General features: G+C 46.5%; 1 protein-coding gene across 1 annotated transcript; it reads left to right on the forward strand.

The window, feature by feature from the left end:
- The first annotated feature begins 12,420 nt into the window (after positions 1 to 12,420).
- PRICKLE2 (prickle planar cell polarity protein 2) lies at positions 12,421 to 98,253 on the forward strand. Its single transcript, XM_080798193.1, has 7 exons — positions 12,421 to 12,582; positions 44,468 to 44,581; positions 47,854 to 47,991; positions 52,782 to 52,985; positions 56,220 to 56,406; positions 61,689 to 62,561; positions 95,484 to 98,253. The coding sequence occupies exons 1-7, from the start codon at positions 12,439 to 12,441 to the stop codon at positions 96,356 to 96,358; spliced, it is 2,535 nt and encodes an 844-aa protein (XP_080654319.1). The 5' UTR covers positions 12,421 to 12,438; the 3' UTR covers positions 96,359 to 98,253.
- The last annotated feature ends 23,643 nt before the right edge of the window (positions 98,254 to 121,896 follow it).

Below are 121,896 nucleotides of genomic sequence, written 5' to 3' on the forward strand. Positions count from 1 at the left end.
AGGTGATTCAGTGGGTTCCCAGGAGTGAGAATGGATGGTATTCTCTAAAGTGCTTGATTAGGCCCGGGGGTCAATAATTCAGTATGTAACCTGTTTTACCTTATTGTATTTTGGTTAGAAAAGAAGGTCATTTGTGTGACCTTGAAATATTAAAAGCATGCTAAAGGTAAGTAATCCTTTGGTAAGGATTGTAATCAAGTTACTTGCTTAGTCCAGCACACCTTTAAGTATATAGTAGGTGTTTAATAAAGACTTATGGAAAGGACTTCTTTGCTTCCAGTTTTCCATTGATCTATTTTCTGTCCTAACTGGAATACATTATTTGGGTCTAGAGTAACTTCTAGAGAATAGGAACCAGGACTGCTTTTACTTGTTTTATTTGCCATCCTTCCGTATAGACTAGGGCGTGACATAGTGGCAGACAGTCCGGTTTCAGTACCTGATGCATGCTGTATGGATGCACCATCTAATCCTAGCAGCAGGTCAATGAAGTAGTGGAGTTAGGATTTGAACCCAAGTCAGTGTGCCTCCAGAATCTAAGATCTTAATTCATTGCGTTATATACTGCCTTTAAGTACCTAGGCAATATTTAATGCCTCAGATCTTGTCGTCCTGAGATTAGCCAACTTCTTCTACAGTCAGCAGATGGCATGGAAGACGAAGACAAACAAAGAGATATTTTGTGGAATCTTCCAGTCCTTGCCTTGAAGTTTGGAGGCAAGTGTTAGAATTCAATTTGCAGTTACTTCCCCAGGACTCATGTGGAAAGGAAGCGCTTTCAGAACTTACTCTGCTCAATGACCAACGAAGCAAAACATATGTGTCGTAAAATCACAGAGAGCATGTGGACAACGTGAAGCTGAAGAATTCTTCCAGAAAGAGTAACCATTCTGTCTGCCTCGGTTTATTCTTTGCAGAGCGGTGGGTCTGACAGGCAGCTAAGTAAATCAGAGCTTCTCTAGATACCCATAGCCCTTCCTGGGGATGCAGTGATGCAGGTAGCAGCGTTGCCATGGAGACAACATCCGTGGCCAAGCTCTTCTCCTCTGAGGGCTCACTGTGTGTACTCATTATGATGCTGAATTAGCTAGCTGTGTGTTTGGTACGCAGATTCTTCACTGGCCAGGGAACATTTTTACAATGAAGTCAACACTCCTTCACATGGACTGTTATGTGTAATTTCTCTACCTGCCCTCTTGCCGCCATCTTTGACTCCTCTCCATATCTTGATAGCACCTTCTTCTCTCCCTCTCCATGTCTTTTATTCACCTGTTGGGAATATTCCTTCCTTCTCTTTTTGCTTAGTATCCTCCTACTTGGCAACCTTTAGGTCCAGCTTCCCCAAAAGAGCCCTCCCTGACTCTTTGGTAACCAGAAACTCTCTGTAGCAGTGCCTGGCACACGGTAGGTTTTCTGTAATAACTCTCCTAACAGCAAAGCCACAGAAAATGACTTTCTAGTTGGTTTGTTTTCAGACTTATTATTTTGAAAACCTGCAGTGTTACATAGTTGTTTCCGGAACAGGACAGTGAACATCAATATATTTTTCTAGATTTCTCTGTTGTTAACATTCTGCCACGTTTGCTACATGTTGTCTCTCTCTCCCCACACATGCATATATATTATTATTATTCTAGCTTACCCATATGAAAATAAATGACAAACATCCCTGATCATATTTCAGCATCTATCTCCTTGAAACAAGGACATTCTCCTCAGTGTCCCCCCAAAGAACTCTTCAATTTGATATCTGTGGTTTAGCTCTTTGTGTTTATATCTTTGTGTCCCAGTCAGATGGGACTCTTGGTTTTGTTGTTGTTGTTTTGTTTTGTTTTAATCCCTCACAATACCTCCTGGGATGTATAGTACATAGATGTTCAATGAATTATTGTTTAATAAATGAAGCTGCCTGCAGCGAGCGTTTTTGGTATTCCCTTCTTCCCTCTTGGCACTCACCGACTTGGTTGACTGGACTCCTCTCTGAGGAGTGTTTCAAACCATCTTCCACAGCTCCTCAGCGGAAATGGGTCACAATTGTCCAACGCTGCAGCCTGTCCCTTACCTTATGTTGGCATCCTTCCCTTCACCCAATTCCCTTTTCAATTTCCCTGTCAGGACTTTCTGGGGGTCAACCCCTATGATTCTTTACACTCAGATACCTCCTGAGGCTCTGATTCTGCGGACAGACAGTCTTAGGCGCCGTCCTTCAGTTACTGACACGTCATAGTCCTAAATCAAAGTACGGTAAGAGAGGTTCCAAAGAAGTTTCTGTAAGAGAGGTCGTGCAGGAGGCTGAACGTTCAAAGGGAATGTGTTTCTCCTGCTCGGAAATTACAAGATAAATTCAGAGTAGGGAGCGGTGTGTATTTGCTCATGGAGATATGAATTGATATAAGATGAGAGGAAACCACTGCCACCGAAAATGATCCTCTACCAACTTTGGCAGCGCCTGGGAGAGAGAAGCTCCTGTCGGCGCAGATGGCCCGAGCCGCTGGAGCCCGGGCGGAGGGCAGGGAGTTGGACGGGGCCAGGCAGCGTGGTCTTGGCTCTCAGCACACACCAGCCTCCTACCCAGCTGGCCCTGTCACGGTCTCGCCCTTTAGCTTCTGTGTTTATTAGGAAACTATTTTTTCCTTTCTCACAGAGATACGAATCTCGCTTCCAGACATGGCGAGTGTCAAGGTTCATGCCTGGGTCCCTCATTCAGACGGAGTGTTTGCCAGAAAGGGGGGGAAGCAACGTATTGTGGCTGCAGGGAGGGAGCGAAGGAGCCAGTCAGGCTGCAAATAACAGGATGTGCTGATATCTGGGTATCAAGACGGAGGGACAGAGGAATTCCAGGGACGAGGGGATGAGGGAGCACAGTGTGCTTGAGGCACACACTTAGTTGTTGCCATCCCCTGAATTTCATGTCTGTGCTTGAGCTCGGGGGCAGGCAGTGGCACATCCAGTATGGTCACTGTCACGGAGGCAGACCGTGGTGGGGGAGGGGAGGCCACGCACCACCTCCTGAGAACGCCTCACGCTGCACTCTTCCCTACCTCAGGGCCTTTGTGCTTGCCTTCCTCTGCCTGGAGAACGCTGCCCCAGAGTGGCCTCCTGTTCAGTATACTGATCACAGCTCAGATGTCACTGGGGCGGGGAGGCCTGTCCTGACCCCTCCTCAGCCCCCCTTTGCTTATCTCCCTGTTTATTTCCATTATGGCACTTTCCACAACCCGCAAATGGCAAGCTTACCTGTTTGTTTATCTGCCTTTTGTCTGCCTTCCACGAGATGGAAGTGTTGTAGGTCTGTCAGCGCCCTGTGCCCAGCATCTTATGGTGCACCTTGCGTACCATAGAAGCTCATGGACTGCTGTCTGCTTGGATGGTGGGTAGGTTGCATGGACGGATGGATATGGATCAGTGGACAGATGGACAGGCAGATGGATGGCAGGATGGAAGGATGCATGGAAAAAAGGAGGAAGGAAGACCTGGCTCCTCTGTTTACAGCAAAGTGGTAGAAAGATCCCTTGTCTTGGAAGCAAACGACATAGGTTCTCATCTGTGTGACTTCAGTGAAGTCACCCATGAGGTGACAGCCTTGATTTTTGTGCCATGGATTCAAATGCTAACTCGACAGGATGGCTGAGAATGAAGAAGTCAGATAAACTATGCAAAGATCATAGAACGTCATACATCCTCCATAAATGTGAGAAATGACACTAGGAGTAGACATGCATTGCCCATGTTCACCCTTGACCTGGTGTTCTCTGGTCAGGAAGCAGGTGTAGTAGCAGTGGAAGGAAGGAGCCCGGAGGTCAGAACTGTCATGTGGAGCCCTTGCTCCTTCGTGGAGCAGTTTCACCAATTGGAACATCCTGACTCTATTTCAGGCCAGCCTCCGCCCATGTTTCTCTTGCCTGCCTTTCTTTCCAATCCTCCACGTGTGTTTGGTGAAAGATGCAGGAGGTGGGAGCAGTAGCCGTATGCGTAGGTTATAAAATCATGTGACCCTGTTTTCGGAGGGAAACAGCGGGTGTTCTGTGTCAGAGCGCCCCTTTGACAGCTTTGCCTTAGTCATGACAGGATCATGTCAGCCGTATCTTAGGGCAGGCAGACCCCACTTTCGGTTCTTACCAGCTCACCTGCAACACAGCACGGCAATGCCTTTTCTGCTAACAGCGCCCACTGTCTCTTCAATTGTTGACTTTGGGGCAACCTGCAGCCCAGTAAAAACTCTTTTCGCCCCCCACACTTATTTCCCCCCTAGGGAGACCCAGGGGAGGTATCCTCATGGGACAGCGAACTCAGAACCATGTTCACCTCATCTTAGGCTGGAAACCTAAGGAAATTGGGCAACAGAGCAGACTGTGAACGTTGAGCTCCTGTCCAGCTCCTGCCAAGTCCATCCTACCCAGGGTGGAACTTCCAGGTGGTTTGAAGTGATGTCAGTTGCCGCAGCATTGAGAGTATGTGACCGAGGTACAAAAACCCAATTCACAGCCAAGGCTTAGTGGTTTTAAATTACCCATGCGCCATCTCTCCCCACTTGCACGGAAAATTGAAAGTTGATCGCTGTTGAAATCTGGTTTTCAGATGTGTTTTTATCTGAACGGACCTAACTTAACTATGGGATACCCATAAATATATATGTGATTCCCACATTGCCGGCATCTTCCTTGCTACATAAGTAAGTTCTCTAATCCCGTTACGGGGCGCTGGATCAAAACAAACCCACTTATCTGGATTGAATAATGCCCTTCTCTTTGCCGAGAGTGCTATGTGTACGTGTGTGGGTGTTCTGGCTCATGCCTCGTCATTCCAGGCCAGTCTTGTCTCTTGGTACTCGCTGATGGGGAACATAGAGAATGAAATCTGGTCTCCAGTTTCTTAACATGAGGGGAAAGAGAGGACCAGCAGCTGTTTCTGTTTAACAGTGATTATCCCTGGGATTGTGAGTGTTTTGAAATATTTCTCTTCTTACTTATCTGCAATTCCTGATTCCTACATTAACTGTGTGCTTTTTTTCTTTTAAAGGGTAAGGAAGCAGTAACTTTGTAATATGTAGAAAAAGGTTCCCTCTTTTCCTCTTATTAAGCATAAAAGAAGTTATTTTTTTGCCTTCCATGATCTGGAGTCATGGAAAAATTCAAATACTGAGGACACATCCATTTACATAGCAAAAAGCTAAGGAAGATTTTGGGTTATTTTATCCCTTTTGTCTTTAACAAAGGTGTATTCCCCCACTCTGAGCTCAGCAGCCTGAGGTACTGCCCCATGGCCCCGTGGCCATGTGTCTAGGGTTGTCCATTCCTCATCAATCACTTAGTGTGTCTTGTGGCCAAGTTGCCCTTTAAACAGTCTGCCCTTTGACGCTTTGCATAAAAAGTGGCCTGAACCTAATCTGGCCGTGGACTTGGGACAGAGAAGTCCGCAGCACAGGGGACCGTGGAAGGCAGGAGGACAGGTGGCAGGGCTGGCAATGAGTCACCCCTCTGGCTATTGATGTGATACTGCCCCTCTCTAGCATCTTTTTATACCCGTGCCTCGATGGGTACCCCGAGGAGTGACAGGTGGGCTTAGCAATGTCAAAGTCTAAGACATGGCAGTCAGGAGGGTTCACTGTAGGTTCCTTGGAACAATTTTAAAAACATATGTTGTCCAGGGTTCTTAAGACCTTTGGATGTGTTGGTAGAACACACACGTTTTCACGTTTTCAGACCATTCCCTGACTCCAGTGTTCCCTTCTAACTGGAAGACCAGCAACAGAAGAATGTCCTCCCAGTGTGGATCGGGGATGCTGGGAGAAATGCATTTCCCGGGCCCTGTCTCAGATCTATCAAATCTGAGTTTCCGGGTTACCCCACTCCACCCCAAGCATCTCCATGTAATGTCTCGGCAACCTGATATGTCATTTCCCATGACTAGGATCATTATTTGTATGCAGCGTTTTATGATGGGAATTGTTTGTCTTTTGAAAGTCATTGATAGCCTCCTTTTCGGGGGGGGGTGGTGTCTTTCCATCATCTTTCAGAATATTGAGCATCTAATTCACATTTTGCTAAGTGCTAGGAATGACCTTGAGCTCTCAAGGGAAGCGTGCTGGTTACCAAACTTATGTTCTTAGGATCTTAGGGCCATGAAAATGCCTGGAGTTTGGAAAGCATGTTGAGCCTGAGACAGGCCAGGCCTCCTTCCCTCACATCAACTTGGGCAGTTCTGTGTCTATATTGAGATTTCACAGATGAGTTCTTTTGAAAAGATATTTTCCTCTCATTAAAAAAAGGTAGCAGGAGGGTGAAAGAGAGAAAGCCATTTTTTTTTTTTTAAGGACTTAATGATGTTTACAGTGCCATCCAAATCTAGAACCCTGCAGTTCAGGACATGAACTTGTCAGAATCGCATTATAAAGCAGGATCCCTTTTTGCCTTCATCCTACCACTTCTCACACAAAACAAGACATCGTGGTTCCGGCATCAGTGTTGTAAATAACCTGTCAACGTTTCCAAGATGAGACCCCCCCCCCACACACACACCCAAACCCCACCAGGCACCCAGTCTTATTTATAACGAACCCTTCCACAGCGAGGTAGGTAAGGTAATTAGCCTCAATTAGCTATTCTCCAAATGGTGTGGCCGTGGGTGCAGATGACCAGAGTACTTAGAGATGGTTAGAAAGAGAGCCTCCACCTGCCCACCAGTATTGTGTGTCCTAAGAAAAAGCAGATCATGGCTTCCGGATATGGAAGCAAATACATTAAAAGCTGCAACTTTTGGATGGTGGGGCTGTAGGGGTGGTTGCCCGGCAGAGGGAGGAAAGGAAGGGGAATATGGGATCACTGCTCTCAGCATCCTGCGTTCCTCCCTGGAAACCTGTCATTCACAAACCCAATTATGTGCAGGTAACATGTCAACTCTGACAGAATGAAACCAATGCATGCTTTATATGGTTAGTGTGTGTGTGTGTGTGTGTGTGTGTGTGTGTGTGTGTGTGTGTGTGTTTAATGAAATCCTGCTATACTAGCAGGTTCTATTTTCATAAATGTCTTTTTTTTTTCTTAAAGCCAAATCATATATTTCCCCACACACTCCTGAAAAGCTTTAATCAGTGTGTTGAAAGAGAGAGTGGTTGGGTGTTGCTGTGTACATGTTGCCAAGAGGGGGAAAGAGACATGGGGATCAAGAAAAATCCTCTTGGCCTATCTCTGACCCTCTGCTCCTTTCTGAGTGTCTGGTCCTTGGGTCCCCCATTTGTAAACAGGGGTAATTAAATTAGTCTTTCCAAAGGCTGTCATGGAATCACTCAAAGATTGAAAATTCTTTGCAAATAAAAATGCCTTGCCGTAGGAGTGCCTGTTAATTATGAATGAGAAGGGGAAGGCAGGCGGCCAGCAGGGAAAACCCAGGAGGGCCTCATGGTTTTCTGTTTACCATTTTGTTTTCTTTTTTCTTTGTTTTCTCTTTGATTTTGATTTTTTCTGAATGTGTTTGTTGTTCAAGGGTAAAAGCGCATTCTGCGGTTGGGATCAGGTATGCTTTCTGCCGTTAATTATTGGGGCTCCAGGGATCAGGTCAATCCTATTTTGAGTCTCTGTTCCGCTCACCACTAAGGGTTTACTCGGAACATCTTGCTTGATATCGCAGGGTCTTCCATTTCTGCTCTGGAAAGTGGGGATGGTGTTTTCTTTCTTGGAGGGTTGGTGTACCAATCTGGGCTCGAGTAAGGCATGTGTAAGCCAAATGCTATGTGTTCTGCCCCTGTATGCACCCTCCCCAATCACCCTCTTCCTGCTTTACCTTTCCCGTATTCCCTAGCGCCCAGCATCTTTACTGTGCTATTCGATCAGATCATTTGCTACGTGGATTGCTCAGGTTCCAAGAAGGCAGAGATCCTTGTTTGTTTTGGTTAGATTTCCAGAATGCAAGAACAGTGCCTGGCCCATGGTAGCTGCCTGATGGTGACAAAATTGGCCCTTAGCCCTCTCCCTTTTCTCTGTTCTGTTCCACTCAGTGAGATTCATTCTGGGTCTGGTTCTGCAATTCTGTATTTGTTTTCTTCTTGTCTTTTTTCTTCTCCCGGGGATCTTCACTTCATTGGATTATGTCCATCAGACCTTAAATATTGTATTATTACGCTGTTTCCCTGCACTGCTGGATACATGGGTTGCACAGATGAATATTCTGGAGACTGACTTTGGTAAAAATTCTTATACATTTCGTTTGAAACGTATGGCTTTCTAGTATAAGCCATGAGTCACCAAAGAGCTTCCTAAATTTACTCAAACACACTGAATTTTTTTTTTCCCCTTAAGTCATTAACTGATGTAAAAATAACTGGAGGGAAAAATCCCTGGCCACTTCCTAACACCCTTGACTTCTTTACAGTAGCTGGTTAATTAAAGAGTTACTGTTAAAATGGGCTCTATTTTTAAAAGCAGCAGCCTAGGTTGGGAAGAAACCTCTTTGAGTTTGGAGATGCAAACCAGATCCAAGTGTGCATTCTATCTGTGTATATTTTCAATCTGATGAAAAGCAGGAAGTGGGAGAATCTAACAAGCCCAAGTTGGCTGAACTAAACCGCTTTTGTTTCTTGAGTACATTTCAGTGTCAAAATGTAGGCACAAGACATTAATAGAGTAAGGATAGAAACCAACTGATCATCGCAATGGATGGAAAAAAGCATTTGACAAAACCCAACACTTTTTTGTGATAAAAACAACAACACTCAACAAACTAGTGTAGAAAGAATCTTCTTCAACTTGGTAAAAGCTATAAAAAGCCCACAGCTAAATAATACTTGATGGTGGAAGATTGGATGTTTTTTCCTTAAGATCAAGAACAAGACCAAGATGTCTGCCACTGACACTTCTTTTTTTTTTTTTTTTTAAGATTTTTATTTATTTATTTGACACAGAGAGAGGTCACAAGTAGGCAGAGAGGCAGGCAGAGAGAGACAGGGAAGCAGGCTCCCTGCTGAGCAGAGAGCCCAATGCGGGGCTCAATCCCAGGACCCTGGGATCAGGACCTGAGCTGAAGGCAGAGGATTAACCCACTGAGCCACCCAGGCACCCCAGCCACTGACACTTCTGTTGACCATGGCGCTGGAGGTTCCAGGCGGGGCAATAAGGCCAGACAAAGACATAAAAGGTATCAAACTGGAAAAGAAAGAATAACACTGTCTCTGTTTGCAGATGACATGATCTTGTATACAGGAAATGTTGAGGAATACACACACACACACACACACACACACACGCGCGCACACGTCGTGCTCGTAAAACTGAAAAGACAAGTTCAACAGGATTGTATGGTGCAAGATGAATGTGCCTGTACTACTGGTGTTTCTGTACTATAATGATCTGAAAATGAAATTAAGCAAAACAATCCCATTTAAATAGCATCCAAAAGAATAAAATACTTGAGAATAAACTTAAAAAATATGTGAGATTTCTGACGGAGAAGCACAAAATAGCATTGAAAGAAATTGAAATAGACTGAAATAAATGTGAAGACATCCTTTGTTCATAGATTGGAAGATCTAATATTAAGAGAGCAACGTTCTCCAAATTGATCTCTAGATGGAATGCAATTCCTGTCGATATTCCAGCTAGGTTTTTTGCAGAAAATGGCAGGCTCATCCTAAAATTTATATTTCATGATGCAAATGCCGGGGACCCAGGAAAGCTAGCACATTTTTTTTTTTTTTAAAGAAGGACAAAGTTGGAGGACTCACATTCACAATTTCAAAATCTGCTGCAAAAATACAGTGATCAAGACAGGGTCGTAATTGCATAAGGCAGACAGATAACTCAATGGAATAGAACTGAGAATCCAGAAATAAACCATTACATTTATGATCAGCTGATTTTTGATATGGATGCTAAGACAATCCAATGGAGAAAGAATAGACTTTTTAACAGATGATGCTAAGACAGCTGAATAACTACATGAGTATGAAGTTGGACTCCTTCCTAACACCATGCATGAAAACTAACTCAAAATGGAACACAGACCCAAATATAAGAGCTCAAGTCATAAACATATTAGATAAAAATAAAGGAGTAAATTTTTATGACTTCGAGTTAGACAGTGGTTTCTTAGATAAGATACCAAAAGAACAAGCAATAGCGGAAGAAAAATGGGACTTTATCAAAATAAGAAACTTTTGTGCTTAATAGTCATCAAGAAAGTGAAAACTGGGGACGCCTGAGTAGCTCAGTCAATTAAGCATCTGACTCTTAATTTTGACTCAGGTCACGATCCCAGGATTGTGAGATCAAGCCGTCCTACATCAGGCTTCGTGTTGGCATGGAGCCTCCTTAAGTTTTTCTTTCTTCCTCTCTCTCTGCCCTCCTCCAATAAAAATAACTAACTAATTAATTAATTAAAATCCCAAAGGTATGTGTTTAAAAAAAGAAAAAAAGAACAAATTTAGAAGTGTTTATTCCATTAAAAAAAAAATACCACCCAGAGAATGGGAGAATATTTTTACAAATTCTATTTCTGATAAAGGACTTGTATTCAGAAATACATATAAAGAATGCTTATAATTCTACAATAAAATGGCAAAGAACAATTTTAATAATGGACTAAGAGTTCAAACAGATATTTCTCCAATGGGTGTATATAATAAGCACATAGAAAGATGCTCAGTGTCATTAGCTATTTAGGAAGTAAGAATCAAAACCACAATAAGATGCCGCTCCATTCCCACTAGGATGTAAACAGTGGAAAGACACTAAAAAGTGTGGGAATGATGTAGAGAAAATAAAACGCTCATATATTAATGGTGGGAGTGTAGAACAGTGCATCTATTTCTGAAAAACAGTTTGACAGTTCCCCAACATATGAAACATAAAGTTACCATATGACCTAGCAGTTCTGCTCCTGGGTATATAGCCAAGAGAACTGAAAACCTATGTTCACACAAAAATACTTGTATATAAATATTTACAGCAGTAGTGTTCACAAAAGTAAAAATAATGGAAATAATTCAAAGGTTCACCTGAAGAATGGATGGACAAAATGTAACTTAACTATACTCTGGAATATTACAATGCAATAAAAGGGAGGGAAGGATTGTCACATGTTACAACATGGATTAATCTTGGAAACATCCTACAGTGCAAAAAAAAAAAAAAGCCAGCTTCAAAAAACTATGTATTACATGATGCCATACATACAGAATTTAGAACAAGCAAAGCCATAGAGACAGAAAATAGATTAGTGGTTGTCAGGGCCTGGGGGGAAGGGGAATGTGGAAAGTGAATGCCAATGTGCCCTGGGTTTCTTTTGGGGTGATTAAAACATTCTAGCATTAAGTAGTGGTGATGGTTTCACAACTCTGTGACTGCACTAAAAGCCAGTGATTTGTACATTTTAAAATGGTGACCTTTAGGATATGGGAATTCTATCTTAACAAAGCTGTTGTCAAAAAAATTAGGCACATGTGGGGATTAGGATTCTGGACCCTCTCATTGCCTGGATAAGATGCTATTGAAACTAATCATGAAGATCTGAGTACCACAGAGAACAGCTCATTGTCTAAAAAATTTCCTCCTTGATTTCTTTTTCTTCTCTTTTTTACTGGTGGAAGCTAGAAATGCTTTTGTGCTGCTGACATCAACCTTTTTACTGCTTCATCATTTTTGTAGCCATGGAAAAGGGAACAGATGGTAACCTTAAAAGAGAAATGTTCAACTTTGGGGAGAGATTTTATCTTTGGCTGCTACCTTTTGAAATAATTCACATGCGTGATCCTCTCCTACTGTATATTTAAAAAAAAAAAACAACCAATGTAGGAAAAATTTGGGTTTTGATTAGAATTTTAAACCTATGGGGATATTTAGTAGAGGTGAAAATGTCTTTCCCATGAGATCTTGGGGCCAGATTTGTTTGGTGGGAAAACATATTCTTGCTCTTTTTCTGAAAGAAAACCTCACCTGCAGGTCTCTTTAAAAACACTTCCATTTCCTAAGCTGCTAGGAAGCTTTTATGAAAATGGTATGTTGTCAGTATTTGTTAAGTCCACTGGTAATATTTCTAGTCAGCATATGTATTATGTCTATTTAATGACTATTATGGTCAAGAAAATTGCAGTCATGGTCCATAGCCCGTGCTCTGTCTAGTAAAAGATATTTGACGTTGCTCTTGGGATATTGATTTGGAAGAACAGGTTGGAGTCCGTGTTCGAACATTCTCAGGAGGCTTACCTGGTGGCCTCTGACCTTCCGTGTCGTTTCCACGTGTGCAGCACCACCCCTTCCAAGAAGACAGGCGGGCTGTGGGGCGCCGCTTTAGGCGCTCCTGCCAAAAGGCAGTTGCCCAGGAATGTGTTTATGGTTTGGGACCCGAGGGCCGGTTGAACAATGGTTTCTTTTGCCTTCCTTCTCACCTTCCGCCTTTGCTGTCTGCAGGAAGATCTGCCTGCACTGCAAGTGCCCTCAGGAGGAGCACATGGTGACAGTGATGCCCCTAGAGATGGAGAAGACTGTCAGCAAACTCATGTTTGACTTCCAGAGGAACTCCACGTCAGATGACGACTCGGGCTGCGCCTTGGAGGAGTATGCCTGGATCCCACCGGGGCTGAAGCCCGAACAGGTACCATTCTTTTTTTTGTTTTTTTTGCCTTTCTTTCAAGTTTTTATTTTAATTCCAGTTAGTTAACATAAAGTGTAACATTAACTTCAGGTGTAGAATTTAGTGATTCATCATTGACAACACCCACTACTCATCTAAACAAGAACCGTCCTTAATACCCATCATCCATTGAACCCGTTCCCCCCATACCTCCGCCCCTCCAGCAACCCTCAGTTTGTTCTCTATAGTTAAAGGGTCTGTTTTCTGGTTTACTTCTCCTTTGTTTTTGCCCCTGTGTTCATCTGTTTTCTTCCTTAAATTCCACATATGAGTGGAGTCGTATGCTAATTGTCCTTCTCTGACTGACTTGTTTCACTTAGCATAATACTCTAGCTCCATCCATGTCATTGCAAATGACAAGATTTCATTCTTTTTTTATGGCCGAGTAATATTCCATTTTATGCATATACCAACACTTCCTTATCCATTCACCTGTCAATGACATTTGGGCTCTTTCCATAATCTGGCAATTGTTGATAATATTGCTATAAAACATCACGGTGCACGTGTCCCTCAGAATCAGTATTTTTGTATCCTTTGGGTAAATACCTAGTAGTTCCGTTGCTGGATTGTAGAGTAGTTATATCTTTAACTTTTTGAAGAACCTCCATACTGTTCTCCAGAGTGGCTGCACCCATTTGTATTTCCACCAACAGGGTAAGAGGCATACAGGTACCATTCTTGATGAGGAGGGCGGGGCTTGGCTGTTCATCTTTGTCCTGCCCGTCCTTCCTCATTCCAGCTGAGAAGGAAGACTTCACTGTGCTGAGTCAGAGAAGTGGTTGGGGGTCCATGGGTTGACATCTAGGCCCCGTGGGCGCGGAGGAAAAGCAGTGAAGATGAGTCCTGTGGGGGCCACTGCTAATTCACTCTGGATTGCCATTATTAGCTGTCAACAGAAGATTGGCCAGAAACTTCTCAGAAACGCTGGCTTTGAAACATTAGGGAAACTTGATTTTTGAATGGGGGAAGGGGAGTTCGACACGGCCATGAATCTTTAAGATTCTTTGTTAAAAGAGAGTGAGGACGTAAGGATTTGCCTTATTCTTCCCAGTGATATATGCTGTGTTTAAATACTAAATTTGGCCTTGCTTTACAAAGAAAGACATTGGCATTTCCTGAAATATTTGGCACTACCTACAGGCTGCAGATACTGGCTCGATCAGATGACCTCGGTTCCTTTCTGTTTCACTGCATTTCTGTCCTTGGAGTTTTCTTCTCCACCAGCCTTGTGTTAGTTTAAAATCCCCTTTTTTTAAGCTGGACGCTCACCATCTGTGAGAGACCCCGAGTTTTGCCCTCTGACACAGAAAATGGCTGTCTCTAGTGATCTTCTGTATGTCTGACAGAATGTTCGGAAGCTTAAAATATCCTGAAATTTTAAAGTCAGGGACTTTTGGCACGATGATGCTTCTAGAAAAAGTTCTTTTTGATGAGGGAAGACCCGAGAATTCGCCAACAACTCAAGAGTAGACCCCTAATAATTTCTTTTTGATTAGCCGTTTCTCATTTTCTTCTTCCAATATTTGAGGTCGCAAATTGGCACCTGAAATCAGGCACCCAGGTAGGATTTGTTTAGCAAAGTATTATTTTAAATTTTGAATTAGTTACTAATCCTTAAAAATTAGTTCTTACGTGAAAGTTCATATTTATATCTTGAGGAAGCCCTTCGTAAGCCCTGTAGGCACTCCATTTTTGTGATCTCTGTTCTTATTCTTATAAGGAAGAAAATGTTTTAGAACAGAAACATTCACAGAAAATAATCTCCATGAGGATTTGAGGTGTCCGGAAGAAGAAATAAGAACATTTTCTCTCAGTTTGCAGGTTAAGGGTATATAGTTATTTCCGTCTGGTCTGGTGAAGATTGTATTATTGAGGAGTAAGCTTCAGAAGAATGGGAGTATTTGATTGAGTTTGTCTGAACACTAACGAGGTGGCGGGTGACTGAAGATCTCTGTTTGGCGTCACCATTCTTCCGCCAGTGTTTGAGCAGGGAGTTTTCACACCTAGATACATCTGTGAGCTTGTTTCATTTTCTTGCTACCCTCATTTCCAGCAGCTTCTAAGAGACCCGTCTTCATCTTGTTCACCTTGCTTTCTGCCAACTTGGGCCCTGAAATTGTGAAGTTAAGCTCTTTGGGGTTCCCTGCTTAGGTAGACTCTTCCCTAAGACCATGTAACATCACCCTATGATTTTCAGGCACAGAGAAAATTTTCAGTTGGCCCAAGAGTACAGACAGTTGCAGAAGCTGGTGTCTTGGTTCTGTTCACCAGTTCCAAAAGTGAGTGCTGATAGTAATTTTGGAGGGTGCTTCACTTAACCAAAATGCATGTTTTGGGGAAACATGAAACAACTTTCTTTGATTTGTTTTGACAGAAAGCAAGTAATGTTATTAAATAAGTGGTTTGGATTATGCCCAATGAATGGATATTCCCATCTCTTATAATTCTGCTATTCCTTGGATGGTTTTCTCTATTCCCTGAATTTCTTCAAACCTATGTGACACAGATGGTTCGGAAGGGCAGTTGTTCTCCAGAGAGACTCTCTCTTCAAGCTGTTTGAAGGGCTGTATATTTGCCTAATAAAATGGGAGTCTGTATTTAAAGGTGTTTGAAGGGATCATGTTGCCTGAAAGAAATGGAATTCGAATTTTAAAGTGATGAGATCTTTTAAAATCTATTACTTATGGAACTGTTTATATGTTTAAAGATTTTTTAAAAGCTGTGTAGGATGTCCTAAGATTAGGCAAATTTGAGACCCTGTATGCTTTTCACTAAAAATGCTGAAGTTTAGGGGCACCTGGGTGACTCAGTGGGTTGAGCCTCTGCCTTCGGCTCGGGTCATGATCCCAGGGTCCTGGGATCGAGCCCCACATCGGGCTCTCTGCTTAGCGGGGAGCCTGCTTCTCCCCTCTCTCTGCCTGCCTCTCTGCCTACTTGCGATCTCACTCTCTCTGTCAAGTGAATAAATAAAATCTTTAAAAAAAAAATGCTGGAGTTTAATAGCATGTCTAGTTGTCTCTGGTTTAAGAAAATTCATTTTTCTATCAAAAGAAATTACAGGGAACGTTAAATGCTTTGTACTCCAGGGGAAATACCAAAGACCAGTTAGGGTTGAGAGTCATGTGCCTTTGTTTCTGCTAGAAACCTTTCATTTGACTCCCTGATCATGGGGTTGGTAATATACCTTCAGGTGATACTCTTTATTATCCTGTTTCTTCTGAGAAATGCCTTCAATTAAGTATAATGCACACAGAAGTACCCTAAATGGGAGGTATTTTTGAATAAGGGCATTTAATTTCATAAAACTCTACTAGCTGCAAAACCCGACCTTCTTAAAATAGAGCAAAAAGTGATAAATGTAATAGATTATGCCAGAAAGGAATAACGTTTATGTCATGATTTTTAATGACCGGACTGAAAAGTCATCAGTGAGGTTGCTTGGATCCTTCCCCTCTGCTCACCTCAGGCAAGGTGTGTCCTGTCATCTGGAGAGCCCTCCGGTACCTCCGCTGCCCTGACTGGCCGTCTGTTGTCTTCTTTCGAGCTCTAGTTTGTCTTCAAATCAGTTAATAGTAAATGCCCTGTCTTCTAGAGATGTTCTCGTGATCAGTTTACAGTAGTAGATGGTACTTCAGGAAAATGTGGAGAGTATTTGACAAGCTGGAAGAAAGGCAAATGGTGAGCAGGGTTTCCATACCTGAGCACTATTGGAATTCCGGGCTGGATAATTCTTTGCTGTTGGGGCTGTCCTGTGCTGTGTAGGATGATTAGCAGTTTCCTTGGCTTCTACCCACTGGATCCCAGTAGCATATACCACCCGCTCCCTCCGACCTCAGGGTGACCAAATATCTCCAGGCAGTGCTCTGTGACTCGGCAGGGGGGTGGGTTGGGCACCCTAGTTGAGAACCACTGAATCAAAGTGATGTTGAAACCCAAAGGATCTGTCAGCAAAATTCTGGCCCAGTCAAGACATAAAAGGCTGACTCACATCAGCAGACATTTGTTCGAGAACCTTCTGTGTTCTGGGTCCGGTTTCATAGCTGCTCCCTTGTAACAGGGTCAGGTATCTGGTGGCATGAAAGCATGGTGGTCCTTCTGCTCAAGCAGAGTCTGGTGCTCTGTGAACAGACCCTGCTGTGCTGTTAAGTCAAAAGAAGGATGGGAGGGGTGTGAGGAGCAGGCAGTGGTTGGGGCGTCCCCTTTGTGCTCCAAAACAGAAATCGCTTTCTCCTTCAGTGTAGAGAAAACTGGCTCATTGAAAATAAGTAGAAAGGAAAGAAAACACACCTAAGAAAGTATGGCTCAAAATCACCCATAATTCCACCAGTCAAAAACTATTATCCTACAACCTTTACTGTATGCATGTAGCAAGTAGCTTTGTAATAGGAGAACTTTCCATTTTGTTTCGGACAAAAACATGTTGATGCTGTGCACTTACTCTGACTTTTGTTCCACTTTGTGTATTGTGAACAGCTTTTGGTATCCGTGTATTTAGATCCAGACTATCCTTCGGAATGGTTGCTTGTCCTCCTCGGGAGTGTCTTACGTGGAGTGGTCCCACCCACCACTAGGGAGCATTTGGAAAAGTATGTTTGGAAGGGGTAGTTATTGTCAGAGTAGTTCCACTGGCACTGAAATGCGTAGAGGGTTGAGATGCTTGACATCCTGAAAATCAGCAGATGATTCTGGACAAAGAAAAAGCCACCCCTCCCGAATGCCAAGAGGACCACCGCCGAGCACCGCTGAGCTGAAGGTTCATTTTTGACCGTGTGCCTTGCTGCAGCTTTCCTCTGTGTTGAATAAGGGGACAGCAGCCATCGTCTTGTGCATTTGTCTGTTCCTCTGCTTCACAACATTTCTTAGGGGTGGGGTGTTCTCCTCTAAACCTTTCTAAGGCTTTTGTTTTATTTTGACAAACTGCTGTGCAGAAAGGCTATAACTGGTAATGCCTCTGGGTGGATCATCTTCGTTAGGTACATATAGATGTGTTTTTTCTATTAATTCTGCTCATCACTCCATGCAAACCTGAAGAGTCCCATCAGATTGTGTCTCCTGAGTGAATTCCTTTCCATCCATGTTTTGGATACTCTGAGTATCTGTAGAGGGTTCTCGAATATGAATGCCCCAATCCTTGTTCTCCAGACATTAGTAATACTACCTTGACCTTAACTGTGGTTCTGTGCATAAAGTGGCAATTCAGTTATTTGTCTGGGAGTCTCAACTTGCCCTCACAACCTCACAACCTTGTCAACCCCTCCCAGAAAGGATGAAGATATGGGGAGCCACTGTCCAGTGTTTGGCTTTCCTGGTATTCTGCCACATGTGGCAAAGCAGACCATCCAGTACCACTACAGCAGGGGGCACATTAGTTGATTTTGAGCCCTGTGAAAGTCTAGAACCATCTCTTTTAGAGGAACACAAAATGCTTCGTTTTGCTTTTAATTCAATGACAGTAGTTCAGCCATCAGGTATCAGATTCAGTGTGTTTCCTCAAGGAGCCTCCATGACCACCTCCTACTCCCAATACACGATTAAGTCCCCGTTGACATGCTTTGTAGCAATCCCTGCTACTCTCCTTATTAACACTTTTCAAACATAATTAGATACTTACTGGTGCAATTATGTCTTTGGTCTAAGATCCAAGAGGGCAGGATCTTAGAATCCCAGCCCCTTGCACCAGAGCCTGACCCATGGCAGATGCCCAACTAATAGTTGTTAGGAGACAAGCAGAGGACTGAGGTCCTCTGCAGAGGCAGAAAGGTTCAGGGTTGCATCACACGGGAAGAACAAAGTCTTCACAAAATTATTTTCTACATAAAGAAGGATTCTGTATCAATTTCTCCTGCTCCTTGTGCTTCTCTCGAAGGCCCGTGTTCCAAGCAGATTCCCCTAGCCATTAGAATTGCCTCAGGGTTTTCTCCGCCGACAAGGGGCAGGAGACTGGTGGCAGCTCACAGAAGGACCTGGCTCTAGCACATGCCTACCGCAGCGCAGCTCGCTCCAGGACCGGGAGCTGGAGCCAGGTGGCGGGAGCCAAGGGCCTGGCAGGGAATCGTTTGTGTCCCCATCCAGACACGCAGAGCCCTTTGGGAGCTGCGGGGTAAGGAGGAAGCAGCATCGTTCCAGGGAGGAACCAGCCTCGCCTCTGGAGTCAGGCACATCCGGCCACCGTTTCATCCCTTCCTGACCTTAGCAATGATGTTCAGCTTCCAAGAGCCTCAGTCTTCTCATGATCATGATGATGATGACAGTGGAGGAAATTATTAACACTTGTTCCATGCCCACCAGTGTTTCACTTTGCTTGCATGATTCCTTCTCCATTCTCAATACAACCTTATTTGAAAATTATTATTCCTGTCTCTGTTTTGGTGAATAAAGCAAGACCCAGAGAAATGCAAAAAGACATGCCCAGGGTCACACAGCCGATCGGCAGAGACGGTCTCGGCCAACCCGACCTGGTAGCTGATCCTTTCCGAGCTGTAGGCCACAGGAGCTGCTCTGGGCCCTGCATGAGGGGATGTGTGCATACAGAAGGTGCTCCATAAAATGGTTATCTCCTTCTTACCCTTCCTGCAAAGCTAGAGTGACACTGATGACCAGTGTCCCAAGCAGGCAGGAAGAGGGCAAAAGGAACTTTGGCCTGACCAGGACAGAGGAAGGTTAGGTGGGCGTGGAGGAGGTGAGAGATGCATGGGCTTCGCGGGAGTCCTGGATCCCCTCTCCACCTTCTCAAAGGCTTTCAGTAGGCCTGTTTTGAATTCTGCCAATCTAGAGGTCTTTCTGTCCCCCAGGCTGTCTGCTGTGTGAGCCTTGTAAAGGTGCCACATCTTTCTAATGTAGTTCTGGTTCCACGGAGCCAAGTGCCAAGGGCAACTTGGACAGGGGCCCCGCTCTGAGCCACCTGACCGAATTCTCTCGCGCCCCAAGCAGGTTTCTGGAATGGCCTGCTGAAGAGCAGAGCTCTGCCACCCACCTCCCTCAGAGCCCGAGAGCTCCTGGCACTTCACGGTCACCAGGCCCAGGAGGAGTGTGTCCCTGGGGCGTTTTCTGTGGGCTGCTCAGAGCACAAAGAGAACCTTCCCACAATCATGACTATTCTGCAACTCCCCCCCTCCCCCCCAACCCCCTGGGATCAGCAGGTCAGCAGGAGGCATCACTCCTGGCTCTGGCCTCTCTTGGCCACTTAGAGCCTCTTTAACACCTGTCTCTCGCAGGTGGGCTTCTTGGCAGCGTTTCCCCTGAGAGTGTATGGAGTGCATCAGAGAACGTGCTGGAGACTTTTGTGATGAGGGAACGGCAGTGGGGCTTTCTTCCTGCATTCATTCCTTTATTCAGCAGATACTCGTGTGTATCTACTGTGCTTCCGCCACTATTCTAGGCACGGAAGCTAAAACAGCAGACAAGATAATGAAGGTTTCTGCTAGACTGTAGTCATAAGGGGGTGCGTGTTAGAGACATGAATTAGAAAACAAATAGATGTTCAAGATAATTCAAGACGGGGATACATGAGAAAAGAATAATGTCACTACACATTTAGTGACCTCTTCCACTGTCAGGCGTGATCCTGGGTGCTTTACAAGGGGTGTCCCATTTAATCCTTGCCACAAGGAAAGCAGAGCAGCTTCTGTGACAACAGAGGTGGGCCGGAGTGTTGGAGGAACCGGCTGACCTAGACTGGTCGGTCAGGGACGGCCCCTCTGGGGAGGCGGGATTTGAACCGCTGCTGAAGGACATGAAGGGGCCAGCCGTGCAAAGGTCTGGCGTGTTGCAGATGTTATGGGACCCACTTGTGTGAAGCTCAGAAGTGAAACAAAATCAGTATCAACTTTGCATCTGCATGAAGAATTCGGGCAGTGGGTGGTGAACGGTGTGGGGAGAGATGAACGGAGCCCATGAAGTGTCCAACTCTAGCCAAGGCATCCATGGATGCGAAGCCTGAGAAGCCCCAGTGTCTTGGTCGCCCCTTGGAAGTCAAAGGAGGGCTCACCTCACACCCCTCACCTCGGGGTTTCTGCCTGCAGGTCAGGATAGGGCAACAGAGAGCCCCCATTACGGATACCCCCTGAAGGTTTCTGCCGGCGCGTTTTGTCAGATGTCCTACCTTCTCAAACGTGAGCCGGTCGGAGGGAGTTACACATTGTCTTGCTCGCTGCACGTGCTTGGTACCTAGAATGATGTCTGATACAGATTACCCATCCGATATACACACGTTACCTGAATAAGCCATCGCATTTCATCCCTGTACAAAATCCCTCCCTCTTCCCGTAAATCCCTTGCCACTCAAGAGAGGACCAGAAGCTCGGCCAGGTTGCCACAGGTAGGAAGGGGCGGGGCCGTGGCGCACACGGGCGTCCTGGGAGACTCCGCTGCTAGTCTGGGCTCCTCCTCCTCCGCCCCTCTTTCCTCTAGGGCGATCCACCCAGGAGATCAGAGCCAAGGAAGCCGGCGTGGCGTGTGTTGGAAGAGCAGGCGGCATGTGTCACACAAGGCTCTTTCATTCTCAGGGAAGGATCGTTTCCCCTAATCTCAGGTTGACCCCGGTGACTAAGGGATTCCTCTTTTCTCTACCTCCTCTTTCCCCATCACTGCAGGAAGCAGGAAACTTCAGAGGCTGGTTTTCCCCTATCGACGATCTCTGTTTATCTCTGACTCTCCTCACTGAGGAGAGTCATCCTGGCTGACAGCCCCCACGGTGAGAACCACGTTGCCTCTCCCCCCTGCACGGGTCCTCATGGTCCTATGCAGTGTGGCGGACCTGGGCCCTTGACCGCGATACTCATTCACTCGGCAGATATTATGGGCTGCCAACTCTGTGCTGGGCACGGAGGGACAGCCGTGAACAGACAAGTCTCCCTTCCCTTCTAGAGCTGACATCATAGCAGAGGCTGCAGACAAATTAGCAGTTTGTACAAGTGAACGAGACACTTGCAGAAAATGATACGTGCTGGAAAAGCAGTAAAAATGGGGGATATGATTTAGAGCCAGAGAAGACATACTTTTCCTGTGAAGAACAGTGTAGTAAATATTTTAGGCCTTGGGAGACATGTTATCTCTGTTGCAAATACCCAGCTCTGATGTTGTTCACCCAACTCTGATGATGTTGTGGGAAGGCATGATGTCAGATGAATGGGCATGGCCAGGTGACAATAAAGCTTTATTTACAAAAACAGTCAGTGGGCCTGATTTGACCAAAAGGCCATAGCTTGCTGGTACCTGATTTAGAGAAGCTACTTTAGATGGGGTGGCCAGGGAGAGCCTCTCCAAGGAGACAACATTTGAGTTGAGTTGTTCTGCAGAATGATGGTTTGATTACCCACATTTTGTCAGCCTAGTCCAATGGTTCAAAGAATGGGTTCCCCTACCAGCAGCATGAGTACTACCTGGGAACCTGTTGAAAAATGAAGATTCCCGGGCTCTGTCCCAGATCTACTGAACCAGAACTCTGAAGGTGGGCCCAGCATTCTTTCTGGACAGGGACTTCCGGTGTTTCTTAAACGTGCCAAAGTTGGAGAACTGCTGCTCTAGGGTAATGGAAAAACCAATGTTAGAAATGACACATCTTGGCTCTACCAGTTATTAGGTCTGTGACCTGGGGTGCCCTGAGCTTCACTCATTTTGTCTGTAAAATGAAGAGGCTCATGCCCAGGTCTGGAGTCACTGTGAAGACGAACTGAATTTCTCTCCAAAGAGCCTGGGAGATGCTGAACCCGTAGGTGGTCCTCCTCCGACGGTGACTGCTGTCATCACCACGGTCATTGTTTGGTTCTTCACGACACTGCAGCAGAGTTGCCTGTGGGTCATAATGGAGGATGAGCCCCAGAAGCTGTCTGCTTCCGTCTCCGGCATCTTGCCCTTGACCGACCTCTCTTGAATATGGCCTGAATACAAGGCTGTCTGTTAAAGGAGAATTTGGGATGCTTTCAAAATCCCTTCACTGCTCCTGTTTCTTCTCGTTCTCCTTGGCCTTTTAATGCAGAAAATGCTCTGGTCCCTGTTATTGTAGAAGCATGAGTTTTACCGCTGTGACTCACCCCTGCGGCACCTGGATCCACAGTGCCAGCAACCAGTTTTGCCATTCGCTTTCGGGCGATTGACAGTTTGTTCTTTATAATGTGTGAAGCCGTTTATACCGAGAGGGGCAGAGCCTGGCAGATCTGGAAGGCAGAGAAGTGGTTCATCTCCGTAGGCCTGCTGGGCGGTTCTGGTTCTTAAGGGAAGGTACAATCAAATCACCCCTCTAAAAACCCCACAAACACCATCATTAGACGCACCAGCCGTTCGCACTACCGTCTTCATTTCATTATTCCATCAGTACATGCTGAGCTCAGAATGGAATTTCATGGCTGCAGTGAGACGCATGGCTCCCCAACTGGATGGGATTAAATTTCTTCTAAGTGGCCTCTCCCGTGTTCACCTTCCCTGTCACTCATCCCAGGGCTCTCAGTGTGGTGTGAGAGATGAGTGGGGAAGGGAGGTAGAAGGAGGCCCCGAGGCGATCTCCCGCATGGTTCTCGGGAAACCAGTCACGTGAACGACGGGTGCCGTGTTGATCTTGGCTCCAGAAATGCACTGACATCATCACGCGGCAATGGGAACTATGCCTATATGCACTCTTCTATAAAACCTTCCCGTTAATGAACTTGTTCTCAACAGAGCTGTCAGAGATGGGACTAGAAGCTGGGTGCAGGCTTCAGGGCCTCTGCCGATCACTTCAGCAGCCTTGCGGCCAGGTTCCATGAGCAGGGCCTTGTCAGGGCTTGTGTGCAGAGTGTGATGCCTAGAGAATCCTAGAGTCATCTGCAAACACTGGAAAGGAGAGCTGCCATCAGGGTTTCTCGCTTTCAAGATGGATGGCCCCCGCCTTCATAGTAAATGCTTTCTGGGATCCTCCGGGTGTCGAGTGGGACTCAGGACTTGGACTTCCTGCCTGAGCACACAGCTGCCTGCCCTTTCTGTGGACTGAGTTGCCTGCACTGTGAGCTGCTATGATGGTTGATTTACTCTCAGGATGATCTGTGCCTTCTGACTCGGGAGATATTTTGAGTAGTTTCATGGGCTGATCGGATGAATCTGCTATCAGGTCAATTAATAACTAATCTTCTCCACCCATCCGTCTGGGTCTCTGTACATTCATTCATTCACTTTGCACACAGCCATTTATTCGTTGGACCGGTATTTATTAAGTCATCATTACCTGCAGGCCGTCAGTCCAGGTGTGATTCCGGTGTGGCTGTTGTCGGAGTCCAGTGTAGAACGGGTGTGTCCCAGCCCCTGTCTGGAGATTCTGCTTTGTGTGACACGGACTCATTCACAGGCAGATGGAGACAACTCTCTCTGGGGAAGACCCACAGAGACTTCGGGCTCTGTGCTGCTCTCCTGTGGCTTCTGTCTTCAAAGTACTTGTTCTTGTCGGCTCAGAATGTTCCAGAGCATGAGCTTGGACACTCACTAGCTCTGTGTTCAAATCCTAGTTGTGTCGCTCCCAAACATGGACCAAGTTCATCCACCTTCATGATCTTTCCTTTCATCATCTGAAAAATGAGAATATCATTATCTAACTATAGCATGGTTATAAGGGTTAGATGAGACCATACCTTAAACATAGGGCTTTCTTTTTAATAGTGAAAAATCAGACATAAATCCCATGTCCATCAGCAGATAAGTGGTAAACAAAGTGTGTTGTATCTGTAGAGTAGAATGCTATTCTGCAGTAAAAAAGAATGGACTCTTGAGATGTGCAACAGCCTGACAGAATCAAAAAATCATTATTCTGAGTGAAAGAAGTCAGACCAAAAAAATATATACTGTATGATTCCATTTATATGAAACTCTAGGAACTTTAAGCTATAGTGACAGAAAGCAGATCAGTGGTTACTTGGGGATAGGAGGGGTGGGAGAGTGAGAAGGAGGAATGGCAAAAGGGAAGAGGAAGCTTCTGAGAGTAATAGGGTTTGTTTTTTTTTCTTTATCTTGATTATACTGATGGTTTTGTGGCTATATATGTATATATATGTCAACATTTATCAGGATAAATACTTTGAATATGTGCATTTATTGTATTTCAATTATCTCAATCTTGTGACTGAATGAATGAACTACTCTTTAGCAAAAAGGAAGGAAAGCATCTTCTCATACCAGTGGTGGGTTCTTCCTAAGGTTCTGTGGTTGCCTCAGGAATTAATAGAACATTTTGGCCAAGTCTGTCAGAAGGAATTTGCTTAGTATTAATTATGCACAATAAAAAGGAGATTGAGGACAGAAGCTCATCAACATCCAGATCGATAGCCCTGAAAAATCAGATCCACAGACTGGTTGATTTCATCATATCTATAAATTCTCTAGGACAGTGTTTAATATGTAGTTGGCACTCAGTAAATAGTGGTGGTAGTTGTTAATTGCTCTGGATGAGTAAAACTCAGTGATCAGATCTTGCTAAGAGAAGCTAATTATTCAGGCAATTTCTGAACCTGAGTTTCCTGCACGAACTGGATAAATTCATATGCTCTCACTGGAGAGGGGATCAGGGCTGCCACAAACAGTTGTACAGTTTGTGCACTGCACAAAGTTTCCCAACCAAGGGGGTGATTGGAGGCTGATAGTCACTTGTGCTCTGATGATTCCCAAAAGGAGGAGCATACCTTTTGTTGTGTGATGCAGGACTTTATCTTAAGAGATTGGGGGCTTTTTCTAACTTGTGGTTAGGAAGGGTATTTGTATAATTTCCGTAAAGATACCAAAAAGTCTAACAACAACATAGAAGGGACTGTAAACACTAACTAGCCTAGCTTTACTGATGATTTTATTTCTTATTTCCCTGCAGTCCTGGGGTTTTAGGAAATCTATTGTCTGACCCTTGCCAAAGGATATTACAGGATGTGGAATTCCCATCCTCACTGGCATTGAGTGATTCCTAGCAGAAAGGAGGGAAAAACAAATTTTTTTTCTTCTGGTTTTGATGGTCAAGATGGTGAATACTTCATGCCCTTTTCTATTTTCTCCTTCCTCTTTCGCATTTAACAAATCATTGCAAGCATCATAGCCCTGGACAGAGAGGTAGGCAGGGGAAGGAGCTGAAATACCAACCAACCAATTTTCCTAAGCACTTGGCAACTCTTTTCATGTTTGCAGAGAGGTTCAGATCTATGTGGATAAATTTGACATTGAGCTTGTGCATGATTCTGAAGCATCCGTCTTCTCCTGGACCCCATTGCTATGTGGATAATCAAGAATTCATCTGGATGATGAATATTACCTAAGAAACAGCTCTGCTGAAATAGGGTCTGTGGGTGGTCTTTCCCAAGCACCGGGGTTAAAAGCCATAGCTGTGGTATCAGACACATCAGGAACCCAATCCATGTCTGCTACTCTCTGTCTATATTTATAATTGGAGCAACTTATTTTACCTTGGTGAAGTCGTTTTTCCTCCTTTATAAAATGAGGTGTAATGGTTCCTGCCTTATAGGGCAACTATTACAGTACGTGGCATTTCAAGAAGCATTAGATAGAATTACCAATTGGAAAGTCCAACTGGTGGTGTGAAAACACTTTCCTTGGAAAGGCTTGTCTGCGATAACAAAACAGATCTCAGTCTGAAGTGGTGGTCCAGGGAATGGGTGGGGGGGGGGAGCGTGGGCAGACTCAAGAACTGTAGAGACCACAGAAATTACTGGAACTTAAACCATGCGTTTAATGCTTAAGAATGCAGTCTGAGTGAAAGTGTATGATTTGCACGTTGCCACATACAACCAGAATTTAAGGAGCAGAATTTATCTACTTGACCACTCTTCCCCCTACAACATCAGGGGAAATATATAAGGACTGTAGATCAGACGGATAGACAGAAAAAGTGGCATTCAAGGCCAGAAAAAGTTATGATTCAGAAAATTCAGTGTCAGACAGTAGGATCTCTAAGTGATCTTGACCAAGTTTCTTAGCACTGTGTAGCTTCCGTTTCTCATTTAGAAAATAAGGATATTAAATCTTTCTTCCCAATATAAAGTAAGAATAAGGAAGGTAATGTTTTCAGGTTATTAGAAAAAAACATGATAGGGCACCTGGATGGGTCGGTAGGTTAAGCCTCTGCCTTCAGCTCAGGTCAAGATCTCAGGGTCTTGGGATCGAGCCCCACATCGGGCTCAGCAGGTAGCCTGCTTCCCCCTTTCTCTCTGCCTGCCTCTCTGCCTACTTGTGATCTCTGTCTGTCAAATAAATAAATAAATAATCTTAAAAAAAGAAAAAAGAAAAAAGCATGATAGAGTTAGTGAGCAGTAATTACTGTTGATATAATATTCTCTATTGCCTTCATAATTTTTTGCCTTTTTGATCTTTCAAAGGCTGAGAGAGGCATCTTAAAATCCCTCATTGTATTTATGGGTTTGCTTATCCTTGTATTTCTGTTTTCATTTTATGTGTTTTGAAGCTATATTTTGGGTGCCTGCAAATTCATGGTTATACGATATTTTTCTAGATGTTTCCTTTTATTATTTTGTAGCATCCTTTTTTAGTATTTTTTGCATTTGATTTATTTTACCACAAAAATCATTTTTATAGTTTTTAAAAAGCCTAAGAATGCTGCATTAATAATATTTTCCTGAAACATAGTAGACCAGTGGTTATTACAAAGTGATCAACAAATTGTATCACTAATAATTTTGAAGTGACCAAGGATTAGTTAATCAGTTGGAACATCCCTTTTTGTCACTACTAGTTCTGTTGATTTAAATTCTGGTTTGTGTAGTAGTAACATTGCACACTAGCTTCCTTTTGGTGAATAATTGCAAGACTGTGCTTTTTCATTCCTTTATTTCAACCTTTTCTTATGGGTTTGTTTTAAGTAAGCAGCATATGATGAATAATGCGTTTTTCTTTTTAATCCAAACTGATAATCTGTCTTTTAATTGATGGATATAATATATTTACATTTGTTATGATAACTTAGATAATTATTAGTACCATCTTTTGTTGTTTTGTGTTTACCATCTTTTTCCCTCTGCTTTTTATTATTTTCTTGACTTCTTTTTTTTTTTTAAGATTTTATTTATTTGACAGAGATAGAACGAGAGCAGGAACACAAGCAGGGAGTGAGAGAAGGAGAAGCAAACTTCCTGCTGAGCAGGGGGCCCGATGTGGGGATCAATCCCAGGACCCCGGGATCATGACAAGCCAAAGGCAGAGGCTTTAACCCACTGAGCCACCTAGGCGCCCCTTGACTTCTATTTTTTAATAGAAGTTTCCTTCATTTTCCTTTACTTTTGGAAAGCTGTGGGATATATTCCTGTTTTTGTAGGGGTGGCTCACTGTTTCCTAACATCCAACCAGGCTGGATCGCTCACCACTGTTCACATACTCTGAGCTGCCTTCAAACTCACAGTGTTCACATGTCATTCATTTTAAACAAGTATCAGTGCTTCCATCCTCCTCCTGATTCTGACAGTGAACGTCTGTGATGTCCTTTCAGTACGGTTTCTTAGGTTACTCATGAGAGATCTTTCCCTCCCATCTTGAAAAGCCTGCATGTCATTATGCTTTCCAGCCGCCCCGATTGCGTTCATATTTGGTCAAGTGTAAGTAAAACAATTTAAAACCAAAATCGTATCAATACTAATAATGTTGAGATCAACTTCATGTCTATTTTACATCTTTATTCCCTTTTCTTAACATAAATAAGAACAGATTTAGAAGGTCCCCATTTTTATAGGTCTGGTTTCTAAAATATATATGAGTAAAATTGGGGTTTTGCTTTTTTTTTTTCATCCATTTTCTACTGATTTCCAAAAATGTTTTTAGAGGAAAGTTCAGTAAACTAAAACAAGAGTAAAGATTGCTATAGACAACAAGGGAAGATCTTATAATTATGACAGAAGACCAAGACTGCAGGATGCTACTACAACTGGACACTGTTCTTGGCTAAGCGTGGAACGGTATCTGCTGTTTTTTGCGTGACATTGTGGTGACACATGGATGAGCATTGTTTTTACACTAGATTATCAGGAATGTCAAGATCCTGAAGAGTACTTGCTAGAACTACCTGTCTGGGTCTGAACCTAGTTGATGCTGAATTCTCTTTTCTTGCAATTATTGGCTAACACTTTTGATTCTTCTCAGGCCACTTCTAGAATAACGAGGAGACTGTCTTGAGTGAGGAAGAGGTGCTATATAATGGAAATTCTGTGATCTGTGAAATGTTAAGTTAATGCCCTGAGGCTGAAAAGTCAGGAGAAATAACTTGCCCAATTATCAGTGGCGATTTATCTCATGGGTCTTCTCTGTGAGCCACTGAGTTCCCACATCCTCTCATTTGTTAATAGATACTGATGGCTGGGACAGGTGTCCCAGGTGGAACCTTTAATTGTCTTATTAAAAACAGAAGGAAAATTTCTTATAAAAAGACTTAAAGGTAAGCGTAGATACATTATCTGACTCATTTTTTCCTCCACTGATTTTCACCAGAATTTCAGAGAAATGTTACTGGAGAAGAACATTTGGTCCCAGCATGTAATAAAAATTACTCTCAAGCCGTCAAGTTCATGGAGACAGAAAAGAGAATGATGATTGTGCGGGGGTGGGAGGGCAGGAATTGGGGAGTTAGTATTTCATAGGTATGGAATTTTAGTTTAGAAAGATGAAAAAGTTCTGGAAAGGGATGGTGGTGATGATTGCCCAACAATGTACTTAATGCCACTTAAAAATGGTTAAAGTGGTAAGTTTTATATTATATGTGTTTTACCACAAAATAAGTACGTAAAATAATAATAAACTGATAAAATTTTAAAATGTACTCTCGGGAATTGGAGCAGTCATTTCAAGGACCACATGGTCTTTGTTGGGGATAAACTTCAGCACATTATCTTCTCTTGCGTAGACCTCAAAGAAAAAACCTTGTCAAGCCCGAGTCAGTTCACATGATCCTTATCACATAACATTCAAAGCATGCACATTACTGCACAACTCCGTTGATGTCCACCTCCTTTGGAGTTCCATTGGGTCCATCTGGTTTTCATAATTAAGCAGCCACTCTAGCCTGTTCATTGTCCAAGGCTTTAGCAGGAAATCTCAAGCTTGAAGAATGAACTGTGACTGCATTGGCCATTTGTTCATCAAATACTTAGGGCAGAGTGTAATCCTGTGACTGGTTTATGAAGACAGTGTGGTGAATTGGAAAGAGAGTGAACTTTAAAGTCAGACCTAAGTTGGAATCCTGGGTAAGCCCCTTCCTTACTCCTGAACAGGTCCAATAGATTAGAATCTGGTTGATCCTCATTATTCACTGAGTATTTGCAAATTTGCCTATTCACCAAAATTTGTCTGTAACCCCCAAATCAGTACCCAGAGCACATTTGCAATTATTCCCAGACATGTGCAGAGGAGTGAAAAAATTGAATCATCCAACATGCATGTTGCCATTTGTGTGAACAAGGCAATGCTCTGCCTTTTGCGTCCGCTCTCATTAAATAAAGAAGCATGCTTTTTGTCATCTATTTAGCTGTACATGTTTTGCATTTGTTGGTTTCACTGTTTGAGTTGCCTCTCAAGCTCAGCGCTTAAGTGCTATCTAATGTTCCTTAGGGCAAGAATCCTGTGAGAAGTCTCATGGAGGATATATGTTCAATAGGTAATAACAGATCTTCACTCAGTGTGTGTTATAGTGCTGTCAACCATGAATTCAGTGTTCATGAATCAACTGTATATGTGTAATTAAAACAAGGTCTCATATTGATCCACTGACAAAAATGTGACCGGAGACTGGCAGGAACCTAGTCCTGTATTTCCCCTAGGAGCAATGGTTTACTATTTACTCCTCTGATGACTGCCATTACTTTATAGACTATAACGACCACGAATAACAAGAATTGACTGTACTTTCCTTTCCACAAGGTAGTGTATTGTTCACATACCACTGCATTCCTTTTCTGCTATAATGGGTATTAGTGCTGCTCACAAGTGATTGACTCCTGCTTCTTCCAGGCACATGAAAATTACACGTGACCCCATGACTTGCTTTAACCAATGAAATATATGCAGAAGTTGCGTGCTTCACATTCAGAAAAAAAGCATTTAATTGAGCTCCAGACTTTTTTTCTCTGTTGTCACCATTGTGGAGGTACATATTAATATAGAGCCTCAATTACCTGGGTCTCTGCTCACTCAGAGATACAGTGTATGTGAGAAATAAAACTGGCGAGGATAAGGCTTTCATATACAGCATATATAAAGAGCTCCTAAACTCAACAACAAAATTTTAAAAATGCATTTAAAAAATAGGCAAAGAACTTGAATAGAGACTTTTCCAAAGAAGATCAACAAATGGCCAATAAGGACGTGGAAGGATGTTCAACATCATTATTCATTAGGGAAATGGAAATCAAAACCCCAGTGAGATACCGTTTCACACCTACTAGGATGGCTATCATTTTTGAAAAAGGGAAATAGCAGGTGTGAGTGAGGATGTGAAGAATTTGGAGCCCTTGTCCATGTACACTGTCAGTGGAAATGGCAAATGCTATGAGCACTGTGGAAAACAGTTTGAAGTCTCAAACAAACAAACAAAAAAATTAAACATATGATCTAACAGTATATACCACTCTTAGGTGTACACTCAAACAACTGGAAGCAGAGATCCGAACAGATATTTGTACACCATACAAGTACACATTGAAGTATTAGTCCCAGTAGTCAAAAGGTGAAAACAACCCAAGTTCTATCAACAGTTGAATAGATAAACAAAATGTGGAGTATTCATGCAATGGAATAGTATTCAGCCATAAAAAAGAAGCCCCCCTTTTTTTTTAAAAGAAAGGAGGGCTTCTTTTTTTTTTTTTTAAAGAAATTATTTATTTATTTATTTGACAGAGAGAGAGAGATTACAAGTAGGCAGAGAGGCAGGCAGAGAGAGAGGGGGAAGCAGGCTCCCCGCTGAGCAGAGAGCCTGATGCGGGGCTCGATCCCAGGACCCTGGGATCATGACCTGAGCTGAAGGCAGAGGCTTAACCCACTGAGCCACCCTGGTGCCCCAAGAAGCCGTTCTGATAGACACTACAGCACAAATGATCCTTGGGAAAATTATGCTAAGCAAAATAAGCCAGAAAAGAAAAATACTGTATGATTGCCCTTAGATGAAATATCCAGGCAGGGAGGCTACTTAAAAACAACAACAACAACAAAACAAAATAATTAAAGTGGCAAATCTTATATAGGCTTTACCACAATAAGAACGTTAAAAAATTTTATTTTAATTAAAAAATGACTGTGGTGCAAAGCGACTGATATTTTGTTGTTGTTTGTTACAGTGGCATATCCTAGCTCATCCTCACCAAACCTTCTTTCCCATCTGTTTCTCCACAATAGCGTTGTATAGGACATTTAGAGTTGTATGGTCACATCTAATGTTGAACCAGAGACTAGGGTATTACCTCCTCGATCTTTTGGCCTCTCAGAGCAGGGAGGACTCAGTTCGTGCCATTGTTGCATGATACATTTGAAACTTAATGGAGCAGGCAGTGGAACTCAGGTGAAAGTAGCCATGGTGGTCAGAAATATTTATTCAATAATATGGATGCAGCCCCTTAGTTCTCATACTTTTTCATGGGTTCACAACCATCATTTAATGGGCAGAAATGAAACTGCCTTAAATAAACCGATTGCAAATAAAGATCACCAACCTAACTTTTTTTTTCTTTTTTTTTTTTTTTTGTTTTTGAGAGAGAGAGAAAGCATGCACATGCGGTGTGTGCGAAGTGGGGAGGAGACTCATCCTCGCCTCACAGGGCTCATCCCTGAGATCATGACCTGAGCTGAAATCAAGAGCCCAATGCTTAACTGAGTGAACCACCCAGGCACCCCAACCAACTTGGGGTTTCCAACAATAAACATGGATTTCCAATAGCATCCCGTGATCACCAATCCCCTATTTAAGGAAGAATTCTTACTAGAATTATAGCTTGTGTCCTTATACGTCACTTTGGGTAGTTTAAAAGTTGAATTTGTTCTAGGATTTCTCCTATTGCTGCTTTCTAAATTTTCTTCAAAATGATTTCACATGACCTTGTAAATCTGTACTTTATAATAGAGGAGGAAAATGGATTAATTATGTGAAGTATAGAATCAGAAACAATAACTCAACACACAGGAAAAATGCAGTACAGGAAACTCCACCTAGGGAAGAGGTAACCCAAAACTGATATATTTATTGGGACACAATTGCTACATGTATATCCAATATAAGGCTCCTCCTTTCTTACTAACTTTCTTACTTACTTATTCTGAACAGCAGTTGTTTAACTAGAGGTGTTATTTCCTAGCTTCTCTTGGAGCTAGGTCTAGGCAAAAGTTATAAATAGAAGTTGAATAGTTACTTCTAGGAAATCTCTTTAAATTTTATTGATCCAACTGGGAGATAGGTAATTTTCCCCTTGACCTTCCCCATCTTCTTGCCTGGAATGTGAATATAAAAGCTGGAGCTCCAGCAGCCATTTTGTGATTTGAAGAATAGATGCCACAGTTAGGATGGTGGTACAGAGAGATGGAACCCAGATGTTTGATGGTTTTTAGAAAATGTCATATTGGTCCTGGACCACTAAACTTAGGTTGTTATTACTGGCTGCCCAATTCTAATGCAATTAAAATTGTAATGCAGTTCTTATCTCCACTGTTTTTATTTTCAGTAATAATACTCACCTGAAAATTATATACGGCCTTACAGTTAACAGTATATTTTCATTCTGTCATCATCTTTAATCCTCACACCCCTGGGAGATGAATACAATTACCCTACTCTTAGAAATGAAGGCACAGAAGCCCAGACAATTTAGATAACTTGGTTACAGTTGCAGACTTAGCATCTGTCATAGTCGAGGCTCAAACATTAGGGGTGCCTGGGTGGCTCAGTGGGTTAAGCCTCTGCCTTTGGCTCAGGCCATGATCTCAAGGTCCTGGGATCGAGCCCCGCATTGGGCTCCCTGCTCAGCTGGGAGCCTGCTTCCCCCCTCGCTCTCTCTGCCTGCCTCTCTGCCTGATCTCTGTCTGTCAAATAAATAAAATCTTAAAAAAAAAAAAAGACTCATTAAATATCAAATGCAGTTTCTCTCTTCTATACTATAGACAAATAGTAATATAGTTGAGGTTTGTGTGGCTATCCCAGAAGTGGAGAATCTTTCTTCATCATTTTTTTTTTTTAAGTAAGAATCAGTGACCTACTAGAACACCATTGGCCATTCCCAGGCTAGCTTAAAAAAAAAGTAGAGTTTTATTAAGGTTTCAGGTGGGGTTTTTGCTGTTTTTCTTTTTGTGGATACCCACAATATGTTTGACTCACATCCTTTTTAACATTAGAAGAGAAAATCAGGGACGCCTGGGTGGCTCAGTTGGTTAAGCGGCTGCCTTCAGCTCAGGTCATGATCCCAGCGTCCTGGGATCGAGTCCCACATCGGGCTCCTTGCTCGGCGGGGAGCCTGCTTCTCCCTCTGCCTCTGCCTACCACTCTGTCTGCCTGTGCTCGCTCGCTCTCTCTCTCTAACAAATAAATAAATAAAAAAAAAAATTAAAAAAAAAAAAATAAGAAGAGAAAATCAGACGCATGCCAGTACATAAATGACTATTTTTAAATGTTGTTTGCCTCTGGATTTTGCCCAGGGATGTAAGAAGGAAACAAGAAGGGAGCAAAGGAAAAGATGTATAAAGAAAGGGCAAAGTTTGTGGCCCACAGATGGAAGGAATATGGAAAGGACTAGCAGAGGGAGACGTGCAAATATTTTGAAGAATGTATCAGCGAAAGTAGATGACTTGGTGAAATGTGCTATTTGCCAGAACCATCAAAGACAGAGCTAGAGCTGGATGGTTGTCTTCATGCCCTTTGAAGTAGTCTTTAGGTATTTACAGGCCTCCTACTGTTTTTCCCTTCGTAAAGAGTTTGCCAAAGAAACTGACCATGGAAGTTTCTGACAGTGGTGTGCTGGAATTGGCTGAAGATCCAGTTGGTCAGTTTTCAGGAATTCTGTAAGCCAGTTGTTAAATTCAACTTTCTCTCTTTTTTTTTGAGAATGCAACTTTTTAAAAAATTCAAATAGCCAACATATAACACATCATTAGTTTGTTTTTTTTTTTTAAGATTTTATTTATTTATTTGACAGACGGAGATCACAAGTAGGCAGAGAGGCAGGCAGAGAGAGGGGAAGGGAAGCAGGCTCCCTGCCGAGCAGAGAGCCCGATGTGGGTCAATCCCAGGACCCTGAGATCATGACCTGAGCCGAAGACAGAGGCTTAACCCACTGAGCCACCCAGGTGCCCCACATCATTAGTTTTTGATACAATGTTCAGTGATTCATTCGTTGCATATAACACCCAGTGCTCATCCAGCCATTTTTAAAGCTTAATTGTATAAACTTATATTAAAAACAGAGGTGATAAGTACTCAGGACTCATCCCTTCATGATTATTTTCCTGCGTTTCCCTGTTATCTGTGCTCTTGGGTTTGTTTCATCTGTTATATCCATGGGGTGGCAATGCCATATAATGGACACTGCTCTGTGTCTCTTCCAGTCCCACATCCAATGACGTCCCATGGGTAGCTAGAAATCATCCATAGCGGCATTGTTTTCCACCACAGAAATGGGCAGATGTACACATTTAGAGATCTGATCTGTTGTTCTTTGAAACTTCGTAGCATTTGGTCTGCCTCGGATGGCTCTTGCATCATTTTAACTTCACATTGTGGCCACTTGCATCCTTGTCTTACATACTATACTCAAATATAACCTTCATCCAGGCATCATTTCTTATTTGTATGCATGTCCTTTCCCCACTAGCCCTGAACGGTTTCTTGCATATAGAAGACTGCCTTGTCCAGTGTGCTCAGGCTGCCATAATAGAACACTACAGCCTGGGTGGTGTCAACAGCAGATTTGATTACTTCACAGTCCTGTAGGCAAGAAGTCCAAGATCTAGGACCCAGCAGGGTTGGTTTCTGGTAAGACCTCTGTTCTTGACCTGCAGACGACTGCCCTCTGTGTATGTCTTCACAGGGCTTTTTCTCTGTGCGTGTACGCTCCTGGTGCCTCCTCGTCTTCTAAGGACATAATTTCTTTCTGATTTCAGCCCTACCCTTCTGACCTCATTTGAATGTAATCCTCTCTTTAAAGGCTGTGTCTCCAAATACAATCACTTCCAGGGTTAGGGCTTTAGCATGTGAACAGACGGGCAGAGGTCCGTCCATGACCTAGACATTTACGACTTATGCATTTGATTGCATCAAAGCTGGAAAACAGAGCCTTCGCTGCATGCCTGCCTCTGTACTAGTGGCATTATCCCATTTGAGCCTCATGGCAATGCTTTAAGGTGAATGTTATTGTCCCCATTTTACAGATGAAGATACTGACTTTACAAGAGATGTAGAGTAACTTGCCCAACTATGAACAGATGGTAAGTGTTCAATCCAGTATTCAGACCCAAACAATGTGATTCCAGAGTCCAAACACTCAACCACTATAGGAAACTACCATCCTGCTTTTTCCATACATATGTATGTGTATATTTTGTCTAAAGGCAATATTGAAACTGTTACCAAATAAAGTAAGCAACTGTTGAGGGATTTTTAGCAGGACATGTATGCAAATATGTAGACATTCTGCAAAGAGCAGTTTTTACAAAATTGGGGTAGGGGAGACTTGATGTAATTGTAGTTTGAAGGGGAAGTGTTGAAACTCCAAGTTCTTTCGTTTCTGGGACCTCTTCTTCAAGACAGGATACAGTGAATGCCAGCTTTCCAATCCAAATCCAATCCAAACTAAATGGAAAGTACTTTCTAACTAAACATTGAGGTTTAATATTCTAATATTCTACATTAAAAAGTTTTGAAAACTTTAAGATTGGGAAGGAGAGAGTATGTGGACCTAGGAGGCAGAGAGGAAAAACACCTCATGCGATTTGCGATTACAGGAGCTACTTAGGACATAATGTGATCATTTTCTGTAATTTGAACAAAATTGACTCAACTTGGAAGAAATGCTCTAGCTTCAGATACAAATGGGTATTGTTTTGCCCCTTCCTGGTTTTTTTTTAAAGATTTTATTTACGTATTTGATAGACAGAGATCACAAGTAGGCAGAGAGGCAGGCAGAGAGAGAGGAGGAAGCAGGCTCCCTGCTGAGCAGAGAGCCCGACGTGGGGCTCGATCCCAGGACTCTGGGACCATGACCTGAGCCGAAGGCAGAGGCTTTAACCCACTGAGTCATCCAGGCATCCCTTGCCCCTTCCTCTTAAAGAAGCAGTCCCTTGTCAGTTATTCCATTCATCTTTCTAGCTGGTCCTCCATCCCCCCACACCAGGAATCTTCAGTGACAAAGCAGGTGCTTTGATGGAATGAAAGGAAAGCTCTGTGAGTTTTGCTCTGGTTCCTCTGGAAATCTCACCTGCATATTCTCTTCTTCCTCCATGTATCTGTCCAAATCCTTCCATAAACCAGCGAGGCAGAAAGGTGAGATTTGGACACAGCATGCATTCACTCAGCAAACATGTGTTGAGCACCTGCTAGGTATGAGCCACTCATCTGGGGTGTATACAGTCAACAAAATCCCAGATATTCACCCTCTAGAGGGAAGAGAGAGACAATGAATGAGTAGATCATGCACCAGCAAGTGGTAAGTTCTTTGACGAAAAGCAGGTTAAGTGTTTGCCAGTTTCAGTGCTATTGACATTTGGAACCAGGTTATTCTTGACCATGGAAGCTGTCTTCTGCATGGTGGGACATTTGGCAACATCCCTGCCCTCAGCCCACTCGATGCCAACAGCACGCATGTTTGCACAGACACACACACACACACTCACCTTAACAGTAAGGGGTGAAGGTGCTGATTTATTAAGGTCATCCTCTCTGGGGAGGAAGACCTCTCTGAGGAGGTGACGTTTGAGCAAAGAGTAGAGGAAGTGAGAATGGGCGTCCCATAAACATCTGGGGGAAAGAATGTGCCTGGCAAAGAGAACGGCTAGTGCAGAGGCCCTGAGGCGGGAGGGATAACAAGGAGGACGCTGGGAGCAGAACTGAGCCACAGGAATATAGTAAGTGACACGATCGGCCAGGAGGAGGCATGACCTTGATCGTATAGTGGAAGACTTTGGTTTTGAATCAGAGGCAATGGGAACCATGAAAGTTTTCGAGAAGAGCGGTGTCATGACCTGGTTAATATTCAGATAGGGTAGTCCTTGCTGTTGGATAGAGACTCACCTGCAGGGAACAAAGGTGAAAGCCAGGGTCCAGAAGCAAGCGTGTCCGTAATTCCCCTGAGCACTTAGTTGTGACTAGACAGTCCTACAGGGTGGGGGAGGGTGACTGGGTTCTGGGTATGTTTTGAACCTACGTCTGACGTGGTTTAATGTTGAATCAGACATTAGGTGCGAGCGAAAAAGAAAGAAAGAAAGAAAAGCCTTTGAAATACTCTTCTTTGAAAATACCCTGTATGAGCTTTTATTTCTGATTTTTGATCCTAACCCTATGGGAGTCGAAGCATGGTGGAGTCAGTGTTTAAGCATTAGGTATTGGACTGTTATTTCCTACATTACTTCCTGAGTAAACCAATTAAAATTATAATGTGGGTCTCCAGGAGAAAAGGAAAGGAGCCAAATCTGGTATAATTTTACCTCTTAGATGCCACTTAACACCACTTTTCTCCTCTTGCTTGGGTAATGAAATTCTGGCAAGTGGGGGCACAGTAAACAAGCGGGCCCTTAAAAGCAGCCCATCACCACTTGCTTATAGCTGTAATGCTTCCCGATTGTTCTCCAGGTCTCCATTTCAGAACTAGTGTGCACTTTCCATAAAAACCACCACGTGCCACAAATTCAGGCAGCATCTTTCTCTTCTCCATAGCATCTGCCTTCTGAGACCTTGGGCTTATTCTAGATATTGCCTTCCTGAATTGAGGTAGATTAACTGAGGTTCCAAGCTACTCAAACTGCAGGAGTGGGAGTGTGTGAAATAAAGGTCTCATCTTCTAGTTGGTCTCTGGGTTAAGATGGGCTTTTATAAAGCCTTTCAAATGCGTCAGCCCAAATCGGAGATTATATGTCAGGAGTTTTTACCTTCACCTTGTGGAGTCATGTTTGTCTTCCTCTTAAACCAGTGTTTCTCCTGGTGTGGTATGAGGTGTTGATTAAGAATATAGAATTCTGGGCTTTCCCACCCCCCCCAGACCCAGAAGAATGGAAATGAGGATAATATTTAATGAAGACCTCAAATGATTCTACAGTTTGCTAACATTTGAGAACCATTGCTATATCATTTAGGAATGGCATTCAGTTCCTAGTACCTTAGACTGTGAATAAAGAAATCATTTCTTTCTCTCATTGGTAAGAGAGGTTTGGAGATAGGCAATCCAGAGCTGGTTTGGTGTTCCATAGTACAATAAAGAAAGTTATGGTACAGGATGGCTGCTGGAGCTCCAGTCATTGTTTTTACATTCCAGACAGGAAACAGTAAGAAGGGAGAATGGGGGGGGGGGGGGGGTTGCTAAGTGCCCAGCCTCCTTTAAAAGAATTTTCCCAGGAGTCACATGCTACATGTCATTGGCCAGAATTTAATTGCCTGGCCACTCATAGCTACTAGGGAGGTGTAAAAATATTATTCTAAGCTGGGCATATATTGATGCTTTAAGTAAGATTTTGGCATTCTTATTAAGGAAAAGGGATGTGGATAGGCAACCATGTCTGCCACAACTCTCTTATACCATCCTTCCATGGAGTTGCAGAAAGACCTTCCATTTGGAGTACCTCATTTTTCACCTTTTGCCAGTTCATTTTGGACCATATGTTGGTTATTTTCTGGAGAACACCAAAGGAAAATATATTCATCATGTATGTGATCAGTCATACATGCTATATCTGGTGTTTCAGTTCTTTCCCATCCATCTGCCAGTCTCTTTTTTTCTTTTCTTTTTTTTTTTTTTAAAGATTTTATTTATTTATTTGACAGACAGAGATCACAAGTAGGCAGAGAGGCAGGCAGAGAGCAAGGGGGAAGCAGGCTCCCCGCTGAGCAGAGAGCCCGATGTGGGGCTCGATCCCAGGACCCTGAGACCATGACCTGAGCCAAGGCAGAGGCTTAACCCTCTGAGCCACCCAGGTGCCCCCTCTTTTTTTCTTGATAAAGAAGGTCAAGAATCCAAAAAAATAGGAAAGGTTAAGGAAACCAAGTCCAAAAAATGTTTTCCCCCTTTTTAGTTATGTGATGCTCAGTCTAATGAGTACAATGTGGCAGCCTCCAGGGCATGGGGTGGGTTCAGGAGATACTATATATAAAAACACGTCTGCCGTAAGAGCCATTCCGTAAATAAATATGTTCACTGATCCCTTCCTTCATTGAGAGGGTGAAGGACAGTTGAATCTGAGATCCACCAGGGAAATCTGACTTCCCTATTGGGTTCCCACTCTTAAGAACACAGGATGCTTTTGATATGGAAAATGTCCCACCCAATAAGAGAAGCATTTTGCCCTTAGAATTTCTTATCCTTGCTGGAGCTGGTGGACTCCCCCTTCTTAAGCATGTCTGTAGGCGTGGCAAGAGACACCTGCCAAATTAAGTGAGAGCCAACAAGTCCCCTCCCCTCCCCTGGGCCTCCTGGATCTCCTGGAGAGCATAGGATCACCATCATCTACCTGGCAACCTCACGGGGTTGGCTGTTGAGGGAAAACAGTTGGACGACTCTACAGATGTGCTCCCTAGACCCCCAGCAGGGGCATTACAGAAGGCAGCGCAAATGCGAACCATTGGACCCCACCCCAGTCCCCTGGAACTAGAAATGTGTTTTAAGGAGCCATCCACATGGCTCTGATGCAAGCTAAAATTTGAGAACCACTGCTCTAATGAAGCACTTTGCACTTTTTTTTTTTTTTTAATTAGCACACCTTTCTCTCCAACAGGGAGTCATTTGACTGCCTCCCTTCCATCTCTGCCCAGGCAGATATGCTGTCAAATGTGCAGTTCCTTCTAACAAACCCAGTCTTTCAAACTGGGTGAGGCCTCGCTTTGTAGATTTATTTGCTCACTGACTAAAGCTCTTGCAATCCATCTGACACAGACTGAAGTTTTTGCCAAACCTCCCTGTGGGGAGTGACATTGTAAATAAAGGCCTTCAGCGATCTCATTTTCCTGAGCCAGTGGATTGTGTGCAAAATGCTTTTGTTTGCGGGAAGCGTACCTCACACAGCTCAACCCGAGGTGCAGTAGCACAGGGCACCTCTACCTGAGTAATGAATAAATAGAATGAAGTTTCTAGCCCATTCCAAAGTCCTGCTTTTGGAGAGTGATACTCAGTACACACAGGAGGAAAAAGTGATCACCATAGCAGATAGTGCTCGTTAATGGTCACCATTGACAAAATCCTATTGAATTTGATTATTTGCTTGTGAAAATTAGCGAGAGAAACATGGTTGGACAAAAAATGAGCAATCTGCAGGGTTTTCAGGGGTGGTGCCAAATTTAATTTCCGTAGTGCCAGAAAGTACACTAAATATTTTCCCTTTACCGATGGTTTGCTGCGTGTTTGTTTTGGGCTACGCAGTAGTTTTCTTTTGGAGGATGCCAGAGGAAACTACATGCAACAGTTCTGTGTTGCCAGAGCCAGACTGGGAATTCGAGAGAGGAGTTTCTCCATCCTTCCCATCCCTTTGCTCAAGGAAGAGCTTGGGCTTCCCGAGCTCTGGAACACCAGGAGGAGACACAGAAGCCAGGTGGTAGAAGAACTAAGAGAAGTGGTGAAGAACCAACTCATTCCCCATCCTCAGAGCAGGCCAGATCACCTACCACGTGATGTGAGGATGATTGGGGAGGTTGTTACTTAATATTAGCTGATTTGGTTTCATAATGGTGCATTTCACTTGGTAAGTTTTTAAGTCGTCCACCAAACTGTTGACTGCCTCCTGAGTAACTATTTTGAGTACATTCTGTATACATGGAATTATTGAATGCTGGTAGAAGGACGTATTTTCTGCGGCAGTGATCCGTTGGCTTGAATTATAAAAGGCAACACAAGATGCCCAGCCAGGAGAGATAGAGCTGTGTTCTTAAAGAGGAGTCACTGCCTCTGTTGGCCTAAGAATTCCAAGTCTTTAGGATGGACCTCAGGGTGCCAGGGTATTTACTGAGCTCCCAGTCCCAAAGAGGTCTACAGTCACAGCCGACTCTGCTTTGCCCTGCCCTGACATGTTGGGACGCCTTTATCTCCAATCTCAAAACAGGATGGAACTTCTCCAATCCAGTCTGCAGGTGTGGAACTTGCCCAAGATGGGGTAAGCAGGGTCCTTCTCTGGCGACTTCAAAACGGAGCCAAGTGAGTCAGTCGAGGATGGATGCAAAGGAAGGTTCTGTAAGTTAAGGTGCTGTGGGCATCCTTAAACTTTGAGAAGCTAAGGGACAGATCTGCAGAAGACGACTACGGCAGAGATAAGAGGACACTGAACATAGAGAGATGAGAATCCCTTACCGGTCACTTTTCAGTAGCTGGTTCCATTTCCACTTAAGACCCTACAGTTCTGTTGGGCTTCTTGAGAGAACACCACACCTTTGTAAGAATTTGCCTTTTTTTCCCCTTTGAAATCAAACTACCTTAAATAACATTTTCCCCCCCTGCCACCTTCTTTCTTAAATTAAGGTAGTTGGGGGCCTCCAGGTTTGGTCTCACTCTGCAAGCTGGTAGTGTGGCTCTGCCTCTCGAAACGGAAGAAAGGCCAGGAAAATCTGGACCATTCCCTTGGGAGCCTGTGAGCCAGATAATGGACTCACCACTATGTGTTCGTATTACTTATTGTTATGGAGGGCCAGGTTCTTAGCCCTCACTCTTGTTGAATTTCAGTCCTGTGATGAGGTTTCTGAGAGGTTCTAGAATTCACTCAGGAACACAGAGATGGGAAGTGACAGAGCTGTGAAGGGGGGGTTCAGGAACAGCTGGACAAGCTGCCCAAGGGGCAAGGAAGGTTCCAACCAGGCTCAGCCTTGGCCGGTGTCAGCGAAGGCTGGGCTCAAGGTGCTCAGGTCACAAGGGCTCTCAGGGATGCCCATGCTCTGGGTGGCGAAGAGGCGTGTGTGAGTCCCGAAGGGCGAGTCGGGAGAGGGTCCATTGTACTCAGATTGGACTCTCCTGTCAAGCAACTCTGGTGATTTTCCTTTCTTATTGGCATCCGTCCCTAAGGTTCCGTCACTAGCGTGAGAATGACAAAGGGACATTGCAGCAAGGCTTTGCTACAAGCAGTCTCTCAGCTTGGGGGGTGAGACCCATTCCTCAAGATGCAGGGCTCAGCTTTCTGCCTGCACTTACTGCCTGCGGCATGTGATGCACAGATCGCTCTGAGCACAAAATGGGGTGCCGGTCTCTGATGGGCCCACGGCCAGCTCCTCATCCCAAACTAACTCATGATCTGGGCTTTCATTTCTTCTCAGAGAGAGTGCTGGTAACCTGTGGGCTGCTTTCAAAACCTGGAGCCCTTCCTTCCCATCCCAGGATGCGGTTCCCCGCCAGATGCCTCTAGGGAGGGGTTGCATGGCCCTGTCTTGAGAAAGCCAGCTAGTCTATGAGCAGTCTGTTTATGGTTGCCTTCGGGCTTTGCTTGAGACAGGAATATGCTCATGATGGTGAATGGTTACAGTCGTGTGTTACGAAAATAAAGATGGCTTCCGCATCTTACTGAAGGCCTTGTCACTGCCAAGCCTTTCCCTCCTCCCACCTTTTAAGAGTTATGATCTCCTTTCTGGAGATAAAAGTAGACAGAGCTTTCATAGCTCTTTGCCCCAGCATTCCCCAAACATGTATTCATGTCCAGGGCTCCCTCAACTCAAGGGAATTAGACCAAGTTTGCGGAGTGGAACAAATAGAATGAATTTAGAGCCTCAAGTCTTCTGTCCTCTGTGTCTTGTTGAATGAATGCCTTGTTTCGCAAGAGCTGGTCATGATGCTAAGAGATAGTTGGAAAGAATTTTCCATGATGTCATCTGAGCTTGTGGGATTTTTTTTTTTTTTTAATTTTTTGTTGCCCCTCCTGTATAATAGCATACCTTCTGTTTTGGCCAGTTTTTCCTGACCCGAGTTTTACATACAGCTGGATAACAGAATGTCTGTTTTCTTTTCTCACGCAAAATTAGATGCCTTCCCAAGTCTTTGTTAGAGCTGAATAAGCCCCAGAAAGGACAAGAATATGTCCTAACGGCCGTAAACAGGAGCATTCTGGGATGTGCAGAAATATCCGTCAATGACAATTTGTAATTACGACTCAGTATCCCAGATGTAGTGACTCTCTTTTCAGACAGTTGGAAACTGCTACCTGTCCTTACAGAGCACTCAAAACCTAGAGGGCTTTTACTGTAGGTGGAGGCCGAGGGATCCAGCAGCTCAGCCAGTGCCAGAGCCTGGCTCTGACTTCAGTGTGAGGCAGGCACTGACACATCCCTTTGGCTAGGGAGGCACGGTGCATGCCGGAGACTCACAGAGAAAATGGTAAAGTTGCTCTCTCTCTCGCTCCCGCGCTCGCTCTCTCTCTCTCTCTCTCTCTCTCTCTCTCTCGGGGAAGGGGAGCCTGCCGACAAAACTCTACCCTCTGGGATTCCCCCCGCCTATCTGCCACATTCTCTTTTTCTAGGAAAATGTACTAGCTTTATTTTTCCCTAGCAAGACAGGGGAGAGCCCCAAGATATGGGTGATTGGCTCCACTCTTTCTTCAAGGATCAATTTGTCTGCTTGCAGTGAGAAAGGCAGATGCTGTTAAGTTGCAGGAGGGTGGAAACGACGGGAAGTCGAATGTGTCCTGCTGCCGGAATCCTCTTCCCTGGGGAGTGGGGACGGGCAGTGACCCATGTGCTTGCACCCCACAGGTTCATCAGTACTATAGCTGTCTCCCAGAAGAGAAGGTTCCCTACGTCAACAGCCCCGGAGAGAAGCTTCGAATCAAGCAGCTACTACACCAGCTGCCGCCGCATGACAATGAGGTAAGGAGCTCCCGGGGGCTTCAGCAAGACTTGTCTTAGAAGCTTCTGAGAATTGTTCACCTTCTTCCTGATCAGAATGCTGTGATCAGCGAGGTCTCCGAAGAAAAACTCCGGCCCATTTTAGGTTTTAGCTTCCTTAATTAGAGCCAAAAGAAACGGCCCGACACTTTCCAGAAAGCAGATCTCATTATGGACTGGATTCATCTCCGAGCCCGGCACAACTAGCCGTTTGGGGCGTCCGGGGAGCCCTAAAAGTTAAAAGCTCAAGCCCAGGTTTTCCTGGTTGAAGAGGAATGTGCTGGTTGCCCAAGTCCCTCAGCTGATTGTGATTCCCCGGGCCAGTCCAGTGTCCAGCCTTGCACAAACATGATTCCCTGGCATTCTCAGCATCGTTTCGTGTTAAGTAAGTGGGCAAGTCTCCCACGTTATGCTGTGATAGAAGTCGTATATCCAGCTTTGCAGCTCTGAACATCTGCGTTTTTGTCGTTGAAAGGCCAACTTTGCTCGCTCACCATTTGTACACCTGGAAGGGCGGCTTGCAGGCTGTCCTTTTTTCCTGAACCCCGATAGAAGATGCTGTAATGAGGCGTTTCGTATCTTTGAAGTCGAATTGCTTATAAAGGGAAAATCCATGCATACATTTTTGAAAAGATCATCCTGCTTGAAGGGCTTAGGTTTGGACACTGGAAATGAATTTTTGAAATACCTGGTTTTTAAAAACAGTCATCCCCCTAGAATGGAATTGTCCACTTAGCTGATTGCATTTTAAACGATTTTAAATTGAAAGGAGAAATAACCCCTCTAGGGATCTGGACCCCAGCTTTCTACCAACTGCTCCCACCCACAAGCTGGATCTCCGGGGAAATTGAGTAGGTGCTATTTTAGTCTTTATTTGCCCGTATTTGGATCAAAAGGGATAATTCAGCAGCCTCAAAAATAAATTTGAGTAAGTGAAGCAAAAGCTTAAAAACTAAAGCAAGTCCCTAGAAAGAGAGCCATGATTTCCTGTTGCCCATTTCCAACTTCATAAAACAAATACAAACAATGTTTTCCCCTTTAAAGCCGAGAGCAAGCCCTGTAACCGGATGCCCAGTTAACTAATTTGGAAGTGAAAATGCGGGTTTTTACAAGCAGGAGGGGAGTGCCTTTCTTTAAGAGCACATCCATAAAACGTCAGTGGTGTAATCCTATGTTCTGGGCTAGTCCGGTCACAGTGGTGCTCCGTGCTCGAGGGGACATCCACGGGACGACTTCCTTTTAACACTTGTTTGCTTGCTAGAGCAAGGGAGTCTGTGCTCTGCTTTTAATGATTTCCAGTTAACTGTGGGTTTATGAAAAGAGACCATTCAAACTCCTTCTTCCTGCTGGAGAGGATTCCTTCCATGTGACCCAGTGGGCAGATTTCGCCCACTTGACCTGGCCCTTTTGAGGACAAAGAGTGATGATTCTAAAGTCAGTATCTGATCGTTCGCTCTTTGCCCAGAGGAGGCAGCTGAGACCGATCTAGCTGCCTCGGTTTCCCAGTTAGGAAGCAATAGTCCTGGTCTACAGACTTGCCAACGCCCATCACATCACAAGCCATCTGAGCTTTTCACCTAACCTTTCCGCTGTTACTCCAGAGAAGGACAGGAAGTGGGACAAGGTCCTTGTTTCCCAAAGGGTGGCAGACACAGGACTTGGGGTGGTGTGTAGACATGGCAGTTAGTGAAAGTGAGCCGCATAATAAGAGAATCACTCCCTTTTAAATTGTGCTTCATTCCTCTGGATGGAATGGTAGGATCCGCCCCAGGGACAGGGAGGTGGGATTTCAGTTTGGGCTACCCAGTTTCTTCATATCTCTCCAACTCATACCTGTCTCCACTTTTAGGTAACTGCCTTAATAATCTCCATTTCAGGGGGCGCCTGGGTGGCTCAGTGGGTTAAGCGGCTGCCTTCGGCTCAGGTCATGATCCCAGGGTCTTGGGATTGAGCCCCGCATCGGGCTCTCTGCTCAGCAGGGAGCCTGCTTCCTCCTCTCTTTCTGCCTGCCTCCCTGCCTACTTGTGATCTTTCTCTGTCAAATAATTAAATAAAATAAAATCTTAAAAAAAAAAAAAAAAAGAATCTCTGTTTCAGGATCTCCCCTGAGTGGAAGTTGCTAGAATCTAACAACATGATTTCATTCTCATTTTAGGGTCACTGTCTGGGTCTTACAGGTGATACTGATTTTTTTTTTTTTTTTTAGATTTTATTTATTTATTTGTCAGAGAGAGTGAGCACAGGCAGACAGAGAGGCAGGCAGAGGCAGAGGGAGAAGCAGGCTCCCCGCTGAGCAAGGAGCCCGATGTGGGACTCGATCCTAGGACCCTGGGATCATGACCCGAGCCGAAGGCAGCCGCTTAACCAACTGAGCCACCCAGGCGTCCCGATACTGATTTTTAATGTATAGTCACAATATACTTTCTTTTTGAGTAAATGTGTTCAAGTTTTAAAAAGGGAGACCATTTTTAAAACGGTATTAATGGTTCAAGACTATGGCAGAATTCCCATGGTATGTGTTAATAAGGGGGAAGACCGGGAAATCTTGGATTTGAGTGTCCATAGTGCCCCTCCCTTAATGCTGGGAGTTTTTGTGTTTAACAAGAGGGCAAATATCTCACGCAAGTAGATGGGTCAGCCACAGACCAGTGGGCAGCCCTTTCCCTCCCGCGCACAGATAAACACGCAGGGACTTCCGTGAAGCGGGACACATACCTCTGGACCAACCCCTTTGCCTCAAGCCTTCGGTTCCCCATTTTCCCAAAATGAGGTGGGAGAAGAAGCTGGGAGCCCTCTGACCACTGTTCTGGCTCGCTGACCTGGAGCCATCCTTCGGTGTCAGGGATCACTCACATGGACACAGGGAGGTGAACATGTCAGGACCGCACAATCCATGTGAAGATCCACATCATTTTTTAAAGTAGGAAAAAGTCCCAGATCTTGACTAGCCCCAGAGCTTCCCAACATGATGGGGACCTTCGTGGGGCACGAGGGCAGGGTAACAAGGCTGCGGGACAGTTTCAGAACCTTGAGCCTGCTCGTGACTCGGGCTCCGGACTTGGGCACCTTTGGTCAGCTCTTTTGGCTTCAGCAGAGACTCATGTTCTCCAGCCCTGAGCCCGCTGCTGGGCCAGTGCAGGCCGGTGCTGTAAAGCCGAGTGGGAGCACATGTCACGAGAAGTCTGGGGCGCAGGCTGCAGAAATCCCACGGGGCAGGGGCGACGTCCCCCGTGACCTTCTCTGTGTCTGTCCAGGTTCGATATTGCAACTCGCTGGATGAGGAAGAGAAGAGGGAGCTGAAGCTCTTCAGTAACCAGAGGAAACGTGAAAACTTGGGCCGAGGGAATGTCAGGCCCTTCCCAGTCACAATGACCGGGGCCATCTGTGAACAGGTGAGTGTGGAGTCCGGGGTGCGGGGCGGGATCGCGCCAGCGTCCTGTCACACAGCTGTTCCTTCAGCTGTGTCCTGCAGCGCCTACCGGGGTGGCCGGGGCGGTGAACAAAAGATGTGAAAGCTTTTGAAAGATTTTGATTGTCCTCGTAAGGAGGTCCGTTCTAGGGAAAGAAGTCAAACAATAAAATAAAGAGGAAAAAATACAGCAGGGAAGGAGGTTGCTAGCCCTGGGGTGGGGGTGTGGGGAGCTTGGGATTTTCAGGAAAGTGGTCAGGCAAGGCTCCACTTCCATGGTGGTCTCTGGGAGCGCCTGGGTGGCTCAGTTGGTTAAGCATCTGCCTTCAGCTCAGGTCCTGATCTCAGCGTCCTGGGATCAAGTTCTGCATCAGAGGGAGGCAGGGGGGTGCCCCTGCTTAGTGGGGAGTCTGCTTCTCCCTCTCTCTCTGCCCCTCCCCACCTCGTGCTCCCTCTCACTTGTGCTCACTCTCAAATAAATAACTAAATGAAATCTTAAAAAAAAAAAAAAAAAGGTGGCCTCTGAGCAAAGGCTTCAGGGACTGAGGGAGTGGGTCCTGCAGATCTCAGAGGGTGGAGGGAACAGGCCGCTCAAAGGCTTGGAGGCGGAAGCGTTTCTCTTATGTTCCAGGACCAACACATTGGCCATTGTGGCAAAGTAGAGGGAGTGCAGGGAGGGAGGGAGGGAGGCCGTGAAAGCAGAGTGCGTGGAGGGCCAGTTGTGTTCACCACTGGAAGGAGATGGGAAGCCGTCTGAGGGATTTAAGCACAGGAATGACATGATGGATTTATGGCCTAAAATGAGTCCTTTAAATTTGACAGGCAGGGCGGGGCCTCGTGGTGCGTAGGGAGGAAAAAAATGAAACAAGATGCGACCAGGGAGGGAGACAAACCATAAGAGATTCTTAATCTCAGGAAACAAACTGAGGGTTGCTGGGGGGTGGGGGCTGGGGGTAGGGTGGTTGGCTTATGGACTTTGGGGAGGGTATGTGCTATGGTGAGTGCTGTGAAGTGTGTAAGCCTGACGATTCACAGAACTGGACCCCTGAAGCAAATAATACATTATATGTTCATTAAAAGGAAATAAATAAATAAATAGTGAGTCCTTTAGAAAATGAAATTTGCCTGGACCATGGCATCCGTCCGGGACCACTTAAAGGGGTGGTAAAGGGTCATGCTAGGTTTGAGGGTTCCTTAGTGAAATGCACGCATTCCCCCTTGCATCCTCCCCAGGGCCTCACTGAGCTGGGTCTGGGGGCGGGTTTTCCTGCTACTGTCCTGCAGGGCACTCAGGGCCCAGGGGCGGAGGGTTTTAAAGAAAGAAAGGTGGACAGGCAGCCTGCCTGCGTTCTCCCTGCCCCTCGTCTCAGCCACAGAGCCTGCGGGTGCTGATCATCACTCTGGCCCTGCTCTTGGCTTCGCTGCTCTTTGAAAAGCCTCGTCCAGCTCCTGAAGCTCTTCAGGAAACCACTCAGGTGCTGTCGATGCGGGAGCTGCCTCAGTGAGGAGAAGTAGAGCTACTCCCTGCGGGGAGTGGGTGCCGTTCAGTGGCTCTTCTTTGAGATTTCAGAGGCATGGGGCGGGGGCGGGGGGGATGGAGATGCTCCTTAGTAGGGGGAGCACAGGACCAGAGGCTGGGAGGTGGGGTCTTCACCCCTGATACTCACCCTTGAGATGTAAGTGGTCAGTGGTTGAGATGTGAGATTCGGGAAACAGAAAAAAGGAGGGGGGCGCCTGGGTGGCTCAGTCGGTTGGGCGGCCAGTTCTTTATTTCAGTTCAGGTCTTGACCTCAGGCTTCTGGGATCGAGCCCCGCACCAGGCTCTACACTCACTGGGAGTCTGCTTGAGGATTGTCTCTCCCTCTGCCTCTGTCCCTCACCCGCCCACATTCTCAATCTCTCTCTCTCAATAAATAAATAAATATTGTTAAAAAATGGGCCACCTGGGTGGCTCAGTTGGTTAAGTGTCCAACTCTTGGTTTCAGCTCAGATGTGATCTCAGGGTTGTGAGATCGAGCCCGGCGTTGGGCTCCCTTCTCAGTGAGAAATCTGCTTGAGTTTCTCTCTCCCTTTGCCTCTGTCCTCACCTCCCCCACCCCCCGACTCTGTCTCTCTAAAATAAATAAGTAAATCCTTTTAAAAATATTTAACAGCAGTTTAAAAAATAAATTAAAATGTAAAAAAAAAGAAAAGGAAAGAAAATATGAGATTCGGTGTCCTCATATCAGGAATTCTGCCCTTCTGGGATCAGTCTCCCAGAACCAGCCCAGCTGCACTCTCTTAAGGACAAAGGAAGGTCAGACATTTCATGTGCAGGTATCAAAGTTGTGTGGAATAGTGACAAGAGCACGGAGGCAGAGAAGTTTGATTCATGTTTCTGCCAGACGACCTTGCCCCTGTTATTTTTCCTCCATTTTGTCATCTGCGAAATGCCTCCATCATGGAATTAAGATGAGGATTCCCTTACCTTATTCTGTATTCTGTATCGTTAAAGCAATTGAACGAGGAGGCCTTGACACTGAGATGTCTCTGATACCTTCATTACCTATGTGAGCAAACCAAAACCCAAGCCAAAGGCAGTGTCTTAGTGTTGAAAAATAACACTGAAGGCTAACCAATCGCCAACAGGCAACTAAGTTTTCTCAGATAAGGCAACCACTTAAGCTGCAGCCGGTCAAATAATTTCCTTGCTGTGGCCCCTGCCCCCCATCTCCTCTCTAAGCACCTCCCTCCTAGCTCCAGGTAGGTGAAGGCCTCCTAACCACCCTCATTTGGGCAGTGCCCAACTTAAATCTGTATTTGCTCAAACATACCCATGAAATTTTTAATATGTTTCAGTTTATCTGTTACCACTGCACCTATCCCAGGTCTGCTTTGTTCTAAAAGGCAGGGGTAGTACTTTGTGTGAACAGTGTCTTTCTTTTGTCTGGTCACTACCTGAATGAGCTCCCAGAGACCGTTCCATGAGACCTTGACTTCATTTCCTACAAATCATTTAATCCCATACGATGGCCGTGGTGTGGGGAAAGTTTGAAGGTATCTTTTCCACCCTTTAGACATTGTCCCCGAAGCCAGCCACTCACGTAGGGCCGAGTAACTAGATTCTCAGCCCGTGAACCTCATGGCCAATGCCATGGTCAGCAGAGAGCCTTTCCCTGGACCCACCACCTCACACTTTACTCCTCCCTCTGAAGCCCAATCTCAGCTATAACGTGGGTTATCAGAGATGGTGCCCTGTTCCTTTCTGCATTGGGAGAAGAACTTGGAACATGAAAGAGATGACAGGAAAGGGGGAGAGAAGCGCCTTCCCTAGCGTGGCCTTAGAAGTGGTACCTTTTCAGCCAAGACTAGGCAAAAAGATGTTAGAGAAAGCAGACTGCAAACATGCCTGAAAAGCTTTGGGGAAATTGTTAAGGTACTTTTATGAACACACTCCCTCTCCCATCTTTTTTTTTCTTTTTTCTTTTTTTTTTTTTTTTAATTAACGTATAATACATTATTTGGCCCAGGGGTACAGGTCTGTGAATCATCAGGCTTACACAATTCACAGCACTTACCATAGCACATACCCCTCCCCAGTGTCTATAACCCAGCCACCTCATCCCTACCCCCCAACCCCCAGGAACTCTCAGTCTCTTTCCTGAGATTAAGAGTCTCTTATGGTTTCTCTCCCTCCCAATCCCATCTCGTTTCATTTTTTCCCTCCCTTCCTCCCATGACCCCCCACCCTGCCTCTCAAATTCCTCATATCAGAGAGATCATATGATAATTGTGTTTCTCTGACTGACTTATTTCAGTCAGCATAATACCCTCTAGTTCCATCCACATTGTTGCAAATGGCAAGATTTCATTTCTTTTGATGGCTGCATAGTATCCCATTACATGTATTAGTCACATCTTCTTTATTCTTTTTTTTTTTTTTAAGATTTTATTTGTGTATTTGACAGAGAGAGAGAGAGAGAGAGAGAGAGAGAATAAGCAGGGGAAGGGGCAGAGGCAGAAGGAGGAGAAGCAGATTTCTGCTGAGCAGGGAACCCGATGTGGGACTCGATCCCAGGACCTTGTGATCATGACCTGAGCTGAAGGCAGACGCTTAACTCACGGAGCCACTCAGGCGTCCCTCCCTCTCCCATCTTTTTTTTTTTTTTTTTTAAAGATTTTATTTATTTGACAGAGAGCACAAGCAGGGGGAGGGGCAGAGGCAGAGGGAGAAGGAGAAGCAGACTTATGCTGGGCAGGGAGCCCAATGCGGGATTTGATCCCAGGACCCTGGGTCATGACCTGAGCTGAAGACAGCTGCTTAACAGACTGAGCCACCCAGGAGCCCCTCCCTGTCCCACGGTACAGCACCCTTCTTGCACCCCTCCCCTCTACCCCCGACTCCTCCTGGTGTTAAACTTGGTCTATGCCCCGGGATGGAGTTGGGAGCTTCTAGAAGATACGGATACCTTCAGCCCTGGTCGGTTTGCCCCTGCCTGTAGAGCTCCAGTGTGTCATGATGCTAAAGGAGCTTTTCTGACTTCCCACCTTGTGAGTCCTGATTTTCCCAGCGACTTTTTCTTTGTCTTCCTTGGAAGAAAGAAGAGTGGGAGGGAGGGCAAGCAAAACCCGCCCTGCCATGTACCTAAGGCAGGTGGCACAGTGACCAGCTTGAAAACAAGCGCCCTGCCACCTGCCCTCGATGGGAGCGGTGGTCTCTTATCTTGTACGCGTGACCCCGGAGAGACAGAGACAGGGCTAGTGTCTGGACTGACCTGTCTGCTTGCCTCGCAGTGCGGAGGCCAGATTAACGGCGGGGACATCGCCGTGTTTGCGTCGCGCGCCGGCCACGGTGTCTGCTGGCACCCGCCGTGTTTCATCTGCACCGTCTGCAACGAGCTGCTGGTGGATCTGATCTACTTTTACCAAGACGGGAAGATCTACTGTGGCCGGCACCACGCCGAGTGCCTGAAGCCGCGCTGCGCAGCCTGCGACGAGGTCAGAACACGCTGCGGGCCGGGTGGGGCGCGGAGTGGGGGGGGGAGGGGCCAGCCCCGCCCATCGCCCCTCCGTCTTGCCATCTTGCTATAGACCACACTTGGTCCTGTGCTCTTCTGCGCCGAGGGAAACCACGGGCCGGTCCATCTTCCTGTATTAAGCCTCGCGGGAGAAGACCCAGCCCTCCCTGGCTGCTGGCCCGTCTGGGAGTGGCTGTGTCCTGGGCATCCAGGCCGGAGGGCAGTGTCTGTAGCTGAGAGTCGCTGGTACTAGGGCAGTTCCGAACTCTCAAAGAAAGGCACTGGGCAGCTTTAGACTTTAGATTTCAGCCGGGGAGTAATCATCAGTCATGGTGTGGCCCTGAAGTCTTAAAATAGTTGGGATTCTTGAGCTCCAGTGGGACAAAGTGTTTTGAGAGGAGGGACATTTGGTGGCACAATTTAGTGCCCCCGTGATTTACAAACGTTCTGATGGGGATAAAGGAGGCAGGTGCATACTCCTCCCCTAGGAGAGCCCTGCTCTGAGAGGTACTTGAATTTGCTACCCCAGGTCAGAAAGTGGACTAGAGCCCCCCAAGCCTGTGCCTGGTGTTTTCTCCCACCAGGAGCACACCCAGATATGATCTGTAAACTGCAAGAAGAGAATAGCTGTTTTGGCTTCAAAAGTTTGGAGCTTATATTCTTGTAAAATGTAAAAAAAAAAAAAAAAAAAAAAAAAAAAAAAAAAAAAATTGGAGGATAAAAGAGAGTATTCTAAACCTGACCACTTTGATGGGAATAATTTGGGAAGGATGTTGGATAGGGGTTTCCTTCTGCACAGAGTGGATTTCTGGTTCCATCTGACCCTACAAACAGTGGTGTGGGCTTCTGCAAAGCAGCACTCCCCTTTCTCAGCCGCAGCCCACTCCTGCCTGCCTAGGGAGGGTTCGCTTTTCTAGGAGGAAGTTGGCCAGCCTTAACTAATTTGGATTCTAATGCTGTTGGTGATGTTCTGGAGAGACCCTCTAGATGGGTATTTGGGAAACCGAATTTAGTTCCACCCGGATTCAAGCAGCCACTTTACCTTCCTGCCTCAGTTTCCACTTCTGGAAATTAGTGCTCCTGATACTTTATTGTTATCTAATGGCAAATAGAAAATGATGATTGAGGTGTTTTGAAACTTTTGTTTATTAAGATATAATTAACCTAGATTCACCTTTCTTAGGTGTCCAATTTGGTGGGTTTTAGTATATTCATAAAGTTGTGCAACTCTCCCTGCTGGCTCATTGCAGGACCTTTTCATCACCCCCAAAAGAAACTTTGTATCTCTTAACAGTCCCTTCCCTTTTCCCCCTTTCTCCAGCCCCTGGCAGCCACTAATCTGTTCTCTGTCTCTATGCATTTACATATTCTGGGCATTTCACATAAGTGGAATCAGACAATGTGTGATCTTTTCTGGAAGTGATCTTTCACGTGGTGTAATATTTTTGGGGTTAATCCACACTGTAGTGTATAGGTATATTATTCCTTCCCAAGGCTGAGTAATATTCAGCCACATGTATAGGTCATGTTAGGTAGAGCCATTTGTCAGTTAATGGACATTTAAGTTTTGTCCACTTTTTGAAGATTATGATCCATGCTGCTATGAACGTTCATATGCAGGTTTTTGTGTGGACATAATATTTTCTGTTTCCTTGAGTATATCCGTGGGCGTAGAATTGCTGGGTCAGGTGGTAATTTTGTGTCCAAGTTGAGGGAAGGCAGACTTTCTTTCAGAGAAGCTATGGTAGTGGGTGCAAAGTGGTATCATGTTATGGTTCTTTTTGTTTGTTTGCTTTAAATTTTATTTTATTTTCAGTGTTTCAAAATTCATTGTTTGTGCACCACACCCAGTGCTCCATGCAATACGTGCCTTCCCTGATACCCACCACATTATGGTTTTGATATGTCTGTCCCTGATGAGTAGTATCGTTGAGCATCTTTTCATGTGTTTATTGGCTCTTTGTGTATCTTCTTTTTTTGGAGAACTGTGTATTCCGATCCTCTGCCTGTTTTTTTGTTTTTTGTTTTTTTTTTTTTTTAATTGAGCGATTTTTCTTTCTATTCTAGAGTTGCTTGCATATTCTGGATACTAGTTCAGACTGGATCCTAGTTGTCAGATACACGCTTTGCAACTATTTTCTCCCATTTTGTCGTTACAGTTTCACTTTCTTGATGTTCTTTGAAGCACAGAAGTGTTTAGTTCCCATGAGGTCCAATTTACCTTTTTTTTTTTTTTTAATTTTGTTGTTTACATTTGCAATGGCATAGCTAAGGAAACGATTGCCTAATCCAGGTCATGAAAATTTACACTTGTGTTTTCTTTTAAGCATGATAGTATTTGGCTCCTTTGGTCCCTGATCTCTTTTTGAATGAATTTTTGTATATGACTCGGATTCATTCTTTTGCATGTGGTTACCGAGCTGTCCCAGCCACGTTTGCTGAAAAGACCGTTCTTTCCCCATTGAATGTCCTTGGCATCTTTGTTGATAAGCAGTTGGCCATAAATGTTTGGGTTTGTTTCTGGACTTTCAGTTCTCTCCTATTGATCTATATGTCAGTTCTTATACCAGGACCACACTGCCTGGATTACTACGGTTTGTAGTCAGCTTTGAAGTCCATGCTTTGAAATTTAAAGAGTCTATATTAGAGGTCAAAACACAAATACTTCCTAGGGCAAGGCAGGTTGTGTACATGAAGGTGACTCATTTTAAGACAGCAGCGAGTGGTGAAAGATAGGACCGAACTGGAGAACTGACCACTCATCGAGAAGCAGGAGTCCTCCTTCTCAAATGCTTTGTTTTCAACAAAGAAACCGGGAGCCTAAGTGTTAAAATGACATTTCCTATCTTTAAAAAGATGTTGCATCAGCCAAATAAGACATGGACGTGCTGTCCAAAGTGTCCATGAGCCACTGGTGTCTGGGCTTGCTTTTTACTCTTCAGGGTAGAACTTAATTTCTCTTATTAAAATGCAGTTCAGTTAGTATCTGGCCAGGCCAAAAACTGTGGTTAATTGTGCTTTAGGCAAATCCCAGTGCGCTCCCTGATACAGAGGCAGGACGTGGCATATACAGATAGATTTTTTTATTGAGTAAATTGTGGGAAAGACTTGCTTTCCCATCCTTCTAGTTTGGGGTCCCCGTAGTTTTTCTCCATTAAAGTGCATTCTCCTGGCTGGGTGTTAACCACTGATCCTTTGGCTTCTGCATCTCTAGATCATCTTTGCAGACGAATGCACAGAAGCCGAGGGGCGGCACTGGCACATGAAACACTTCTGCTGCTTCGAGTGCGAGACGGTGCTTGGCGGCCAGCGCTACATCATGAAGGAGGGAAGGCCCTACTGTTGCCACTGCTTCGAGTCCTTGTATGCAGAATATTGCGACACCTGTGCCCAGCACATAGGTGAGGTGATGTTTGGTGCTCAGCTCAGTCCTACTGTGACTGGGTCTCTTTGGTGTCTGGTGTAGTTAGAAGCCCTTTGGCTCTCAACTCATACTGGCTTAAGCAAAAAAAGAGAATTTCTTGGCTCCCATTTCCGGAAAGGCCAAGGAGTGGGCTTGCTTCAGGTATGGATGGCTCAAGGGTTTAAAGTCTGGAGGGTTTTTTTATCCTTTGTATCTCAGCACTGTTTGCCTTCTGTTGGCATCGGTAAAAAGCAAGCTGCCTTCGCATGCTGGCTAAGAGGACTGCGCAATTATACAGAGCCTTAGCACTTGCATTCTCAAAAGGAGTGGGGCCACGTCTGTCCAAGTATCCAAATCAGCTCCTCCAAATACGAACCTTAGCATCCCTGGTTTGGTCACGGGTTTCACCCTAGAAACAGGAGAGGAGGGTATTTCGGTTGGTCTGCCTGAGTCATAGGCCCACCCCCGACATAGGGTTATGTGATGTACAGCTCCCCTACCCGGGGGAGGGGGAGAGGTCCCAGAAGGAAACTCTGAGGGAAAATGTAAACAGATGTCTTCCACAGTGTCCTTGGAAAACTTGAGGATCAGCAGAGGGAGGAACCAGCATAGTCCTCTTGGTAGGAAGGGGTTGTGAAGAAAACCAAATGGTTTCTGGCAGGCATGTCCTAAAAAAAATCAGCAAAAGCTGACCCAGCCAAATACAAAGCAAGAGAACCTGAAATAGCTTATAAGCCATAAACGCCCCCAAAGAAGCAGCAGATCTGAGGCGGTGGATATCATTTTCCCTGCGCAAAGAACCGATTTGTTCAACCCTTCAACGCTCTTCCAGACCAGGCTGCATCTGTGGCTTCTTCATTCAGCCGGTCTGTTCTGGCACCTTGAGAAGGAGCCGCCCTTTAAAAAGGAAAAGAAAGAGTTGGCAGGGGGTGACCGTCGGCGAGGCCAGCAGCCTGCTCTTCCCGCGGCTTGTGCCCTTCCAAGAAATCCGCTCAGAAGCCGCCAGCTTCCTGCCTCTGGTGGGGGGATGTGGAGGTAATCCGTCTGGGAGCCCATTTTGCCCCACGTCAAGGATTTTATCAGGAACCGAAAGAAGGGACATGGCCTCCCTGCCTTGTCAGAAGTGATATATTCCGATGAAAACGTAGCCAGCCCTTTGGAGAGCTTTGGGAGCTGGTAAAAATCACAGCTTTGCAGACAGCGCACCTACTGTGTGCTCGGGGGTCCTTTGTGGTCCGGCAGTCTGTCCCCCGGACTCAGGCCTGCTTCCAGCAGGCCTAGGCCTTTCGGTGCTGGAGTCCCTGCCTGGGGCCTGGGTGATAGTCCGATTGACCTCCCCCTGCAGGCCTGACGGCCTCACCCTCTCCCGGCCTGATGCCTCAACCAAGGACCCACTGGCTTTCCTTTCTCACGAAATCAAAACAAGGAAACAGACTTACTTTGATGCTAACAGTTAGGAAACGGGGAGCTCTCTTGGGACAGGTGGCTGGCCACGTGAGGAAGGCCAGGTGGGCTGTGTCGGAAGGGGGAGGGGGGAAATGTGCCGGTCTCGGAGCCAGCCTCGCTGTGCGTGGATTCTGGGTCCGCCAGTAGGCATCGAGGGTACGGACGCTCCCCTGCCACCACAACACCCCCCTTCTCGCTAGTGTTGCTGTTTCTTCTGTCCCTTTCCATTGAGGCTTCAAAGCCTCTCCAGAAACTGCCACTTAGAATGTTTGCTCAGCAACTTGGAAGAGAGAAAAATCTGTCTGTCACCACAGCAGGTCCACCTCAGAAAGCCCCTCTGTCTTCTTCTCTTTCTCTCCCCTTCTAGCTGTTCACCCCTTTGATTGGCACTGCCTTCTCCTGCCTCATAAATCATAAAAAGGCATCAGTGTTTTGCCAGAGAGGGAGACCTCTGTGACCTGCAGTGTTATCACTGCTGTAGTTCAAATATGGTCCCTGGTTGGTTTCTCCCTTCATCTACTTTTCTGTGAAACCTCATTTTCCTGCAACAGTGAAAGGGTGTGCTGTGTATACCCTGCATACCACTATCTCCTGGTGCTTTGCTCTGACCGTATTACACAAATATTCCATATTTATACAGCCGCTCAGAGTGGACCATGCATCAGGCGGCCGTTGCCAAGGCAACGGTACTTTTGCCTGCGCACCGCCGAGTAAACAGTCCTATAAACAGACCGAGGCTAGAGCAGCAGTAGACACACACACCCTCCGAGAAGGGCTTACAGAGCTTAGAGGGGGGGAATTAAAAAGGAACGCTTAGATGTGGAACAGCACAGCCCTTTTCCAGATGTTTTGAGTTCAGGACCAGTTCAGAGGACCGTCTAACATCAGGGATGTTGCTCAGGGCCTGCATTGCATGGCCTCTGGGGCCGTTCTGTCTGTCACCTGCCTCCCCTCTGCTCGCCTCGCCTCACCCCAGCCCAGCCTTCTGCAAGGCCGCATCCCCAGAACTGGGGCCCCACTGTCGCACTGGAGCACGGCTTCCTTGCAGAAGCTCGGAGAGGCAGCTGGTGGGGGACAAACCCGGGAACCAGGCTTCCTGTGTGCCTCTGACAGGGAGCGGGTAAGGCTGCCGCTGCTGGGGATGCTGGGCAGCCGGGGGTGAGCACAGCCCTGTGCAGGGGAGGGTGGGGAAGACAGAGCCAGCCCCAGATCCTTTCCTGGACTGCACCCAGGCAGTGGCCTTCAGAGCAGAAAGGGAGCTGGGCATCAGGAGGTAATGAAAATGGGAGAAAAAGAGCAATGAGAGTGGTTGGCAGATACAGGTCTAAGCACCGTCTGTATATTAACTCACAACAACCCTGTGAAGCCAGACCTGTTATCATCCCCGTGTTGCCGCAGAGGGCACTGAGACATAGAGAGATCGAGCCACTTGCTTAGGGTCACACAGCCACCGGGACGAGATCGGATCCTCGGCGGTTGGGCTTCGGCAGCTGTGTCACAACGGGCTGGGATGGGATGCAGCCGGGATGGGAACCTTCCTCCCTCGGACTCCTCACTGCCTCCTGAAGCCTCCCTCTGCAGGACTCCAGAACTCGGCCTCCCACGCGGCCTGCCCTGTGTTCTCCCAGGAGCCTGGGGACAAAGTGTGGATGGAGCTGCAGCTCTGGGTCCCCTAACGCTGGGTCCTGTCCCTAGCCCCGCCCCGTCAGTTCTCACTCCTCCCAGGAATGCTCTGATGAGAAGGCGTGGATTTCCACAGTGGCCGCTTTGCCTTCGAGTGGTCTTTGTGGTGCTCCTGTCCCTCTGAAAGTCCCCTCTTCATCCCTAGGGCCAGACTCCCAAATCAGCAGAGACCCCTTAATCTGGGGCAGAGCTCATAGGAGAGGTAGTGCCTTATGCCTCTCTCTCCCTGGGCTCCAGGGACCTGAAGGTAGGGGCAGGGAGCAGAGGAGGCGGGGACAGCTGCTTGGCTTTTGTCCTTTGTTCTTGTCCTTCTCTTTAGAGGTCATTCTCCAGTTTCTCATTTACTACCTCTCCAGACACAGCTCTCAAGGGGATTCCTGGAAGGTCTGGGCTCCGGACTGTTAGCCCCTAAAGGTGGAGGTTCAACACTAGAACTCGATTTCTGGAAAGATTTTTATTATCAGAAATCAGGAGTCTTGGGGCGCCTTGGTGGCTCAGTGGGTTAAAGCCTCTACCTTCAGCTCGGGTCGTGATCCCAGGGTCCTGGGATCGAGCCCCGCATTGGGCTCTCTGCTCAGCAGGGAACCTGCTTCCCCCTCTCTCTCTGCCTGCCTCTCTGCCTACTGTGATCTCTGTCAAATAAATAAATAAAATCTTAAAAAAAAAAAAATCAGGAGTCTTGCACAGGTCTCCTTCCATCCTATAGTACTTGCATGAGACTGCATCCCCCACAAGATCTCCCCACAGGAGGGGGACCCCCCCCCCCACATCCAGACTTCCATCCTACCAGCTTAGCAACTGCTGTCAAAAGAGCGCCTTGCTGAGATAGTAACGTAGGGAGGTGCTCTGGGGGAGTCCATGTAATTCTGCCGTTGGACTAGTGCGGGTCTTAGGCCCACTCTGAAAGCAGCCACTAGGTTGGGCAATACAGTTTTTTACTGGTTGGTACTAGGTCCAGGCATGGCTTTAGCCCTGCCCAAAGCCCATGGCCCAAGGGTGGCAAGAAGTTGGTGGCCCACAGAGAGATTGAGGCCTCGAACCAGCAGGGGGCAGAAGAGATGCTGAGAAGCAAAAGCCCTTGGGCCTCTGGAAGGTTCCAGCAGGGCAGGTGTAACAAGATTATGCAAACCAGGGACAGCCCTTGCACGGGGAGTAAGTGTGTTTTTTCCTTCCCTGATGACATTAATCAAAAGGTGTGCGTGCTTATGGAGGCTGCTTTTGATGAACCACACCCAGGTTTTTCATTACCAAGTGTTGAAATCCATTTTTTTTTTTTTTTCCACTGAACTGTTAACAGTGATTTTTTTTTCATCTGAATGGCCCGTGGGGGTTCGGGCTTCAGGTTAGCCATTCAACCTATAAAGAGACCCTCTGATGCGTCAGGCCATGTTCCTGGACATGCCACAGAAAATTAAGGACTCTGTTGTCCTAGAGCTTCCCTTGCAGTGGGGGAGAGAATTAATAAGCAAATGCACACGTGTAGTCGTGCGTTGTCAAGCAGGGCTCATGCTCTGAAGAAAAATATGGCAGGTCAGGGTGAAGAACAGTGGAGAACATGCTATCAGGTGTGTAGGGAGACTTCTCTAAGGAGTTGGCATTGGAGCCGACCCCCAGGGAGAGTGAAAAGGAAATGTCAGTTTCTCAGTTCGGAGCAAGACTTCCAGGTACAGATCTCACCCGAGATTCCTAATTGCATTGCGTGAGGCAAGTCACTTAACCCTCCTGTACCTCCGTTTTCCCATCCAAGAAATGGAAATCACATTAGAAACCTACTTCATACAGTGGCGGTTAAATGACTTTACGTATATGCAGAGCACTTAAAGCAGTTCCGTATCTCGTGTTAGTAGCATTATTATAATTTTGTCGGGGAGAATCTGTCCCAGGCAGAAGGATTCATGGACAGGCCATTTTGATCTAGTTTTTTTCTCTGCTTGGAGCAAATGAGTTCAGAAGCAGCTGACTGGTAGAACAAGGGGATTCTCATAAAGGGACTTGAATACCTTCTAGGTGAGGTCCTGATTATTGATTTATTGTTATTTTATTCTGTTGTATTTGGAACCTTGGGCCAAACCGGGATGCTGTGTGTGTCACATCCTAATACAGGCCTCCGAACAAGCTTGTCAGCCTCTTGCATGTCTTTTCCATCCCTAGGGATCGACCAAGGTCAGATGACCTATGACGGCCAACACTGGCATGCCACGGAGACCTGCTTCTGCTGTGCTCACTGCAAGAAATCCCTCCTGGGGCGGCCCTTCCTCCCAAAGCAGGGCCAGATATTCTGCTCACGGGCCTGCAGTGCCGGGGAGGACCCCAATGGCTCTGACTCATCCGATTCGGCCTTCCAGAATGCCAGGGCTAAGGAGTCCCGGCGCAGTGCCAAAATCGGCAAGAACAAGGGCAAGACCGAGGAGCCCATGCTAAACCAGCACAGCCAGCTGCAGGTGAGTTCCAACCGGCTGTCGGCTGACGTGGACCCCCTGTCACTACAGATGGACATGCTCAGCCTGTCCAGCCAGACACCCAGCCTCAACCGGGACCCCATCTGGCGGAGCCGGGATGAGCCCTACCATTACGGGAACAAGATGGAACAGAACCAGTCCCAGAGTCCCCTGCAGCTTCTCAGCCAGTGCAACATCAGAACTTCCTACAGTCCAGGAGGGCAGGGGGCCGGGGCCCAGCCTGACATGTGGGCCAAGCACTTCAGCAACCCCAAAAGGAGCTCATCACTGGCCATGAAGGGGCACGGTGGCAGCTTCATGAAGGAATGCCGAGAGGACTATTACCCGGGAAGGCTAAGATCCCAGGAGAGCTACAGCGATATGTCGAGTCAGAGCTTTAGTGAGACCCGAGGCAACATCCCAGTAACCAAATACGAGGAGGAGGAGGAGGAGGAAGGGGGCATAGCCACTCAGCAGTGTCGGACCCGCCATCCCATCAGTTCCCTGAAGTACACCGAGAACATGACACCCACAGAGCAGACCCCTCCGGGCTCCATGGAGTCACTGGCCCTGTCTAATGCAACAGGTAGGTTCTGGTCACCTGGAAAACAACATAAGAGGTAATGATCTCTAGGTGACCCGAGGCTGGTCTTCAGGACTTTCGTGTTGTTCCTGCCATGTGCTTTCCTCCAGCAGGGTGTCGGGGAGGGGAAGCGTGGTTTCAGATGGCTTCTGTCTTTGATCACTTTCCCTGTAAGCAGAGCCTGAGGCAGGGATGAGGATGCCTGGGACACGGTGAGGGCAGGCTCCTGGGGAAGGGGAGTCAGAGAGGCAGGCCAGCATTGGGGGAGGAGCCAAGCAGAGAATGCTATCTGGGCTGGCATCTGACTGCAGCCTGACCCCACAGCGGGCTCTGGAGGATGCGTTGCATCATACAGTTGGCTCCCTCTTGCGACAGGGGTTGACGGTCCCACGTACTGTGTATCTGTCAGTCACCGGCTTTGGGCTGCTAGAGAGCGGCTCCCGGATGAGGTTGTGGGTAGAGGCAGAGGGCATGGCAGGTGCTGTTGGCCAAGGACAGCACTCAGGAGAAGAGGCAGCTGTGAGCCAGAAGCTGTAATCACAATACCGGGTTGTGCTTGAGACACCACGGCATCCGTGACAGCTTCTAAGGCTGTCCCAAACCCCAGTATCTCATTAGGGAGCTCATTTTAATGTGTAGATGGAGACCAAAGAAATGTGGGCAGACAGGAGAAGGGAAGTAGGCTGAAAAGGAGCGAAGGGGGAAGAGAGAGACCATCCAGTGCCTGCTTTCTCCAGACAAATGGTCCAGGCCGTGGGACCTGTGGGGACGGATGTGGAAGTTCTCTAAGATGGCGCTCCGCAATGTGTAGTCTGGGCGTGGAAGCTAGCCACAGTCTGCAGCGAGACAGGTACTAAAAATGACGATGTCTAGGAACTCTTGGAACGATCTGACCTTGCCGCAACATCCAAGTGTGTGCTCAGCAGGCTCGTCTTCTTGGTCCAGGTGTGGACCAGTCAGGGGGTCGTGGGTTGTGAGTTGTGTGTGGTATGGGCTGTGTGTCAGCCACGCTCAGGAGGGACGCATATCTTCCCACGGTGGGTTGAAAATTAAAAACGGGTCCTTCGCCATCGAGAGCTGAGAAGTACTGCCCCGAGATGTGCTTCCCTTATGGGTGGAGCACCTTAGGAGGGGGACGCACGCCTACCCCTTGCATCAGGGACCCGAGTCCAGGGGGTCTTGGCGGTGCTTGTGATGAACTTGTACATGCCAGCCCCATCCAGAGGTGACAGCCCCAGCTCAGCTCCAGCGGGTTGTTGCCGCGTGCAAAGACATTTAATCATTCACCCAGCAGCAACGTAGCTCTTACCCTATGCCAGACTGTGTTCTATGCACTTCATAAATATTAACTCACTTAATGAAAACCTCCCAGCCCTAGAAAATGGATATACTATTAAGAGTCTCATGTCAGAGTAGAAGAAACTGAAGCATAGAGACGTTGGAGGATTTGCCCCCAAGTCACCCGGCTTTTAAAAGGTGGAGTGGGGACTTGAATGTGTGCCTTTGACCCCCCGGGCGGTGCTGTTCATCATACCAGGTGGCCAACAATTCCACTTCCTCCAGACAAGCTAAACATGGGGATTTTTAAAATGTGAAATCTATTTAAACTCTGTTAGACCAGCACAACAGGTCTCTAAGTCCTAGGGGGTCTCCGCAGGATGTTTGTAACCCTTATGCCTCGGAGATGCGTTCACATCTGTGTTCTCGTGAGTCCTAGAGGACAACAAGCAGGTATCGTTACCCTCCTGTTTCAGATGAAACAAAAATGAGGCCTTAGTGACTAAGCGCCTTACCGCATGTCGGAGAAGCGAGCAGTTAGTGCCGAGTGATGACTGCCTGGCTTTCAGCCCAGTGTGTGCTATTCTTGAAAAATGTATATGCTATAATTGTTTAAGAGGCCAGAAGATAAACAGGTAATTCAGCCTCTGAAGCAGCATTTCTCGAAGCTAGACCACGTGCATTTGACATTGGCCACTTGATGCAAACGTGGACTCCAGGGCATCCCCTAAAACCTCCTGCATCAGACCCTATGGCGGGGGTGCGGCCAGGAACCTGCATTTCAACCAGCTCCTGCTGAAGTTGATGCAGCCACTGTCTGAGAACAGCTGTCTGTGGGCTTGTCTGTTTGACTTGGTTGTCCACATGCAGTGACTTAGGAGAAAATCAGGAGATCTAGGTGTTGGGAAATATTGGAAAGGCCACGTGGTGTATGTTTGAAGAATGTACCATCTTGCATCCTAAAGAAGATGCATTTATCCCCATGATTTTCTATGGGCTCTTGGGCAAAGCACTGAATGTCCCTCTGACTCTGAGATTAGGGGAAGCCTCCCTGAACTGTGTCTGATACCGCTACAAAAAAAAAAAAAAAAAATCCTGAAATCAGCACTGCCCCGTGAAGCCAGTAGCCACAAGTGACTGTTGAAATTCGGATTCATGAAAATTAAATGAGATTAAAATTTCAGGCCATCAGCTGCGCTAGCCCCATTTCAAGTGCTCAAGAGCACTGAGCAGAATTTGATATTACATTTAATATCGAATAGCCACGTGTAGCTAGCAGCCCCCCTTGCTGGACAGCACAGCTGGCGGGAGGGAGCTGGTAGGATGGCCCAATGTTAACCCCATCCTTAGTCTCCTGAGAAGTTCTCACATGAGCCCCAGTCTTTCAGCTTGTCAATTAATGGCTTGGAAGACCAGTTCAAATCCAGTCTTCATCATGGCCGAGGCGGGTGGCCTTCCACAAACTGCTTACATTCTGTAAGGCTCAGTCATCTCATCTATGGAATTTAGTGAGGAACAGGACTTCCTTCAAAGTGTTTTGGGGAGAAGTCTATGATAATGCATTTAAACTCGTTAATATAGTCTTTGACACAGAGGACCTTCTATGAGGGTCACCTGATACTTTTTGCTGTGACTGCATTTTCATCATTCTTATCCCAAGCACACTGGTGCACAGATTGGGCCTCCGTGAATGTTTTGGCTACTGACATCTCCCAGCGTCCACCAGCTGTGCAGGTTTGCATTTTTAGGTTTGCAGATGTTCCTGTGGGACTCTCTCCTTTTTTAAACCAGCATGTGAAGAGCATGAGAAACAGGGAACTGAAGAAATGCCTTCTGTGCCCCTGTGTTTCCATAGATCTGTCAGACACAGCCGTATGGAAGAAAGATTGCAGCTCATGTTCTAAGCATTGCTTCGCCCTTGGTCACTGGAGCAAACCTTAAATAGCCTTCTAGATCCTACACCGCACGCACACACATGCACACGCACACACGCACACACACATATGCACTCACGCACACACACACACGCATGCACCCAAGACGTGGTATTGACTAGACTTGGAAACTCGGTCGTTTTGCTGCCAACCCCCATTGTTGCATTTAAATTTTGCTAGAAAATTCCCTCATCTTTTGAGAAGGCAGTGCTCAGAACTGTGTATCTTTAAATCCTGGAATCCCAGTCTGTGAGTAACAAGTATGGGTCGTAGAAGGCTTAGCCAAAACACCTTAATCCTCAGGTGAAAGCTAGTTTTCTAGATAATGGATTTTTTTTCTTCCATCGTCAATAACTCATGTTATTGAATAAGTTTGTTGTGTTTAATCTGGCATAAAGCATGATCTTGTTGTAGGCAGCATTTTTCCTTTGAACAGATCTGGAGAAAGAGTGCCAGGGACTTGCCAGCCTTAGATCTGGGCTTTGCCCCGTCCTGATTTGCTTAGAACCGGGAGCACATTGCCTCTTGTCCCTGGAAAATACCATCCACCCATTAGGCTCACACGGAGTAAGTCAAGTGAGCACCGTCAGTGGTTGACACCAGCACCGTGTGGAGCCCTGCAGAAGCTCTCGAACCCTGTCATTGCCTAAACATGCCCGTGAAGCAGCTTGTAGCCTGGGCGACCCGAGTACTGCACATAGTAATAGCAGCAGCCACTGGCATTGTGGGGTGTTGGGCATGTACTAGGCAGATTCTAAGGGCTTTGTGTGAACTAGCTCGCCATATCTCGAGGAAGTGGACCCCGCTGTTAGTCCCCTCTTATGGATATCCTAAGTGAGACCCAGAGAAGCTGTGTAGCTCAAGGCCACACAGCTTGGAAGTGGAGGAGCAGATGGCAAATGCAGGCAGTCTAGCTCCAGGCCTGTGCCCTCAACCACCGTACCATGGACATGTACATGGTGATGATAGTAGTAACGGGTGACAACAGTAAGACCACAGACCATGGTCTGACATGATGGTGATGTCCCATGTAATGTCTCTCTAAATCCTCATAATGGCCCTGTAAGATAAGTCTGATTCTTTTGCCCATTTACAGAGAAGTATGCTCAAGTCCATAGGATTTGTGACCTCCACGTGGTCACTACTGATACCTTAGGATCTCAGCCTGCAAGGCTCTCGCTCTCAACCTCCTTGATAGAGTCCCCACAGGACCGGTCATGGTCACATTCAGGATCGGGATTTCTTTTCCTCTTGTAGCCAGTCTGCTGATATCCGTCTGGCTTGGGCAGGGCAGGACCAAAGCTGGAGAACACAGAGGTTAGATCGAATATCCTGAAAAAGTGATGCTTAAGGGACAAGGGAAGGAGGATTCCAGGCAGCAAGAGTAGCATGTGCAAAGGCCCTGTGGTAGGAATGTATGGCAAGTATAAACACGTGAAAGAAGGCCCACAGTGTAAACAGTGGTAAAGACTGATAGAGGAGGACTGATAGGATGGTGACATAGGAGAGAAAATTGGCAGGTTGACAGTGCCCTTGGGGGAAGGGTTCTGAGAGAGAAAGGATCAAGTTGAAAACCTAGAAATGTGTAATAAGAGTTTGCCGACTCTGATTTTTGACCCAGGCCACCATCAGCTAAAAGCACACATATCATTGGCCTGGGTGGGTAGAGACCCCGGCAAAGCAGAAGTCCAAAAGGACTTCCTGCTGCCTTTGATGAGTGTTGCACAGTTGTGGCACCGATACACTTTGACAAGGGACACTTTGTTGTGCAAGACCAAGATGCATGTGCAAGATGTACTGATGGCCAGGGAGTCATGGGATAATTTTTCAGCCTTGCTGGCAAACTGGGAGAGAACCAGAGAACAACAAGGGGTGGAGGGGAGCTGAAACAACCAACTGGAACAGCTCACTTGACCAAGAATGTCTGCAATGTTTTTTAATCCTTGTAACGCAAAACATTTCTATATTTAATTCTGGGCAGGAACATTGCTCCTTTTCTTCTGCATAGTTTGGATGTGCATCCTCTACCCCAGTTTCTTTATTGAAATGGTTGGGTAAAACCTCCTAACCAGCTGCCCCTACCCCCCAAACCCCCTTCCCCACCCCACCCCCTTACTTGAGCGGCCACACCTCAGTCATGCTCATGAATTTCACAACCCAGATCCTTTGTTCATCCCCTCCACCGGGAAGGATGGGTGGCCCGGTCAGGAATTACAGATTAGAAAACCCAGAGTCCTGTCAGTTGGCCTCAGGGCCAGTGCCGAGAATATGCTGGGATTGTCTTCCTTCATGAGAACTGCAGAACTCTTGTTTGCAAGTGTCAGAATCCCAACCCAACTGGTGTAAACAGATAAGTTTGTTTTCTTTAAGTCAAGTGTCCACAAAGTTCACAGGATTTGGGTTCTGGGAACAGCTGGATCCAGGTGCCCAAATGATGTCATGGGGGCCCACCTTCTTTCCATCTCTCTCTCTCTCTGGGTTCTTACTTCCTCCCCACTGGCTGGCTTCATTCTCAGGCGGGCTCTTCCCAGTGGTGGTTGAGATGGCCATGGGCAACTCCAGGCTAACACCCATCAGCATGAGGTACTATCACCCAGAGCCCCAGAATGGGGTCCCATTTGCCTGACTTGCGTCACCTGACAATTCTTAAAGGACCTCCTGTGGTGGAAGGAGTGGAGGAATGTTCTCTCTGATTGGTCCATCCTGAGTCACGTGCCCATCCTGGGACCTAGGGGGTGGGGTGCAGCCCATCCAAACTGCAGGGACTGAGAATGGAGATGGGCTTCCCAAAGAGGAATCCAGGTAGTATTTTCAAAGGAAAAGGGATTGCACACGAGCCTGCTCCTGAACCTATCCCGTCTGGGGCATTGCATCCCTCCGGGACTGATCCCCGATCTGGTTCCTTCCTCCGGAAGCCCCATCATGTGAACTTGACCTCGTATGTCCATTATGTATGTTTGCCATGGTTTTCTGGAGACGAGGGGGCATGTCTCCATGGTGATTTTAATGTGGGGAATTCAGGATGGCAAGGGGATGTTTTGCAAGGGCAGATTGGACAGAACCCAACCCCTCAGCTCAGTGTTGAAGGTGTGGTTCAGGTTTCTGACTGGTTCCACGGGGTGACTTTCTCTGTGTTCCTTATGGAAACAATACCCTCTTACTGGTATTTCATGACTCTGAACCAGACTCATAGACCAAGGCCCAGATGAAAACTAGCAGAGTGAAAGTCGTGGTAGAATCTGTTCATCCTGCGTTTCTCTTTTTGGGTCAGTTTCGTGCTGTGTGGAAGCCGAGGATATTCTCAGGGCCAGGTAAGAGGGAGGGAGGCAATGGACAGAGCAGCCTGGACAGAGCTCACCCCAGAGGGCCCGATGCATGCCTGCTTCAGGTCACGGTCTCACTGACATTTTCTGGGTTCAGAGAAATTTTTCCAGTGTCTTGGTTTTTAATAACCATTCAGGAGGCTTATTTATAACCTCCCTGGGCATGGACAGTCATCTCTACCCAGAATAAGTAACCATGGTTGCTGACAGGAGAGAAAAGGTTGCTGATTTTATTCATTTTATTACTGAAAAGGCAACACAGGAAAATGGGCCCAGGGTGGAGGCAGGGGGCCGATGGGCGCCTCAGACTGGTACAAGATTTTGTAAAGTAAATTTTTAAAGGACCTGTGTGCATTTCTCTTGGAGCTTTTGAATGTAGGAATCTCACAAAATGAAATAACTTTGCTCACATCCACTTGGTAAGGGTCTTGAAACTCAGGTTTTTAGGATTTATTTTTTTAAATGTGGGCAACTAGGAACAGCTACAAGAGGACAATTAAGATGTAGGGGAAAATATATCATAGCTCTTATCTCTTAACTAGTGCTAATATTTTGGTGAATTTTCACATCTTTTCCCTGTATGCCAGCGTGTTATTTTTTTCTGAATTGTAGACATTCTGAATGCTCTGGGTCCTGACTTTCTTCATTTGCATTCTGTTATTAGCTTCTTTTCCTGGCTTTTATCACATCACGTTTAATGGCTGTGTTAATATTCTGTCGAATGGACGTCACCCTGTTCCTGGAATGGGACACTTAGGAGGTTCCCAAACTGATTTGTATTGAAATCTACATTTCCTTTGACTTGCAGCAACCAAAACGTACTTTTTGGACTCACTCTTTCCTTATAAACATAATCAAACCTTCTAAATACTTTGGCACAGTTTCTCGCCAGATGCTTGACCTCCTTGCTTGAGCATCTCCTCCATGAGTGTTCTGGTGGGACTGGGAGGCCCGTCAGCGATTCCGAACCAGCCATTTCGGCCCAGCCACCCCTCCTCTGTCCAGACACAAAGTGCCTCCCGAGCAGTGGGAAACGAGTGTGATTAAAACTCCACTTCCGAGCACAAGCCACCTGGGGCAGCTTTGGGGAGTCTGTTTCTTCATGTGAAGAGTCCCCATCCTTCCATCAGTTCGTTCCCCGGGGACCACCTACATCACATTGATCTGGGATGCTTGTCAACAGTACACGTTCTTGGGCCCAACCGAGTCCTGCAAACAGAGTCTCTCACCGGCCAGACCTGGGAATCAGCATTTCTAACAGATGCCCCCACAGAACTCTTAGGTCAGTCAAGTTTACGGAACACTGAGGTAGAGAAACCCAGATGATGCCTGGGTAAGCAGCCCTCCCTGCTGCCTTGTCTGTGGTTGGAAGTTTCTTCTCCCCGATGGTACCCCTTTTGCATCTTCTCTTAGTCATGAGTCTAGCCTCCTGTTTGGACAAAAGAAGAATTGGATTGTGTTTCTTCTAAAAAGCTCTGAAGATATCCCTGACATCAGGTAGCCCTTGGTACTGTAAATAGCATCTTGGCAAGCTAAGAGCATGTTATCTGAAACATGGAGGGCGTGTTTCTTAAGCACTCAGTCTGGGCTAACTATGAAAGAGAGTGATACCTGCTAAGAGCATTTGGTGGTTTTGGTATTGTCACTGAAGGCAGCAGGAGAGGTGAACAATAAAATACTGTAACTCCAAATAGGGCCTGTTTCGGCTGGAAATCGATGTGCAAGTGAAGGGCCTGGAGACCAAAGTTTTCATGAATTGGAAGTGGGTTGATTGGTTGGTTAACTTAGAATAATTTTCAGGTGCATCGCCGCGAACGGTCAGGTAGCAGGGGTGGGGTGTGTGTGTGTGTGTGTGTGTGTGTGTGTGTGTGTGCCCAGCGGTGTGCCACCAGGCACCTCCTCCCGCCTACCCTTCCCAAATCAAAACCAGAGCACGCCGAGTTTCTGGGAGGCAGCTGCCACAAATCAGGCTGAGTAAACAGGCGGGGCACCATCTAGAAGATAAAGTCTGCGTCTTCCAACACAAAATTACTAAGAAAAAGCCTAGTGTTTTCTTTGGTACAAAAACTTTTAACAGCTTAAAAATGTCCTGCTGAATTCCCCCTCCACTTAACTAGAACAGACCCATTTCCTCCACTCCTTTCCTGGGTTCCAGAAAAGAGCTTTTCTCAACTTTGGGCTCCCTGAGGGTTTGATGGCCCAGTTTGCGGATTACCCAGCTCCTGTCTTCTCTTTTGTCTTTTATCCCTCCCACATACAAGGACTGGGGCAAAAACGTGCTCATTTTGCTCTTTGCAGAAAGCAGTAGAACACGTCCTTTGGTATATTTCTGTTCTCTGGGCCTTCCATTGGAACAGCGCCTTGACTCTTCAGCCCTGCAGAGTATAAAGGATTCTTGCTTCTTGGACTCAGCCCGCTGTCCCATCCCGTCTGCCTGCAGAGGGTGTTATCAGTCTGGGACCACCTGGGAGGCCTTATTCTGATTCTGAAGGCCTGTGTGACTGGCCCTGGCAGGGATTCTGTGCTCCCCAGCAGTGAGCATGCTGGACCTTGCCTGTGTTGGCTGCCTTTTTCATTGGAGGTGCTGATTTTCAAAGGCAGGAAAGTCCAGTTCAGGCTTTCCTTGTGTCTTTTCCTTGGAAGCAGATTGAGCTCAGAGCTGGAAGGGAGAGGAGAGAAAACAGCCTAGAATAACTCATTTTTTTTTTTTAATTTTCTTTATATCTGGATACTGGGTCCTAGGTAAGAAGATCAGAAGAGAAATTCCCTTTTACCTGGGATACACACTCAGACACAAAGACCCCTACGGTGTGAGCAGGGTGGTCTAGGTCAGCGGTTCTCAGCAGGGGTGAGTGGGGAGGGGTAGGGATTTTGTCACCTCAGGGACGTTTAGCAATGCTTGGAGACAATTTTTTTAAAGACTTATTTTAGAGAGAGGGAGAGAGCACGAGTGGCGGGGGCAGAGGGAGGGAGAGAGAGAATCTCAAGCAGACTCCATGATGAGCCCAGAGCCCGGCGAGGGGCTTGATCCCACGACCCTGAGACCATGACCTGAGCCGAAACCAAGAGTCAGACACTCAACTGGCTGTGCCACCCGGGCACGCCAGTTGGAAACACTTTTGATTGTCACAACTTGGGGTGCAGGTTGCTAGTGGCTTCCGGTGGGTAGAGGCCAGGGGTGCAGCTCCACAGCCTACAATGCACAGAACAGCACCTTCCCTCCAACCAAAAGCCATCTGGTCCAATGAGACAGTAGCGCCAAGGCTGAGAAAGCCTGGTCTAGACTATTGCCTTGGAAATCCTCCCTTCCCGCGGCAGGCGCTTAGAATCCATCTGAGGGGGCCCTGATGGCTCGAGAAGGCGCCTCCCGGGCCGGGCATTTCAGAAGCACCCCCTGCAGCAGAATGAGCCCGTGTGTTTCTTGCTCTGACCCCCGCTGCAGCCCACGCTGGGGTTTAGTGTTTAAGGGTCACGGTGACCTGGCTGAAATCCCACTGCCGCTGTAGCTGTGTGACCTCAGGCTGGTGGCTTAAACCTCTCACCCCCTCAGCATCCCCTAGGGAGCGTGAGTATCCATGTCTGCCCCCCGGGGCCATCGTGAAGCGTGGGGTAATATGCAGAAAGCACTTCATTGCATGCCTGGCACATGGCAAGTTCAATATTGGAGAGTTATTATTATTCTTATTATCAGGGGGCCCCAGAGTGCCGACCTCCTGCCACCTTCCTTTAACTGTGTCTCAGCCCGTTGCTCACTTAACCAGGGAGAGGGGAGAGCGAATGGAATTCAGAAATCCTTCTGAGGTGCAGGGATGGGAGGAGAGACTGGAGTCGACGGATGGGCCGTGATGCCTGGCGGTTCTGCCGAGGTCAGCAGTCCAGACCCACGCAGACACCCACAAGTGGGGAGCCCTGCTGTTTGGATCTTCAGGGATGATCACAGCAAGAAAGAGCAGCCCTTCCTCCCTGGATCTCAGTCTCCAGCCTTCTCTGAGCTTAAAGAGGCTACCACAATCTGTGGCCTAATTCTGCCCGTGTAACACCTATTAGTACTAATGGAGCCCGCCCTCCCCGTGTGAGAAGGGCCCCTGCCAGCTCCTGGACTTCAGCCTTTGCTTCCCTGACCTCCCTTCCTCCCCCTCCACTACCCCCACCCCCCCACCCACCCCAGCATCAGTTAACCTCTCAGAGAATTCCCATTCGACACAGCTTACAGGAGTTAATTTGTTCTTTCCATCCGTGGATGAGAAGCAGGCCCTGCTCTGGGCCCTGCTCTGGGCCCTGAGCTGGGAAGACAATGGGGACAGACAACAGTGGAAGTTTTCCATGGAGATCGTTATCAGCTGCAGGAACAAGCCCAGCCAGGCCCTCATCTGCAGATGTGTTTCAACCTCAGGCCCCTGCTGGGGGAGAGGAATTCCAGCCTGGCCCCAGGGTTCTCAGACAGTTCTCCACCGTGCAGCCCAGACCTCACCATCCTTGAGGGAACAGTGAGCTGTAAGTGGCTGGGCTTTCTATCACCTTGAGCACTGTCCCTTGTGGCTTGCTTTCTGCTCAGGATTAGGGCTGCCCGAGAAGCAGATGGCTTCCTCTGTCATTCTCTGCTCTCTGAATCTGTTTATTGTGGGGGCCTCAGTAGTCACGGCCCCTGGGTGCCACACTTTTATCTGCCAGTAAGAGACGGAGCACATCAGGCCCGAGGACAGTTTCTATTCCAGCTTTCCTCTGAGCTCCAAGACGACAGCAAAAAAAAAAAAAAAGAAGAATTTTATTTATTTTTTTTTAAAGATTTTATTTATTTATTTGACAGACAGAGATCACAAGTAGGCAGAGAGGCAGGCAGAGAGAGAGGGGGGAAAGCAGGCTCCCCGCTGAGCAGAGAGCCCGATGCGGGGCTCGATCCCAGAACCCTGGGATCATGACCTGAGCCGAAGGCAGAGGCTTTAACCCACTGAGCCACCCAGGCACCCCAAGAATTTTAAATCCTCTTTCGTGGGTGCACAGAAGTACCATCTACTCCCCACCCCCATCCACCCCTTTTGTCTTCCACCAGCTGAACCCAGAGTCCCCCTGGGAGCACTGAGATGTAAACACTGTCAGCCCAGCCCCTGATGTCCTGTACAGCAACTGTAAACACAGGAGAAGATGCCCCATTGTCCCTCATGGCATTCCCCCAAGATCTCCAACACACTGGGTTTCTAGAGTTGCCATTCAAAAGAGGACCATGCTTGCGTGTCACCCCCACCCACCCAGAATCCCAACATCCCTTTTTCATCTGTCTGCTATCCCAGAGTTTGATTCAAGGTTGTTTTGGAAACAGAATAGGGAGGAGGGGGACATTTTTAAAAATCTTGATTCTTCATTCTTTTATATTCATGTATTCAACAAATATTTATTGAGCATGAATAGACATTTATAGACATGGGTGAATGAATCCGACCCAGTCCCTATGGGGGTCAGAGCCCCAGCAGGAAATAGGCAGCACATTCAAAGAGTAATTAAAGGCTAATGAAGGAGGGCTGCTGAATAGAACTAAGGACTCAGGGAGAGAACTGCAGCCAAGGTGCAGCCTAGGGAGGGAACCAAGGCAACACCTTGACCTCACTCTCTGCACTCTGATCTCCTCCCAGAAGTCAAGCCCCACCCACTAGAAGCCAGAGAAGGAACACACACACACACACACACACAAACAGGCGCGCGGACAGATTGTGATGAAATACCATGAAGGAAATGAGCCGGGTCAAGAACAGAGAATGTTGAGGGTTAACCACCTGAAAAGGATGACCAGGAAGCTCTCTGAAGTGATATTATAGCAAGAATTAGATAAAAGGACTTGGTCTGGCGCAGGAAGAGGAGGGGAGGGGAGGGAGGCCCTATTGGCCTTAGGAATGGCATATGCAAAGGCCCTGAGGCAAGAGAGAACTTGTGCAGTTCCAGCAACTGAAAGCAGGCCAGCAGAGTTGTCAAGGGGAAGAGAGCTATATTTAGAGCTGTGAAGCAGTCACATTTTGTTGCTGGCTCTGGTTCAACCTCCTGGAATCCCTCTGAGAACACTGTCCTCGTCCCCTTTTTCAGCGGGGGTGTCTTAAAGGAGAAAAAGTCAGCTGACTTGCACAGGGAGTCGAAAAAGCAAATGCAAGCTTACAAGGAAGCATTAGGTGAAAAATACCATGCGTTGCGGAGTGTGAGGGGAGGACATGCCATTTAAGACAAAAAGGTTTTGTTAAGAAAAGTCTGTGAGCTCTTTCTGTTGATCTTGCTGTCGCTGTGGCTTACATTTACTTTCAGGGCTTAGTCATATCCTGGGTTTCATATACGCAGTGCATTTGCATATTACCCCAGGTATCCAGGCTTAGCCACACAACTAATGCATAAATCTGATTAATGCAAAAGTCTTTCCTTAAGTAAACAGTAATCCTTGAAAACATATGTTATGCAGAAGTATGATTCACAAAACCCCTTCTTTTTTTTATTGCACAAATTAGGCAGTATTGGCCCTGGCAAAGAAAATCCAGGGTTCTTTGGATATGTTTGTCTGTCTTTAAGAAGAAAGACTGAGTAGCTGTCGTTTTTCCCAGGTGGATGTTGCCGAAATGACAGAAGGCTTTCACTTTACCTTCAAAGCTCTGGGTCCTACCATCTTTCCTCGAAATCCCTGAGGCCAAGGCCCAGAAGTTCAGCAGGAGGATTTTGTGTTGCTGGGAGGGGAAGTTATCCTGTGACCTTGCCCTTCTAGAATCTCATCACTGTGGTAGGACAAGAGATGAGACCTTCACTAATTCACAGTTAGTCACATTCACTGAGTGGTGACCAAGGCTTATCCTTAGCAAATCTCAAGAACCATCACATGTTTGAGGCCCTTGGCTACGACTAAGATGGAAAAAGGAGCCAATATCTCTTGGGATTTGCCACCTCAAACTCAAAAGATTTAGAGTGAATACTTAACACTTATTCTAAAGACAATGGCCACCGGGCCTTCTTAGTCTTGCTTAAGGGAAAGTGTGATTGGACACCTATTGGTGAGATGTAAGGTAGATGCTAAAATACTCAGACACTGCTCCTCAGTCTTGGTCACACATGGAATCATCCCGGGAATGTAAAGGATGCAGGTGCCTCTGCCCCATCCCTGAGAGTCCAGTGTAACTGGTATCTGGCATTTGGTTTGGGCCAGGGGATATTTTCATGCTCCCCAGTAATTCTATCAAGCAGGCAAGATTGAGTAGCAAGGTTTTAAGGCAAATCCACATTTTTCATTAGGTGCCTTTGTTTCTAGCTTCTGGGATGATCTATGAGGTGGTTCTGCTTTTACTGCCCTACTCTGGCCCTGTCTCTGTGAAGTACCGCATCTTAAGGGAGAAAATGTTCGTTTGTGAACCCACAAAAATGTGCTCTAGGAACATCTGTCCTCTATGAAATTCTACCCAAAGGGCCTAGAAATTGGTATTAAGGTGATAGTCTCAAGAGTCGGATAGATTCCTGTTAATTCTCAGCTCTGTGACCTTGAGCAAACGATCTAAACTCCTTGAGCCCGTATTCCCTCACCTATAACCATCTTAGGATAAAATGAGAAGACATTTAACAGGGTAAACACAAAAAAATATGTATTGTTTCCACATCAGCAGAGGTGGGGAATAGTCTCAGGACCCATGTATTTTGATTCTGTTGTAGCTAAGGACTGAAGTGGAAAAGCCAAGGGGACAATAATAACAAAAAGAAAAATTACAGCGATTGTCCCCTTCTTGGAGATGAGAGAACCAAGAGTCAAAGAATTTAAGGTCACGTAGCTAGTGAATGGGCTAAGTGGGGTTTGCCAGTCTACACATGTAACCACTCCTCTGTGTTTTCCTCCATCAAATAAAAGCTCCTGAAGAAGGAGAGGGGCTCTGGGTGACGTCACCCCTTAACTGTGTCCAAGAAAAAGGAGTTTACAGAAAGCTTAGGTCTTTCTCTGGTGGGAAGGGTTCTCTAAGGAGACATCAGCATGTGAAGCCAAAATGGACAGGGTCCACCGACGGCCTCAGGCCCCTCAAAAAATCATCTTCCACACCTTTCACCGTTTGCTTCCCTTCCTCATAGCAGCCAGCCTGGGCTCAGCTAAAACCGCCTTACGAGCCGCCATTGCCGGCTGAGAGCAGCCGTCTGGGACAGGGGAGTCCCACCTCTTCTTCCTCCTGCTTGTTTCTTTGCCTTGTTCTGGTAGAACCAAAGTCCTCTGTCACGCTGCTTCGAACAGCGCTGATTCTGAGCAGTGTTTCCCACGTTTTGTTGGGTTTTGAATAAGGCATGCCCTCTCTTTAACAAACTAAACACAAGACTCGCACACCCCCACCCGCCCAGAGTTCCTCATTCTTTGCAGACACCCCCCTCCCCGTTCAGAGACCACCCTCTGTGCATCTCGGAGGCCACCAAGATCTCCTGTCACAAATAGAGCTGACAGCTGTGAAGCTTTGAGAATGGGATACTGTGTTAACTACTAACATAGACTTTTCTTAGTTCATCTTGACAATAACGCCATGAGTCATATGTATCATCTCATCTCCGTTTCACAGACAAGGAATCAGGTCTTGAAGGTGTTGAATAACACGTTTGGGATTACAGTGCAGCCGGTGGCTTGAACCAGGGTCCTAGCGCCTAAGTCCTGTCCTTCTACACATAACCCCGTGCTTCTCGGTCAGGGTGAGTTTACTCTCCACAGGACATTCCGCAGTGTCTGGGAAATTTTGACTTAACACAACAGAGTGTGAGAAGGTAGTGTATCCTGTGACTCAGAGGCTGAATCTGCCTTTTAAAGTGCCTGTAGCTCTCCCCCACTCTACACCTCTCGCCGCCCATCAAGGACGCAGAGCCACACCATACCCTTCCTGGATGATCCCTAGTTTGACTTTGGCCAAAGCCCTACCTCCCCTTAGCAACAGAGGTTGAATCTGTCTCCTGAAGGTTCTTTCTGCCTGTGGAGAAGCTCCATGTGTGTGCCGTACCAACGGCAGGGACTCCATTGCTCTGGGCGTGGAGAAAGCAGGGAGCACTCCTTGCCCCGCTGATCGGCTGTGGGCACTCTCAGACCACCCCAGCCTTCCTGCTTCCTTTCTCCTCTTTCTGCTCGTCCTCTTCTGCCACCGGCACTTGTTCTCTGTGAGACTGGAGGCTCTTTCCATGGGGGAAGCCCGAAATGCTGCAAACTATAATAAAAAAGAAAAATGGGGAAATTCTTAAATTATTGTTTTAAAGACTTTATTTATTTGACAGAGGAAGAGAGAGGAAGAGAGAGAGCACAAGCCAGGGGAGCAGCCAAGGGAGAGGGAGAAGCAAGCTCCCTGCTGAGCAGGGAGCCCCATGTGGGGCTCGATCCCAGGACCCTGGGATCATGACCAGAGCCAAAGGCAGAAGCTTAACCCACTGAGCCACCCAGGTGCCCCAGTGGGGAACTTTTTTAATCATATAAACTATGAGGAAATCCTCTCCCCCTCACACCCCCACAACCTCCCTGAGCCTCAAACTCCTCTTAGTTTTTAAAAAAAACCAAAGTAACAAAACCTCCTTTTAAGGGATTCGTGAAAATCAAATGAGGATGAATATGTAAAATTGTTTAGTGGCATGCCTTGTCCCTGGTAAATTACTCAAAAGGCTACTTCTTGTGAAATACCAATGAAGCAAAACTTACAAAGGCAGGACTTGGCTGCAGAGGTAGGAGGAGAGGAGCAGGCGGACAGTGGTGGTGATCAAGGTAGTCTTGGTAGCAGTGGCCTTAGTCACTAGATGCTGTGGGCTGGGGCTATGTCTGCAGAGTTACGTGCATTAGCTCATTCCGTATGGGTGAGGTCTGTTCCTATTCCCTGGGGGAGCCCCCCCCCCAAAATGCTTCCCTTCCCCCTTCCCCGCCTTTTCCTCCGTAGCATTTAGCACTGTACGCCACTTATTTTGTTGATTGTCTCCCTCCGCTACCGGGAGGAGAGCTGCTTAAGAGCAGAGTCTGGCGTCCGGTTTGCTTTGCCCCTGTTGCCCCGGCGGCTGGAGCATTGTCTGACATGTGGTGCGTATTTGATCAATTTCACACAGGGTAGTAGGCATTCATGAAATAGTTGGGGAACAAATGAGCCTCCATTTTACAGATGGGAAAACAGAGGCAAGAGGGGTGAAGGGAGTTTTCCAAGAGCACACAGTTGCTGAGAGGCAGCCCGATCTCTAGAGAGCCTTACCCACCAGGACTCAGCTCCTCGTACAGCATTGACCTTGTGCCACAAATGTCCTTGTGGCTCATACTTAACACCAGCCTTAGGGGTGGCTCGTCTTCTGTCTGGGCTCAGAGCTTTGGGGTAAAGGTGTGGGTGGAGATGGGCCGCTTGGAGATCTGCAACCACCGACCCTGATTTCCTGTGCCTCCCTGTGAACTCCAGATTATTTTTCATCGCAGACAGTTCCGAATAACTTAGCACAACATGTGGGGTGGAATTTGTTGTCTTTGCTGTGCCTCATAGTGTCCTGTCAAGGATAGACTTTGTGCTCAATATCCTTGTCCTGGGCTCCGTTTCAGCCCCAGAAAAAGCATCTTGCCTCTAGCTCTCCTGAGAGGTGGGCCAAGGTAAAAAGCAACGGGCTCCCAACGTTTTCCATGTGATTTTATCATCTTCTCTAAGTTACAAACAAAAATAGTTTTTAAAATATTACAAAACCACAGAAATACGGAGTTGGCCCTTGAAGAACATGGGGTTGGGGGTACTGAGCCTCTACATAGTCGAAAGTCTGCATATAACTTTTGACTCCCCAAAAACTTAACTGACTCAAAGTCTCCTGTTGGCCAAAAGCCTTACCGACGACATAAACAGTCAGTTAACACATTTTTTATATTAAATATATTCTATACTATGTTTATACAATAAAGTAAGCTAGAGAAAAGGAAATGTTAAGACATTCATAAGGAAGAGAAAATACATTTATAGCACTGCACTGTTTCAAAAAAAAATAAAAATCCGTGTATAAGTAGACCCACACAGTTAAAACCTGAACAGGGGTCAACTGTACTATATAAATTGAAATCATCCCCTAGTTTGCATCCACCCACTGTTAGGTGACGATTCCATTTGTCCCTGGGCATACACTGACAGATAAATAATTGTAAACAACAAAGTCATCATACCATTCTGCAATATGTTTTTTTACTTAACATTATATCTTGTTCATCTTTCTCTCTTGGTGTAAAAAGCTCTAACTGACATGAAGCCATATAGTGTTTCACTGTGTGATGGTACCATCATTCTTTTAACACATCCCCTATTGCTGGACACTTGGATTTTTGGCAGCATTTCACTGTTACGATCATTTGTGTCCTTGTTCAGGTTTTTCCATAGGACCAATCCCTAGAAGTGGGACCCTCTGGACCAAGGGATAGGCACATGGCAAGTTTCTACAGATACTACCCAATTGCCCTTTTATACTTCCATCGAAAGAGGAGGTGCTCTGAGCTCGGCACTTGGTAGGACCAAAAATCCTGCTTGAAGATGGGGACTACAGCGCGTGCCCAGCGCGGTCCCCCATCTGCTCTGGTATTGGGGGGTTTTATGTGCTCCCAGAGCAAAGAACAGCTCTGATGGCCCAAGAGTTGGAGCCGGACCAAGTAAAATCCCTTCCTCGCTACCTTCTCCAGCAGCCTGATGGGTTTCTCGGGAGCTAGCCATCTGAACGGTTTCCAGGGGAGCTGGGTTGCCATCCACCCTGGCTGGGTTGGCACAGGGACCACACTTAGTGACAGGGGCCGGGGAATTAAGTCATCAGTCTTCACCTGCCAAGATCTGGTGGGAAAGGTAACACAAACTGGAAATCCTGCGTCTGAAAGCGGCTCAGGGCTTGGCAGGTCACAGAACCCTCGCACTTTGCTTGGCGCTGGCGAGGCAGAGTTTTATAACAGGCAGCTTTTCCGACTCGGCATTCCAAGGTTGCCGGCTAGTAAGGGGGCCTGACCTGTTTATTTATTCACACCCATCTGACTTCAAAGCAGTGGGTTTTTTAATTTAAAAGAGGTATCAAAATCTACCAGAACACTTGTTGCAAATGTAGTCTGGAGCTCCACTCCCCTAAGTCCTGAGGCAGGTCTGGGACAGGAACTGGGACTCTGCATTAATTTTTTTATATTAACATATCATGTAGTATTTGCCCCAGGGGTACAGGTCTGTGAATCATCAGGCTTACACACCTCACAGCACTCACCATAGCACCTCCCCTCCCCAGTGTCCATCCCCCAGCCACCCTTGGGACACTGCATTTAAAGAAGCCGCCCAGGTGACTCTGAAACAGATGCTGTCTGTTTTGTTTTGTTTTGTTTTTTTAATTTTATTTATTTATTTGTCAGAGAGAAAGAGCATGCAAGCAGGGGGGAGCGGTAGGCAGAGGGAGAAGCAGGATCCCCACTGAGCAAGGAGCCCGACACAGATTCGATCCCAGGACCCCAGGATCATGTCCCAAGCTGGAGGCAGACGCTCAACCAACCAAGCCACGCAGGTGTCCCCCCACTCTATTTTAAAGTGAGCCTTCGCCATTCCATTCTGACTTTCTGGGGACAAAGCACAAGCTAGAAGGTATTACGCGATCGGCTTGTGACCAGCTATTGGTTCAGCGTAATGAGCAGTGACGAAATACACAAATCTTGCATTTAGGTTTCTCTTCTTGTTTTCTTTTCTTTCTGTCAACAAACTATGTCCTTAAATTTTCTCTGTCTGGGGACGTCCTACGTGTTTTCATTTCAGACAACCCTCCAGGACTTCTCCTTGCCCTCTCTTTTATCCCCCATGATCAGACACCATTCCTTGGGGGATTAGGCTGTGTTCTGGTACCTGCACGGTAATCCATACTGATCCAATAATGTGAGCTGTCTGTCTGCAGTCTTAGAATGAAAATCACAAACTTTCACCGAAATGAGTGAAGGGGGTCAAAAGGTACAAATGTCCAGTTATAAATAAATAAGTCCTGGTGGGGTGCCTGAGTGGCTCAGTCGGTTAAGCACCCAACTCTTGATTTCAGCTCAGGTCATGATCTCAGGGTCTTGAGATCAAGCCCAACGTGGGGCTCTGCAGTGGGCACAGTCAGCTTGGGATTCCCTCTCTTTCTTTTTCTGACCTTCCCCCGCTTTCTCTCTCTCTCTAAAATAAATAATCTTTTTAAAAAAAATTTTTAAAAGCAGGGGCGGGTGGTACCTGGGTTGTTCACTAGGTTGGGCGTCTGTCTGCCTTTGGCTCGGGTCCTGATCACAGAATCCCAGGATCAAGCCCCACGTCGGGCTCCTTGCTCGGCATGGAGTCTGCCTCTCTCTCTCCCTCTGCCCCTCCTCTCCACTCCTGTTGTCTCTCTCTCTCAAATAAATAAATAAAATCTTTAAAAAAATTTTTTTGATTTAGTAAGATAAATAGTAAGTCCAGGTGATGTACAACATAAGGACTGTGGTTAATAATACTGTATTGTATATTTGAAAGTTGCTAATAGAGAAGATTTTAAAAGTTCTCATCACAAAAATTGGAACTTTATATGCTGACGGATGTTAACTAGACTTACTGTGGTGATCATTTTGCAAGATATACCTATATCCAATCATTGTGTTGTACACCTGAAGCAAATACGAGATTATACGTCAAATATATCTCAATAGAAACAAAAGACAAAAAGGCTTTTGAATCATCTTAAAAAAAAAAATTCACAGACTCAGGTGGGGGAAGGTTGGAGAATCTCTAGTGCAGGTTCAGAAAAGGAACTGAGGTTCAGAGGGGAGAAGTGATTTATTCCGTCTTCCCGGAGTGGGCAGCAGAGCTGTGCCTGAACTCCAGGTCCTTCCCTGTCCAGACCAATTACTTTTTCACTACCCTAGTAAACACAGTTTATAGGAAGTGTACAATCCTTGGAATTTCACAAAGGAAATGAAAGATTTGAACAAGGTAAAAGGGGAGTGGCCTGTCTGGTGGGGTGCGGGGCGGTGGGGGAGGGTTGGGTACAGAATTGAAAGGGGAGTCAAAAACTCGGTCATCAAGATACACAGTAGTTCATCGCAGCATTTTCAGAATCAAAACTCAGGCCAAAATCCATGAGGAACCAAACTTAAAAACTGTATAAAGACAGGATCCATTTCACTGATTATTTCCTTTTTGCCCTAGGCTTCAATTTCCACTACGCGTGCCCCTCTTCCAGCGACGGGGATAAAAATTGTAAGCAGACATGTTTGGATTTTAACAGGAAGTCAGTGTTGAGCCACTGTTTCCCAAAATGGGTCCTTTTGAGTAGGCTGGAGCCAGGTGGGGAAGAGGTTCTATCGCCCAGGTGTCTCCTTGATGGTAATTCCTACTGCACGTAAGCAGTTAAAGATTTTCAGAAGTGCTTCAGAAACGGCCAGACTTACTTGCATACAGAATCCTTTCTCACTAGTCCAGAAAGGATACTTTGTAAAAGCTCCCTCAACTCCCAGGCTGGGATATGTGTGCCACTGGCAAGGTGGGGGGAGAGAGATCTGAGGGCTTTGGAGAACTCTGGATTCCCAGCTCCTCCTGGGCTAGCAGCTGCTTACGCCATCTGTGTGGAGGGTGAGTCTCGCCAAGCCCAGGCTGCCTCAGGAAGCCCGGTGAAGGGCACAGACCAAGAGCAGGAAGGGAAGTTTTCATGGCCAGGTTCAGTGTTTTTATGCTTTCTAAGAACTCAGTCCTGGCTTTGCTCTTGTCAGAAGCAGGGAAATGGGGGCGAAGCAGGGAAATGGGGGCACCTGGGTGGCTCAGTCGGTTAAGTGTCTGCCTTTGGCTCAGGTCATGATCTCAGGGTTGTGGAATCGAGCCCCACGCCTGGCTCCTTGATCAGCGGGTGTCTGCTTCTCCCCCTCCTTCTGCCCCTTCCCCTGGCTCGTGCTCTCTCAGTGCAAGCACACTCTTGCTCTCCTCTCTCCCTCTCCCAAATAAATAAATAAATTCTTTAAAAAAAAAGAAAAGAAAAGAAGCAGGGAAATAGGTTGGTGGCAGCCTCATTTATGCTGATGAGTGGAGAAGAGGGGAACAGGGCAGAGCAAGGCTGTACTTTCTCTCCTTCTTTCTCCGAGTTCTCTGGTCCTCTGGCCAGAGATTGGGGGCTTTACCGTGCTCAGGAACAGCCCTCTGGTTGGTCTGCAATCAACACCTTCCTGGATGTGTTATGAGAAACAAGCGAAACCAAGCTCTCTTTCCGAGTTCATGATACAGGAAAGTGCCCAGACCTTTGCTGTTTCAAGTGTGGTCTGTGGACCAACGACATTGGCACCTCCTGGGGGCTTGTTAGAAATTCAGAATCTTGGCCCCAGCCCCAGATGCAGTGGACCCAAATTATTTTAAGAAGACACCTGGGGGACTTGCATGCCTGCTGAAGTTGCAGAAGAAGCTGCCTTTGGAAGTCTGGAGAACTAATTCAGTCCCTGCCTTTGTCACTGATTCCCGTCATCATCCATGTCCCTGGGCAAGTTGCTCATCGTTTTGTCTTTCCAGTTCTCCACGTGTAGGTACCACACTGCCTTCCCCTCCAGACACGGCAGGAGGCACCAATGAAGACTATCTTTGGTGTAAATGAACAATAGAAGTAATAATGGTTACTTGAAAACTTAATTCTTACCCAAAAACTGTATTTTGTAGCTTGAATTTATAAGATCTTGATGAAATCCCCAAACCATGTCTCTTTCTATACGTGTATCGCTTCGCATGTGTTCATTGATTCATCCATTTTTCCATTCTGTCCCGATCCTTCTAGTTCTTCATGCCTTCTACCCATCCTTTTGACAGCCACGCCATCCACCTCTCCTTCATTGTATCTTTTCACCAGCAGTCATCCCAGTCATTGCTCCATCATACATGATGTCGTGAACTTTTATGCCAAGAATAGCACTTTGTCAACTCCCAGCTCTGTGTAAGGTAAGTCAGATCTTGAGAAGTAAGGATCCCAAGCTTAAAAGAGGCTGCTGTATACTCCCCTCAAATCCGTAAGCCACTTTCATCCAGACTTTACCCTCTTATCAAGCTGGCTGACCAGGGTGGGAAATGCACACCTAAGTGGGGGAGGGAGGCTTGTGGACAGGCAGGTAGGATACATGTGTAAATGTGCCCAGGGATGGGCACTGAATTATTGCACTCCTGCCCCACTCCCAGGTCAAGCCCTAGACCACCACCAGCCCCTCCCCTCCTCTGTCCCTCCCTCCTCTCCAAAGCAAGCACTGTCCTAACCTCAAACAGTTCGGATTCGTTCGGGACGGGTTTTGATCTTATATCCCTGGGATCGTACTGTTTGTGTTCTCTTGTGTCTGGCGTCTTTCACTTTCTGACCTTCACCCGTGCTGTTGCGTGTAGCAGTAATTTGTATTTATGCAATAGGAAGTTATCCATTAATGAAAAGGTTTTGTGAATTGTGGCCACCGGTTCAAAGCGCCAGCGTGTGGATGGTTCTTTCCCTCTGTTTTCGCTGCCTGTCTGTCAGATCTCTGACTGTCAGCCCTGTGGCCATAGTCCTTGTACTCTTTCTACTCTCCCAAATAAAAGGCAGAAAGTAGGAGTTCTGACATGGCTGCTGTGTGACCTTGGGCACATTATTCCCTTTCTCTATTACCCACTTGAAAAACCTGCATCTCAATGCCGAGCACTTCATCTATGACAACAGGCAGAAAAGTACTTGCAAAGTGACAGATACGGAGGGGAGAGGTAGGAGAACATTCCATCTGACGTCTCAGCACCAGCACTGTTCTAAGCTCGGTGTCCTGACCCCTTCATTTTCACTGTCACCAGCAAGGAGGTGGAGTCCACACCTCTTCCCATTTTACGGATGAGGGAACTGAGGCACCACGCAGGCCAGGGCCTTGCCGGTGGAGGCATAGCTCTGGGAGCCAGAGCCGGAAGGTGACCGGCAAAGCCAGCGCTCTTCTCCGCTCCCCTGTGCTACCTCTCGGGGGAAGGGGGCTTTATTAATCCTGCAGACAAGCATGGGAGGGATAATTTCAAACCCAAAGTGGCCTGGAAAAACCTCCCCCTGGCTGCTGTTTGCCTCCCTGTCCTCACCCCTGTGCTCTGGTGATGCAGCCCTCCTGTCCCTTCTAAGAGCACTGGGAACTTCATTGGGTACAGAATGTTCTCGTTGTTCCCTCTGCCTGGAACGCCTTCCCCCACCCATGGCTGGCTCCTTCACATCCTTGAGGTGTTAGGATAGTTATCACCTACCACCACAGGGTTCTTTGCGGGCGCTCAGTCGGGGTACAGCCAGTCTTTAATTCTCTAGGACAACAGTTGCATTTCCTCCCTCCTGGGATTACTCCCTAGAGCAGCTGTACCGATATGTCAATGAGTCGTCCGTCTTCTCCGTAGTCACCAGAAAGCATCTGCTCCCCAGAACCTGGCCTCGTCTAGAATCTTTGAGGAGACCAAACGAGTCTCCGAGGCCCTGGCTGCCCGCTCTTGGCCGCTGAAGAGCCGCTGAGCTTCCGCCCTGTGTTTCCTAAACACCGACTCCGGTGTGGTCTGCTGGTTGACTTGGGTGAATGGATTCTGGAAAGCAGCATGGGGTCAGTGTGAGCCCAGCACAAACCCCAGCAAACAGTCTTCACCTGGTTTGAATTTTTTATGCATCCTTTCAATTAGCAATAGGCTTTGTGGCTACGTGGCCACAATCCCCCATGGAGCTGGATAGGGGTTAAAATTGACCCCACATGTTTCTAAAAATGTCACTTCCTGGGCTCCCCCCCTCACTGCCTTTTACACGTCGGTCTTTATTGGGGTAACTTTATGAGGGAGTTAATGAGCCATTCAGCAGATAGGAGGTGAGGGACCTCCCGTCTGCATCAAGGTTTTGATCTTGACCAGGCGCTCTCTGGTAACTGTGCTGGGTGTGCCAGGAAAGCGGTTTTAGTCCTCTTGTGCCACTTGTCACTTCCCAACTACTCTGGCTCAAAGGCAAGTCTCTGGAATGAATGCCGCTAAAAACCAGCGCCTCTGTTGTTGGGGAAACCAGAATTGGTCACGGCCTTCTTCAGAACCCACCGGTTGTGAGGCAGCTGTTCCTTATTTCGGGCCGGTCTCACCAAGTGGTCGGGGACAGGGAAAGGGCCCTTCCCTGGAGGGGATCCCGGCGGGCAGTGGGGTGGTGCGAAATTAGAAGCGGGCACCTCCCCCCGCCCCCCACCCCCGACCAGCCCGCCTCAGCCTCCCTCTGGGCAGGCTGAACAAGATGGTTTCTTGCGTCTGCCAGCACTTTTCCTGGAACCCCAGGAGCAGATGGCGGACACATGACTGTGAGCACTTAGGACCAGCTCGTCCCTCGGGACCCACTAGACGGGCTGTGACCAGAGTTAAGGGAGGAAGAGAGCAGGATTTCGCAAGCTTCCGATGGGAGGAGGAAAATAAGGCCGCGAAGGCCTGAACCACGGGGAACTCTGGAAACCCACTGAGGGGGAGACAGACTGTCAGGAGCGCGTGAGCTGAGGGGAGTTCAGAGAGACAACATCTTGGGGTTCCCCGATTTGGGAAACATCACCACGCCCAGCCTCGTGGGACGCACTCCTCCTTCTCTAGAAGGACAGGGTGTCCGGCCTCTCTGGTGGTCAGGGTCACGTGTGCATGGTGGGGTGAAGCAGGGTTTACCCAGCTTTGCTGCGAGATCAGGAGCAGAATCCTTCTGAGGCTGTGGTCTGTGGCTCCCCCAGGACTGGGTCTGTTCGGACAGGAGTCTTCAGCTGGGGCCGTTCTACTCCCACAGGACATTTGGTGGTGTCCGGAGATACTGTGCGTTGTCACACCTGGAGGGGTGTGCTGCTGGCGTCTAGTGAGTAGAACCCAGGAGTGGTGCCAACCGTCCTGCAAAGCACACAACGGCCCCCATACAGGAAAAAACAAAAATTATCCTGCCCAAGATGCTGATAGTATCAAAGCTGAGAGACCCTGAATCTGTGTCTGAGGGTGTGGGGTTTCCTGGAGTCGAAGCCCCTTTAGTTGCTAAGAAGATTGGCCCTGAAACTGTCACAACTCTGGCGCAGTGTTCCTCTCACCCTCAAGGGCATATGAATCACCAGAGAGGCTCCAGTGCAAAGGTAGGTCGGGATTCCGCAAGTCTGAGTACGACGCCATGGCCACTGGCCACAGGTCACACTCTTAGTAGTGAGGAATTTTGAGTGTACCCATAATTCCTCCCATAGCCTCTCCCCTCTCGCTCTCTTTCCAGCCCCAGCCCCCAGCCTTCCCTGTCCTGCCTTGTGCGAACATTCCGTGCCTTGTCACTGAGGAACATGTGGTGGTGGTTAAACCCCACTGCCCAGATGACAGCTTCTCTCCAGCTGTTGCCAATTTGAAATTCTGAGTGTTGATGAAATCAATGGACTTAGTTGGAAAAAGGATCCCAAGGGACCTGATCAAACTACCCCTCCCCCCCCACATATACACACACACACACACACACACACACTTGAATCAGTTTGTCCCTCAAAGGCATATTTTCGCAAGCTCTGAGATACTTAAACGATGCGAGCTCATGACTTTGGGGTCACTTAAGCTTGGTACAGCTTCCCAGTGCATCCAGGCTCTAAACCAGAGGTTGACAGTTTCTAGAAAGGACCAGATAATAAATATTTCAGGCTTCTTAGGTCCTACGGTCTCTGTCATGACTGCTCATTCCCGCCGTTGCAGTGGGAGAGCAGCTCTAGACAGTATGGGTGTAGTCCTGTTCTAATAAAACTTTACTGACAAAAGCAAGTACTGATCTGAATTTGGACCCAGGGCTCTACTTTGCAGACCCCTCTTCCAAACAATTCCTATCCATGTCTCTGCTTCAGGGGGAGAAAAGAAAAAGTCAGAAAGGGAAACCCTACTGCGAGCGAACTCAATCATCATTGTGAGTCATAAATGGCAGGAGGGCTAGGGTGAGCAGTTCCTCACGTGAAACGAGGATGCCCTGTTTAGTTCGGCAGAAACACTACTGCCTTTTTGTGCCAGTTTCCTTGGAGGGAGGGAGAGGACCGGGAAGGGCAGTAAATAAGGAACAGAAGGATGCAGCAAAAGGGTTGTGTTACCTTGAAGTCTGCATTGTCTTCTTTCTGAACTTGAGTGCACGCATACCTTCTGGTCTCCGAATAAAGAGAGGGAGGGAACACCACAAAGATCGCCTTTCTTCCATCGCACCCAGGGCATCCTTTGAGGGTATTGATTTTTCTCGCTGTCCCTGGCTTCTCTGAGACCTTCCATTGGCGGTGCGGGTTTATTGCACATTCTGACACGCCGGCGTTGCTTACAGCAGCGCAGCTGTAGCTTTGTCCTGACGGTTTAACCGCGGAGGAGCACAAACGAAATTCCACGCGGCCCTCCCCTGGTCGGGGCAAGGCCTGCGGTGCTGACGGCAGCCTGCGGCCCCTGGGCGTTTGCTCTGGGCCACACCCATCGCTGGGCTATGGATAAATGGAAGCCACTAGCTTCACAGTCCCCACAGAGCACGACTCATAGATCCTGCACTATTTGGGGAGGAAAAGACCCTCTCCACCTAGTAAGAAAACGGAGTTCCCCTGGAGAAGGAATCACTTTGCCTCCATGGCTCATGCAGTCGATTGGGATTCTGCAGCCAGGTTTTCCAGCATGTGCTGGGGCACTGTGATCATGCCAGTGTCACGTGTGGGGTCAGACTCTACAGGCTCCAAAGGGGAATTGACTGGGCGGTCTCCGCCTCCCCCACCGCACCTCGCTTGCGGGCATGCACGTGCACACATCCCGGCTTGGGCAGCAAGGGAAGTAATGTGTGTGTGTTGCAGCAGGAGAGGGTGACCTAGGAGAGCCGCATTTGGTTGGACTCTGTCAGGAGGCAGTGATTGAACACGGAGACTCGGGCTGCACACAGACAAATGGAGTAAAGACGTGAATTTCCTCCGCGTAGAGAAGTAGTCCCAGGTGCAGTTTGCAGGCGCAGATTATTTTAACAGTGGCACGTCTTCGTCTTCAGTGAACATTGCCATCTGTCTGGCCTGAGCGGGGGGCGGGGGGGGGTGTCGTCTTTCTCAGATTCTTTCATTCATAGGATCTACACCTTCAAGCATTTGTTTGCCTTTGCAGTTGGCTGGGTACAAAACTCTTGGGGCACGCTTCCTATCGTTGGCAGTTTGCGTTCTTGCTTCCTGCTTTCTTCCAGCATGTAGAATTACCGCAGTACCAGGCAGCGAGTTGAGGGCTGGCCAACAGGAGTCCGTTCCTGCCCTCTTGGAGGTTCTAGACTACCCCAGGAGTTAAAGGTGTGAGACAACACAAAGTTCCTGCAGCTGCGATAAGACTTAACAAGGGAAAGTCCATTTGTCCTCATCTAGTGGCACTACAACTTCCAAACTCAGATACTGTTGTTATACCCATTTTAGAGCTGTGTCTCTAGAGGTTCAAAGAGGGCCCCCAGTCACCCAGCCCCAGAGGTGGCTCTCCTGTTTGGCTCGCAGGGAGGGAGGGACGGTTTCCCAAGTTGAGGTGTGATCTGTGATCGTCTCGGGGGCTTGGAAGCTGCTAATTTAGACATATCTCCAGAACTGTGATTAATAAGCCCAAACACTTTGTGCAGATCGAGGAGCTAATTATAAACCACCCATTCCTCAGCTTTAAAATTGGAGAGGCCCCAGATGGTAGGGCACATAAAGAAGCACCAGAGACAATGAGATTGACAGGTGTGACCATGTGTTTCTGTTCCCGTGGTAGGCATCCACCCATCTGAATTACAGTTGGTTGTTCCTTAAGTCCTGGCCCATTCCAGGTCAGAGAGTAGCTGTTTTTTTCCTAGCTGTGGCAGTGGGAGGCTTCATTGACCTTGATTGCATAAATATTTACTGAGCACCAGTGGGGCACTCCTGGTTCTGGGGAAGTCGGGTGAGCAGGGAACAAGATCCTTGCTCCCAGGGGACATGCATTCAACTGCAAACATATGAACTTAAGAAAACAAGTCAGGGTGGGGACCTTAGAAGTCAAGGCTACAAAGTGACTGGTTGTTGAGGGGGGACAGCTTGCTACTTGAGAAAGAGCAATCAGGGCATGTATCTCGGAAGAGGTGACATTAATGATGAACAGAAGTCAGCAGTGCAGGGGGGAGGGTTTTCCAAGGAGGGCTGGAATGAGCTGGCTGGTGGTGAAATGTATTGCCAAAGCCAGGTGAACTAGAAAGAGCATTTGGTGGGTGATCTTGGAGGCTCCTCAGGGTCTTGAGATCTGCCTCAGGATTCTGGACTTTGCCCAGAATGAAATTAACCACAGAGACACCTGTTTAGCAGCAAATACATGATTGTTGCCCGTCAGTGGGCCACATTGGCCATTCTGTTCATGTTCTGCAAGCAAGAGGACCCTGGAGACAAATCTGAGTTAATAAATCAGAAGGTTTATTCCTAAGTAAATTAATGTATTAATAATGTCTGCAGTGAGCAGGTAGCATTTACAATCCCAGCCCCATGTCCCCAAGGGAGTGGCCTATGTTTGGGATAAGTGAGATTAACAGTAGGCTGTGGGTTGAGCACCGGGACCCCTCCTGCTCTTGACAGAGCATTTTCCTGTGTGGGGGAGGGTCCAGATGGTTACGGTTATCCTGAGATCACAACACGAAACAGCAAGATCACCTCCCAGTGGGACTGAAGCTGCCCTTCTTTATGTTAACCTCCTCATCGAAATAAGAATCTGTTCACTTAACATGATGTCCTCAGAAATGACAGGCTTTGGGGGCGTCTAAAAGACAGGGTCAGGAAAACAGCCCGTGTGGGAATTTACGGTGTTTGCTCGCTTGTTGATGCCGATGCTGATTCCACGCCAGAGCTGGAGGAGAAAGCCCAGCAGAGATCACTGAGCCCACCTGTACAGCTTTTGCTTTTCCCTGTGATTCTGAAGAAGTTTTTCCTTCCCTACTGGATGGAGTGCGTCTGCCCCGACAACTCATTCATCATCCTTGGTTGCCGACCTGTCCTCTCCGCCCTCAGGTTGAGGAGGGTCTGGAAGTGATTAGGCTGTTGTAAATCAGCTTTTATGATGTGTGTGTCAGAGATAAGCCGCAGAGAAAGGGGGAGTTAAAGAACTCATCCCCTCCTGCCCTGACAGTTACCCCAGTAATGGAATTAAAAAATCTATATGAAAGTACCGTGGTTGGCTGAATGGTTTCTCTGCAGGCATATCCAGAATTTAAATGTGGCTCTTTAATGAGAACACTGCTTTATTTTTATGCCTTGTTATTGAGGTATAACTTATATATAAGATAAAGCAAACAAAATATTAAACTGCACCTCAAGAAATTTTTCCATGTGTATCCTTTTATAACCATCACCCAGATCTGGATATAGAACATCTCCAGCACCCTCGAAGTTTCCCTTTATGTTCCTTCCCACTGCTTTGATCTCTGCCACCAAACACAGCCTCAGGCTGCTCTTGAACTCCATACACATGGGCTCATACAACATGTACTCTTTTGTGTCTGCCAGCATTTTCTGTGACATTCATCCCTGTTACTGGGTATCATTGTTCATTCTTGTCGTCATGTGGAATTCCACCGTATGATGGTTTCTCAGCTGTGGCATGACTGTCCTCCGGGGCTGGATAATTTTCTGTTGTGGGGACTGCCCAGTGTGTCCACCGTGAGATGCTCAACAATGTCTCTCTGGCCTCTGCCCATTAGATGCCAACAGCATACACCACCCTCCCCCCTCCCAACCCCCGGTAACTTCCCTGGGTATGGAAAACCAAACCATTGTATATGCATACACTACTTGTTTTAAGAAACTTTTTATTTGGCAATAATTTCAAACTTACTGAAATGTTGCAAAAATGGAACAAAACCAATACCCAGAATGTATGCTTTACCTGGATTCACCTCTGGTTAACCATTGATCCCAATAGTTTATTGCTGGTTCTCTCTTGCACACACGCACTCTCTCTCTCTCTCTCTCTCTCTCACACACACACACACACACAGTGTATTTCTGAACTGTGTGTACACAGTGAACACACACAGTGTATTTCCAAACTATTTGAGAGGAAGTCACATCCAGCTCAGCCATGTACTACCATACTCTTCCCTGTGTGTTTCCCAAGAGGAAGGATCTTCTCCAATATTATCATAATTACCACCGTTATCAAAATTACCACAGTAGATTTAGCATAATATGGTTATTAATTGCCCATGTCCCAATTTTTGTCAGTTGTTCCACAGTTATGCTCTCTAACATTCTCAGCAGAGAACAGGTTCCAGAGGGATCAGGTGTTCTACACAGTTGCCATGGTTCCTTTGTGTTCTTCGGCGTAGAACATTCCCTCAGACTTTTATGGTACTGAAAAAAAAAAAACGTTCTAAGGATATAGTCCTTTTTGTTTCTTAATAGAATTTTCCTCATTTGGGAGCTTATCTAATGTTTCCTTCTGAATCCGCTCAGGAAATGTTCCTGACTAGAACAGTGTGTGGGTGACAGTGTGTCCTTCTCAGGACCTACGTTGGGAGGCACACAGTGTCCAGTTCTGCCTCATCGATGATGTTAAGTTTGATCTCCTGGTCAAAGTGCTGACTGATTTCTCCATTGTGTAGCTATTAAATATTTCCTTTATATATAAACTAATATGGATAAATGCTTAACACCCTGCAAATATCCTGCTCCCCCATCAAATTTTACCCCCTGACTTGAGCATAATTTGACTCTCGTGTGAATCAATCTTTATGTACAGTGGTTACTAAATGGTGGTCTTCCAAATCCAGCACCCCCTCTCTGCTCAACATTGTCCTGTGTACAAGAGCCCAGTCTTCTCCCCCATTTATTTATTGGGGCATTTATGGACTTATGATTTCCTCTTTTTCCAATGGTTTATGAATCATTACTGTTTTTAATGTTTTGATGCTCACGTTGCTCAGCTTTGGCGAGTGAGAGCCCCTCATTTTTTCATTTGTAACACCTCCTTCCTTTCTGGCGTAGAAGATGTTCCAGGCTCCTATCTTACCTTCCCTCCACCTGTCCCGGAATCAGCCGTCTCTCCAGACTCCTCATTCCTTTTGAGGGGGAGTGATATCAAATACATCTTACTGATCCTTTTTCCTATTAATTGACATCTGAGTTATTTATAGTTCTAAGCCACTCTAAAGAAAGCTTCTCTGAAGACCCTTGCACATTTTTTGGACCTATAAACTGATTTCTGTTTGGTATATAATCAAGAGTAACAATGAAAAATTGTAGAATCTCCACTCTGATTGTACACCCAACAGAAATAATCCATAAGTCCACACACATACACCCAAAAGGACACAAATGTTCCAAGCAACCTCATTGATAATGTGTGTGTGTGTGTGTGTGTGTGTATTTAGTGTAAACAGATACTGCTAAGTAGTTTTTCAAAGTGTTCATAACACTAGTTTTGTCAGGGGGGTGGAAGTTGTTTGCCCCCAGCAGCTGGGGAAGAAGAATCAGTGGCCTGGGTCATACTGGGCCATTGTAATCCAAAGACATGTTTTCTGCAACCAGCAATGGCAAAATGGCTCTCTTCCAACAGGTAATGAGTGAAAATGCTGAGTTTTTACCACTGGGGCCATTCTTAAGCTTCTCTTTTGAGAGTGCTGCTTTAGGGCGGGCAGCGTGGAAGTTACTCAGGTCAAGAATCCCCTGCTACTTGCAAAATGGTTGTCATTTAAGTGGTGCCACTGATAGCCTTTAGGGACTGCAGGCCCATTGCTAGAGAGATACCCACTGGTCACGGTGTTTTAAAAAGTGCCTCCCCCAGGGGAGAAGGAGTATCCCAGAGTCCCACTCACATCTTCTGGCTGTTTAGGGCCAATTTAAAACCCTGGAGCAGTCATTCACTAAAGAGCCTGAGAGAGTAAATATCCCTCTGTGTATACCCAGGGAGCCACTTAGTGTTCCAGACATTTGAGCTGTGGAGCTCAGGGATGGCAGGTGCAGGGGAAGCTGCTGGAGGCTAACAGGAAAGTGAGTTGCTCTGGTTTCAGGAGATGAGATGCGAGGCTCAGTGTTGATAGGAACTGTTTGGGCATGGCCCAGCGTGTGTCGCTGAAACCTTCCACGTCCAGAATATCTGTGCAATGTACTTACAGTGCAGCCTTAGATCAAAGAGGTAATTGAAGCACTTTGTAAAGTGAAATTCTAAACAGAAGAAGCATGCATGAGATGCACAGTGGGCTCCTAGTGACTTTGATGAGCCTTTGGAGGAATTAGTAACTAGTAACATATACCTGTGTGGATGTATTTTAACCAGGTGTCCTCTCTCGGTGGGCACCACCCCCCTGTGGAGTGGGGAGAGAGCTCTCCTAAACATTCTGAAAGCACCTTTGTGCAGTGTACAACTGCACAACCGTATGCAGCGATCCCGGACAGACGGTGATTCCGATGAGCAAGACTGCACATTTATATTAACCTCCGTGGTCCTCTCTTCCCTCTCTACCCACAGGCCTGTCCGCAGATGGTGGGGCCAAGCGGCAGGAGCACCTCTCCCGGTTTTCCATGCCCGACCTCAGCAAAGACTCTGGAATGAATGTCTCCGAGAAGCTGAGCAACATGGGCACGCTTAACTCGTCCATGCAGTTCCGGAGCGCAGAGTCGGTTCGCAGCCTGCTCTCTGCCCAGCAGTACCAGGAGATGGAGGGAAACCTCCACCAGCTCGGCAACCCCATTGGGTACAGAGACCTGCAGTCCCACGGCAGGCTGCATCAGAGCTTTGATTTTGATGGGGGGATGGCCAGCAACAAGCTGCCGGGGCAGGAGGGCATGAGGATCCAGCCCATGAGCGAACGCACGCGGAGGAGAAGTACCTCCCGCGACGACGGTCGCCGCTTCCGACCTCACCGCTCCAGGCGTTCCCGGCGCTCTCGCTCGGACAACGCCCTGCACCTGGCCAGCGAACGCGAGGCCATCTCTCGGTTAAAAGAAAGGCCCCCGCTCCGAGCCAGGGAGGACTATGACCAGTTCATGCGCCAGCGGAGCTTCCAGGAGAGCCTGGGCCAAGGGTCCCGAAGGGACCTGTACGGCCAGTGCCCGAGAACGGTGTCAGACCTGGCTCTGCAGAATGCCTTCGGGGAGCGCTGGGGACCATACTTCGCCGAGTACGATTGGTGTTCCACCTGCTCCTCCTCTTCGGAGTCTGACAACGAGGGCTATTTCCTAGGAGAACCCATCCCCCAGCCCGCCCGCCTGCGATACGTCACAAGTGATGAGCTGTTGCACAAATACAGCTCCTATGGGCTTCCCAAGTCTTCCACGTTAGGGGGCAGGGGACAGTTGCACAGCAGGAAAAGACAAAAGAGCAAAAACTGCATCATTTCCTAATGGGCTCGGGGTCAGGGAATGGGGGAAGATGGGAGCTAAGAATGTACATTCAGAAACTTGCACTGTTTTCCATTGTAAAGCGCTTTCGGGGTGGTGGCTAGAGGAGAAGAGGGAAATGCTGGCCGTAGTGGAGGCAAGGTTATAGACTGACTCAATAAGTAGTCCCAGTTCTCGGCATGTTGAATATTATTTGCACATTTCACTTTGGAAACGCTATAGACTCTGGAGGCCAGGGTTGGTCCCCTCCTTCCCGTCAGTCTGTGTTGAGTCGCCTTTCGCAAGATGGCAAACTGTTTCCCGCTCGCTTATATCCTCTCTGGTTCTCTTACTTTTAGGACCCCTTTTCCAGTAAGTAATTTGTTTATTAGCCAGGACCCAAGACTAAGTTATTTACATGTCCATTGTAAATGCAATGTAAATGAGAGTTCTGATAAAATATTTTTGTATTTTGTAATATCAAAGGAATTTCTATATCGTAGGACTCAGTGGAAATTTGCATGCACGCCCAGCGTTGTCTTTGAGTAGTACATTCAGAGGCGGTCCAGGACTGCCTTTTTTTTTTTCTTTTTTCTATACAAATTTGTTACATGTCAGTGAGACCTTTTTCAAAGGAGTTTATTCAATTTGACTTTTTGTGGCTGAAAAAAAAAAATTAACCATTACACCCAAAGTATTTTATGCTCCATTCTACCTTAAGGAGACATCCTTAAGTCTGCTCCCGCCCTCGGTAGAATTTCTTCTCTACAAAGTGATAGTAATTTTTTTTTTTAAATTGCAAACGTAACTTTTGCCAATTAGAGAAACCAACCAGTGTCCGTAAACTCCCGTGAGCAACACCGTCCCTGCTGGGAACATTGAAGTTGCTTGCTGTTGATCTGTCCCTTGGGGAAAATGAAAGTGACTGTGAGTGGTACCCGTCGTGTGATGTCAGCATGACGTTGTTTTGAATGTGGCATTATTTTCTGGTGCTCATGTTTCCTGGATTATATTATCTGCTTTCCTTTACCAAGGCAGACGGAACAGCTGCCTTAGCCTGACAACCGGTTGTCCTCAGTGCAAATGAACTTAAGCAGTAGACATGTAGAAGGTCCTGCGGGGCTCTGGGAGGGACGGGGTGTTCTAGATCGTATGTCATGCGTGGAGAAGGAACAAGGGAATTCGAAAGCAGAAAGCAGGTCCAGGGTAGAGACTGAAGGGGAGTATTAAGGAAGGTCAGAGTAAAGAAGAGCTTCGGGAAACGAAGTAGAGTGGAGGAGACTGCTACCTTGAGTCACCACCCCCCCGCCCAGTGCTTGCGGAAAGAATCCAGTTTAACACACCCCGTAACCAGAGTGTCTGGGTGACCCAGGAAAGGGAGCGGCTTGGGAGGTTTCAGGGTGATGGCCTTGAAGAGCAGATGCTGTTCAAAGGGGGATTTCCGTGTTGAACTTTGGGGACTGTTGGTCAGACAGAAATTGGGCTCAAAAGTGAGTTTGCTTGAAGAAGACATTTAACGGTTGTATTGTTTATAGTAAAATAAAACTTCCTACCTTGCTTCAGTTCACAATGAAGCCCTTGCTTTCTCTTCCATTCTCCTCCTCCCTTGAATGGATTGTAGCAGTTGAAATAATCCATCGGAGGACCCACCTTTAGTGAGATGTACTGTGGATGTAGTACACGGTGTAACTCAGTGGCCATCTGCCGTGGTGAGGTGAGCGTGGTCTCTTTTCAGTATAGTAGTTAATATTTTCTAGTATTTTTTTTTATGGAGAGAATGTGAGATGTGGCTTTTCAGACACCATCCCAAATGGGTCTGGGGAAAAGAAGGCTGTAAAGGACGTGGAAATGGCACTCCATTCAGGATGTATTAAAATAATTTGCTTTTCAGGTATTAATATGACATTTGTCATTGTCACTGATTTAAAAAAAAAAAAAAGCAATGCAAATGTTGGTTGTGGCTGTTTTCCGCATGCTATCTTCATATCTAAATGCTTCATTACTTATCCAAGCCTCCGGAGAATTAACTCTATTACGTTTGTATAGTAAGTTTGTAAACTGCTTGGCAAAACTGATTAAGAAACAATGTGCAACACCATGCTACTGAAGTGGCAGGTTTCTGGTAGAAATCGGGCGAGTCCAATTTGGAGTTTGGAGTTCCTTGATTGATGAGAATGAAAAGGCATTTTGGAAAAAGAAAAGAGAGACAAAAGTAGATCGCTTAACATAGCAAACAGCTGAAAATCATGTCTGTCCTCTGTGGCCTGGAATCCAACGAAAGAAATTCTCCTGGTAAAAGCTGCTTTCTAAGTCCATCCTCTCCAGAAGTACCCCCTTACTTTCCCCCCATGAGGCTTGAGGCACCCTCCGCAGGAAGAAGAGGGTGACCTGAAATCGACCCGTAGCCACATCCCATGAAGGGGGTGGGAGGACTAAGCGATTTCAGAGCTAGCTGCCCAGGGGGCGTCCGGCAGCTCAACTGGCCAGAGCTTGAAATATATTGCGATGTGAGCCTCAGGGTCACACTGTCTCTAACCAAGGTCACTTCCGTGTGTTCCATTGCGGCTTCTCCCCACCCCACACGCAGCCAGGCGCCTTACAGACGATGCCCACGAGGCTGGTTAAATCATCACAAAGGTGATGGGACCTCCAAGTGAATGCCCCAGAGAGAGCAGGATGTCATGGTCGTAGGAATCCCACCTGTTCGTGATGACTTACACCTAACATCACAGAACTCCGTTCCCGAAAACTCAATGTGTTCTCTTTGGAGGCAAGAACTTCGGGTCCTCACCTGATCCCTCTGTCATAACCACGAGCTCTTCCTCGTCAAGTTTTGCCTGTGAGTGGGGCTTACACTCACCTCTTCCTAGATCTCCTTGCATCTTCGATAGACCATTCCAGAAAAGTAATTTTTCCTAGTTCCCTCTCATCTCTAATACCTTGGGTTTGCTTTTTCTACCTCTCTTCATATTGGTCTTCTTGGCTTTTGGTTAAAATGACCACTTTGGTCTTCAGGTCATTTCTTATCGCTGCTCAACTCAGTGGCAACAGAACGGGCTCTTTTCCAGGAAGAAGTAGCCATTGACGGTTTCCTTAATGCCCCTGCCAATACATATGACCCTCGATACTGTGAACAGCTTTCTTAGCAGCCTGGTGGCATGGAGGGTGGCGTTCAGGTACCCTTCCTTCTGTCCTATAGTTCTGGGATCTCTACCAAGTGTGAAGGTGACTGAGGTGAGGGAAAGCAGAACCATGCTCCTGGGTCCGCGCAGGTTCAAGGCGGGTAGAGTTGTTGGATTGGTTGTTGGTTGTTGGTTCTTTCTACATTCACCTTCTCATCACTAGTCCTTCCCTTCTGTCCTCAGCCAGCCCAGTGAACAAGCAATTTTGTCTTTCCAGGAGGGGACCACAAGACAGCTCTTGCTCATTCTCTTTCCCCATTCTGTAGGATGCTTTTGCACTGCAGCAAACTGTATTTCCTTCTCCTGAGGTGGTTTTCCACTTCTTGGGTCCCCCTCACCATCGCTGAGTTCAGGTGCGGCCAGCGATGACGCAGACGTAGCACACGCTCTCCCATTCCTGCAGCACGGCTGGTAAAACCAGTGAATCTCACCACCCTCTCCCAGGGAGCGTGGATGCAGTCTCGGAAATCTTTGTGACGCTCCAAGCACCCAGGATCAGTGGGTTAGAACTGAGGTCATTTGATAACAAATCTCATTTGGGAACTGATTTTTATCTGTCTTTCCATCGTTTGCCTGTTGGCCCCAAATGGCACACCAACCTTGTAGGAAGCATCATTCGTAAATGACTGTGAGAGCCCCCAGTTCCTTTGTGGATGCTAAACGTGGAGGCTGACTTCTTTAGGCAAAACAAAGACAAATCCCTTGGGCCTCCTTCTGCATTCCCATGTTCTTGGCCAATTATTACAAGCAGCCTTCTGTTCATCGTTTTGCAGAGGTCAGATAAGAGGCCATCTTATTCTTGGTCTAATCCCACCTTCTAACCAGAAATAACACAAATATTTAAATTCCAAGGAGAAGTGCTCTTTGTGTATTTCTGTCTAACAGAAACCAGATGCTAATGCCTAAGACGGAGGATCTATCTATGACCGGAGGAGAGTGGGAAATGAAACCAGTTATCTATTTCATGCCAGAAGAGTTGCTGTTGGCAACCATTTAGCACCTTCAAGGCTTTGAAATGGGCTCTACAGACAGCCTTCCAGCCAGGACTCAGCGAAACCTCCTGATTTTGAAGGCAGCTTCGGATTGCTGCCTTTTGAGGTATATCTCTCAAAGCACAAGGGAAGTAGAAATGAAGCCAGCTTTGCCTTGCCTCCAGCGCTGGGTCCCTTGGGGCCATCAGCAGACACCGGGGCTTGTCTTGTCTGGCCACTTGGAACCAGTTGTCAAGGTTAGGACCAAGAAAGGATTGGATTCCTTTTCCATTTTCTCATAACAGTAGCCCAGTCAATACAAGACTGCCATAAACCATGACTCACTGTTGGGAGCTATACTCTTTTATAAGCTTACTTCCTGCTGACAAAGCTAGCTTTCCCCAAGGGGAATTTAAAAAGGAGGGAGCAAAGTCACATCGTGTAGGAAAACATTTCTGGTGATTGAGATACGATGAATCTGAAGGATAGAAAAAAGAATTGTTCTATCCTGGCAGTTTTCAGAGACATCCCTTCACCCTACTGGGCATTTGGCCATCCGTGTTCAATAGGTCACTGACCCACCTTTTTAAAATTTTTTGGAGAGAGTTACCCACTAGTAAGATCTGTTCTCCAGCCTCTGGTTAATACTCCCATGTTTCCCTAAAGCATTTTGGTTCTACGATGAACCCTGACTTAAGATTCTAAGGTCTACAAGTCCTTCATTTTCCTTAGGAAATTAGGACTTTGGCAGTTTTCCCTCTCCTAAACACATTCTTTCCTGCACAGGATTGCTTTGCCCATCTCGTGCTTTAACTCCAAGTGCATAAACAAAACCTCAGAGGGTCTGAGAAGGTGAGGCAGGCCAGACTCTGTGTTGTGTGTCGAGTGTCAAGCTTTTTGTAAAGAAGGTCTGCAACGGGCCTTTGGTGTGGGCTCTGCCAGAGACTGTTGTGAACACTTTGCTTGAGATCTGTGCCCTGTAAAATGGATATGTTTTACTGATGTCTGTAATACATTTGTAAACTTCCAATAAAATTTGAATAAAAGAAATGTTGCCAATCTTCTCGGTCCTCCCTCCCTTTCCAGATTTCTTGAAATTGTTGCCTTTGAGCATCTCAACAAGGAAGACAGAGGCTACACGTGTCAGGGGATGAGATTTACTATGAAGGATGAATCCGATGGAATTGGGATTTTTCAACTTCAGCACTACGGTTGTTTCGGGCCAGTTCCTTCTGGCAGAGAAAGGGCCTATGCCTTGTAGGATGTTTAGCTCAGCAACATCGCTGACCTCTCTACGCACTAGATGCCAGTAGCTCCCCTCCCCCTAAGATGTGACCACCAAAAATCTCTCCATGCATCATGCCCATTAGGATGGCTGCTATCAAAAAAATAAAGCCTAACTGGGGGTGGGGGTGGGGTGGTGAGGAAGCGAAGAAATTGGTGCCCTTATGTGCTGTGAGGGAGAATGGAAAATGGTGTATCCTCCGTGGAAGAGAGCACAGCAGTTCTTCCAAAAATGTACACAGGACCAAGAACACAGATGCATTGAGCCCGGAGAGATCTAAAGTGACCCACAGGAGCTGGTGCCCACGATGTCTCGCCCCAAACAGATTCCAGTTACCATTAAGCATTTGAAGGATGAATCCTGGGTGGCAACTTCTGTATGTTTTCTTTTGCCCTGCTGCCCTTGAGCAATTTTTGTCAAGGTTTTATTTATTTGTTTCAGGGGCGCCTGGGTGGCTCAGTCGTTAAGCATCTGCCTTCGGCTCAGGTCATAGTCCCAGAGTCCTGGGATCGAGCCCCTGTCGGGCTCCCTGCTCCACTGGAAACCTGCTTCCCCCTCTCCCTCTGCCTCTGCTTATGCTCCCTCTCTTGCTGTCTCTCTCTCCATCAAACAAATAAATAGAATCTTTAAAAAAAAAAGATTCTATTTATTTATTTGAGAGAGAGAGCACAAGCAGAGAGGGGACAGAGGGAGAGAGACAAGCAGACTGTCCCCTGAGCAGGGAGTGCAACACGGGACTCCATCCCAGGACCCTGAAATCATGACCTGAGCCAAGGGCAGATGCTTAACCAACTGAGCCACCTAGGCACCCCCAAGCATTTAGCAACTGAATCCCCTCTTAACCACTTGTTTGTTGTACCATTTCGGGAAATGATACAACTGAGCCTCAGTTTTTATCTAACTAATGGGAGAGAAATGGTGTCCTGTGCACTTACAGAACTAATGCGTGGAAATCTCTTAGAGCTGTGTCTGCCCCTGTACAAGCTCAAAACATAGTATCTGTTGCTGCGATTACTGTCCTCACCATCTCAAAGAGAAAGAATTGCAGAAACCACTGGTATCTGGTCTAACAGTGCTCGTTTACTTTCATTTAACATAAGCATGACACTGGAGTTAGAGACATCCCTGGGAGGCTTGAATCTTTACTCTATGTAAGAAATGCCTGCAGATAATATGAAACAAAACCAATCTCCTGGTCCTGACCATAGACGTTCTGGTTCAGTGGATCCGGGGTGGAACCCCAGAACCCTCTTTTTTAACAAGGCTTTCCATGTCATTCCAATCCGGCGGATTTGAGGACCACGCTTCTTGAGACTCGGCCTTAACATTTGTTTGTTTCTTTGTTTTCTTCCAAAACAGATAAACAAGACGTCTGCCGGTCCCACCCACTTCAGGAGACTCTGATAACAAGTCCCTTGGTCAGGATGGAAAGATCTGAGACTGGGGTTTACAGTACAATTTTGGAGAATCTGGGGTATATTCACTTTCTCCCGGGAGTGATAGTCTTCACAAGTAGAAGGGTAGTTTAACTGTTTTTCATTTTTCTGACATACATATATCTCATGACTGCATTGAAGATGGTGAGCTTATTGTGGATTTCAGCCTAACAACTGCGTTTGGGTCTGGGAATGGCTACTCTTGGCTCATAACCAGTGGCTTTCACTTGTCAAAACTACCTGGGTAGATTATTTAAAATCCAGAGTCTCTGGCGCCCCATCCCTAGAAAATCTGATTTAGCGGGTCTCCAGCAAAGCTAGGAAAACTGCATTTTTCCCTAAGCATTCAGGGATCTGAGACCAGCCTTGGGAGAGACGGCTCTGAGCCTCTCTCATTGTGGGAAATCCATCCCCGGAGAGCCCTTCGTGCTGCCTGCAGTCCCACCTGTGTTCCAAAGCTTGCTTCGGAAGGATCGTCTTCTCCAATGTTCATCTACCATAGGTGTAGACACTGGTTTGCTTCCAGCCCACAGTGAGAGACAGCAGCCCCTATGGAAACCAGTGTAGCTTCTGAATACGACTCATTTTGTCTAAGAGAGATGTCAAGACAAGAGCCCCAGAAGGAAAGCTTCTCAGAAGATGTGACAGATAAACAGAAACACAGGCTGAAGTATGAGGGAGGGAGGAGTGAGCCCCTAAAGGACACAATCCAACCCCACAGGAGAGGAGATGCTTTACGAGTTTTCACAGGAAAATACTGGCAGGTACTTGTTCCCCTGCAAGGTTGGTGATTCTAGAGACAAAACAGATCATCAAGGTCGATGGCCGCTTTGGGCCATGAGCACAACAAGACAGCAAAACAGATGAGACCAGAAGTACCAGAAAGTAAACCCAAGAACTAGAGGAACTGGGGCAGCTATGTTAGGCCAGTTACTTCAAGTAACTTGAGCAAAAGGGAAATGGAAAGAGGATTGATTTGGGGGATACTATGTGTCTTACAAGAAGCTAAGGGCAGCCCCTTCATGAGAGCCTGAACCAGGAAGAGGAGAGCCACCGAGAGCTGAGAAGGATTCTATCCCAATTTTTGAATCCGTTTCCCACCAACTGTCTGCTTAGTCGTCTGCCTTTGCTTTTGTTCTGGGGAGCTCGTGGACATATGTGGCTCCACGTAGCTCCTGAGTTGTCATTCTCCACGTTTAGCCCCTTATTCTCAGGGGGAAAAAAAAGGCCCAAGTTGGATCAGGAACTCCTTCCTGGTCAAATCATCTACTGGAGGAAAGGGGGTGACTCCCGGTGCTAGCATGCTGGCAGAGTGCTAGTTTTTGCAGGTGAGGAAACAGTTTTCAGACAGACAAAGTCATAGGCTGAACAGACACCCCAAAATGTATCTCCTGTAAGAACTATCCTCATAACATGCCAAGGCAGGAACCAGGTCTATTATCTGTTGGCTGTATTTCTAAACAGTCACATGGACGCTACTTACTGAATTGGAGGTACCTCTCAAGGGGAAGTTTCTACAGTCCCCCAGCCCCACGACTCCTGTGGGCCCAGGTTCAGCCAAGCATTGCCTTCAAAGAAACACAACCCAGGAACCAAGAACTGCTATAAACCTATACTTTGTCTATCAAATCTGAACTGTCTCTCAAGGAAATACTAAAGGAGGAGGTGAATTCTTCACGCACGGTGAATATCTTAATATTCTCTCTCTCCCTCGCTCCCCCTGCCCTCTCTTCTGCACATGGTTGCTAGCATTTCCCCCAAATGCTCTTCCCTAACTCTCGACTTGCGCCCCCAAACACACCTGGTGCTCAGATCTTTTCTGTCCCACTTTCCCTTCTCCCTCACCTGCTCTTTATTCTGTAAATCAAATTGGCCGCTCTCTGAGGGTTCGTTTTTACCTCTTCTTTGCTCACTACTCAGACTCCCTCCTGACAATGCTGCTTTTGACACTGGATGAATTTTTTTTTTCTTCCCAGGCTGCAGGGACCAAATATTTCCTCTGACCGTAGCCTGTGTGAATTCCATCCAGCTGGTGGCCTCATGCCTGGTAAGAGGAGGGCTCTGGGAAAGTCGTTGTATCTGTTCTCATGGTCAAGACCCAAAACCTAGGAAACCTTTGTGGTAGACAAGATCTCAGGTCTGGCCCCTGCTCTCTGTCTTCAGCTCGTTTTGTCTCACGGAGAAGTCTAGACATGACCGTGAACATATATGCCGCAACTGCTGGACAACCCTGCATGAAAGTCCAACCAAATTCATCTTCCTGCTAACCACCGTAGTCTCTCCCTTGCACCTAGACCTTTGGACTTGCTGCTGTATCTGCTTTAAACACCCACGCTTTGGTCTCTTCTCATTCTTCAACTCTCAGTGGACACAGGTTTCCTTCATGATGAAAAAGTTGTTGGAAAGTTGGAAATAGGTATCCCTGCCTTGGGCTCCCAGGATCCCTGTATGTCCCCATCACCGTCTTGTAAGTGTGAGTTTACCCTCTCCTATATAACCTGTACTCTGTGCGGGACGGTGTCCTGGCTGTCTTATCAACACTGTGTTCCTGGGCTCTAAAACACAATAGAGGCTCAAAAAAATATTTGGAAGGGAAGTCAGAAGGAAGATTCTTAAAAATTTTGATTCAGTAAATAAAAAGGGCCGAGAGAGATCACGGGCTTAGTCTTTTACATCTTTGAGTGTCCGGGTTCCCTCCGAAGCTCCAGCTTTCCTTTCGAGGCAAAGGCTTTTCTCCTCTGAAGGATGAGTTGCTGTAAGGCAAAATTTCACCTACAGCCCCCGATGATCAGGTTGGCATTACTGAATTTCCCCCAAATTGGTATTTTTTTTAAACTCCAGCTAAGCATCGTGTGTTCCAATTTCAAAGAGTAATAGTGCCCTTGGACTCCATAATGAAGCAACCAACATTTCGAAGATTATCAACTATAAATGCAAAAACTGAAGTCAAGGGCTCATGCCACTGAATCATAAGCAGATGATTTATGATATAATGAAAGAACCATCCCTGGGAAGTGAAGGTTTAAGAATAATCAAATCCATATTGATCTGGAAAAATGCTACCCAGGAATAAATTTATATCAGCAAATGGAATAAATTACCATATTTCAGCATACTTCTTTCATGGACCTAGTGCTAATTACACCACCGTTGTTTATTGGGAAATGTGCCCGAGCAAGCCAGGACAGAATCAGGGCACCCTTCGTAGTTAATAGAAATCTACAGCTGAATTAGAAATAAATGAGATGGTACAACACCGAATAAAAGCCCCCGATGGCAGAGGAAACACAAAGAAAGACGTTGATGCTTTCTATCCAGTAAAGGGAGCCTATGTTATAACTCTAACATAGTCTATTTCCTATATTCCTTTCATTTCAAAATGATTCCCAGATAAAGAAGTCAGGAAATGAAGTGGCCCATTTATTTGCAAAATCTGTCCTCTTAAACTCATCTATCAACTGTGTCAAAGCTGTTCCTCAGTTCTGCACACTAATGATTCAGGGGGATTTTGGGGTAAAGCAGGTCTTATCTGAGACATTTAATGCCCACTGAATGCCCATGTGTTCCCTTCCACTCCCAACCCCCTTACAGCTGAGTGGGGTCACACAACCTGGGCTGGCCAAAACACAGAGGACAAGCGAGGTGTCCCTTCCAGACTAAGGCGGTGAACCAGCCCTATGTATCTATTTGCCTACTGTTTCTCCTTCCAGACCGTGGTGATCTGGATGCCTCGGGGTGAGATGCTGAGTCACTGGACAGGAGCAGACTTCCCTGGGTCACCATAAGGATGGAAGAAGCCATAACTTGTTCCATAACAAGATTGTGGGAATTCAATACCATTGAATTCAATGGTAGAGATTTCAGGGTTAGACCCACACTGTTGTGACTAATACCTGGGGGCAAATCTAGAAGGACCTCTCAAGGTTCTTTCTAGTCTGGGTGATCTGGTCATGTGAGTCACTTGACGGCCATGAGAAGTTCTGAAGCCCGAAAGGGTCAGTGTTTTGGATATGGTTTCTTCGTGTGTTGGCTTGGTTGGTTTGGTTGGTTGGTTGCTTTGGTCTGGCTAAAGTATTCAGTTATTTAAGCTTCCAACCGTGAAAATGGACTTAGAGAGCTAAATTCTACAAGACTAAATTCTACAAGCACGTGCATATCTGTGCCATTGCATTCACACATGTTAAGCTCAATCAGTACCTACAGAGAATATGTTTTTGATAAATATTTGTTAAACAGAAGGAATAAAAGAATTGAAGAATTGAAATGACCCACGCAAAGAGAATCCAGATGGCATGGAACCCTCCATCAACCCAAGTGTTGCCCTAGAAAGACTGGGGAAAACTTTCTCCTCCGTGCAGAAGCAGAGGCTCTGGAAGAAACCACTAAGGCCAATTCCCTGGATAACACATTCATTCCACAGATATTTACTGAGCACCTACTGTGTGCCTTATTCTAAGGTTCATGATAAAACAGTGAATAAGGTAAACAACCTTCCTATTCTCATGGAGCTCTCCTTTGCTTTCCCCTCATCTTTTTTTAAGCCAAATTTTGACTTGCAGAAAGACAAGTTTTCAATTATCTAGTTATCTGAGCTCTCCAGTATAAAAAAACAAGGCCATGGCAGAAGGTCCAAGTATCTCCCAAAATATCAACTCCGTAAACCCCATTTCTCTGGAGCTCCTGATTAGGAATCAACCAGCTTTGCTTCTCCGCCCACTTCTGCTGCTTCGCCTCAGAGATCGTCACCTCCCTGTTTCTTATTTGAACCGAGCGGATGACCCCTACCCTCCTCCCTGGCCTACATCATCCTTATGAGAAGCTGTTTCCCTCCATGGGCTTCTCTTTCATCTTCTCAGTGGACTGCGCTAATGAGCAAATTTCTAAGTGGCAGATACGGTTCATTTTGGAAATGGCTCGCTAGGCTGCCCTGTGTTTAAACAGCCCCCGTCGGGGATCAGAGCTATGAGCTGCTTCAAAGGGGTCACTACATCTCCAGAGAAATGCTCCCCAGCAGTCCCAACTGAAGTCTGCCCTGAACTGGCCCAGGGACTCAAGAAAGAAGTTTGGTTCTTCCATCCGATCCCCACAGTAGTGCCTGAGCCCACATAGGGTGGGGGTCTAAGCAGTGCACAGTGCTCTGAGGGGGGCCTAGCACAGGTGCAGGCTGCTGATCCACCCTCCCCTGCCAGTGCTCTCCTCCCCTAACCGCCCCACCGCAGGGGCTCCAGGCAGCTGTAAATATGTGGCTGACCTGCTCTCGGGGATCTGGGATGCAGGGAACTTCACCATCGTCCAGTCCTGCCTTTATGCCTCCTGCAGGCCCTCAAATGCTTGGCCAGTTTTGCGTGGACCCAAGCTCACCCACAAGGTATATGTCACCCAAAGCATGTTTTCCCCTGAAAGGAGTCTTCCTGAGATCATCAGGCCAGTTTTCTTCCTTCCTCCTCTTTCCAGCTCTGTGTTTTGCAAATGAATGCCATCCACACCGTCCTGTAAATAAAACTTTTTTTTTTTTTTTTTAAGACAGAGGCCAAGAGCTCAGAACACAATTCCCAGGCACACCAACCAGGGCACAAATAAGTTTGCAACCTCAAGTGACAGCTGAAAATAAAATCCTTAGTACGGACAACGTGCCCAGCTACAGAAGCAGCCTGGAATGGACTAGGACCCCAGAGAGCAGGAACTCAGGAGCTCAGGAGGTGCCCGAGTCTTCACGTGCTCTCTTGGAGGGTCCCTCGCTTCTGTTTTCTCCCCTGCCCTCAAGTTGGGCCAGCGACCATGAGCCCATAGCAAAGAGCCAGTTCTGTTAGGTGGGCCGTCCGGGTAAATAACAAGTGTGCTAACAAATGAAACCCCATACAAAATGTGGGAAGAGCCCTGGAGAAGGAGCCTTTGAGCTACCTTCACCGAGGCAAGGAGGAGCCTCCCCTGCGGAACCATTGAACCCAGATTTCAGCTGAGAATGTGAGTCCTCTGGACCAACGGGGAAGGGGGAAGGACAGGGAGGGCCCAGCCACCTCCAGGCCCCAGCACTAATGGTTCCAGGAGTTTGAAATCTGGACAGGATGTATGTCCCTGCATCCTCTGAATGGATCTTTGTCAAAAATGGTGAGAGCATCAAGGGAAAAGCTTCTCGCTAGACTGGGCCCAGTATCCTGGCTGCGCTAATGAGCACACTTCTCAGTAGTAGACATTGCTCATTTTTATAGGAGCCACACTCAGTGGAATGAAATTAAGGGAATTATCCTATCTTGCACATGCTTACCAGTCTATTTTTGTATTTCAATTGGATACATGATTTTTCTCTTGTGACTTCCTTCTCTGAGACTACACCTCGAGACAGATACCTGCGTTGTAAGTACACCTTCTCTCCCTTGCGTCTGTCACCTTCCATCACAAAGGACGGAAGTTCCGTGTTTAAGTCATCAGACATAACACCTGTGTGATCAAGGTTCTGAATTCAGTTGCACGTAATCCTGGGACCAGGATTGGACCCAGAGCCTGCCTCCACTGTGCAGTGGAAGAACGTTAGTAATACACCCACATGTATGTGCGTGTGTAATGATCTGTTTTTTTCAGGAATTGTAGACATCTGCTGAGACAGAAAGATTTGTTGCACTGGTTTCAATGCACCAAAGATATTTATTTAATGACGTGTTATACAAAAGTTTTCTTAAAAATACCACTTTTCAGGGGTGCCTGAGTGGCTCAGTGGGTTAAAGCCTCTGCCTTTGGCTCAGGTCATGATCCCAGGGTTCTGGGATCGAGCCCCGCTTCGGGCTCTCTGCTCAGCAGGGAGCCTGCTTCCTCCTCTCCCCCCGCCTGCCTCTCTGCCTACTTGTGATCTCTGTCTGTCAAATAAATAAAAATTTTTTTAAAAATCATAAAAAAATAAAAATACCACTTTTCAGCATAACAGAGAAGTTGAATCACTATGTTGTACACCTGACATGAATGTAACATTGTGTATCAACTATACTCAAATTTTAAAAAAAATGTTTTAAATGCCACTTTTCTATTTTTAAGAAATAAGCTTTTTGCTAAAATGAGACCATGAAAGGACATGTAACTATTGTCAACCCCTGTTACAAATCTTAGGTATTGCAAGTGAATGTCTCTTTTTCTTCTTTTTCTTTTCTTTCTTTTTTTTTTTTTTTTTAGATTCATTTATTTTAGAGAGAGAGAAAGAAAGAGAAAGCACACACACGTTTGCATGCATGTGAGTGGGGAAAGTGCAGAGGAAGAGGGAGAGAGAGGATCTCAAGCAGACTCCATGCCAAGCACAGAGCCTCCGGCTTGATCTCACAACCCTGAGATCATGACCTGGGCTGAAATCAAGAGATGAACACTCAGCCAACAGAGACACCAAGGCACCCCACAAGTGAGTTTAAAAGAAGTTAGGGTGCCATATTAGGAAAGAACCCATTCACCATTCAGCCCCAGAGAGCATCCTAAGAGTTTTTATTATCAAATTTTTGTATCTTTAGGGCCCACTTATCAGAGTGTCTGACCCATACTAAATGCTCAACAAAACATTCTTTCCCATGATCACATTAAGAACATTCCATGCACAGCCACTGTACTTGGTATCAGACATACTTAAAAGGACATTGCTACTGACCTTGAGGAGTTCCAGGTCAGAGGTTTCACAGAGGAATAGACAGAAAGGTTTTTCAAAGGAATTATCTGAGTTTGATTTGCAAGGATGTGAGAGGGTTCCGCTGGTCAAAATGTTGTGGAAAGGCAGAGGAAACCACAGAGTCAGCGCTCGGCAACATAGAAGAGTGTGCCATATTCGGGGAATGCTGTGCCATCAGCGTGGCTAGGAGCCTTGGTGCCAGGAGATGACTCTGGGGAGGCAGATGGGGTGGGCAGTGAAAGGCTGCGGGTGCCAAGCTAAAGAGTCAGCTTCATTTTTCTGGACAGTGAGGAGCCGTTCAGGTTCTTAAGTAAGAACATGAAGTGATTCCTCTTGTTTTGCAGAACAGGATAATTTCAGAGTGGAAGGAAAATGGAGAGCCGGGGCGGAGACATTGTTGCATCAATCCAAGCAAGGAAGTGGAGGTCTGGAACTGTCCAGTGTGATCCGAACAGTGGGCATCCGAAGGGAGGAATTGGGAAGAAAAGCTGGGAAGTTTGGTAAGAGGAGGCCACGTGGTGAAGCCATTGGAGACGGGCAGTGGGAACCAGCCAGGAGGTGGAGTGCTTTCCTGCTGTTGGGATGTTTCTTTCAGCAGCTGGGGCTTTCTGGGGACCTGGGATCCCCCAAACGGGAGCTAGGCACGGATTCAGACTGCTCACATTCTGCATCTGGCTCTGTCCTTTGCTGACTGTGTGCCCTTGGGCACATTTGTTGCTTTCTCTATGTCCCAGTTAGAAAAAGACACAAGATGCGAGAGGCAAAGATTTTCCCATTTACTAAGAGGAAGGTGAGCACCAATGAAGCCCAGGTAGGCTGAGCCAAGGAGAGAAATGCAGTGGGTTGGCTGGTTGGCTCCGGGTACTTCTCGCTAGCCTCACGCCTATGGACCTTCATTGTTTTCAGGTGAAAATCATCACCCAGCTTCCCAGCCTAGGGCTGCATCTGGGAGAGGTCCAGGCAGTATAGAGGGAGAAGAGGAGGTCCCTGCAGACAAGCTGGTTGAACTGCAGATGGGACAGGCGCTCATTTATCTTCCCAGTGGAACACCACATGGTTTCCACTCAGTCTCTTCCAACCAGGATGGTCAAGGAACGAATGAGGAGCAAGTAGTCAAACCTTCAGATCTGATCCACAATGCAGACCATCTGTGAGCCTCAGGGAGATGCAGAGTTGGCCAGTGCTGGTTGGTGGGAATGCGAACTGGTACAGCCATGCTGGAAAGCCGTAGGAAGTTTCTTCAAGAAGTTAAAAATAGAACTACCCTATGATCCAGCAATGGCACCTCTAGGTATTTGCCCAAAGAATGCAAAAACACTAATTCAAAAGGATACATGCACCCCAATGTTTATAGCAGCATTATCAACAGTAGCCAAGTTATAGAAACAGCCCAAGTGTCCATCAACTGATAAATGGATAAAGAAGTTGTGGTATCTATATGTGGTGGAATATTACCCAGCCATAAAGAAGAATGAAGTCTTGCATTTGAATGATGCAGCAGAAGCTAGAGTATTATGTTAGGCAAAATAAATCAGTCAAAGACAAATAACCTATGATTTCACTCCTATGGGAAATTTAAGAAACAAAAAAATGAGCAAAGGGGGAAAAATGGAAGGAAAACCAAGAAATGACTCTTACCTATAGAGAGCACACTGATGGTTAGCAGAGGGGGAGGTGGGTGACAGGATGGGTAACAGAAGGGGGTGAGGGGGATGAAGGAGGGCACTTGAGTGGGGAGCACTGGGTGATGTATGGAAATGCTGAATCACTGTGTTGTACCCATGAAACAAATACTACAGCACTTAGCTAACTGGAATTTAAATAAAAACGTAAAAACAAATACCACACAACCTTGGCCAGGGCTAGAATCCAATCCATATTTATGCCATTTCCAAACAGCATCTTTTGATCGACACTTGGCAAGTACATGCCAGAGTTCACTTTCCTTACTTAATAACTCTTTTGGTTTCCAACATGGTGATCATGATGTCTCGTGCCTACCAATGTCTTTCAACAATTATGCTTGTAAGAAGGAGAGCGCAGATAACAATGAACTCACATTTCGTTTGGACCTCTTAGAATGTCAGAGCTTTAGGCATTTGTCTTCCTGTGCCATGGGGCTAGTGTATTCCCAAGAGTGAGGCAAGAGTGGCCCTTCCCATGAAGGCAATGGAATTCTCACTGCCAATCAACTTGGAATAAGTCACTTTGGGGGAAGGAATAATTTCCTTTATAGTCAAGATGGAGATGAGTTAGGCCCAGATTCGGAGGCATGAAGAGTTCCCAAGCATGGATGCATTATCTGGCCATGTCAGAGGCAAGCAGGCATGGCCCACAACAGCACAATTCTCAGAGAATGGAACACAAATGGGACCCCTGGAGTTATGTAGCAAGGTGGCCCTTTACCCCTCAGCTGAAGAACTGACTCACTTGGAGAACCTGGGACAGGTTTGGGCTTGGGCATAAGTTGAGAGGGCATATTGCCACCATGGGGGGAAGGTGGCAGAGAAGAAGCCGTATTTCCCCCACTGCTATTATCAGAGAGCAGGGCACTGGGGCCAGGAGAAGCAGTGGCCCCTGGAACTCAAGGTCAGCACATAAGGCGTGCTCGCTTTGGGGCACAGGTGGCTAGTCTCCAGGGCAGTGAATGTTTGGAGTAGTAATTGAATCCTCCCGCTTCATGGGGCAAGTATCACCTGTGAGCAGCCAGGCATTTGGATGCGATTAATTACTATGCTTCTTGGACATGTGGGTGAAGGAGGGAGACGGGCTCATTTGAGCGGCTACGGACATGGAGTCATCTTACTTTGGGGCATCAGTGCGGGGCAGTGACGCTTGTTCTCCATGCTAGAGAATGAACGTCCCAGTTACTTGTGATTCCTTAGAGCCCAAGGACGGGTAAAAGGTAACTAAATGACTGGATTTTAGGTTTGCTTATCTGTAAAAAAACAAACCAAAACAAAACAAAACAAAAAAACAAAAACTAAGGGAGATTTGGGTCCTAGTATGCTGGACATTGTAGTTGGTTGAGTTTTAACCTCCCAAAAGGTAAATCCAAGTCTTAGCTCCAGGGCCTGTGAATGTGACCATAATAGAGGGTCTTTGCTCTGTAATTAAGGTAAGGATTTCCAGATGAGGTCTCTCGAGATTTAGGGCGGGGCCCTACGGCCCATGACTGGTGCTCATATAAGAGAAAGGAGAGAGAGCCATATCGTGCGAACCTCCCACAGGAGACTCTGAAAGCTACGTGGAGATTTCCGCGGTGGCCCCTAAGCCAAGGAACACCCAGGGCCACTAGAAGCTGGGAGAGACCCGGAAGGAGTCTCCTAGAGAGCTTTTGGAGGGAGCCTGGCCCTGCCAACACCTTCCCTGCGGACATCTGGTCTCCAGAAGTGTGAGAGAAAATTTTTCTGTTGTTTTAAGCCACAAGGTTTGTGGTAATTTGGTTTGGGTTTTGTTTTGTTTTGGGGTTTGGGGGGGGTAGTTCTTTCTTTCTTTCTTTCTTTTTTTTTTTTAGCTTTAATTCTGGTAGAGTTTCAGGTTAGTTTCTGTTAATTTCAGGAATACAGCATAGCGGTATAGCGATTCAACAATTCTATACGTTAGTGTTTATTGGTCTGCGGTAACTCGTGGCAGCAGCCCAACATCTCGAGTGTGAGCATATTCAGTGTTTGCTGGTTTTAAGTAAAAACCTGTACCCCAGACTTTGCTAGTTGGGGAATTTACATGTAGACCTGGACTGTAGTCCCCTTCCTCCTCTCCTACCTTCTGGGGATAGGTGTAAGTCTAGAGATACAGGTGGGGGCCTGTAGGCTTCTGTTGGGTAAACCTGACCCTGAGAACTGAAGTTCCCCATAAGTGGGTCATAGAAGAGGCCAACGGGATCTGAAATACCCCAGTCTGCCACCCTCCCTGGGAAAACTTTACACGTCAATGTTTTCATCAGAGGGAGGCCCTTTATTGGCTCAGATACCAAAAAAGGCTTGGAGTTCATCTGTGCTCCCAAGTTCCTGTATTCCAAAGGGAAGCCCTAAGGTCTGTTTTAAATTAATGCTGTGCAAATGCTTTGGACTTTTTAAGCCTTTCAATCTCGTAAAGCTGTGTGATCAGCTAGTCCAGTGGTTCTCTCCAGAAGTGCTCTTTAAGAGCTTGGCATGCAGTAGGTGCTTAATAAGTGTTGAAAGACCAAGTGAATTCCATTTATAAGCACACCAGACTATAGGCTTGGGATGATGATGTTGTGTCAAAGTAGGAGTTTTTTTTTAATTGTTGTAAATTATGCATTTGTATACATTGTACACATTTGTTGTATACAATTGTTGCAAAATATACATAACATAAAACTTACCATTTTAAGAGTACCTGGCTGGCTCCGCCTTCGTCTTGGGTTAAGTATCCAACTCCTGGTTTCGGCTCAGGTCATGATCTCAGGGTCATGAGATCAAGCCGGCTCTGGGCTCAGCAGGGAAGCCTGCTTGAGATTCTCTCTCCTCCTCCTCCTCCTGCTTACATGTTCTTTCTCTCTGTCTGTCTCTCTCAAATAAAATCTTTAAAAAAAATAAAATTTAACATTTTTTCCTTTTTTAAGTGTAAAATTCATCGGCATTAAATATATTCACAGTGTTGTAAAACCATCCCCATTATCCCTTTCCAAACCTCTTCCTTTACTCCAAACAGAAACTGTAGCTGTTAAGCCGTAATTCTCCATTCCCCTTCCCCTTAGCCCTGGTAAACTCCAGGCTGCTTTCTGTTGCCTCGTCTATCTATTCTAGGTGCTTCATGTAAGTGGAATCCTGCAATATTTGTACTTTTTTGTCTGACTTATCTTACTTAGCATCCTGTCGGCAAAGTTCATTCATGACGCGGCATGCATCAGAACTGCATTCCTTTTGTGGTTGGAATAACATTTCCTTGTATGTATGTACCATATTTTGTTTACCCATTCATCTGTTGATGGACATTTGGTTGTTTCTACCTTTTGCGCACTGTGAATAACACTGCTGTGAACATAGGTGTGCAAATGTCTGGCTGTTTACAATTCCTTTGGGGATATACCTAAAAGTAGAATTTCTGGATCATACGATAATTCTGTGTTTAACTACCGAGAAGCCACCACACGGCTTCCCACATCAGCTGTTCTGTTCTCCCTACCAGCAATATACAAGGGTTCCAGTGCTCTTTTTTGGTGGTGTTGGGGAGGGAGGTGGGGGGAGTGTTGAGGCCGAGGGAGGGGCAGAGGGTGAGGGAGAGTCTCAATCCGGCTCCATGCTGAGCACAGAGTCTAGCGGGGCACTCCATCTCATGACCCCAAGAGTGACATGAGCCAAAATCAAGAGTCAGACACTTAACCAAGTGAGCCACCCAGGCACCCCAAGGCTTCCAATATTTCTTCCTCCTTGCCATCATTTGTTATACACACATACATACACACACACAGACACACACATGTAATGAGCCATCCTAATGCCTTCTCATACCTAACGGGTGTGAAATGGTTTTCTTACTGTGGTTTTGATTTACCAAGTAACTAACAGCGGGGAGTTTAGGTTAAAAACCCTTTCCTGAACTCTATTTTTGGATATTGGGGTTGGGGTCATAGACCCAGCATAGCATCCCATCTATTACAGAAATATTTTTAAAAATTTTTATTCAATGTATCTTTTTTTTTTAAAGTTTTTATTTGACAGAGCGTGAGCAAGCCCAGGTAGGGAGAACAGCAGAGGGAGAGGGAGAAGCAGGCTCAATTCCAAGACTCTGGGATCATGACTTGAGCCGAAGGCAGACACTTAACCAACTGAGCCACCCAGGAACTCCATTTTTATTCAATTTAAACAAAGAAACAAAAAAACAGTTTCTCTATCTTTTCCCATCCAGTGCCTCTAGCAACCACCAGTCTGTTCTATGTATCTGTCAGCTTGGGGTTTATTGAAGATTTTACATGTAAAGAAGATCATAAGGTCTTTGTTCCTCTGATTGATTTCACTTAGCTTCATGCCCTCAAGGTCGATCCGTGTTGTCACAAAAAGCAGGTTTCATTCTTTTCTATGGCTGAGGAATATTCCATTGTAGATACACACCGCCATTTCTGTACTCATTCATTGGTGACAGTTGGGTTGTTTGCATAGCTCAGCTCCACTGGATAATCCTGCAGTGAGCACTGGGGTGTATATGTCTTGTTGAGTTAGTGGGTTTGCTTTCCTTGGTTAAATACCCAGAAGTAGGATTGCTGGATCATCTGACAGTTCTATCTTTAATTTCCTTGAGGAAGCTCCATACTGCTGGTCATAGTGGCTTCACCAGCTTATATTCCCATCAACCATGCATGATGGTTCTCTTTTCCCCACATCTTGCCAACACTTACTGTCTCTTTGATCCTAGTCCCTCTGACCGCTGCGACGTGCTTTCTCATTGCAGTTTTGTTGTGCATTTCCCCGATTACTGACATCGAGCACCTTTTCATGTACCTATGAACCATCCATACGACTTCTTTAGAAAAATGTCTGTTCAGATCCTCTGCCCATTTTTTTTTAAAAGGTTTTATTTATTTATTTGACAGACAGAGATCACAGGTAGGCAGAGAGGCAGGCAGAGAGAGAGGAGAAAGCAGGCAGAGAGCCCGATGTGGGGCTCAAGCCCAGGACCCTGGGATCATAACCTGAGCCGAAGGCAGAGGCCTTAACCCACTGAGCCACCCAGGTGCCCCTCATTTTTCCTTCTTGCTGATTGAGGAGCTCTTCATGTTAACAAGCGTGTGGACTTCCTCCGGAAGAAGCCCTGGAATGGAGACTTGTGCACCCAGGGCAGAACTTGTGTTTTCCCACCAATGCCTCAATTTTCATTTCGTGTGGGCCTGTGTAGTGCATGGACCAGTGGGCAGTGGGCGACATCAGTGAACTACGTCGTAGTCTTTTTTTTTTTTTTTTTTTTTTTTAAGGTAGGAACAGAGAGAGAAATCAACAGGAAATTACAACACACGTGGAAACACTGTGACAGAGTAAGATTAAGATGCTATGGGAGCAGAGAAGGGGTTCACTAGATTCAGCCTGGGGGTAGGGATGTGTGAGCCAGCCCACAGGAGAAAGAGGTAGAGTGTGAAGGAGCTGGGTAAGTAGAGGGGGAGAACAGTGTACTTCAGGTGAAGGAAACCTGGGTGCCAGGCCCTGGGTTGGGGGTTGTAATTTACACAAATTCCAATTAGGACATAAGCAACTAAAACTGTCAAAATGGAATGGGCTTTCCCAGAAAATAGCAAGTTCCGTGTATTAGAAGGGTGCATTAACATTTTGGGGTATTATATAAATAAATGTCTCACCCAAAACAAGAGAAACAAAAGGGGAAGTCAGCAAGTCCGACTCCACCAAACTAAGGAAACCATCAACCAAATGAAAAGATGACTTATTAAATGGGAGAAAATAATTGCAAATCATATCTGATAAGGGGTTCATATCCAAAACATAAAAAGAATTCACACAGCTCAACAACAGAAACACTGATTAAAAAATGGGCAGGGGGGCGCCTGGGTGGCTCAGTGGGTTAAGCCTCTGTCTTCGGCTCAGGTAATGATCTCAGGGTCCTGGGATTGAGCCCCGCATCGGGCTCTCTGCTCAGCAGGGAGCCTGCTTCCCTTCCTCTCTCTCTGCCTGCCTCTCTGCCTACTTGTGATCTCTGTCTGTCAAATAAATAAATAAAATCTTAAAAAAAAAAAAGGGAAAATGATGCATTAAAACTTGCACTGTCATCCAATCAGGTGATGGAATCCTAAAGCCATGAGAAATCCCATCGGTAGGTACACAGAGCTGGGGAAGCTGCCGAATGTCTTTCTCCACTGTTTTCCCTCCAGCAGACTTCTTGCAAGCATATGCATTTGCTTGAGCTGGACTTTGTGCTAAAGAAAAATAAAGCACCTTAGGGTATATTTAAACAACCACAGTTCTATTTTTCCTTGTGCATTCTACCTACAGCATTGGAAAAAGTAATTTTGTCCCAATTAGGATAGGTCTTTTCAACTGCTGACACATGTTTATAGAGCATCTGGATATAATCTGATTAGCATCTGGTGTAACGCTGTGAGATACCATCTCCCGAGGTCTCCCATGGAGAAGGAAAGGCATAAACTTGCACTCCTTTGGGCCATCCTAGTGTTGACATCTGTGGTTGGGTCAAGGCATCTGGGCCTCCCATCCTCCACCACTGTGCCTAAATTCATGTGGACAGAGCATCGCCCTAAACTCTCAAGGTCCCCCACTAAATGGAGCAGAAAACCAATGTCAGCACTCTGGCTGGTACGAGACTCTTAACGTTCTTCTTCCTCTGCATATGTTGGGCCCAGCATGGAATGGATCGCATACATCTAGGGAAGGAGAGGTATCCGTAACATGGGTCTCTCCCTGCCCTGGCTGTAGATGTTGCCAGCTGCTTGGTTTACGTGTTTCCCAATCACGTTCGATGTGCTGCCTCAGATAAGGGTGAATGATCTATCCCTTGAGAATTCCCTGCCTGGTTTTTGCTTTATTTTTATTTTTCATTTTCAAGGCAGAGGTTTAAAGGCAAATAGTTACATGAAGTTGTGTTTGTTTTATTTTTTTGTGTCTGTGTTTGTTTTAGGTTGAAGCAAACAGAAAAATTAGTCAATACGTTTAACTGAATTCTGGATGTGGGATCAGTTAATACATTTAACTGAATTCTGCATGTGGGATCAGTTAATACATTTAACTGAATTCTGGATGTGGGAGCAGCCACTTGGTATGTAACCCTCAGGCCAGCATAGCTACACTGGGAGGGGGGAGAAAGGCTATTCTGTATAAGGAGGAAGGGAAGGTGCCCTTAGGTGTTAAGTGGCTAGTTGGGCTGGGTCTGATCTAATCCTAGATTCATAATTTTGTCTGATGGGTTTGGAGAGAGAGAGGGTACCTTGTAAATATTTGGCTGAGTCTCACCTATTTACCTAATTAAGCCCAGAAGGGCCAAACAAACACAATGACTTATGATAAAGATTCAGGCAATAGATATTTCCTGAGTGTCCCTAATCTATCCAGGATGGAACTCCTGCAGATGGGAACAGGTGCGACATGTTCCCTTGTCCTTGTAACAGAGAGTCTAATGGGGAAGACTGGTCACCAGTGATAGTTACACACATCACAGTGTCCCCCAACTGTGGAGAAGTCAGGGGACAGCGTGTAGCCCAAGAAGAAGGGAGATGAGCAAGTCCTACCTGAGGTGGTCAGGATGCCTCCGTGTCTGTGAATGTGGCCCTTCACCTGATGCTTAGAGGCACTGGTTAGCTGGGGAAGGAAAGTTCAAGATAGGCAAGAGCCTACGCAAAGGTGGGAAAGCACAACCCATTCAAGGAGGGGAAATAATGCCCGTGCAGTTGGAACAGAGAACGAGAAGGTAGAGGATGAGACTGTGGTGGGGGCGGGGGCGGGGTGGGGGAGGAAAGCCGTGGGGTCAAGTCACACAGGCGTTTTAGCCTTACATGGTTATGGTCTTGTCCGAAGGATAACAGAAACCGTTAAAGTGTTTAAGTTGGAGAGGCTGCATAATCCAATTGAGAAATAATGGTTGTTTGGGGAATGAATTTTATGTACAACAGTAGAAGCTGGAAAACAAGTCTGTGCTAATGGCGCACTTAATAACTTTTTCCCCCCTTCTACAATGGAACTCTGATTTTATTCTAGTTGGTGATGTGATTGTATTTCCCTAACCCACTGGAGCTACAACTGAGCTATGAGATGGATGTAAAGCAAGTAAAGTTTTTGGTTAAGGCTTCTGAACGTTCTTTGAGAGGAATTGATTATCTAGGAGGAGGTCTTTTTTTGCATTTCTCCTCCTTCCCTTATCTTCCTGCCTGGAATGCAGATATGATGGCTGGAATGTCAGCAGCCATTATGGACCATGGGATGATCAGTTTTGATGAAGAATTGGACTAAGGAAGTGGCAGAGGGGGTGGAATGATGGAGGACTGGAAGAGGAGGGCATATCTAGTCAAGCTTCCCAGAAGAGGTGATGCTTGCATAGCATTTTGAAGGACCGGAGTGATTTGATCAAGAAACATCGGGGCAGCTATTAACAACATTTCTGGTTGTTTTTAGAAGTTCAGTTTCATGTTTATTTCAACCTATATGAAGGGTAATGCCAAGGGTTGAAAATGATTGCTCATGGTTATGTCCGGCTCTGTGATATATTCTATTTGGACAACACTTGGTTTAAAATAAAATTTAATGCCTTGTCAAAATTGAAAAATTAAGAGCATTCATATAAAAACCTGGCTTGGAGGGGATTCTCTGGACGATCTCCCCACATTGCATGCAGCCCTGTTTGTGCAGGAGAATTAGCTAAATAGTGACCGCCCTACTTGTTCACCTATATTCCCTGTGACCCACTCACTGCTGACCCCCTCACCCCTGCCAAGGCCCTGCATGCACTTGAGATTGCAGCCCTAAACCAGGGTAACCTGCCATCATGTGCAGCAGGAGGCCCCCTGTGCTGCCCCTCTCTGACAGCAAGGAGGTGGATACCAAGTGTTAGCTGCATTTGGAGAAGCCAAAGCAGGTGACTATGACGGCTACCCTGTTGCATGTAGTCTTATATGGTGGCAGATGAGGCTAGGAAACAGATGCCAGACTGGGGAGGCTGTGTGGGCTAAGCTGTGGAGGTTCAAATGTTTTCTGGAAAATGATGGGGAGCATTTAGACAGGAGAGCCTCATCATCAGGATAAGTTTTCAAAATTTTCATGTTGGAAGCTGAAGAAGGGATTGGATGAGACTATTGTGTTGTAAATGAGTATAACTATCATTTTGTGTATAGATTTCTACCTTGTACATTTGACTCTCCTCACCCTTCCAAAGTCAGGTCGTGTGTGTATTTATTTTAAATACCAGAAAACTGAAGCTTGGAGAGAAATAAAAATGGCCCAAAGTCCTATAGTTGGTGATGGAACCATGACTTCCCAGACCAAAGCTCAGACAAAGGATGAAAATCTGATGTATTTCAGTAATGAATGAGTAATCAAAAAGAAATACTGTAAAAATTGAGATGATGAAATAGGC

Source organism: Martes martes (assembly GCF_963455335.1).
Source record: "Martes martes genome assembly, chromosome: 1".
NCBI classification, from domain to species: Eukaryota; Metazoa; Chordata; class Mammalia; order Carnivora; family Mustelidae; genus Martes; species Martes martes.

Bases quoted from the DNA above. Each gene is read 5' to 3' on its own strand.
- PRICKLE2 (XM_080798193.1), top strand. From the start codon at position 12,439: ATGGTGACAGTGATGCCCCTAGAGATGGAGAAGACTGTCAGCAAACTC. The intron at 47,992-52,781 runs GTGAGTGTGGAG...CTTGCCTCGCAG, and splicing joins CCGGGGCCATCTGTGAACAG to TGCGGAGGCCAGATTAACGG. The intron at 56,407-61,688 runs GTGAGGTGATGT...TTCCATCCCTAG, and splicing joins CACCTGTGCCCAGCACATAG to GGATCGACCAAGGTCAGATG.